General features: G+C 42.6%; 1 protein-coding gene across 5 annotated transcripts; it reads left to right on the plus strand.

The window, feature by feature from the left end:
- Window positions 1–38,026: 38,026 nt before the first annotated feature.
- On the plus strand, window positions 38,027–91,546 carry LOC147420829 (LYR family of Fe/S cluster biogenesis protein). 5 transcript variants are annotated; one of them, XM_086504887.1, is made up of 3 exons: window positions 38,027–38,266; window positions 38,554–38,593; window positions 91,073–91,211. In XM_086504887.1, exons 1-3 carry the CDS (start codon window positions 38,157–38,159, stop codon window positions 91,118–91,120), a joined length of 198 nt encoding a protein of 65 aa, XP_086361013.1. In that variant the 5' UTR covers window positions 38,027–38,156; the 3' UTR covers window positions 91,121–91,211. The 5 variants fall into 5 exon arrangements, 3 of the variants coding, with proteins under 3 accessions (XP_086361013.1, XP_086361011.1, XP_086361012.1); XR_015187011.1 differs by lacking the exon at window positions 38,554–38,593 and adding an exon at window positions 91,409–91,546 and having other exon boundaries at window positions 38,052–38,262; window positions 91,073–91,324; XR_015187010.1 differs by lacking the exon at window positions 38,554–38,593 and adding an exon at window positions 91,391–91,529 and having other exon boundaries at window positions 38,052–38,262; window positions 91,073–91,324.
- Window positions 91,547–144,179: the final 52,633 nt, after the last annotated feature.

Consider the following 144,179-nt stretch of genomic DNA (forward strand, 5'->3'; position numbering starts at 1 on the left):
GTGAGAGAGTGTGAGTTCAAAATCTCAAAACCACTATTGTATATGTTCCTCCATCATCAATAAATTGAGGTTTGGTGCATCAAAGGCGTGATTCGATGTTCAAATCTTTGTCCTTCCACTTGTGCAATATGGTTTGGTGAATTCAAGGTGACTTGTGTATTTTGAGTTTCTATCGTTTGATCTTGTTTTAGAAAGTGCTTTAGTGTGTTTTCATTGCCAATTTTGTGTCCATTGTAAGAGGGTATTGTGGTGAGAGGTCTCCCACACCCTAAGACAGTGTGTGTTGGCAATGTTTAACATTCACTAAGCATTGAGTTAGTTTTGTACAAGCTCTACGATAGCATCATAACAAACCATATCCATTTGCAAGTCACAAATAAGGTATTACGCAAGATCCATTCCTCTCTCTCTTTCCTTTGCTCTAGCTCTCTCTGGTCCATTTTGTGCGTGTCTTGGTGTGAAGTTGCTTGTGTGCGTTTTGTGGCGCATCTTCTTGGTTGTGCCAAAATCTCTCTTGCGTCCTAGTTCGCATACCATAACTAGGTGGTGCCCCTATCTTGTTTGGGTTTGGTTGTAGGTTTGTTGTTGTGTTGTGCTTGTGGTTGCCCCAGTCTCAATTGAGCACCACGAGAGCTTTGAGGGGTGTTTAGGGGTCGCCTCTCTTGTTGCTTGCCCCGGACCGCCCCATCGTATGGATCCATCAAAGTTGGGGGTAATAAAAAGCATGGCCTAATCCAAGGAATCTACATGGGCTATCAAGCTTTAATGATATGTGTGCATACTATAGACGCTTCATAGCAAAATTCTCTGAAATAGTAGGACCATTACATGACTTAACAAAGAAGAACGTTAAGTACTCATGGACTGCTAAAGAGAAAAATGCTTTTGACAAGCTCAAAGGGAAGCTTCCCTCCCAACCAATGCTTATGCTTCTGGATCTCTCAGAGCCATTTGAGGTCCAATGTGATGCTTGTGGCGATTGCCTTGGAGCACTCTTGCTTCAAGAAGGGCATGCCATAGCATATGAGAGCCGAAGGCTCAATGCCGATGAACGAGTCTTGGGCATATATGAAAAAGAGCTTTTAGCTGTTCTACATGCCCTAGACAATGGAAGCACTATCTATTGGGGGCTCCATTTATTTTGCGAATGGACCACCAAAGTCTCAATTATTTCATGACACAAATGAAAGCTTTTTGATACACAAATGAGGTGGGAAAATTTACTTTCACAATTTAATTTTCATGGACTATCACGTTGACCGAGGGTAAATGAGGTGTCTATAGCAACTCACAATGATCTATCTTCCATGATAAATGAGTACACTCCTGACCTTGACTTTGAAGACACGATGTCAGCCTTTGCCTTAGGGAAGAAAGAGGAACCATTCACCTTACAGGATGGTTATCTTCTCCATGGCAACATGCTATGTGTTACTCACTCCTTTTGTGAGAAAGTCATGTATGAATCCCATGCTCCTTCATATGCGAGGCTTCGAGGGATTCAACCTACTCTTCAAGGAGTAGAAACGTACTTCTATTGGTCTACCATGAAAGTGGACATACAAGAGTATGCATCCAAATGCGATATGCCAAAAGACAAAGTATGATAGAGGGAAGCAACTTGGATTACTCCAGCCATTGCACTTCTTGTTTTGAAGTACTAAAGCCATTGAGTGGCTGCTTTCCCGTGGACGTAGCCCACATTGGGTGAACCACGTATATCGTGTGTACTCTCTCTCTCTCTACTCTATAATCTCGTGTAAATAAATCTGTCTCTCTCCATTAAGTAATCTACTCAATTATCTATTTAGCTACGTCTTATTTCCTAACAATTTTGTCTTGCACGTGCAGGTCCATCTTCTTGGAAGACAACTCTTCTAATCTCCTCAACCCTCTCTGGTTTAGAATGATATTTGGATTCATTAAAGTGAACATCATTGTTGCGGATAACCTTTCTGGATTCGGGATCCCAAAGTCTGTACCCCATCTCACCAGAATTACCATAGCCTAGAAAGATGCACTTTCTACTCTTTGGCTCAAGTTTGTTCCTAAATTCTTTTGGAACGTGAGTATATGTCTCACAGCCAAAGAATCTGAGATGCTTGTATGAGGGCATTTTGCCTGACCATACCATCTCTGGCACTGAATCCTTCTGCAAAACCTTGCTAGGAGATCTATTTACAAGATGAACAGCTGTTGATACAGCTTCAGCCCAAAACCCATTTGGCAGTTGTGCATTAGACAACATACTTCTGACCTTCTCTTGTATGGTCCTATTCATCCTCTCAGCAACACCATTTTGAGGAGGATTGTAAGGAGCAGTAAGTTCACGTTTTATACCTTTTGACTCACAAAAGTCCTGAAAGGCCTTTGAAACATACTCTCCACCATTGTCAGTGCGTAAGCATTTAAGCTTCTTGCCACTCTGATTCTCCACAAGTGTCACAAACTTTTTGAAAACACTAAACGCTTCATCCTTGTGCTTGAGAAAGTAAACCCATACTTTCCTCGAGTAATCATCTATAAATGTCATAAAGTAATAAGCTCCCCCTAGAGATAGGTTAGGCATAGGTCCACACAAATCACTATGAACAAGTGCCAATTGTGTATCTCTTCTACTGCTTCTATGCTTATGTGGCTGCTGTGTTTGCTTACCATACAGACAATGTTCAAAGAATTCAAAATCATTAAATGAAAAGCCAAGAAAATAACCAGAACGAGACAAGATTTCCATTCCCTTCTTGGACATATGTCCTAACCGGCTATGCCACAAAGAAACGTTCGGCTGCTCGGTTACATTGATTACATTTTTAGAGACATTTGATACATAAATCATGTAAAGTCCTCCAGACTTTACTCCATGTGCTACTGTCATAGAACCCTTGGATATCTTCCACATGTTCTGTCCAAAAGTGGTGACTTACCAAGCATCATCAAGTAAACCTGTGCTGATCAAGCTCTTTGTAATTGCGAGAACATGTCTCACATTCTTCAGCGTGAAAGAAGAGCCATTCTGAAACTTCAGTTGAACATCTCCAACACCTAAGATCTCACATGTCTGCCCATTGCCTAGCTGAACATGATCTTTAGTGGTCACATAAGAGGTAAACCACTCCTTGTTTGGAGACACATGAAGTGATGCCCCTGAGTCTATAATCCAATCACTCATTGCATTTCCATCAGATGCTGTAAGAAGAGCTGAGTCCATTGTATTCTTCAAGAAGTAGATGTCTCCTGACACTAGACTGTCATCCTCTGCAACAGTGTTTGTCACATTTATTTCTTGAATCTTCACTGAGGACTTGTTCCTCTCACCATGGTCTTCAGCTTTCTCTTTGCCTTTTTCTCCTTTCCATTCTCTACAGTCTCTTTTCATGTGACCCTTCTTGCCACAATGATAGCATTCTATGTCACTCTTGCCTTTAGCACTGCGGGACTTGCTACGAGACTGATTCCTCTTTCCACCTTTGTACTTTTCTTTGGTCCTTCCCCTGACAACTAAGGCTGTTCCTTTGTCTTTGTCCATTTCTTTCTATTGGTTTCTTCAGTAAGCAGACTTACTTCTACACCTGCTATGTTCAAACCATCTGGAGGTGCAGAATTACTCAAAGCAGTGCGAAAAGTGTCCCAACTTTCCGGCAATGTGATCAACAGGAACATAGCTCTAATAGGTTCATCAAACTTGACACCTTGAGCTGACAACTGACTGTAGATGGTGTTGAATTCATTCAAATGATTGGACATAGGTGTCGCTTCTTTCATCTTCAAGTCAACAAGCTTCTTAAGTCAGTATACCTGTGAAGCTGCACTCTGCTTCTCATAAAGATCACTCAGCTTTGTCCATGCTTCATAAGCCGACATCTCGTCTGCTACATTGAAGTAAACGCTTCCTGCCAAAGTCATCATAATGGTAGAAAGTGTCAATTCATCCATTTCGCTCCATTCATCTTCGTCAATATCTTGTGGTTTTATCCCCTTGAGCTTTATAGGTTTTATCTGCTTCTTTTGTACCAACACCTGCCAAATCTGCTTCTTCCACAATGGGAAATTGGTTCCATCCAGCTTCTTGATATTGTAAAGAGCGGTGTCCTGTGATCCAGCCATAGCTATGCTTCACAGTAGTTTACTTTCCTAGGAAAAATTCGACAAAGTTTCCCCTATAAACTGACCTCTGAACCAATATCAACCTGTCAAATAAACCAAGAAAGCTTCAGATTCTGTAGAAATTTCTGTTGAGTCTCCTTTGTAAAATGGCTCTGGTGTACTAAAAAACAGACCAAAAAACACTGTCTCTCTGACACTATAAGCTGCGGGTAAACCTGTCCTGCACCTGTACTGTCTCTCACTGTCCTGTCATTGTCCTGTAAGCATAGACTGCGACAATGCCTCAACGACAGTAAAGCAAAGATGCAATCCCAACTGTCTAACTCACAGTCAATACATCCTAGATGCCTATCTAAGGGTGCTCGAGGGATCGCTCCAAGACCTGTATCACCGAAAGGATCTCAACATTTGAGAATCCCCAGCTCAATAAAACCTCACTCGACCCTCAACAAAGGCTGCAGTAAATCTGACAGTACATAGACTTCCCACAAAGTCATACATCCACAAATTTCCCACTGTATGCTGTAACCGCTGCGGCGGTTGTTTGCTACGTGACTCACAGCCAGCAAACCCTCAACAGACATACATCATCTCTGACAATACATCCCATGTGAAAGTACCTGCAATGTCAGGATGAAATCTGGAATATCAAGCAGCAAACACAAGCTACCTGATGAACTAGTGGATGTCGCCTACAGTCTGTGTGTAGATGCGCCCGTGTCGTATGTGACACGCCTCCAAGAACTGTGAGCCGTCCTTCGATGTGTAGACAGCCACAAATCAACACTCTGGGAGTGTCGATATCCTCAGCACCTGCAGCCGTAGGCCGAAAACGCCAAATTTGCAGAGTCGGATCTGCACCCGTCGAGACCACGTAGTCAAAACTGGCCTGCGCAGACCTTTGTCGAAGCCGAACGGTGGTCGAGATGACCTCAGAATGAAATTCTGACAACACCTAGGCCTTCGGCCTTTCCCACGAGATTTAGGGCCGTGTCTTCGCCTGTGGAATTTCACTCCAATCTGAGTTGGTGACTCTAGACTCCTGCAGTGCTGCCCGAAGCCTCGATCTGAGCTCTGATACCAGTTGAAGGAGTACGAGCGGAAGTGTGACGCGAGAGAGAGTGCGAGAAGAAGAGCACGACGATATGGTGAACTCGCTCTACTGGAATGTGTAGAGCATAGTGAGTTCTTATTAGGTTTTTACAAAAGAATATGTGTACATACCTGGCGGCCCGCCCACTTACCTGGGCGACCACATTGGGCTTTATACCCCAACACTCTCATTGGTTTCTGGACCACGATTCATTGGTCCTGAGGGTGTACTTTTTGTAGTGAGAGGGTGCATCAAACTTTTCCATGATGGACTCCTCTTCACTTTCCATATCAATCATCCAAACCTCTTTTAGCATCTGTTTTAACTTTTGGTATTCACTTTTTTGTTCAATTTTGGACATCTTCGTTGATGTTTTGGCGGTTTCCTTAGGTTTCTTCTTGCTTTGCTTCTTTGGATTTGCCCACAAAGTCATTAGTTTCAATGGTTTTCTGGTGATTTTGTCTTGAGCACGGTCATCTCCCCCCATGAACATGAGATACTATGTTTTGGTCATCAATCTAGGTATTTGTTTCTCGAAGTTGTTTTGCTGTTTTCTCACTCGTCTCATTTGATATCTCTTTTGGCTCCTTAATTTTTGGTTGGGAAACTCATAGAAGACTGGCTCATCTGGTTTTGGCAACTTTTTCTTTTTTTGAGCCACTTGAAAGCTCGTCCTCAGCATCATTCCCTAAGTCATCACTTCGTGAATCATGGAACTCGTCCTCATCATTGTCATTAAGATCTTGAATAGAAACTTTGTCCACTATGCATTTGCAATCACTTGTTGCACTATTTTAGTCTCCTCTTTGTGTTCCCAGATAGCACTTACCATCTGGAAGGGAATAATGTCATGACCATCTTGGTGCAAAATGTTGTGTGTGTGTGTGTGTGTGTGTGTGGGGTGGGGGGATAAGTAGCAATGGCTACTCCAACCTCATTGTCTAGAATTGCTATCGGTTTTACTCCCTTGTACTCTAGTGGTAAGGTGGTGTTTCCTTCTTCTCCTTGGCGATAATCACCCGCCTTATTCGTGGGGACTGGTACTGGCTTTGCTTTAGTTTTTTTTGACTAAGTTATTTCCATGATTTCATCTGCAAACTTTGTCTACTTTTATTTTTCTTGAAGCTCCTTAGCTATAAGATTAGAAAAGCTTGTGTTGTGTGAAGTTTCTCTCTAGAGCCAATAGCATGATGTAATGAAGGGGCTGAGTAAACCACCGCCATTAAAAAAAGTTTCCATAAGCACCCCCCAGGATCAAAGATCTTGAAGTTTCTTTTCCAATGAGAAATGTATGATATGGAATCACTTACTGATTTTTGTTGAAGAAACTTGTAGCACTTATTGTTGTCCACCATTGCTTCCACCACTATTTATGTGATATAAAAGATAGGTTTCTCTTCCTCCTGTGTAAAGATGATGTATCTGCTACGTTCTTCAAGAGCTTCCATGAGCATATCTCTAAACTCTAAATCATAAAAGTCATTCAACCTGGGTAGGCTCATCAAGTCAAGAATTCCATGACCTTGATAATTTAGGAAAGCTTGACACATGCCTCCAGCTACTATCTGTTGAAGTTGTTTCCAAAAGACTACCGCATAAGTAGACAATAGACCAAGGTTCCTATCACTTCCAACACCTTGGAAGAGAATAGATTTTGGTAAGGACCTACACAAGATCCACATGTAGCAATTTGCAAGTTTTTCATCTATGATGAAGACCAAGAGCATCACGATGTGAGACCTCCATACACCAAAGAACCAAATGTAGAAAGCTTCAAAACATCCGTCAATCACCAAGTGTTTATGTTCTTCAAAACTTTAGAGGATATGGTGCTCAAGATGAAAGGTATATGTGAAGATAGGAGAGGTTGACTTTGAAGAGACGAAACCCAATGTGAAGTTGATTGGGGCTTCAAAAACTTGAATTTTCTTGCTAGGAGACTGTCCCATGGATGAAAAGCTTCTTGTTAATACACCATTGGAGAGAATAATACCCTTCTGATAGTTTCCTTTTATGATCCTATTTTTTGCTACTCTCTCATGTTTGCCATCCACTTCTAAACCCCCCGCTTGGAAGGTTGAAACTCCTCACATTGTATTGACTTAAAAGTTGATGGATCACTTTCTAAACTTGTGAAATCCTTGGCTTCTTGTATGGTGTGGTCTTCCATGCTTAGCACACATGGTTCATACAAACTATTTTTAACGTCCTCAGACACTTCTTGAAGATCATCCTCACATGAATCCACTTTACACTCTTCTACTTTGTTTTGGAGTAGACAGTCCATGTCCATAGTCTTCTCTTTCTGATCAATGTATTCTATGATATCCCCACCTATGATTTTCTCTTCTTCTTCACTCTCCCTCAAAAATTTCCATAGGACCAAAGTTACCTTTGAGGCCTTCATTCTCCATAGAGTCACATTGCACAAAATCTTCCTTTCCTCTGACAAAAATTTGGTCCTCCAAAAGTTTGGATGTATCTATTCTTGAGTCATCCTCAACGCCATTTGAGATATCTTGTGCCAATTGTTGCAGGTTTGTGATAAAGGTAGAAGAAAGAGATGTCACATTTGAATCACTATCACACACTTTAGCACTCGGACATCAATTGGCATGTAAACATCATTTTCATTTGTCAGAGTAGAAGTAAAGTGATATGGCAAAGGAGATGATTCCTTGATTGGAAAACTTTCTTGATGGTAGGTTATTCCTTCATGATGGAATCCCTTCTGGATGTAGAAGTACTTGTGAAACTTTCTTCGGGAAATAGAGTCTGCTTCTTCAAAGGTAGAGGTTTACTACAATTAACCTTTGTCTTTAGGAAAGGAGACAATCCAGCAATAAATTGGTCCATCTTTACATATTCTGGAAAACTAGAATCAAATTCACATCTTGTCCATTGACAAGAAAAATTGTCCTCATAAGCGTAGTAGTCTTCACCATTTTGTTGAAGCCTCCTCAATGAAGCCCATGCTTGCTCCGTTGTTGGCACTTTGGAGAATCTGGTCTTCAATGCTTTAGAAATTTGGGCATAACTGTCTTCGATCAAAACCATTGCTCAACCTTGCCTCTAAGGCATAGCAACAGAAAATTCCCTTTCTCAATGTCATCCCTTTGCCAAGGATATGGCAAATTGTTCAAAAATTAGCAAGAAAATCATCAACATCTTCTTCTAAACTCCCAAAGAAGATTGGAACATCCTCAAAGGTATAGCGTGTCATAGTCTCAATGCTAGAACCATTCCAAAAAATCATTTTTGCTCATGACATGCAATTAATCACACAAAGTCTTGAAAGGCCTTCCAACATAAATTCTAGATTTTTGTGTAAAAATATTTTTCCTTTTTTATGTTCTGCTAATCCATACCATATTCTAGATCAATTTTTGTTGTAATTTGGTGCTAACAAATATGTACCTTTTGCCTTGCAATAGGAAGAAATGGGTCATACAAGTTTTTGTGATTCATGAAATCTACTTGATTATGTTAAAATCCAAGCATTCATTGCAATATGAAACAACAAAAGACACCAAGCCGTCCTCAATGGGGGCACCAAAATTGAGGTTGTCCGGGGCGGGCAACAAGAGAGGTGACCTCTAGACACCTCTCAAGGCTCCCGTGCTGTTCAATTGGGGTCGGGGCAACCACAATCAAGAAAACACAACCACAAACCCATATCCAAACAAGTGAAGGGACACAACCTAGTTATGGGATGCAAACTAGGACGCAAGAGAGATTTTGTCACAACCAAGAAGAGGCGCAACAAAAACACACACAAGAAATCTCACACCAAGACCGACACCAAATGGAGCAAGAGAGAGCTATAGCAAAGGGAAGAGAGAGAGAGAGAGAGAGAGAGAGAGAGAGAGAGAGAGAGAGAGAGAAGGAACTTGCATAATACCTTGTTTGTAACTTGCAAATGGAGATGGTTCGCTACAATGCTACCATAGAGCTTGTACAAAAACTAACCCAATGCGTAGTGAATGCTAAACATTGCCAACACACATACGCATTGTCTTAGGGTGTGGGAGCCCTCTCACCACAATACCCTCTTACAATGGACACAAATTTGACAATGAAAACACACTAAGCACTTTCTCAAACAAGCTCAAATGTTAGAACTTAAAAGACACAAGTCACCTTGCATTTGCCAAAGAGATTTACACAAGTGGAAAGACGAAGATCCTGAAGCCAAGCACGCCTTTGAAGCACCAAAACTCAATTGTTTGATAGTGAAAGATCATGTACAATAGTAGTTTGAAATAGGACACTCACACTCTCTTACTTTGCAATGTGTAGCAAGCTTCTCTCACACCAAATGTGAATCTCACAAGGTGATGACTACACCTAAATCTCTCCTCTTCACGTATAGAAGTTGGGGTGCTTTGTGAGATGCTGGAGATTAGAGATCCGAGCTAAGAACTTAGGACTGATTTACAAGAAGGAGAGGGGCCTATTTACAGGTTGGAGACCCTCGTTAAGGTTATTGGTAAGCTTTTTTTACAAGCTAACAAATCAAGATTATAATTTTTTCTGACTATCATAACATTGTAGGCCTTCTTTGTTTGCTTGAGTCATGGATGTGGGCTCAATAGAGCACATTATTGATGGTCGATAAGGTGAAAGTAGAGTTTTAAGGAAGGAGATAGAGAGAGTTTCAGAATGAGAGAGAGAGAGAGAGAGAGAGAGAGAGAGAGAGAGCGAGTTTTTAGTATGTACATGTCTTGAGGTGAGGTATCTTTTAAGATTAGGCGAATGGATATTTTGTGTTAATAGGTTAGTGGTTAGTGTTAGTAATCATTAAATAGTTAATGATATATTTACAATGGGTAGAATGAAGTAGATGGTTGAAGAAAGATGGGGTGAATGAAGTGAGAGAATCCTTGTGATAGTGAATCTTTGAAGAATTTTTGAACTTACTTGTGTAGGTTCTCAAAAGTGACTGTCGATCCTCATCTTCTTCTTCTCTTCGTACGTCATCGCCGCAAAGGTTGAACACCATGATGAAAGTGACGATGTTGGTTGATGAGAATCCCTCAATTTGCACAGATTAAGCATGGTCTTACATACTGAATTTTATGTATATAGAGAAGAGGTAAAAGGCATTGTAATTTAGAGGTAATAGAGAGAGGCATAGAGGTGGTGTATGTACATGTAGAGTTCATATGAGAGCTATGGAAGTGAGAGGGGAGGTCAATGGTAAGAGGGTGAGAGAAACCATGTAAGGTGAAGATTTGAGGGAGGGATAGAGAGAAATGTGTGTGTGTGTGTGTGCGCGCGCGCGTGTGTGTGGAAGTGTGAAGGAAGGTGAGAGAAGACTAGGGTGACTTGTGAGAAAAAATGGGTAGATTAGGATCTACCAAAAAAATCATATCTCAACGGTGGCAGCTTAAAAAATTATGAAATTTTTTGAGATAATTATTCAACTTGTGAGCTAAATTTTTCATTTTGATCACTTGCTCAAATTTGGAGTAGAGGTGGACGTGAAAAATCCCACCAAAATGCTTATTTTTTCTCCTACAAATGTCTTCAGTGGTCCCCCTTTTGTTGAATTTGCATAATCTTCTAAGAGTGAGCCCCTCCTTGCATAAGAGCATGACCTAATAGATTCTTGAGGGTTATATGCATGGATTAGGATTATTCACAAATATGATATATGGATATGATGAGAAAAAACACATTAGTATATAAAAAATTTATGAAATCTGGAACAGTGTCAGCTGTATATAAATATAAAATGGAAGATATAAATATATGAAATATAGGAAATCAAATGAGGGGGTTCTTATTTGTTTTTATTGATTTAGGACTATTGACAAGAAGTAAGAAAAAATGCATGTAGAAAACATGATAATCAATAAAAGGGAATGACTGGGTGAAAGATATTTTTGTGATTTTTTATTGGAGTGGATTCACACCAAGATTTACAGAGGATTGCATGAGAATATTTATTTATATAATAAAGAGTATGTACAGTGGTAAGATAATTACAATAACGGTGAGTTAATGTACATAACATACTTAGGTAAATAACGTCCCCTAGGTAAAAATATTTAAATAAATACCAAAATAATTATAATAAATATTACATATATCTAGACCCTATATACAATGAAGTATTTACACACAAATGGGCCATAATATTTTTTTTTATTTTTGGCTCAACTAGCCCAATGACTAGCTAGCTGAGGGTTTTAAGGAGATACGGGGAAAATCCCCTAACTCACACACACCTATGTACAATGAAAGTGTGAGGATAGCCACAATGTTTGAGTGATTTTGATAGGGTGAGGTAGCTCACTATGGCAATTCCGGATAGCTGAAAAACGGCTATCAACGGCATCATTGGTGCTCTCATGAGTGGTTCTATATCTAGACTCTATATACAATGAAGTATTTACACACAAATGGGCCATAATATTTTTATTTTTTTTTGGCTCAACTAGCCCAATGACTAGCTAACTGAGGGTTTTAAGGAGATATGGGGAAAATCCCCTAACTCACACACACCTATGTACAATGAAAGTGTGAGGATAGCCACAATGTTTGAGTGATTTTGATAGGGTGAGGTAGCTCACTATGGCAATTCCGGATAGCTGAAAAACGGCTATCAACGGCATCATTGGTGCTCTCATGAGTGGTTCTATTGGCTGTTTGTATCGAACAATGGCTCGATTGTCTTCAGGCAAAGGTGATTGTTGGTCCAATACAGGTTGCGGTTTGTCTCCTCCTTGTGTTGCATTGTTGGGTCCTATCTGGTACCTCAGAGGTGGTGGAAATTGTTGCACCACTGGAGGTCCGTACGGCTTTTCCCTCACATAATTATGGTTATAAAAGCATTCATTTGTGTCATGGTTTGTGTATTTCTGCTCAATGACACACCACTTCAATACTCTTGGAGCATCTACGGGTTGTGGTTGTTGTGGTCTCAGATTGGGATTATGTTTGTATCTCTGGTTCATTCTAAGGATCACCTGATAGCAAATACATCAAGAAAATTATGCTTGCAAAACCAAATTTGGCTTGATGATTACCTGCAGTATGAGAAGTCTACTCCACCACTTATTTTTGGATTTGGAACAATTTTTGTTGATCAAAAGCAATATTTTGTATCTACCCTGCGATTTTTGACTAGCAACTGACCTTTTGATGATTTGGTCATCTTTTTGGAGTTTTTTGCTATGGTGCCCTTTGCAAAAGTTGTCCCAAATGTTGCTAGCTACTCACTCCTCAAATCTCAGCCTCAGATGATCAAAGGGGACATGGATCCTGATCCATGTTTGACCACATTTGAACATGAAATTTGATCTGTTGTATGCTTGCACTCTGTAAATGTCATATTTTCACTTATTTTTGGATTTAGATCCCAAAAAGTTCAAAAGCCCTAAATTTTGGTCAATTTCCAAGGTTTTTGTGTCTTATGCCTAATTCCTTTATTTGAGTGAGTTTTTTGTGTCAATTTCTCACCAAAAGTGTATATTCAGTGATCTAGAACCACACTAGACCCTATGGTATCAGTTTCTAATAAAAAAGTCACAGGGGGACATGGATCGAGATCCATATTCTTGCACCAATTTGCATGCAACTTTCCAGATTTATTGTTTGGGTTTGTTTATCCCCTTTTGCACTTATTTTTGGGTTTAGATCAGCTATTGAGTTTTGACCATCAAATTTTCAATTTTTCAAAGTTTATGGTCTTTCCTACCAATATATGGTTTTGCCAGTTTTTTCCCTAAACTTTCCAGCCCAATTTGATGGCTTTGATTATTACCTAATCTACTCCTAAGTGGTAAAATGAATTCTAGGGATAAAAACCAACAAACCGTACAAAACTCAAAGAAAAGTGGATGATGGAATAATACTTTCAAAGCATCAAAAAAATGAAGATTGAAATGTTTTCATATCTCACTCACAACTCCTAGTACCTCTCAAGAGTAGATCTAGCAAGTCCCGGACTACTAGCCTCTACCAAACACTAAAACCCAACTCAAGCTGCCTGACTGCTAAAGTGTAAATGAATGGAAGTCAAAATCAAAGGTCTCAAAAGTAAAAGCTAATGTCAATACTCAAGGAAGCGACTCGGATGGGACACAAAGACTCTTTGAGGGTGTGTGAACCTCAAGAAGTGAACCTATGGAGCCAAGCTATCTTTAGCACTAGCAAATCTATCACTCTTCAATCTGGAAAACTGCTTGTGTCATGTATCCCCGCTCTCGATCATCATGCCATTTTGGCGCTCAAGAGAAGCCCAAATGCAACGAAACTTTAGGAGGAGGTCTAAGACACATAGGGGCACTATCCTACCAGGTTTGGTTGCAATCTGGAAAGGTACCAAAATCACGATCCATCATGATCAAGGTCTTGAAAACTGCAACAGAACATACCAGAAAGGTCGCCCTATGGTCTAGGAACTCTCTCCTTTGGTCGAAACGTCAAAAGACAACCATTGATGCACTCAAAACAGCAGATTTAGCACGTATATTTGAAATCGTGAACCACCGCCGAAATCAATAATGATTACTTTTAAATTGAAGAGCAATAGAAAAGGAACACAATGCAATAAACGAAATTGAATTTGGATCACCAAAGTTCCAAAAAAATGGATTACAAAGCGCGAGAGAGTAGTTGCTCTCAGTCGTACGCTCCAAAACTTCAAAACCTTGATAATGATAATGTCTCCTTTCCCACTTACAAAATTAGGCTTTATACCTAGGGCTTCTCTTGGCCAATGGCTGGCTTTACAAGGCTCAGATTTAATTAGACTTTACAACTCAGATTTTATGTAGGCTGACTCAGAGCTCATTGGCTAAAATCAAAGAATCTAATATAATTATAAGGCTTTCACGGAAAAATAATGATGAGACATAGAAAATTTGTGGCTCCATAATAAAGGGGTCGATTAGAAAGACGCCCGTCTTGTCCATCTACCCACATGCTATACTCTCTATCTCTCTCTCTCTCTCTCTCTCTCTCTCTCTCTCTCTCTCTCTCTCTCTCTCTCTCTCTCTCTCTCTCATGCACCCCACTCCTAAGAGTTGCACCTCTCTCCCTCTACAACGATAGGGGTAAATTATTGATGCCACAAGCTGAGAGTGTTCAGGGCTACATGATGCAATTGCTTTGTGTCACAATAGCAGGCTATTCCTCCACTCCGTTGTTGCAGGATGTGCCCCTCTGATTCGCTTCACCATGGCAAGGAGCAACTCCCCCCCCCGGTCTCTATCTCTCTCATGACAATGCTCACGGGCCTGATAGCAATCATGTAAGGAACAAATCTCCCTATCTCACAATATTCACTCAAGAATTATAGCAACAGTGCTCGTAGGCTCTTTCTCTCTTGGCTTGGCCCTCTCTCATTACAATGCTCACGGGCCTGATAGCAATCATGCAAGGAACAACTCTCCCTCTCTCACAATATTCACTCAAGAATTATAGCAACGGTGCCCGTAGGCTCTTTCTCTCTTGGCTTGGCCCTCGTGATGGCTCCCAACTATTTAGTCCCCCTTGCCCACTTGTGCACCTACCCCTTTGCCTCCCATAGCCATGCATGTCGGGCCTCCTGTCTCCCGTCCACTTCCTGACTCACCATCACGTGTCCTGCTTTTCTCTATTTGCAACCACGTGTCTTTGCCTGAATATGGATTGCCTTAATAGAGCAGAAAGATAAATATCTTATTTTCACTACTACGTTCACAATTTGAGGTTTCTTGTAGTTGCTACACCCCCATCTTAGGTTCATCCTCATCTCAGAAGCACCCGAGAGGAAATATACAGCAAGCTTACGCTTACATTCATTGGAATGGAAAAAAGGAGTCATGAAAACTACTTAGTTCTGGGGTGTAAAAGCGTGTGTGTTTGTATGAGAGAGAGAGAGAGAGAGAGAGAGAGCATCGACGTAAGTGCAAAGCCCATTGTCACTGGCCATATCTTCTAAGGATATAAATCCTGTAGACTAGGTCTTGGTGCTCTAGGGCAACCCGAGGGCCGAAAAGCACCCATGTGCTTAAGGAGAGAGAGTTTTAACTATTAACAATATACATAACACATGAGATATTCTACAAAGACCTTGGCCTAAAGATAAAGTACAAAGTTTATTTCTTTAGACAGTTTATCCAAAGCAAATACATCATAGTAACATGCCATTAAAGGGTAGGATGGTCCTGTTATAGTCCAATAGTTACAAGTACAGCACTTCATCTTCTAAATCAATAGCCAAGGAGAGGACACCCTTACCTGCATCCACAGTAAGAAAACAAACCATTCGTTAGCTTCCAAACAGCATTGCAGGTAACTGGGGTGACCTAGTTGTCATCCATGTCACCAAGGTATCAAAAAAAGAAAAATCATGTTGCTAAGGTTTAAAGTGATTAGTAATATTTTATTTCCAGAATCTAGAATAAAAATTTGAAAAAACTTTCCAGTTTTAGTTCAAGTTTAGTTCTTTCCTTCCGTACTTTTAAGTGAAGTTTTTATAGCCCATAACAATGTTCCCACTATACCAATTGTTTCTTATGTTACTGTGAAGTCAGGTTTTAGTGTTTTTTAATCAAATTAAACAATCATTGGCATGGCTGTCCTCCTCTACCAGTATTTCCACCATCAAAAAGATTTCAGAAAACCTATTTTAGTGAGTTATAGCAATCTTTGAGTCACAGCTTCTCTTCAAAAAAACCCATAGTAATGATCCGAGACCATAATCAGCAGAAAGAAGAACCTTTTACCACCAGCCATTCAGTCTAGGCAGCAGTTTAATTCACCAGCAATCCAGTCAAAAAAGCCAGTCATCTTATCCAATATACCACTACTAGATAGTGCCAAGAGTCAGCAAAAACCAGTCGGCAAAAAAAGACCAGTCAGGACCAGCAAGGGATATCTTACCTTTATATATATCAATCATTGGCACGAATCCTCACAAAGTCGAACATAATCAGATAGCCTAGACCATCATAGGATAGCTTACCCTTGCATATATCACTCATCGGCAAGGATCTTCACAAAGTCGAACATGATCCGAGACCATAATCAGCAGAAAGAAGAACCTTTTACCACCAGCCATTCAGTCTAGGCGGCAGTTTAATTCAGCAATCCAGTCAAAAAAGCCAGTCATTCTATCCATATATCACTACCAGACAGTGCCAAGAGTGAGCAAAAACCAATCGGCCAAAAAAATAGCCAAGACCAGCAAAGAATATCTTACCTTTACATATCCCATCCCTTGGCAAGGATCCTCAAACAGTCGAACATAATCAGATAGTCTAGACCAGCATAGGATAGCTTACCTTTACATATATCAGTCATCGGCAAGGATCCTCACAAAGTCAAACATGATCCGAGACCATAATCAGCAGAAAGAAGAACCTTTTACCACCAGCCATTCAGTCTAGGTAACAATTTAATTCATCAGTACTCCAGTCGAAAAAACCAGCCACCCTATCACTATACCACTACCAGATATTGACAAGATTCGGCAAAAACCCTTCGGCAAAAAAACCAGTCAAGACCAGCATAAGATAGCTTACCTTTATATGTATCAATCATTGGCAAGGATCCTCACAAAGTCAAACAGTTAATCTCAGTCCAACCCCTGATTACACACAACATTACCAGATATTGCTAAGAGTTAAGGTATACCAAGCCCAACCCCTCAAAATGAGAGAGAAGAGCAGTCTAACAGCCCGAGAAGACCATATAGTGCCAAGAGTCAAGGTGTATCAATCCCAAAAAGTTGGTCAGTAGTGAATGTACAGCAAACCAGTCGGTAAAAAAAAACCCAGTCTAGACCAGCATAGGATGTCTCCCCCTCTCATATATCAAAACATCGGCACGGATCATCACACAGTCGAACAATCAACCTTAGTCCAACCACTGATTAGACACCCCACTACCAGATATTGGCAAGAGTCAAGGTAAGTCAAGCCCAACACCTCAATCTCAGATAGAAGAGCAGTCCAACAGCTCGCGACTACTCTTCGTCTCAAACATTACTCCTTAGTGGATACAATGATCCATGCATCAGTCCAAAACCACTGATTAGACTTATCATTACCAGATATTGCCAAAAGCTTCTAAGTTCCCCATTAGAAACTGCAAGAGCATATAAATTATTTTGCATAGTTCAAACCAAAAATGGTGTAATCAACAGCAGTGAAATACCCAGCACAAAAACCATCATTTCAGTCCGTTATATCAAAGCAAACCATACCCAAATTTCCATTTAGTATTAAAATCACAGAAGGTACCTCTGTAGATTCGGCCATTGATTTTTTGTTGGTAGCCATCACCAAAAGACTTGCAGAGATGAATCCTCTCACCCACGGTATAGTGTGTGCAACAATATTGAAAAACACAAGGTGAAACCTCTCACACCCTTACCCACTCAATGTATGCAAAAACATGAAAGAACAGAATATCCTTTGCTCAATGGCAACTAAGTGAGCGTTATGCTCACCTTTATAAGGTAGTGTCAAGCCTTGCAGTCTCCCGCCTCCGGCCGTGGAGCCCGCTCACGAGCACATGGAGTCTGGCCTCGCATTCGAATGCCCACCCACCCGCGCAGGGGCGGTGCTAGTTGCATGCACCCCAAAGATAGCAAGCGGCGTCTGCAACATCCCGCAAAGAAGCTCTGATTTCCTATCACGCCGCGATGTGTCTTCAAGTGATGATTAGTGACCTTTCCCCAATAGTAGACGACCCAAATATAGCTGGCGCCCAAAAATTATGGGTTTCATACACCTTATGGCCAAAACATGTTCCCACGGTAAAGAGTTACCACATGGTAGCATACAGATACTTACATGACTTAAATCCTCATGAGGATATTATAGTTATTCCCAAGCTTTGAAAGAGGGAGAGGGAAGCCCAGCCGGGCCATAGGGTCATTACCTGATAGTTTAAAAGCATAGTTTTATAAAATATAAAAAAAGAGAAGGAAAGAGAGATATACAGAGAGAGATGAAGAGATACGGCCATCCATTCTCCAGATGTAACATATAATGAATCAGTTCAGAGGTTAAGCTAGTCTTAGACCAAGCCAGAGGTAGGATGTGGTAGATCAAATCCTGTTGATATCAAGTAGAGAGAGAGAGAGAGCATCGACGTAAGTGCAAAGCCCATTGTCACTGGCCATTGATTTTTACAACAATCTCAAAATACTCCAAACTACCATAAAACCTATTTCAGCCCGACCCCAATCTCATTGTTGTGGCCCTTACTACAACATGCATCATCAAAAACTTTGGCTACTCAATATATAGAGCTTGTACTGGGTGGCAATCTATAGGGTGGAGCTCTAGCCCTATTGGTGAAAGGCATATGAGGCTGCTCATAGTGGTAAGAGTGGGGTGGTGTAAACTGCTAGTGGGCCTCACTGCTGACATCGGGCAATCAAAAACAACAATGAATGTCATTGCGTGCCGAGCGAGAGAAAGCTCGCGAATAGCAGCTAGAGGGACCAAGCCTTTATGATGAGGTGTGGACAATGCAGACATGGTGTAGTAGGACATCAACCTCGATGCTGGGGTTATAGAGATTGTAGTGGGTGGCGAGCTACAGGGTGGGGTTCTACCTCTATTGGCAAAATTCATATGAGGCTGCTCATAGTGGTTAGGGTGGGATGGTACAAATTGCTAGTGGGCCTCGCTGCTGAAGTTGGGCGACAAAAAACAACAATGAATGTCATTGCGAGCCGAGCGAAAGAAAGCTCGTGAGCAGGAGCTAGAGGGCCCAAGCCTTGATGATGTGGTGTGGCCAACATAGACATGGTGCAGTAGGACATCAACCTGGATGCTAGGGGTTATAGAGCTTGTAGTGGGTGGCGAGTTACAGGGTGGAGCTCTATTGGTGAAAGGCATATGAGGCTGCTCAGAATTTCAATGTCTCCCACCTCACTCAGAGCCTCCTTTGTGTGCAACATGGTGGGCCTAAAAAGGGCTCTCCCTTCTAGGGTAGAATAGATTATTAGGGACGGAATTGCTGCCTTGTGATCACGTGCAACATCGATGGGCTACAAAAAAACGCCCTCCTCTAGGTACATATATAGCCACCTATGATCCCACCCCATCTCTCTCTCTCTCTCTCTCTCTCTCTCTCTCTCTCTCTCTCTCTCTCTCTCTCTCTCTCTCTCTCTCTCTCTCTCTCTCTCTCTCTCTCTCTCTCTCTCTCTCACACACACACACACACACACACACACACACACACACACACACACACACACACGCGCGCGCGCGCACACACACACACAGTAGGTCCATCTACAATGCACATGGATGCTGATCAATACCCCCAGCACGCGGTAGCTGTAGGAATGGGCAATTTTAGGCGAGGTGCCGAATAGGGCCCTTAAATGTAGAATTGGGCACATTCCTTGTCACACCAAGTGGATAACAATTCAAATTCTATTTTTTTGACTTGGAAATTCGTCAAATGGGGGTAGCCTAGCTGGAGCTTTGACGTGCCGTTGGCTTGAATCCTATCAGTGCACTTTGCGCCACTTCTTTTGAACATGTCCGCCATGAAGGAGGGACGAGTGAGGGGTTTGCCCCGGGTGATTTCGCACAACACCGAACACATTCTTTGATGAACCACTTTTTGCCACCTCAGTCTCACACAGGGCAGACCTGTGTGACACAGGTCTCAATAATGTGGCACTCGGTGGGAGCTGGAAGTTTTTGGTAGTAGCAAGCGGAGTAGGCCTCATGATTAACCTTGCAGGTATTTTTGGAAAAGAGGCTTAGGTCGGGTCCAACTTTCTCTGCGCGGAGAGAAATTCTAGAAGGTACGTGGAACCATATTCACCCTCTGACTCCTCTTCCATCTTTTCCCTCTCCCACTCGGCTAGAAGGACTGTGTGACTCTCTGAGAGCACCGCTGCATGAAGGGGGACCAGCCCCACCAAGCACTTGAGAGAGAGAGAGAGAGAGAGAGAGAGAGAGAGAGAGAGAGAGAGAGAGAGAGAGAGAGAGAGAGAGAGAGAGAGAGAGAGAGAGAGAGAGAGACCCTGGATCCAACACTCAGCGGAGAGATAGCGGTCTGACACAAGGTGGCATAGCCAGCACTTCAGGAGAGAGATAGATAGATAGATAGATAGCTCTATTATCGTCCTCGGAGGTCAAATATGACCTATGGGACCAAATGAACATGTCACATGGTGTGAGTGGAGGTCATAAGTGACTCTCGATGCTCAAAAATGGTTGAAATGAGCGTCTCAATAGAGAGTCCACATCGTGGTTGGGAGAGGAAGGTATGTAGGGAGAGCTCATGGCTGAATATATGGGGAAAAGAGGACCTAATGTGGTCAAAAGCTGAGCACTCAAGTAGTGTGTGGTACTCACTCTCTCGCACTTGACGAGGACATAAGGTGCAAAGTTGATGAGACTCCTAGCCAGTGTCATAAAATCTAATATCTAACTAACCCAAATGATTTTCTCATATTAAATTGATCACTTAATGTGGGAGAATAAACGGGAACAAGTGTTAAGATATAGGTATGTGCGTATAGATGTATCTCAACACGGGGGCAATGGTAAAGGGGCCCAAAAGGGAGATGGTCTATCAAAGAGCAAGGCTAACCAATGGAGCATAAGACCTTAGGGTTAGCTTCATTGAAGACCTCCAATAAATGTGTGTAAAAGTCCTTTGACCTTAAGTAAGCTAGGGCTGAGCTTGAGGTGGGAACCCGGCCCAAGCTCGAGGTGCTTGTCATGCTTGAGGTGCTTGTCATGCTTGAGGTGTTTTTCATGCTTGAGGTGCTTGATTAAGATGCTTGAGGTGCTTGACTGGCTCCATGCTTGAGGTGCTTGACTTGCTGCATGATTAAAGTACTTGAGGTGCCTTGAGAAGCTTGCCTGAGATGCTTGTGGGAACACCCCCTAGTTCAAGTGCTTGGTCATGCTTGGTGAGTAAGGTGCTTGATCACCTAAAAGTCAAAAGCATTCCTACAAGAGGGGGGGCGAGCCCTTTTCCTAGGGGCTAGAGAGAGAACACCCACTCACACACACAAGGGAAGCCCAACTTGAAGAGGCAGCAAGGACACATGTCAGGCCCCTACCCATGTTACCTTCATGTGTTGCTTGAAGCCTATTGGCTAGGCTTCAAAGGGGTCCAATGATAAATTACATGAATTATCTAATTGTTTTAGCATTTATCAAGTCCTCTCTCTCAAAGGGGAAAGGGGGACACTTGTCCCAAGGCTACCCATGTTGCTTGTAATGGCTCTTGCTTGTGATTGGCTAGGCCTGGAAGGGTCCAATGAGCTTCAGGCATGAGCTACAAGGGGGGGTCGACCCAAGCAAGCTAGGGGGGTGCCTAGGGGGTATACTCACCCACACACACTCACAAGCACTCTCATTGTGTGATATGCAAAGTGCAAGAGCTCCCTCTCCAAGCAAGTAGAGGTTGAGAGCCTACACCAACACTCTTGGCTATGGAGTGCAAATCCAACCAAGAGCCATGCTTCAATGCTTAAGCTTGCCATATCCTTCTTCTTCATTACTATGCTATTATGTATGCTAGCAACAAGAGTATGATAAGTGAGGAACTAATTCTTTCTCCTACGAAATGTTTCTTCTTCCTCTTCCCTACCCTCATTCCCTGCTAGCTCTCTCCACCTTCGAAGGTGTTTGAGGTCTTGGGACTGAGGCTTGGGATAGTTAAAGCTTTCTTCAAGTTTATGTTATGTTTGTGGTGCATGAAGCCTTCCATCTTCATGGCATCACCTAGGTCACAAGGAACACAAAGACTGTATTGTAACAAGTCTCTCTTTATGGGAGAAATCATAATACAAATGCCTATTGGAGGGGGGACCGGCTCCACATAAATCCGGTCCTCAATTGTTGTCATGTTCTCTAAACTCTCTCTCTTGCAAAAGTATTGTCTATGCCAAGTTAACTAATTGCTATGATTATGTTGCTATCTTCAATTATGTCTACCCGCTATGCTCACAAAATCATTTCTTGAAAGTACTCTCATTAAATTCCGCTATTCTCAAATTGAATAGGCAAATTCCACTACATTGGTATCAGAGCATTTGGTTTCTCTTTTCTTGCTTAAGAAGAGAGGTCCTTAAGTAGCCTATAAATGGTTGATGTTGTTAATTATAATAGAGTAAGTGGAACTGGGATCTAATACCGGTTTTGTTAAGCCCACTATGTGGGGGATGGTGCACACCTCGGGAGCTTTGGACTTAATAATGGAGTCTTTTTAGACTTGCCTACGGCTTTACCATTATTGAGCCATAAGAAGTCCGAAAGGAGCTAGCCCTTGGCAACTCTGCTATGTTAGACCTACTCCTCTACTCTCTATAATTAACCACTTTGAGCCGTGGGTGTAGATACTTAAGAGCCGATTTTCAAAGGCTAAGAGGAGTGGCAACTAAGGTTTTGAATTGCCAAAGCATACACTAAGTACATACATAAAATTTTGTTAACATGGCTGACAATAATCAAGAGAGTAGAATGAACATTGATAGCTTTGATTTTGCACATGAAGGTGCTAATGATGATGCTCCCATGTTTGTGAATTATCTTGTGACTAGGTTGCAACAAGCTATGGGCAACCCTACCTTGCAGCCGAAGTTACTCAACAACTTCGTGCCTATGGAATTTCCCTTCCTCTCCAAGAGGAGAGAGAGCTTAGGAGGCCTCTTGAAGAGACCCCCAAAAGAAGACTCTCTCCCATTCGAGAGGAGGAATCCAAAGAGAAAGAAAGCAATGAAAGTCTAAGTTCTTCTGAAGATGTGGCTCCACAAAGAAGGCGGTCTAGACGATCGCCTACTCCTCCCAAGAGGAAAAGAGCAACCCATAGTCCTTCTCCTCATCACTCTCAAAGGCAAGAGAGGAAACAAAGGAAGAAAAGGGCTAGGAAGAGGTCACCCTCTTCTCCTTCTTCTTCACCTTCCTTCTCTTCCGATGAAAGTTATGTCTATTCTCCTAGAGAATACAAGAGGGGAGGGCATCACAAATCATTTCCTGCATGGCGAAGGTCACAAAAGCTAAAGAAGTTCAAGGAGGGAGGAAAGAGTATCTCTTTTCTCACCTACGATGGCACCTTTGGTGCTACCGACAAAGTGTTGGCCTTCATCCAGCAATTTGATGCGGCCTTTGGGGACGAGGGCTTCACAGATTCCTCCAAGCTACGCCATGTAGCTATGCACTACCAAAAATCAGCTCGTCAATGGTGGGCTAGCCTTCGTGGCAATGGAGAAGCCCCAAAGACATGGAAAACTCTACGAGTTTCCATCATGAAGCAATTTCTTCCAAGCGATACTAAAGATAAAGTTCTTACCGAATGGCGCGGCTTGAAGCTCCTCTCTCATGAGTCTATCAACAAGTATGTAGATAAGTTTTGGGATTTACATCTCAAAGCTACTGTCTTTCAAAAGATAGAATTTGCCGAGCAAAGACAGCAATTCTGTGCGGGATTACCTGAAGAGATGGCCGAATATATCAACTCTCAACGGCCCGGTACTATTACCGAAGTAATCCACCACACCATGGTTGCTTCACGCATCAATTTCCATCAAGGGGCTAGACGTAATGTCAAGCCCATGGAAAAAAAAGATAAAAATGATGCAAAGGGGAAATCCAATGCTCAAAATAATTCCCAAGGCACTTCCAACAACAACAACAACAATCGGTCCAAGGAGAAGGGAGTTTACAAAGGTAAAAACAAACTCTCTCCTGAAGAGCTTGAAGCTTTTCGCAAGGACCATAAGTGTTTCAAGTGTGGGGAGCAAGGACATGGCTATCGTTCTTGCCCCAAGAAGAATACTCGCAATGAGACTCCTAGGGCTTCCACCATCGAAGCTCCAAAAGAGGATGCTCATTGCAAAGGATCATCACTCTCCTATGCTTGGGGAAAGGTACGAGAGCATGATGCCTTCATCTTGTTTGACCCTGGCTCTACTCTCAACTTCATATCAATAGAGTTGGCCACCAAGTTGGGCATTCAAGCTTTTGAGATGGGAGATATAGTAACAGCTGATGCAGCTTTCAAGGGACAACAAGCCTCCGTTACTCCCTTGATTGGGAAGTTGAGGCTTCATGTCCAAAGCTATGTCGACAAAGAAGACTTCTTCATCTCTCCCCTCCAACATCAGGATGTTATCCTAGGGGCACCATGGTTTGATCGCATGGCTGCCAACATGAAGTTCCATGAAAGGAGAATTTACTTCACCTACAGGGGAAAGAACATGTATGTAGATGCTAGTGAGCGTGGTCGCACTATTCCACTTGTAAATCCTCTTTCTTTTGATAAATCAATGAAGAGCTCAGTTTCTGCGTACATGATTTATGTCAAAGAGTCTCTAAAAGCTAATAATGTTTCATCAAATGAAAATGATAGGAATCAAGAAGAGTTAGACTTGTCTACTTTTCTAAAAGGATTCCAAGATGTGTTCATCGATGATATCCCTATGGACCTACCTCCAAAACGAGGGGATGATGACCATCGTATTGAGCTCCTTCCAGGAAGCTCACCGCCTAACAAACCTCCTTATCGAGTCTCACAAGCTCAACAAGAGGAGATCATGAGGCAAGTACAAGAGCTGGTAGACAAAGGGATGGTGAGGCCTAGTTCCTCTCCCTTTTGTTCTCCAGTCCTTTTAGTGCAAAAGAAAGATGGTACATACCGTATGTGTGTGGACTATCGAGCACTAAACCATATCACTATTAAAAACAGATTTCCTGTACCTCGGGTAGAAGATCTGTTTGATAAGCTACAAGGCTCTACCTACTTCAGTAGGATTGACCTTAAGAGTGGCTATCATCAAATAAGGATAGTGGATGAGGATATCTTAAAGACCGCGTTTCGCACAACGTTTGGTCTTTATGAATATCTAGTCATGCCTTTTGGCTTGACTAATGCACCAGCTACGTTCAATCGTTTGATGGAGAAAATTTTTAGACCATATCGAAAATTCACTGGAGTGTTCTTCGATGATATCATCATCTACTCCAAGTCTTTGGAGGAACATAAGCAACATCTCCAAGTGATTTTTCAAGCCTTGAGGGAGAACAAACTTTTTCTCAACCAAAAGAAAAGTGAATTCTTCCTTCAAGAGATTCAATATCTAGGCCATATTATCTCTCACGATGGTATTCGTATGGATCCATCAAAGTTAGAGGTAATAAAATCATGGCCTAACCCAAGGAATCTACATGAGCTAAGAAGCTTTATTGGTATGTGTGCATACTATAGACGCTTCATAGCAAAATTCTCTCAAGTGGCAGGACCACTACACGACTTAACCAAGAAGAACGTTAAGTTTGTATGGACTGCTAAGGAGCAAAATGCTTTTGAAAAACTCAAAGAGAATCTTACTTCCCAACCAGTCCTCGTGCTTCCGGATCTCTCAAAGCCCTTTGAGGTCCAATGTGATGCTTGTGGTGATTGCCTTGGAGCGGTTTTGCTTCAAGAAGGGCATGCCATAGCATATGAGAGCCGAAGGCTCAATGGTGATGAACGAGTCTTGGGCATTTATGAGAAAGAGCTTTTAACTGTTCTACATGCCCTAGACACATGGAAGCACTACCTATTGGGGACTCCATTTATCCTACGAACCGACCACCAAAGTCTCAAGTATTTCATGACGCAAACCAAGCTCTCTGACAAACAAATGAGGTGGGCAAATTTTCTTTCGCAATTTAATTTTCATATTGCTCACATAGCTGGTAAGCACAATCAAGTTGCCGATGCACTTTCACGACGACCAAAAGTTAATGCGGTGTCTATAGCTACTCACAATGATCTATCCTCTATGATAGATGAGTATGCTACTGACCCTAACTGTAGAGACATAATGTCAACCCTTGCTTTGGGGAAGAAAGAGGAACCATTCACCTTGCAGGATGGTTATCTTCTTCACGGCAATAGGCTATGTGTTACCCATTCCCTTCGTGAGAAGGTTATGTATGAATCCCATGCTCCTCCATATGCAGAGCATAGAGGTATTCAACCTACTCTCCGAGGAGTAGAGACGTATTTCTATTGGCCTACCATGAAAGTGGACATACAAGAGTATGTTTCAAAATGTGTAGTATGCCAAAAGACCAAGTATGATAGAGGGAAGCAACCTGGATTACTCCAGCCATTGCCTATTCCAAATTCACCATGGGAGAGTATATCCATGGATTTCATCTTTGGATTACCCAAGTCTATCCATGGGAATACAGGAATATGGACAATAGTCGACAGGTTTAGCAAGCAAGCACATTTTATTCCTGTCAAAAAGACTATTAAGGCACATCAAATGGCAACTCTCTTCATATCTCAGATTTTCAAACACCATGGATTACCCACATCCATCGTGTCAGATAGAGATCCTAGAATGACCAGTAATTTCTGGAAAGGTCTCTTTGAAAATCTAGGAACAAGATTGAATTTCTCTTCGGCCTATCACCCACAAACGGATGGCCAAAGTGAGATAGCCAATCTTACAATACTCGATCTACTCAAGACTTATGTTACCGAAGTAGATCAACGCTCACAATGGGAAAAGTATTTACCGCTAGTAGAGTATGCCTACAATAATACTGTACATACTTCTACGGGCAAAGCACCTTTTGAGATCATAGAAGGAAGACCTAAAAGTCCCTTGCTACTGAAAGTACATGGGAAAATCTTCGCCGCCGATGAGTATAGCCGTGACCTACAAGAATCTTTTCAAAAGATTAGGGAGGCTATAGACATCTCTCAACAAAGGCAAAAAGCTGCTGCTGATAAGCACAGAAGAGCCTTAATGTTCAAAGAAAATGATTGGGTCTTACTCAAGTTTCCTAAGGCTCGATTAAGGCAAACAACGGGCAAAAATCCTACGGGCCATCAAAAGTATTATGCTAAACTAGCAAAAAAATACTATGGTCCTTTCCAAATCTTGAAGCCTATCAATGAGACGGCTTATCAACTCAAGTTGCCCAACCATTGGCTTATACACAATGCCTTTCATGTAAGCTTACTTAAGCCCTACAAAGGAGAGCCACCAATTGAACCAATTATTGAAGACCCTCCCGAAGTTGAAGACCAAGAAGAGGTGCTACAACCCGAAGCTATCCTTCGGCATGAAGACAAGGTACTACGACATGGTAAGATTATCCGACGGTATCTTATTAAGTTCAAAAATTATCCTTTTGAAGATGCTAAATGGATGCAAGGAGTACAACTTAAGGATAGTATGAACCTTGTCAATGCTTACAATGCTACATTAGAGTAAGCAAATGTACAAATTTCTTTTAAATAACTCATGTTTTTGTCTTATATGACTAGTCCTCTTTTTAATTGTGCACAAAATTTAACTAGTATGCATGCTTAGAATCATGTTTGTGATGACGACGTCTCTCAAACACCAAGTAGAATTTGTCACTCTACTTTGGGAGAATAAAATGGACTAAAGAGCAAACATGCTTGCGGCAGCTATGTCTCCCAAGCACCAAATGGATTAGTCATCCATCTTGGAAAGATAATATAGGGTAAAAAGGGATCCTTTACCCGCTAAGTACGATTGACTAATGACTAAGACTTTATCTTTTCTACCTCATAGTCGAGGACGACTATGATTTCAAGAGAGAGGTAATGTCATAAAATCTAATATCTAACTAACCCAAATGATTTTCTCATATTAAATTGATCACTTAATGTGGGAGAATAAACGGGAACAAGTGTTAAGATATAGGTATGTGCTCATAGATCTATCTCAACACGGGGCCAATGGTAAAGGGGCCCAAAAGGGAGATGGTCTATCAAAGAGCAAGGCTAACCAATGGAGCATAAGACCTTAGGGTTAGCTTCATTGAAGACCTCCAATAAATGTGTGTAAAAGTCCTTTGACCTTAAGTAAGCTAGGGCTGAGCTTGAGGTGGGAACCCGGCCCAAGCTCGAGGTGCTTGTCATGCTTGAGGTGCTTTTCATGCTTGAGGTGCTTGATTAAGATGCTTGAGGTGCTTGACTGGCTCCATGCTTGAGGTGCTTGACTTGCTGCATGATTAAAGTACTTGAGGTGCCTTGAGAAGCTTGCCTGAGATGCTTGTGGGAACACCCCCTAGTTCAAGTGCTTGGTCATGCTTGGTGAGTAAGGTGCTTGATCACCTAAAAGTCAAAAGCATTCCTACAAGAGGGGGGGCGAGCCCTTTTCCTAGGGGCTAGAGAGAGAACACCCACTCACACACACAAGGGAAGCCCAACTTGAAGAGGCAGCAAGGACACATGTCAGGCCCCTACCCATGTTACCTTCATGTGTTGCTTGAAGCCTATTGGCTAGGCTTCAAAGGGGTCCAATGATAAATTACATGAATTATCTAATTGTTTTAGCATTTATCAAGTCCTCTCTCTCAAAGGGGAAAGGGGGACACTTGTCCCAAGGCTACCCATGTTGCTTGTAATGGCTCTTGCTTGTGATTGGCTAGGCCTGGAAGGGTCCAATGAGCTTCAGGCATGAGCTACAAGGGGGGGTCGACCCAAGCAAGCTAGGGGGGTGCCTAGGGGGTATACTCACCCACACACACTCACAAGCACTCTCATTGTGTGATATGCAAAGTGCAAGAGCTCCCTCTCCAAGCAAGTAGAGGTTGAGAGCCTACACCAACACTCTTGGCTATGGAGTGCAAATCCAACCAAGAGCCATGCTTCAATGCTTAAGCTTGCCATATCCTTCTTCTTCATTACTATGCTATTATGTATGCTAGCAACAAGAGTATGATAAGTGAGGAACTAATTCTTTCTCCTACGAAATGTTTCTTCTTCCTCTTCCCTACCCTCATTCCCTGCTAGCTCTCTCCACCTTCGAAGGTGTTTGAGGTCTTGGGACTGAGGCTTGGGATAGTTAAAGCTTTCTTCAAGTTTATGTTATGTTTGTGGTGCATGAAGCCTTCCATCTTCATGGCATCACCTAGGTCACAAGGAACACAAAGACTGTATTGTAACAAGTCTCTCTTTATGGGAGAAATCATAATACAAATGCCTATTGGAGGGGGGACCGGCTCCACATAAATCCGGTCCTCAATTGTTGTCATGTTCTCTAAACTCTCTCTCTTGCAAAAGTATTGTCTATGCCAAGTTAACTAATTGCTATGATTATGTTGCTATCTTTAATTATGTCTACCCGCTATGCTCACAAAATCATTTCTTGAAAGTACTCTCATTAAATTCCGCTATTCTCAAATTGAATAGGCAAATTCCACTACAGCCAGTGCCCCAACGTCCTGTCTCGCAGCATAGAGAATGGGAGCTAAGATGAATGGAGGCAATGATTTAGATCGCACTCAACGGGATGGGCTCAAGGATGTAGGGATGGGTTCGGTTACCTCGTCAGAGAAGAAGAGAGATTTGTAGTTTGGGGCAATATGTATGGTGTAATGGCCGAAGCGAGAACGTCCAGATTTCTCCCAAGCCATGATACATTAGCGTTGTAAGAAGGCCTTAGTAACTTGGGAGTCGATCGAGGAATCCTTGACCAAGTGACATGCATCCCATCTTCCAAACCATTTCTTGATGTCAAGCATCCACCCCAAACTTAGTATTTTGCTCTTGTATGTCTTTTGGACCTTTTGACTTGCTTCATATGCGATTCTAGGAAGTCGATACAAAGGGCTACGTTGTGTCGTAAGCATGTACTTGACAACCCTTTGCATGCCCAAGACCTCAATGGGAAGCAATCCGGACTCAAGAAGTAAGAGCATGTAGGGTGTTTGTGTCTTGACTTGGGGAAAGTGGGTGAGAAAACGCTTTTGGACATTCTCAAACTCTTTCCAAGTAGACTTCCCGATGCTACCACCCCACACTTCCACTCCATAAAGAAGCACCGGTGTCACCAATGTGTCAAAGAGGTACTTTTTGAGAGCCCAACACTTGATCTCTCCAGCATTGCACATGTTCTCAAATGCATAATAAGCCCTCTTTCCAGCTTCCAAGCGATGCATTGCTCAATCCTTCCATTTATGATTGGATGGAACCTCAAGGCCAAGGTTCTTGAAGCTATCTACCACTTCAAGTTATTCATTGTTGTATACAATGCATAGATTCTCGTCATTGAGGGTCTTTACAAGCATAACCTTGGTTTTGGATCCATTCACGATCAGCCCGCTATGTAGGCAAAAGCGTTCCAAGACACTCATAAGCTTTTGTGCATCTTCTAAGGTATGTGCCAAGAGAACTACATCATCGGCATAAAGCAAAAGCATGATCACCACATTTCCGATCTTAACCTCTTCTATGTCTTCTTGTAGCATAAAATCAAGAATCATGCATTCCAATTCATCAATCAGTAGCCCAAAGAGGGTTGGGGAAAGTGGGCATCCTTGTTTGACACCAATGGTGCTTACAAAAAAATCTGAAATTCCATCTCCCATGCGTAGTCGACATATCACTTTTTGGTAGATGCGAAAGACTGCATGCATAAATTCTCTCGGCACTTGAAGGCTTTGCATACGTAAAGATTTCCTCGCGGTACCATGTCAAAAGCTTTCTTGAAATCCACAAAGCAACAATACGACTTTTTCCTTTCAATCGAAACGCTTCCATAAGAACGCAAAGAGTGACAAGGTGATCAATAGTGCTATGATACTTTCAAAAACCTGCTTGGCCAAGCGCACTTTTGCAGTTCTTTTTAGCCCATTCACTTATCTTCATCTTTATGATACATCCAAATAACTTTTCCATCAAAGAACCAACCATTATAGTGCAATAGTTGTTCACATTGTTTACGTCTCCTCCTTTGTGCAAAGGTTTGATCCAATTTGCACTCCAATCATGAGGCATGCCATGCTGAAATGCAAGGTTAAACATATCACGTATCCAATATCGTGTTTTCTTGCTTGTCCATTTAATCATTTCAGTCTTGACACCTTGAAGGTCCCCTGCCTTGCGAGTAGCAAGTTTCTCAATTGCGTGGCATACATCTTGAATGGTAAAGAAGGGAGGCATAAACGGAAGGGAGCTACAACACTCCATCTTATTAACATTGGGTTGCTCATAGAGGTTCTTGCAATGCGTATGTATATCCTCAAGAGTCAAGTCATTAAAGTTATAACACGCTTGCCTTTTGGATTTTGCCAAAACTTGCCACATGCATGTGCTTTTTCTTGCGCTAAAAGAAGTTGTTTTTTGACTTTCCACCTTCTCCTCTTTTTTTGAACAAGTGCTTTGTATGTGTGTGAACTTTCCAAGTAAACTTCCTTGTCTTTGCTTGCATCCAACCTTCGCAAGTGTTTTCGAGCTTGACTACATTCCATGTCAAACCATTTCTTCTTGGTGCTACACTTCTTAGACCTTTTGCAAGACATGTGTTTCACCAAAAAGCATTCCTTCGCACAAGAGAAAATTACTTCTTTGAAAAATTTCCACTTGCATTCTAATGTTGGACTCTCTTGATGCTCTATCATGTTTAACATTTGGTCCACCATATCAGCACATATAAATGTTCGTTTGAAGTCTAGACGTAAATACGAATGATTCACATCATGATTGGAGGCTACATGCTCGGGTCTTTTACCACACTTGAAGTCAATACTAAACTCCCATGATCCGATTCCGGATTCCATTCACCAAGTGTAAAGCTTTGTATGCATTCTAGAGTGGCTTCCGAAAACAACATATAGTCAATCACGCTATCACCATTGTTCTTTCTACATGTAAAGTCATTGGTGCCTTGCCATAGAGATATACCATTTGCAATGAGCATTCCGGTATTGTTGCATATTGTTGGGGTATAAAGCCCAATGTGGTCTCCCAGGTAAGTGGGTGGGCCGCCAGGTATGTACACATATTCTTTTGTAAAACCTAATAAGAACTCACTATGCTCTACACATTACAGTAGAGCGAGTTCACCATATCGTCCTGCTCTTCTTCTCGCACTCTCTCTCGCATCACACTTCCGCTCGTACTCCTTCAACTGGTATCAGAGCTCAGATCGAGGCTCGGGGCAGCATTTGCAGGTTGCTAGAGTCACCTGCTCAGATTGGAGTGAGATTCGACAGGCGAAGACACGGCCCCAAATCTGGAAGGGCTCAGTGTTCTCAGAATTTCATTCTGAGGTCATCTCGGCCACCGTTTGGCTTCGACAAAGTTCTGCGCATGCCATTTTTGACTACGTGGTCTCAGCGGGTGCAGATCCGACTCTGCAAATTTGGGGTTTTGGCCTACGACTGCAGGTGTTGAGGATATCGGCACTCCCAGAGTGTTGATTTGTGGCTGTCTACACATCGAAGGACGGACGGCTCACAATTCTTGGAGGCGTGTCACATACGACACGGGCGCATCTACACACAGACTGTAGGCGACATCCACTAGTTCATCAGGTAGCTTGTGTTTGTTGCTTGATATTCCAGAATCATCCTGACATTGCAGGTACTTCCACATGGGATGTATTGTCAGAGATGATGTATGTCTGTTGAGGGTTTGCTGGCTGTGAGTCACGCAGCAAACAACCGCCGCAGCGGTTACAGCATATAGTGGGAAATTTGTGGATGTATGATTTTGTGGGAAGTCTATGTATTGTCAGATTCATTGCAGCCTTTGTTGAGGGTCGAGTGAGGTTTTATTGAGCTGGGGGATTCTTGAATGTTGAGATCCTTTCGGTGATACAGGTCTTGGAGCGATCCCTCGAGCACCCTTAGATAGGCAGCTAGGATGTATTGACTGTGAGTTAGATGGTTGGGATTGCATCTTTGCTTTACTGCTGTCGAGGCATTGTCGTAGTCTATGCTTACAGGACAGTGACAAGACAGTGAGAGACAGTACAGGTGCAGGACATGTTTACCCGCAGCTTACAGTGTCAGAGAGACAGTGTTTTTTGAGCTGTTTTCTGGTCTGTTTTTTAGTACACCATAGCCATTTTACAAAGGAGACTCAACCGAAATTTCTACAGAATCTGAAGCTTTCTTGGTTTATTTGACAGGTTGATATTGGTTCAGAGGTTAGTTTATAGGGGAAACTCTGTCGAATTTTTCCCAGGAAAGTAAACTACTGTGAAGCATAGCTATGGCTGGATCACAGGACACCGCTCTTTACAATATCAAGAAGCTGGATGGAACCAATTTCCCATTGTGGAAGAAGCAGATTTGGCAGGTGTTGGTACAAAAGAAGCAGATAAAACCTATAAAGCTCAAGGGGATAAAACCACAAGATATTGACGAAGATGAATGGAGCGAAATGGATGAATTGACACTTTCTACCATTACGCTGACTTTGGCAGGAAGCGTTTACTTCAATGTAGCAGATGAGATGTCGGCTTATGAAGCATGGACAAAGCTGAGTGATCTTTATGAGAAGCAGAGTGCAGCTTCACAGGTATACTGACTTAAGAAGCTTGTTGACTTGAAGATGAAAGAAGCGACACCTATGTCCAATCATCTGAATGAATTCAACACCATCTACAGTCAGTTGTCAGCTCAAGGTGTCAAGTTTGATGAACCTATTAGAGCTATGTTCCTGTTGATCATATTGCCGGAAAGTTGGGACACTTTTCGCACAGCTTTGAGTAATTCTGCACCTCCAGATGGTTTGAACATAGCAGGTGTAGAAGTAAGTCTGCTTACTGAAGAAACCAATAGAAAGAAATGGACAAAGACAAAGGAACAGCCTTAGTTGTCAGGGGAAGGACCAAAGAAAAGTACAAAGGTGGAAAGAGGAATCAGTCTCGTAGCAAGTCCCGCAGTGCTAAAGGCAAGAGTGACATAGAATGCTACCATTGTGGCAAGAAGGGTCACATGAAAAGAGACTGCAGAGAATGGAAAGGAGAAAAAGGCAAAGAGAAAGCTGAAGACCATGGTGAGAAGAACAAGTCCTCAGTGAAGATTCAAGAAATAAATGTGACAAACACTGTTGCAGAGGATGACAGTCTAGTGTCAGGAGACATCTACTTCTTGAAGAATACAATGGACTCAGCTCTTCTTACAGCATCTGATGGAAATGCAATGAGTGACTGGATTATAGACTCAGGGGCATCACTTCATGTGTCTCCAAACAAGGAGTGGTTTACCTCTTATGTGACCACTAAAGATCATGTTCAGCTAGGCAATGGGCAGACATGTGAGATCTTAGGTGTTGGAGATGTTCAACTGAAGTTTCAGAATGGCTCTTCTTTCACGCTGAAGAATGTGAGACATGTTCCCACAATTACAAAGAGCTTGATCAGCACAGGTTTACTTGATGATGCTTGGTAAGTCACCACTTTTGGACAGAACATGTGGAAGATATCCAAGGGTTCTATGACAGTAGCACATGGAGTAAAGTCTGGAGGACTTTACATGATTTATGTATCAAATGTCTCTAAAAATGTAATCAATGTAACCGAGCAGCCGAACGTTTCTTTGTGGCATAGCCGGTTAGGACATATGTCCAAGAAGGGAATGGAAATCTTGTCTCGTTCTGGTTATTTGCCTGGCTTTTCATTTAATGATTTTTAATTCTGTGAACATTGTCTGTATGGTAAGAAAACACAACAGCCACATAAGCATAGAAGTAGTAGAAGAGATACACAGTTGGCGCTTGTTCATAGTGATTTGTGTGGACCTATGCCTAACCTATCTCTAGGGGGAGCTTCTTACTTTATGACATTTATAAATGATTACTCGAGGAAAGTATGGGTTTACTTTCTCAAGCACAAGGATGAAGCGTTTAGTGTTTTCAAAACGTTTGTGACACTTGTGGAGAATCAGAGTGGCAAGAAGCTTAAATGCTTACGCACTGACAATGGTGGAGAGTATGTTTCAAAGGCCTTTCAGGACTTTTGTGAGTCAAAAGGTATAAAATGTGAACTTACTGCTCCTTACAATCCTCCTCAAAATGGTGTTGCTGAGAGGATGAATCGGACCATACAAGAGAAGGTCAGAAGTATGTTGTCTAATGCACAACTGCCAAATGGGTTTTGGGTTGAAGCTGTATCAACAGCTGTTCATCTTATAAATAGATCTCCTAGCAAGGTTTTGCAGAAGGATTCAGTGCCAGAGATGGTATGGTCAGGCAAAATGCCCTCATACAAGCATCTCAGAGTCTTTGGCTGTGAGGCATATACTCACGTTCCAAAGGAATTTAGGAACAAACTTGAGCCAAAGAGTAGAAAGTGCATCTTTCTAGGCTATGGTAATTCTGGTGAGATGGGGTACAGACTTTGGGATCCCGAATCCAGAAAGGTTATCCGCAGCAATGATGTTCACTTTAATGAATCCAAATATCATTCTAAACCAGAGAGGGTTGAGGAGATTAAAATAGTTGTCTTCCAAGAAGATGGACCCGCACGTGCAAGACAAAATGTCAGGGCTCAAGAGGAGCAAGGACAGGATAGATTGGAACCACAGGTTGTGGCTGAGCCTGAGCCTGAGCCACCTATTTTGCGTAGATCTAGACGTATCACACGACCTCCTGATCGGTTTGTTCCATCTATGAACTATGTCATGTTGACTGATTGCAATGAGCCTTCATGTTACAAGGAAGCAGTGCAAATAAAGGACTCCGGGAATTGGCAATTGGTCATGCAGTCAAAGATGACAGCTCTGCATAAAAACCAGACATGGAAGCTAGTTAAATTACCACAGGGCAAAAAGGCTCTACCTTGTAAATGGGTTTACAGGTATAAGATCACCGCTCATGATAGTCAACCAAAGTACAAAGCAAGGCTTGTTGCCAAGGGCTTTAAACAAGAACAAGGCATTGACTTTGATGAAGTCTTCTCTCCGGTGGTCAAGATGAGTACATTGAGATGCTTTCTTGCATTGGTTGCCATATTAGATTTGGTGTTGCACCAAATGGATGTCAAGACAGCGTTCTTGCATGGTGATTTAGATGTGGAAATTTACATGTAGCAGCCAGAAGGGTTTGTTGAGAAAGGCAAGGAAGATTTGGTATACCAGTTGTTAAAGAGTCTCTATGGCTTAAAACAATCACCGAGGGCATGGTACCATAAATTCCACAAGTTTATGCTTTCTCAAGGCTACAAACGTAGTGAGTTCGATCACTGTCTATATACAAAGAAGGCTAAGGATGGTAGTTGGCTGATCCTTATTTTGTATGTGGATGACACGTTGATTGCTGGCAAGCACTTGGAAGAAATTTCAACTTTGAAGTCAAAGATGGCAAAATCGCTTGACATGAAAGACACGGGTGAGGCAAGTCATATACTTGGTATGCGCATTGAGAGAGACAGATCAAAGAAGTTGATTTGGTTATCTCAAACAGAGTATATTGACAAGGTTTTGCAACGTTTCAATATGGAGAAGGGAAAGGAATCGAGTCATCCATTGCCACCATATGTGAAACTTAGTAAACAAGATTGTCCTGTGTCTGAGGAAGAACATGCTGAAATGGATAAGATTCCATATGCTTCTGTAGTGGGTAGCTTGATGTATGCAATGATTGCTACTCGCCCAGACATTGCATTTGCAGTGGGAGTAGTAAGTCGATACATGTCAAACCGAGGCAAGAAACATTGGGAGGCAGTGAAAGGAATATTGAGATACCTGAAAGCTACAAAGAGTATGCGTATATGCTATGGGAGTCAGGAGCTAAGTGTAAAGGGTTTTACAGACTCAGATTATGCAGGTGACTTAGACAACCGAAGGTCTACGTCGGGTATGTCTTTACATTGGCTGGTGGAGCAGTATCATGGCGTTCTAGATTACAAGATTGTGTTACTCAGTCTACTACAGAGGCTGAATATGTTGCAGCATCAGAGGCATGCAAAGAATCAATTTGGCTTAATCGACTAGTAACAAATTTGGGAATCAAAGAAGAGATGCCCGTGTTATATTGTGATAGTCAGAGTGCTATACAACTGGCTCGCAATCCTGTTTATCACTCAAAGACAAAGCATGTGGATGTGAAGTATCATTTCATCAGGGAAATGCTCGAGGATAAGCAAATTCAGCTTGTCAAAGTTCACACCACAGAAAATCCTGCTGATCTACTTACAAAAGGACTTCCCTCAGAGAGCTTTGCGCACTTTCGCAAGCAGTTAGGTGTAGGGTAGTACATCACTTCTCTACATCTCTTGTATATTAGCTTGTATAGTAGCTTCTCTCACACTTAAAGTACCACATTGGACTTTAAGTGGGAGGTTGTTGGGGTATAAAGCCCAATGTGGTCGCCTAGGTAAGTGGGCAGGCCGCCAGGTATGTACACATATTCTTTTGTAAAAACCTAATAAGAACTCACTATGCTCTACACATTACAATAGAGCGAGTTCACCATATCGTCGTGCTCTTCTTCTCGCACTCTCTCTCGCGTCACACTTCCGCTCGTACTCCTTCACATATATGTAGAAGTGACTTTCCATAGTGATTCACTTCTTTTGCATCATTAGAACTTCGATTATACATGTATGAGTCATCCATTCTTCTTGAGATATGCGACATGTCGACTTGTTGTGCGTCGTGTTGTAACGTATTTGTGCGAGCATTCATGTCTCCAAAGACAATGAATTTACCTTGGCCTTTGCAATGAGCAATGTCTTCCTCTAGTTCAACAAAGGGCCGATCTCTATCCATATCCAACCGAGCATAGAAGTTGGAGTCATAGTGAGGAATGTAGCAACCAGCCACAAACATGACTTGACCATTTGGTGGGCTGATTGTCAGCCATAAGTAGCATTTATACTTATCTTCTTTGACAATGAAAACATCTTTCAAACCCTTTTTGGTCGTACATACTACTTCTCTTTGACCTCTACATTGCTGTGTGTGTGTGAGAGAGAGAGAGAGAGAGAGCTTGAGCTTTGAGCGTAACCGTTCATCGCAAGATCCCAAATTTCTACTCAAGAATTTAAACAGACCTTGCTTTGAACCTCCTCTGTGTGCCATGTGGCATTGCCTGAATTCGGGCCTCAATAGATAGATAAATAGATGGTTCTTATGACCCCCCCCCCCCCCCCCCAAATGCCCCTTCCCTTGCGCTACTAGTAAGAAGGCATTCAATAATTTGTACGCCTTTCTCCCTTCGCCATGTTTCACCATGACCCTGTTCTTCTCGGATAAATTGAAAGATGGCATCAACAGCTTCGCTGCAACATTTCATTCTGCGCTCGCACGCCCTTCGTTTATATCGCTCCGCTCTTCGAACAGCTCGTCGGGCTCCTCCCCATGCCCGTGGTAGGTACTACAGAATTTCTCTTTCAGAGAGAGAGAGAGAGAGAGAGAGAGAGAGAGCGCGAGCGAGCGAGCCGTTTAGGTGTTCTTTTCGTGAAGGGCTTTAAGGTTGAGTTATTATTCACAGGTTTTTTCAAATAAGCTTCTCTAGTTTATTTTGTTTCCCTTTTTGTAAAATTTTTAGTAATTGTGGATTTTGTGTTTTGTGTAAGTTTCTGACCTTGGGTATATTTGTTGGCTGATTTGTGCTTGCTGTCTTTCACTCAATTTGCGTCCCATGGAATGACATTGTAGGAGCATTTTCAAGCTCCATGTTAATAGCTATCATTGTCTTGTGAGTTCTTCCTTCTCTCTTTTCCCTTTGTGTTCTCTACCTCCCTCTCCCCTATTTCCTCATGGATATGCATATGTGAAGTAGAATAATTTGCAACATTTTGACTATCAAATAATATCAAAGAGAGAGAGAGAGAGAGAGAGAGAGAGAGAGAGAGAGAGAGAGAGAGAGAGAGGTCGCAAGGGGAACGACCTCCACATGGTGGGCTTCGATGTAGTGGATTGATTTTCCACTCTGACGAACGGCTCCCCACCTTAAGCAACCACCGTACTTTTAACTACGGTGGTCGCTTAAGGTTTCCTCTTCTCTTCTGTCATATTTCTGCTTCCGGAGGTGCCGCCTATCATCCATCAACATGAAGCCCATCATGACCGGTCTCTGCCTGGAGAAGGTTGCTTGCGCGACCTCGCCTCCCACACCAACCATCCTCCTCCTGGTCTTGGCAGGTGTTTGGGCGTTCTCCCTCTGTTGGTCTAGCTGCTTCGTTGGTGCCTTGCCTGTTTCAGGTTTGTTTTCTTTTTTTTCCTTTATTGTTTCTTTCTTTTCTCTTCTTTCCTTGTTTCTTGGTTGTATCTTTCAATGTGTGTGAGAGTGCAAGTATGTGTGTTTCGTTGCCCTCTGAGGACTTGCTTTCGTGTGTGTGTGTGTGTGTTTGTGTGAGGGAGTGCACGTGTGTGTGCATGGATGCATGTCCTTTGAGTTTACTGTTCTTGTTTTTTTCTTTCTGTTGCTTTCGTTTTTTGTTTTGGGTTTTGTTTTTATTTGTTTGTTTGTTTTTGTTTTGTTTTTTTTTCTCTCTCCTCGCTCTCCTAGGACTCTTAGGACGGTTTTCACTTGGACGTAGTTTTTAGAGCCTCTTGCACTGTCTCCTTGGAGTTCCCTCTTCAGTTATGGTCTTCAGGAGCCACCTTCAGCAAGTGGACGGCTCGCTCTTTTGGATGAAAGCTCCTTGTCTGCTCTAGTGGAGTGCTTTGTTACCCACCTTGTGCCATCTTGCCGAAGTCTCTTGGTGACGTCAGTTGCCTCTTCACCCTCACCTTTGTCCCCAAGTGCTCTCCATTCTGTTCCTCCATTACCTTTTGCTATCAGATTTTACTAGCTGGTGGGCTTTGCCCAACACCGAGCTTCTTGTAGCTACTCACTGTCATCTTCATCGTTGGTGGCTCTGATTACAGATGTTGAATGGGCTTTTGGTCGAAGTGCCCATCTTTCAGAGGCTACTGCCATCCTCTCTTCATTTAGCTTGCCAGGACACTTTTTACTCTCTTTAGGAGAGTTTTTTTACCTTGCCTTCAGCCGTTTCCGTTTTGGCCATGTGCCTACTTGTATCTCATTTTATTGTTTTCGTTTGATGCCTACAAGTTTGCTATGTAAATAGTGATGTATTTGCTCTCAGAATAGGCACCATTTGGGCGTTCTGGGATATTTTCAAGTAATAGAAGCGCCTCTTTTTCTTGCACGCGTGCGAGAGAGAGAGGAAGAAGAAGAAGCAGAGAATTTTAACGTCGTAGGAAGCTATCCCAAGAGACCTCAAAGATCCGACGAGAGTTGAACGAGAGAGAGAGAGAGAGAGAGAGAGAGAGAGAGAGAGAGAGAGAGAGAGAGAGAGAGAGAGAGAGAGAGAGAGAGAGAGAGGTGAGGTTGGTTTGGTATGTGAGTAGGTGAAATCCTCCCGAAAGATATGGCACCATCATTTATTGTTTTGGATGACTTGCAATAGAAGATTGGTGATTTTATTCAGGTTCTCTCTCAAAGAAGTGTGCTTCTACAATTGATGAAAAAATTGCAAAGGGTTGACCTTGGCGTATGTTGGAGTTTTGGCATCTCAAGTGAATTGCCCAATGTGATCCCATTGTTTCTTTTAGGTATACAATTTACTTATTTGTCAAAGTCTGGGTAGGACAATTTACTGAGGTTGCTATATAAGCAACCCCTTACCTCCATTGTAACAGACTTGGACACTCCAAGTCAAGAATCAACCGCGACAGCACCAAATAACCACTTCAAAACAATTCACAGATCACAATAGATTTGCACTGGCCCGGCGGAGTTCCGTGCCTAGAGATATTGGCCCCAAAGACTGGCGCCCCTTTCGGTATTTCTTTTTGTATTAATCAATCATCAAAGTACAAGAGAGCGGTTAGGATTTCACTCTCAGACTCTGCGTCCAGATGCTCTGAGAAGTGAGGCCCTCACCACTAATTTAAAGGTTACAAGGGATGCCCAAAAGCAGAGCCCCAAAAGCTTTTAAAATCAAAAGCATCAGTTCTCTCTCTCTCTTAGAGAGTCTTTTCTCTTTTTTTTATTAAAAAAAAAGCAAAAGCAAAATTCGCGTCGCTCATCATTTTCCAAATTTTTTATTTTTTTACTTTTTAATAATAATCCGCCTCCGCGATTTTCGGAATTTAGGGTTTTTGGCAAAAATTAGGGTTTGCAGGAATTTTAGGGTTTCTGACAGAAATTAGGGTTTCTGCTGTCCGCCACGTCATCACTTTGTGACATACCCCCCTCTTGAAAGCATTGTAATCGACCGCGATTACGCCTGCAAAACCGACAAAAGCCATAAACCGTCTTAGCAGACACTGACTGTTAGTACCTACGTACTAGGAACGCACATCTAGCACATGTACAAAATCGACAGTCACATCACAGGACATCACCAGACATCACAGGACATCACATGACATTCAACATTCATTCGGATCTTAGACCATGATTTATCGGCAATGTAGCTAGCAATCACATCTAGGTCCAATCGGGACCTCATCGATGTCCGATTGACTAACCCCTATTGCAACCATGTCTATTCGAGATCAATCAGACCAAAATGCTGCAGTCATTTCGGCTATTAGTTCCTGCACTCACAAGAAGTCAAGAACAAATCAGTATCATAACAGGAATTCCATTTCATAAAGTCATCCAACAGATTACTGTCAGCTCTCAGTATCCCTGAAGCTCAAAGAGACATCAGTGACTTTAGTATCAAAATCGAGGCATCTGTTGACAAAGAAGTGGAGTGACTCCCCTCTTGTGCATCCCACTGCACCAGATCTCCGGCCAAGCTGAATTCTGGGTTCCGTTTGGAGTAGACTATGCTAAACCAAAACATCGAGGTAAAGTTTCACAATCCGAGGAGTATCTGCTAGGTCCTCCTCCTCCATCCACTTCGCATCAAATGCAGGAAAGTTCTTGAACTTAACCAAGAATCGCCTTCGGACTTTACCTTTCTTCGTATCATTATGTGCCAAAATCTGTTCAGGAACAAGGATCTCCTCGTTTTCTTCCACTTTGGGTTGCTCATCAGGCTCCCCATCATCAGGCACTTCACCCTTAACAGGTTTCAAGAGACTCACATGCAATGCATTGTGAATCCTCCAAGTATCTGGCAGTTTCAATCGGAAGGAGACATCATTTATCTTGTCAGTAATCTGGAAAGGTCCGTAGTATCACATACTAAGCTTTGGAAAAAGCCTCTCCTTTCCCTTTTTCTTTCTTAGGCGTGCCTTCTCAAAAGTAAGAGCACCCAATCATCCTCCTTCAGTTTCCAGTCGCGACGATGGCGATCCGCTGCCTTTTTCTGTCGTTCTTGAGACTTCTGTAAAGTCTCGCGAACCTTGGCAAAAGCCGTATCTAAATCTCGCGAATATTCATCCGCTTCAAATTTCTAATCTTTCGTGCTCAGGAAGGATGGAACCTTCGCAGCAGTTTCAACAATCTCACATGGCGTCTTCCCCGTCGAAGAGTGTATCGTGTTATTGTAGGCAAATTCCACCAAAGGTAAGTTCTTTTCCCATTGAGTCTTCTTATCCGAGATACAAGACTTCAATAAATCTAAAATCACTGAATTGGCAATCTCAAATTGCCCGTCAGTCTGCAAGTGGAACGATGACGAGAACTGCAACCGCGTGCCAATGTTCTCCCAAATTGCCTTCCAAAACAAACTCATAAATCTGGGGTCTCTGTCGGAGACAATCGTCTCAGGCGTGCCATGTAATCGGAAAATCATCGTGATCATTCTGTATTCTCGGGAGATAAAAAAAAATGAAATCCATTTCAATATTTTCCCAGGGGCGGGTGGGTATGGGTAAAGGCTGTAACAATCCCTGTGTCTTATGCCTGTCAAACTTGACCTTCTTGCATACCAAGCAACTGCGCACAAACTCTTCCACATCCTTCTTCAGTCTCCGCCAAAAGAAATCTCTCTCTACCCCTTTCATGGTGGTAGCAATGCCGCGGTGACCCGTAAAAGGTGGACAGTGGCAATTAGTCATAACCTTTTCCCTCAACGGCTGTGTAACTCACAACATAGTCTTTTTCATCAAGTAGCCTTCCCGAAGGGTGTATCCAGCTACTGTCTCCCCATCCCGTATCCGTGTGAAAATATCTGCAAAACTTGTATCTGTGGCATACTGATCGACCATATCCTCGAAGCTCCTATGATGTATCGCGGAAACAGCCAGAACCAACGGTTTCCGAGACAAAGCATCTACCACCACATTCTTCTGTCCCTGCACATGGACAATCTGGAAGTGGAACTGTGACAAGATGTTCACCCACTGCATCTGCTTTTCCGAAAGCTGCTTCTGTGACAAGAAGTAGCGCAAACTCTGATGGTCTGTAAAGACAGTAAAATCCGCTCCGAGTAGGTAATGCCGCCACTGAGTAAGAGCGTGGATAACCGCCAAAAGCTCTTTCCCATAGATCTGTGCTGTCATCCCCGGCCTAGAGAACAAACGGCTCTCATAAGCTATGACATGGCCTTCTTGCATCAAGACCGCACCCAGACTACGACCACAAGCATCACAAAATACTTCAAATGACTTCTGCAAGTCCGGCAAAGTCAAATTTGGTCCTGTAGTGAATTTCTCTTTCAATGTCCGAAGGGCAGTCACCTCTGTGGGTCCCCACGAAAAAGGTACTCCTTTCTGTGTCAAGGTATGCAAAGGGGAAGCAACCTCTGCAAACTTTCGTATGAACCGCCTGTAGTACGAACACAGTCCCAAGAAGCTTCTAACTTCATGGACATTCCTCAAATCGGGCCAATCACGGATAGTCTCTATCTTGGCCGCGTTCATTTGCACTCCTGCTGTTGACACAATGTGTCCCAAAAAATGTATCTCTGGTAGGAAAAATTCACTTTTCTTAGCATTAATCACTAATGTGTGATCTCGTAATGCCTGAAAGACTTGAAGTAGATGATCTCTGTGTTCTGCCTCATTCTTGGAGAAAACAATGATGTCGTCAAAGAAAGTGCCAACAAATAGCCTGTACTCTCGAAAATTCCTATCCATCATCCGATTAAATGTCGCAGGAGCATTGGTTAAGCCAAAAGGCATCACCAAAAACTCAAATAACCCAAAAGTCGTCCGAAAAGCTGTCTTGTAGACATCTCCTGGCGCTATCCTGATCTGATGATATCCACTCTTCAAGTCAATCCTGCTAAAGCACGAGGATCCCTGTAACCTGTCGAGTATATCATCGATCCTAGGAATCGGAAATCTGTTCTTGATGGTGATTTCGTTGAGAGTGCTATAATCGATGCACATTCTCCAAGATCTGTCTTTCTTCAAAACCAACAACACTGGAGAGCAATACGGTGAAGTACTAGGCTGGACAAGACCCTTTTCCAAGAGGTCTTTCACAGAGTTCATAATCTTTTCATTCTGTACTCGGCTCACACGATAAGGTGGCCGATTCGGTGGCGTGCTTCCAGATATCAGATCAATGGTATGATCTTCAGGCCCTCTCAAAAGCAATCGGCATGAGCGTGGAGAAAAAAAAATATTGGTGTTCTTTTCTTCAGGTCAAAACATATTCAACCTTTATCCATCGTTCAGTTCTCCCAAAAGAATGAGTAAGAAAACTGAAGTTCATCAAGTACAATCTCTAAGCCCTTCATTTATCAAAGTCGCTTTCTCGGCCCGGTAGTCAACCACGGCGTAGTTCTTGTGGTACCAAGGGATCCCGAGTAGAATGTCACTCACGTGCCCTGAACACCCCTGTCATTGCAAATGAAGTTTGCCAATGCTCGGTGTAATGGCAACATCCCATCCGGGTGCCAGTCGAACTACCTCCGCCTGTGGCGTCAGTCTGTCGGGCGTAGTTCCAAATCGAGTCGCCAATTCCAAGTGAAAAGAAGTTGGCCTTGGCTCCTTTAAAAGAGCTTCCTGATCCTTCGCTTTGCCCCAAAAAAAAGCGGCAAAGTTTGTACTTTCATTCATTTGATTCGGTGCAAGTCCCACGCCATGTGGTACCAGTTCTACTTTTCTATTTGCCTTTTTTGCCACATTCATCAGCTGCTCTCAAACTCTTAGGCCTGTCGTCGTCTTTATCATTCTGTTCTTTCTGTGCCTTTTTTAGGGCACTTCGGAGATATGTCCATGTTCCCCGCATCCAAAGCACTTCCCCTCTCTGATGAAGCGAGCTCTCTCCACAGGAGTAAGCTTGGGTTGTGCATCCTTTTTTCTCTGGCTTGCTCTTTTTCTTTCTACTTTCATTCCCAGAAGTCTGTTCGGCTCGTTGTGTCATGGCCTTATCTGTGGGGTAGGTCAAACTGCCAGAGTGAATGGCAAAGCCCCGCTTCGCATGACTCATCAACTCCTGAATAGAAGCTGACTTCTGTTCCAAGCAGTGATCTCGGATCTCTGTAGGTAGACCCAAGGTAAACCGCTCAATCTGTTCTCTGAACGAGATCTTCTTGAATGAAGAGGCGGGTAGAAAAGAGCTCCAGAATCTTTCACAATAAGAATTCACTGTATCGCTCTTGGTCATCCGGAGATGGTTCCAAGCAGCTCGTATATCTCGCTCAAACTCTTGAGTCAACCAAGAAGAAATAAAAAGCCTCTTGAATTTCAGCCATGTAATTGGCACAGTCTTGCTTAATAGAAGCGTGGACCACCAAGTGCGAGCATTCCCCTTAAAATAAGAGGCAGCTCTCCGAATCTTGGAGTGCTCTGAATAGCGTCCTCCCGCGAAAGCGATGTCAAACTGTTGTATAAAAGACAAAGCCTTCGAAGCATCTGAGTATCCTGAAAAGTATCAAACTTGATCGAGTGGCCACCTTCCTTAAACTCTCGGACTTTCTTGCTTTTATCTTCGAGAAAGTCATACTGGTTGGCTTTGTAAAAATTCTTCTTGTTCGCATAAAACTTTCCGTCATCGAAACCTGAGCTGTCTATAGACGAGTCCTCAGTAGAACTGTGAGTCTCTGGGCGAGATTTAGCCTTCTTTGCGTTTCTCTTGCCCTTTCCAAAGCGTTGCTTCTTGCTTCGCTTTTTACCTTTTCTGTCTTCTTCGCTCGAATCTGAGCTGCTAGAAGAACTGTCAGAAGAAGAAGAAGAAGAAGAACTGGGTAGGTCTTTAAACTTGACGCGCTTCTTCAATTTCTTTGCCTTGTCGAATGTAGACTGACGACCCAAATATCCCGGGAAGTTAGTACCTTTGTTCTGCTTTTTGCCGTGCTTTTTGCCTTTCTTTTGCACGTCGAAAAGCTGAGCAATCCGTGCATCAACCACGTTCTCCAGCTCCTTCTCCGTATATTTCTTGGAGGCAGAAGGTTTCTTGAGAGCGGGTTTCGGGAGTGGTGTTGTGGTTCTTTGCAACTCCATCTGTACCTCTTTCAAAGAGGTCTGGTTCATATATTTTGCCATCTTCGGGTCCTTGGCAAAATTGAGCATCATCTTTGTTGCATCGCCAATCAATTGACGACGCTCCATCTCTCTTTGCTCCGCCTGAGTAGGCCGAGGCAGGCCATACTCTCTGTCTGAATCTTCGTTGTGATCCCAGCCCGCATCTCCAGATGCAGAGGGAGTCGACTGATCATTGCCTGAAGCCATAGGTGTCGCGGAAAAAAATTTTCGGGGATCGGATTTCCCGTAAAAGAGAAATCAGCCGTGCTCTGATACCACTGTAACAGACTTGGACACTCCAAGTCAAGAATCAACCGCGACAGCACCAAATAACCACTTCAAAACAATTCACAGATCACAATAGATTTGCACTGGCCCGACGGAGTTCCGTGCCTAGAGATATTGGCCCCAAAGACTGGCGCCCCTTTCGGTATTTCTTTTTGTATTAATCAATCATCAAAGTACAAGAGAGCGGTTAGGGTTTCACTCTCAGACTCTGCGTCCAGATGCTCTGAGAAGTGAGGCCCTCACCACTAATTTAAAGGTTACAAGGGATGCCCAAAAGCAGAGCCCCAAAAGCTTTTAAAATCAAAAGCATCAGTTCTCCCTCTCTCTTAGAGAGTCTTTTCTCTTTTTTTTTTAAAAAAAAAAGCAAAAGCAAAATTCGCGTCACTCATCATTTTCCAAATTTTTTTTTATTTTTATTTTTTAATAATAATCCGCCTCCGCGATTTTCGGAATTTAGGGTTTTTGGCAAAAATTAGGGTTTGCAGGAATTTTAGGGTTTTTGACAGAAATTAGGGTTTCTGCTGTCCGCCACGTCATCACTTTGTGACACCATTGTTATACATTCAGTTATTCATTGCCAGATTGATTGGTTCAGGAGACTCTCTCTCTCTCTCTCTCTCTCGCTTACTCCCCTTGGTCTTTATGCTTCCGCATGGTTGACTTTGACATGGTATCAGAGCCGTGTCGTCGTTGAAGGCCTTGGAGGAGGAGGAGCTGTCCTTTGGAGAAGAAGAGGAGACCTTGTCGTCGGCATCTTACACCCTTTGTGGCGATCTCTCAAAACGCTGGGCGTTTAAAAAAGAAAACGTTGCCCTATTTCCCTCGCCAGCGTTTTCAAAACGTTGCCCTGCAACATCTGGTCCCCCCGCGTTTTGAAACACCCCCTGCAACGTTGCCCACCTCTCTGCCCTGTTGCGTTTTGAGACGTCAGTGAGCGGTGCCTACTGCCCCTCCCCCCAGCCTCAAGTGTTTTGAAACGCTGCACCAAAGCAGTGAGCCCACAAAACCAACATTTTTTAACAGTTGTTTTTTTAAAAAAACATTGTATAAGGAGGTTAGGGGGCAGTTCCCCTTGGACAACGGGTGCATTTGCCGTCGAGGTGACAATTAAGGTGCAGAGAGGGTTTCGAAGCCCAGGTTCGGAGCGGCTTGGCAGGTGTGGAGAAATTGGAGCTTAAGAGAGGGACAGTTTGGAGATTTCTAAATTCAGAGGCTTGGTTTGTGCGGCCGCTCTGGAGTGCAAGAAGGTTCTCGGAGTTCCAAATCTTGCAACTTCATCATGGCTCCCCCTTGCTCGAGTGCTAGCGACAAATTGAATGGCAATAACTACGCTCATTGGAATTTGATTATGCGACTTTGGTTCTCAGGGAAAGGCTTATGGGATGTTGTCGACAGCTCGGAGCCTCGTCCCACGAGGGATCCCCACAACAGGTACACCCGCCTTCAAGATGATGAATATCTTAAATCGTGTGTCGATTGCATAGTTACAGGGGACGAAGGGGACACGTCCTAGGGGCGGGGGACGGCTGTAATCAGGACGGGGACGGGCCTGGACCGTTGGGAACGGATGAATGGGCTCAGGCCAAGCGGGAACGCACGCAGGCGTCCCGGGAACGGATTGGGACGATCGAGGATGGACGGAAAACGGCCGGCACTGGGCAGTCAACGGATATTTAAAAAAAATTCAAATTTTGAGCTGTTTCAAATGGTCAGCTGACAGCCCAACAACTCTTTTTTGGAGAAGGCTATAAAAGCCACCCTTTGGGTCTCTCAAGGCTCAAGCTCTCATTGCTCAAGCCTCTCCTCTCTACAGTCTACCTTCGGCGCTTCGCGGCTTTGCCTCTACGGTCTACCCTCTCCTCGAGGCTCGGAGCTCTACCTTTGAGTCTCCTCTCTACCCACTTGGCACTCTCTCCCTCCTCTACCCTCTCAACTTTGAAGCTCTCCTCTACTCTCTCTCCACCATCATGTCATCTCAAGCTAACTCCACTTCTCAAGCCGGCTCTTCTTGAAGGAGGCCCGCCGTGCAAACATGGTCGTGGTGGGTTGAAGTAGACCCTACCGCGCGTAGTCAAGGTGGCGGTGCAAGACCATGGACATGTAAGCTATGCCCATACAAGAGAACGGGTGGTGCAAACAAAGTGTGAGCCCATCTTCTTCATAAACCCGGTCACGAGGTGAAGTTTTGCCCATGCATTACTCCTGAGAAGAGGTTGGAGCTTCTTGAGTAGCTCGCGGTGTATGAGGTCGTGGAAGCAGCCAAGAGGGGCCGTTTTGTTGCATTTGATCCCTCCGCCACGGCGACACCGCGAGAGCAAAGGCAAGCCAACCTTGGCTCCACCTCTCAAGCGTTCAAGACAAATGTATCTACATCAGGGGCTTCCATTGCGCATCGCCAAAGCACCCTCAACGAAAATTGGAATCCTAAATTGAAGGAAGAGGTGGATAGGTCGGTTGTCCGATTCTTCTTCCACGACCACATTGCCTTCCATGCTTCGCGGCGAGTTTCCATTATGACTTATGGCATATGCACATTGCAATCTCCCATTTTGTATTTCATTATGGTGTCTCAACTCTCCATACTAACACAACATGCTCTTTTTTGTGTGGATAGGTCTCCATACTTTTGAACCATGGTTACGAAAATAGGGGAATATGGCCCCTTTTATGTGCCACCTTCATCAGAGAGGCTTCGCACCACCCTCCTTGACAAAGAGAAGCTTGCCGTGGAGCAAGCGGCCCAAGCAACAAACGATTTGTGGGAGACCAATGGCGTCTCTCTCCTTGTAGATGGATGGTGCGACACCCGCAAGTGGTCCATCCACAGAGTGGTGGCTTACTCTTGGGGGGAGATGTACTTTGTGGAGTCATATGATGCATCCGACAGTGGCAAGGCCACGGAGATGCTTGCTGCGGAGTGGACAAGCACCATAGAGATCATCGGCCCGGAGAATGTCCTTTGTATGGTTGCAGATGGAGAGGCGTCAAATAGGGTAGTTGGGGCAATCATTGAGGGCATGTATCCCACTATCCATGTCACATTTTGCATGGCGCATTGCCTCAACAACCTCCTCAAGGACATAGGGAGCTTGTCATGGATTTCACCCAATATTAATGACAAGCTCCCTATGTCCTTGAGGAGGTTGTTCAACCATAAAAAAGTGCGCCATGAGTTCTCAAAGAGGAGCCACTTGTCCTTGCTTAAATATTTAGAGACAAGATTTGCATTCAATTGGCTTATGCTAAGCCGCTTGTCTACATGTGGCGGAGCCTTAAGGGGCCTCTTTCTCAGTGATGAGTTCCAGGCCATGCCGGAGTCTACATCAGCAACAAGGTTAAAATGCTGAGAATGGACCTACGACGCCACTTGGTGGGAGGAGGTGAAGACTCTTGACGCCATGGTCAAGCCTATTCTACACCTACTTCGAGTTGTGGATAGCTTGCAGCCATGCATCGGCAAAGTCTACGAAGCCATGGATCGGATGATAGAGACACTCGAGAAGCTTGTGCCTGACCCTATTCAGTATGCGGAGATTCGTGGCTTGTGTGAGTCTAGGTGGAATGGATACTACTCTCCACTTCATGCGGCAGCTTATGTGCTTGACCTAGAGTTTCAGGGAAGGCGTCAAAAGACCGACAAGGAGGTGAGCCAAGGATGGCGGCTTGCATTGGAGCGCCTTGAGCCTAGCAGTGACATTAGGTGCAAGGTTAGAGATGAGCTACTCAACTACAGGCAAAAGAAGGGTTCCTATGGATGTGTAGATGCACAGGTTTATCGCAACAAGATTGGCTCGGTTTTGTGGTGGGAGAAGTATGGAGGAGGTGGCCCATATTTGCAGCGCTTGGCTGTTCGTGTCCTTAGCCAAGCATGTACCACTAGTTGCTTGGAGCAACTATGGAGTGTGTACAACCACATTGTCTCTAAGAAGAGGAAGCGCCTTGGGGTCCAGAGGGCCATTGATTTGGTGTTTGTTGAGCGCTACCTTGTGCATGCTTGCCAAGAGTGTCACTGTAAGGTGCAGCGAAGTGAATGTTGAACTTTGCTCAAGATGAGTGCTCCGAATTGTGCTGAAGGATTTCTTTTACTTACGGAAGGGAGAGCCTTCCGTTCCTTTAGTGAGAGAGTGCAAATGATCACAAACAAAATGGAAACACACTGTGAATGAAGGTATTGAGACTGAGAGATAGAGAGAGAAGAATACGAGGCCAGAAAAGTTGTCAAACCCTCCTCCAAGGGCCCCTCTCTCGATGGTGAGAGAAGTCTAAGCTATTGATTGCACAAATCTGTTACAAGGTGCTGATGCAAGTTCTTGATGCTATGATGCAGTGAGGTTCTAGGTCGGAGACGACAGTGACGACGACGACGAGTACGACGGCTGCCTGAAAACGCTGGCTTCAAGTGCTGAAAACGCTACCACAGCCGGGCTGAAAACGCTGTCACAGCAGGGCCGAAACGCTGTTTTAAATCTGCTGAAAACGCTGAAGTATCTGGCTTCTCCTATCTGTTGAAAAGGCTGGTTAAAACGCTGATGTAGGCTGTTCCAGAACGCTGATATGGATGCTGAAAACGTTGGGTTAAAGCTACTGAAAAATGCCAGTGTTTTGCTGAAGGTTCTTGCTTGAGAAGGAATGCTAGAGAGCCTGCTGCAAGAGGATGCCTGTGCTCTCTTTGCTTCTTCTGCTCTACTGAGTGACTGCGAGGTTTCTTTTATATTAACTTAGCAAATTTGTCCTACCCAGTTTCCCAACAAAGTCACTTATTAATAATAAGTAAAAAATGGCTAAAATAGGGAAAATGGGTTCTGTGCACTGTAAAATGCTCATGATGGCTACTGACTGAAATGCTGAAGATTATGCTGTGTGCAACCAGAGGATATGCAACTACTCGTGCCTGGACATGCACGGCCTGTGCACAGGCTCACAAAGGTGCCAGAACACTTCCTAAGCTGACCTGAACCTTGGACTTGAAGTAGCTTGTCTACATGCACATAGGGTTAGATGTGCAGTGACATCCCCTCCTTTTCAAAGTGAGGTACTGGTATTGAGCTGCATGGCTGTAGTCTACCAACAACTTTGGGTAATCTTTGAAAAACTCCTCGTTGATCCACATTGCTTTGTGGGTTCCTTGATCCTTCAACTTCAAAAAGTAATGTCTGACTTGTTTCTTTGAACCATGGTGAAACCGATGCAACAATACTTGCTCTGGTTCCATGACTTCTGCTTCAACCATAATCTCCGGCTCTTCTTCTTCGGAAATATCCTTTGGAGGTGTTTTCTGAAACACTTTCAACCAAGAAACATGGAAAACATTGTGCATTGACCATGAGTTAGGCAATTGCAATTTCATTGAAACCTCATTTATCTTTTTAATGACAAGAAATGGACCATACATTCTGAAAGACAACTTTGGACACTTCTTTCCAACTTGCTTAAGACGGTTCTTCATGATTCTTAAATACACCCAATCCCCTTCCTTGATAGAAATATCCTGACGATGCTTGTTTCCAACTTGCTTAAGATGGTGCTTCATGATTCTTAAATACACTCAATCTCCTTCCTTTATAGAAACATCCTGACGATGCTTGTTGGCCTGCCGTGAGTAAGACTCCTGAGCCTTGCTCAGTCGAAGCTTCACACTCTCAGAAATCTCATCCAACGATCGACTTTCAGCATTGGCATCATGCATTGGACTGACCGAGCGAGTCAAAAGTGACTGGAACGGACGTCCAAAGGCTGCCTCATACGGAGTTCTACCAATGGTAGAGGAATAAGAGTCATTCAAAATAGCCTGAACCAATGGGAGATAGAGCTCCCAATGGGTTTGTTAATCATGCACATATGAATTTAAAACATCAAAAGCCAATTGATTGTAAATCTCTGTTTGACCATCTGATATGGATGAAAAGCCGATGAAAAATTCATCTGCAAAAATTTTCAAAGTGCGCGCGTAAAAAATTGGACGTAAACTTAACATTCCTATCTGAAACAATCGATTTTGGCAAACCACAGAGGGGGTACCAATGCTTAATGAACAACCGCGCCACATCTTCTGTGGCCTTACAAGGAATCAATATGCAAAACTTGCTGAAATGATCAACAATTGTCAAACATTGAGTGTTCCTTGAATGCAAACTAGGTGGAAGGTCAGTCACAAAATCCATGGAAATATCTTGAAAAGGTCCATCGAGAATAGGCAGCGGAAGCAAAGGCCTTGCTGCTTACTCCGAGGAGCTTTTACCTTCGGACAAATAGTGCACCGTGTGACATAACGAAACACATTCTTTCGTATTTTAGGCCAATAAAAGAATCTTTCTATTTTTTCCAGAGTGGTGCTCATTCCCCTGTGCCCACCCGTGAGAGAGTCATGTGCATCGTGCAATATGGCTGTCCTGCGAGAGGGCAACACACGTAGACGGTGACGAAAATAAACAAACCTTCACGAATGAGATAGTTGCTAGGCCCTTGGGAAGCAAGAGCTTGCAACCATTGCTTACGAAACTCGAAATCTGCGTACTAGTTCTTCATGCTGTCGAAAGACACACCCTAAAGAGAAACTGTGGATCTTGACTCAAGAGCCAGGATCTGTTCTTTGCGACTTAACGCATCTACAACAGGGTTAGCTTTTCCAGGCACATACTCAATCAAACCTCCAAATTGCTCAAAAAATTGTGACCATCGTGCTTGGCGATCACTCCAATGTGCATAGGCATTGACTGGAGCCACTTGAGGGCTTGGTGATCTATGCGAACTGTGAACTCTCTACCATACAAAAAATACTTCCATTGCTTAAGAGAGTGAATGACAGACAACAGTTCTTATCATAAACTGAATAGTACTTTTCTGCACTATTGAGCTTTAGACTAAGGATAGCAATTGGACGACCATGCTGTTGAAGCGCAGCGCCTATGGCAACATTGCTCGCATCTGTCCATACCTCAAAGGGATCATCCCAAGAGGCAAGGATGAGACACGACGCTTCTGTCACCGTAACCTTGAGAGCTGCAAAAGCCTCAATGGTTGCCTCGGGCAAATCCACGTGCTGTCGTCGAGTCTTTACCCCTTTCAAACCATCAGTCATGGGTGCAGCAATGCGTGCAAAATTCTCTATGTGCGAACTATATGCTTGACATAAACCAAGAAAAGAACGCACACCATATGCAGTTTTGGGCAACTCCCAATTACGTACCTGTTCCACCTTCACGGGATCTAGCTTGACGTCTTCTGCAAAAATAATATAACCCAGATAAGTAACTTCAGTCAGAAAAAACTCAGATTTCTTAGCTGCAATGTGCAACTGACACTCATCCAAATGGGTTAGTACCCTTTCTACATCCTTTTCATGTTGTTCCCACGATGTAGAATAAATGAGAATATCATCAAGAAAGATGAACACACATACACCAACCATATGGCCAAAACGGCCTACCATGAGACGGTTAAATGTACCCACGGCAAGTGTTAATTTAAAAGGCATGACTACATATTCCCATTGCCCTCGCTCTGTGCGAAAAGTGGTCTTGAAGATGTCGCCTTTGAATACCCTTAACTGATGGTATCTATAACCGGCCTGTACAACGTAGAGGGCGATACTATTTCAATTACCTGTTAACTTTACACAATGCACTGAGAAGGAAAGAGAACACAGCTTCGTCCAGCGCCTAGAATGCCACTGCGCACACGAGACCGACACCCTGTAGGCCCCAAAGATTGGCGCCCCTTTCGGTATTTCTTTATTCAAATTAAGGTAGACGATCCGACCACTTAGCACAGGCTTTCACAAAGCTGTCCAAACCTGGCGAGGGCTGAAAACGCAGGTTTTCGACCTGATTTTGGCAGCATAATGACGCAAAAACCCCTGTAGGTCAAAAGCACCTGTCTAGGACGGATTCCCTCGTTATCTGGAAGCTTTCTGGTGAGCTGTCACAGAAATTCAGCGGGCTGTAATTCTCTGTTTTTCACTGCCGGGTGCCCAAAAGCCTGTACACGCATCCCAAGGCTCTCACGAGGCTCCCCCGGGGTTCCCTTGCAGTTTAGGTGCGAAACCCTAAACCTGCAGAAAAACACAGCAGGCTGTAATTCGCTGTTTCGGATCGTTTTTAGTGGAGCGAACATGCCTACGCGTGTCCCAAGGGCTCCTGCACGCAATGGGACAGTTCCCCTGTGAATTGGACGAGTTTTCACGCGAGAAAACTCTCCGAACTCGCAATCTTTTGCGATGGAACTATGCGTACCTGTGGGGGATTAGCAATTAGCTAATCCGGTTCCTGTTTAGAAGGCTCTTGCCTTGGCAAACGCGCATAAACCCCCAGAACTATACATGTTCATCTGAGTAGTCCAACTAGTGGGGCATTACCATATGTGCCAAAGGGGGGAGAGAGATGCACGAGAGCAAGTCATCGCGCTACATGAGACAGAGGAGAAGGCAAGCTTTCTTTAAAGCTGTAGACCTGCACCCACTACTCATACACACACACTGTAGGTCACTTCCATGAGCAAAAATCAGCCCCAGCCTCAAATGGGTGCCCCCCTCCAGCTGAGGTGTCCTGCAAGTGGCTCTACAACTGCCAAGTGTCTAGTTTGCCCCTTTGAGTTAATTCCCTAGTTCCCACTCACTTATAAAGTTGTAAGTTACTTTCCAAGTGGCCCAGATTTCATTTGGCGGGCACAGGCTTCCATACTCATCAGAATTCAGTGCTAATTGGCCCGACCAGTCCCCGACCGACCGACCCAGACTCCCGATGTGAGAAACCTATTCGGCCGCAGCCGTTTCACACTGGCTATGCAATGTCCACTTGCACCTTTTCAAGGGTCCCGGGGAAACAAGTAAAAATAGGAATAAATAAAAATATATAGTACTTATTTATTGAAGGCAATAGGAAAAATACACCTCCTGGTGACACACCCCACCCTTGAAATACTGCAAGCGACCTCGCTTGCATGCCAATAATACATGCGGCATCTCCTGATATCACATATATTCTATGATGGGAATCCAAGATATACATGCTTCCGGAAATGTACATTGGACGATTAAACAATCCCACCAACCTGGCTATGACACATATATCAAGCATAGAAGTCTTCTAGTGTACTCTCAAGCACAAACTTCTCTAGCTAAATTCTGTATGGAAAGAGTAGATACAATTGCTTAACTACTCTCTTGAGCATCATGAACCATGCTCTTGCCTTGCTCCAGAAAAGGCTACATCAAGTCACTGTGGGTTTCATTTTGAAAGGCTTCGAGATACAATTGCAATAGCTGAGGTGAATCAACCAATTCAGACTCTTCCATCCATTTGGCATCCAGCGATGGATAGTTCTTGAACTTCACTAACTAGCGTCTTGTAACCTTTCCTCTAACCTTTCTTTCTTTATTTGCCAATATCTGTTCAAGAACAAGGATTTCATCCAATTCTTCCACTTTGGGTTGTTCCTCATCCAGCATATTCTCTGGCACATCACCAACAAAGGGTCTTAGAAGGCTGACATGAAAAGCATTATGTATTTTCCAGCCTTCGGGTAGCTTCAACCTGTAAGCTACATCGCTGATCTTTTCTGAAATCTGAAAAGGACCATAATATCGCATACTGAGCTTAGGAAACAAGCGTTCCTTGCCTTTCCTTTTCCTTAACCTGGCCTTTTCAAAGCGCAAAAGCACCCAATCACCAAGTGAAAATACAAGTTCACGACGGTGACGATCAACAGCTTTCTTTTGTTTAGCCCGAGTCTTCTCAAGAGCAATCTTTATCTTCTTGTATGTTTCATCCATATCTTGCACATACTTGTCTGCCTCAAAAATCTTGTCCTTAGTCTGCAAAATGGGCGGGACTTTCTTTCCTCCTTCCACTATCTCAAATGGTGCCTTACCTGTTGACGTATGCACAGTGTTATTGTAAGCATATTCAACCAATGGAAGATGGTGTTCCCAAGTTGCCTTGTGCTCTGACACATAACATTTGAGTAGGTCCAGAATAGTAGAATTTGCCTCTTCTGACTGTCCATCAGTTTGCGGATGAAACGAAGAAGAGAACCTTAGCGTAGTGCCCATGTTCTCAAACAATGCCTTCCAGAAAAGACTCGGCATATGTGGATCCCTATCACTGACAATTGACTGAGGCATCCCATGATATTTAAAGATATTGCTCATGAATATCTTGACCATGTGTTTTGGCTTTATCTTCTTCCTCACAGGAATGAAATGGGCCTACTTACTGAACCTACAAATGATAGTCCAAATCCCATCATTGCCTGTTTGCGTCCTTGGAAGATCAAAGATAAAGTCCATTGCTATGCTTTCCCATGGCCTATCTGGGATCGGCAATGGCTGCAACAATCCCGGTTGCTTTTGTCTGTCAAATTTGACTTTTTGGCATACTAAGCATGATCTTACAAATGTGTCAACATCTTGACGCAAAGCTGGCCAATAGAAGAATGCCTCAACCCCTTTCACTGTCGCATCAATTCCACGATGCCCAGCATAAGGTGGAGCATGACTTTCCATCAAAATCTTTGGCCGTAACTGTTTAGTAACGCATAACTTTCCATGCATCATGAGAAAGTCATTCTTAAGCATATAGTGCTCATGATGTTGCCCATCAACAAGCTAGTCATAGATCCTTGCAAAATCTAAATCTTCAGCATATTGTGTCTTCATTTTGTCTAGTTCACAATGGTACGGAATTGACATTGCTGAAATTTGGGGCTTTCATGACAACGCATCAGCCACCACGTTGTTTTTCCCTTGCACATGCACAATCTGAAAATGGAACATTGACAAGATTTTTGCCCATCGCATGTGCTTCTCAGACAGCTTCGTCTGTGTGAGAAAATATCGCAAGGTTTGATGATCCGTTTGGACAACAAAATCAGCCCCTAGTAGATAGTGTTTCCAACTAGTGAGAGCATGAATTACTGCCAGCAATTCTTTCTCATAGACTTGCAAGTTCCTTTTAGTCTTCAAAAGAATTCTGCTCTCATATGCGACTACTCGGCCATTCTGCATTAGAACTGCACTAAGACTATGGCCACACGCATCACACTGAACCACAAAAGGTTTCGAAAGATCTGGCAAAACGATTACCGGATCTGAAGTCAGCTTCTCTTTCAAGTGTTTGAACGCTAAAATTTCCTTGGCTGTCCACTTGAAAGTAACTCCTTTTCCTTGTAGTGCATGGAGTGGAGAAGCAATCTCAGCAAAATTTCGGATGAACCTCCTGTAGTAGGAACATAAACCTAGAAAGATTCGGATGTCATGTACGGACTTCAAGTCTGGCCATGATCTAATTGCTTCCACTTTAGCGGGATCCATGCGTACCCCATCCTTTGAAACAATGTGCCCAAGGAAGTGAATCTCTTGCAAAAAGAATTCACTCTTCTTCGCATTAATGAGTAGCCTGTTCTTACGTAACTCATTGAAAACTGCAGTCAAGTGATCCCTATGCTCCTCTTCAGACTTCGAATAGACAATCATGTCATCAAAGAAGGTACCCACGAAGTTTCTATGTGGTCTAAAAATTTTGTCCATCATTCTATTAAATGTGGCAGGAGCATTTGTGAGACCAATGGCATAACAAGAAACTCATAGAGACCAAATGTTGTCCTGAACGCAGTCTTATGGACATCTTCTGGCCTAATGCGTATCTGATGGTACCCACTCTTTAGGTCTATTCTTGTAAACAATGACGCTCCCTCAAGCCGATCAAGAATGTCATCTATCCTCGGTACGGGGAACCTGTTCTTGATAGTATTCTTATTCAAAGCGCGATAGTCAATGCACATGCACCATGAACCATCCTTCTTCTGCACTAAGAGTACAGGTGAACAGAAAGGGGATGAACTGGGCTGAATCAGCCCCTTCTCTAAAAGCTCGTTGACCCGACTCATAATCTCTTTCTGCTGGGTTGCACTAACCCTGTATGGTGGTCTATTCGGTGGACTAGAACTTGGCACAAGATCTATAGTATGATCCTCAGGTCTTTCAGGAGGTAACTCCCCTGGCAAAGAGTCCGAAAAACAATCACTGAAACCACTCAAAAAAGTTGACCTGTCTTTATCTAAGGTAGACAAATTAGATACAACTTGAGGTACTTCTTTTGCAAAGATCAAGTACGCAGAAAGATGAATCTTTATTACAGATGAAATAGAAGAAGCAGAAACAATTGGAAGAGACTCGCCTTTAAGCTTTACATCAAGGACATGAGTCTTTCCTCTATGTACAAGGGTAATCTTTTTGTTGTAAGTATCCACCATAGCATGCAACCTGTAACACCATGGGATACCCAGTAACACATCACAGCCCTCAAGTGGCATAATATGAAATTCTTCCGCATCCACATAGCTCTGAATGTGCAGACGAAGCAACTGAAACATATTCATGACAGTAGTCTTTGTACAGTAGTCCCTGATTTTCTTGGGCAATCCGCAACAGTACTTCTCAATTTGTTCTGACAATGGCACAAACCTGTAAGAGGTGACTGGCAACAGTGCGGCCCAAAACTGTTTATTGTACTCTTCCAAGTTCGCACACTGTTTAGCATTCAACTCGTACCATTCTGTCATCACATCCACTTCAAAAGTGTTTGTCAACCATGCAGGCGCAAAAAGCTATTTGAATTGGACCCACGTTGTTGGGGCTTGACTCTGGTTCAACAATGCGGTCCGCCATTGAAGCGCATTCCCTTTCAAGAAAGTGGTAGCCTTGCGTATCTTTGAAGATTCCGTGAAGTTTCCTCCAGCATAAGCTGCGTCGAACTGTTGTATGAAGGTCAAAGCCTTCAATTGATCCTCAGTTCCTTTGAAAGTTTCAAACTTCATTCCCTGCCCACCTTCCTTGTAATCCTTAAGCTGACTCAAAGGAGCCACATTATTATAAACAGGTGCCTGTAACAGTGGTGCTCCATGAGTGTTCATTCCAGCACTCGCATCAACTGTTTTCCCTGTCATATCTGCATTTTGACGTATGGCTGCGAAAAACCAGCCATACCAAAGTGTGTTCCAGGTACTCGAAACTGGCCATAGGCACCCTGAAAACCTGGTTGGACACCCATGTTCGCGTACATAGGGTTACCCATGCCTGTTTGCATTGTCCCGAACACATTCCCTGGCATATAACCTGTGGAAGGTCCAGCCATAGCTTGAAACACTGAACCACCTCCAAAATAACCAGGATAAGTAATAGATAATGGAAGGGTCTGACGCATAGCGTGTTCATTACTCCCTTGACCATTCACAAACGGTTCTTGTCCGGCTAAAGCAAGTTGCTTTGGATCATTGGACACCGCTAGTTGCTCAACCACATGGGCTTTCCCTCGAGCATCATGAGTCCTCTGCGCATTGGAAATCTCCTTTTCCTGCAACGGCTCAGTCATGCCTTGTGTAGGAGGCTGAAAACCCTGTGTCGGAGCCTGTAAGAACTCCTGCATCCTTGGGTTGTTAGACAACTGCTGAAACATGTCCATGCAGTAATGCAGTTGAGTTCTAAACAACCTGTCCTCTTCTTGAAGAGTTGAAGGAATTTTCAGCTTTGTGTTGCTTTCACCCACAACAATCCATGCTGCACTTTTTGAAGAAAAAGTGACTATCCTGTCGATGGAACCATATAACCGGCTTGTACAACGTAGAGGGCGGTACTATTTCAATTACCTGTTAACTTTACACAGAGCACTGAGAAGGAAAGAGAACACAGTTGCGTCCAACGACTAGAATGCCACTGCGCACACGAGACCGACACCCTGTAGGCCCCAAAGACTGGCGCCCCTTTCTGTATTTCTTTATTCAAATTAAGGTAGACGATCCGACCACTTAGCACAAGCTTTCACAAAGCTGTCCAAACCTGGCGAGGGCTGAAAACGCAGGTTTTCGACCTGATTTTGGTAGCATAACGACGCAAAAACCCCTGTAGGTCAAAAGCACCTGTCTAGGACGGATTCCCTCGCTATCTGGAAGCTTTCTGGTGAGCTGTCACAGAAATTCAGCGGGCTGTAATTCTCTGTTTTTCACTGCCGGGTGCCCAAAAGCCTGTACACACATCCCAAGGCTCTCACAAGGCTCCCCCGGGGTTCCCTTGCAGTTTAGGTGCGAAACCCTAAACCTGCAGAAAAACACAGCAGGCTGTAATTCGCTGTTTCGGATCGTTTTTAGCGGAGCGAACATGCCTACGCGTGTCCCAAGGGCTCCCGCACACAATGGGACAGTTCCCCTGTGAATTGGACGAGTTTTCACGCGAGAAAACTCTCCGAACTCGCAATCTTTCGCGACGGAATTGTGCGTACCTGTGGGGGATTAGCAATTAGCTAATCCGGTTCCTGTTTAGAAGGCTCTTGCCTTGGCAAACACGCATAAACCCCCAGAACTGTACATGTTCATATGAGTAACCCAACTAGTGGGGCATTACCATATGTGCCAAAGGGGAGAGAGAGATGCACGAGAGCAAGTCATCGCGCTACATGAGACAGAGGAGAAGGCAAGCTTTCCATTAAAGCTGTAGACATGCACCCACTACTCACACACACACTGTAGGTCACTTCCATGAGCAAAAATCAGCCCCAGCCTCAAATGGGTGCCCCCCTCCAGCTGAGGTGTCCTGCAAATGGCTCTACAACTGCCAAGTGTCCAGTTTGCCCCTTTGAGTTAATTCCCTAGTTCCCACTCACTTATAAAGTTGTAAGTGACTTTCCGAGTGCCCAGATTTCATTTGGCGGGCACAGGCTTCCATACTTATCAAAATTCAGTGCTAACTGGCCCGACCAGTCCCCGACTGACCAACCCAGACTCCCAATGTGAGAAACCTATTCGGCCGCATCCGTTTCACACTGGCCATGCAATGTCCACTTGCACCTTTTCAAGGATCCCGGGGAAACAAGTAAAAATAAAAATAAATAAAAATATATAGTACTTATTTATTGAAGGCAACAGGAAAAATACACCTCCTGGTGACAATATCCACTTTTTGAGATCGACCTTACTGAAAACCTTTGCCCCATTGAGCCTATCAAGGATATACTCAATGCGAGGCATCGGAAACTTGTTCTTGATGGTCATCTTGTTCAATGCCCTGTAATCAACACACAAGCGAGACGAACCATCCTTCTTGCGGACAAACAAAATAGGAGCAGCAAAAGGACTTACACTTGGACGTATGAATCCTTTGGCCACCGACTCCGTGAGTTGTCGCTCTAACTCTTCTTCCCGAGTCTTGTTCAAACGGTAGGGAGCCTTACCGACAGGCTGCGCCCCCTCTGTGAGCTCGTTGCGATGGTTCTCCGGCCGCTTGGGTGGGAGAGAGGGTGGAAGATCATCTTGTAAAAAGAGATGCTTAAACTTGGTAAACAAAGCTGAATACCTGTCTAGAGCCTGAATGCTCTAGGTAACTGAAGCGGTATAGATGAATGCCGCTTGTGCTCCTTGTCATAATTCACGCTTCGCCTGCACATGAGAAATGAAAGGTAAAGAATGCAGACGCTCCTCAACACGAATTATCATGGGAGAGTCAATTTTGGCATTTAATACGAGAGTATTGTTCTCGCTATCAATGAGAGGGTTATGCTCACAAAACCATCGAATGCCCAAAAGCATATCACATCTTGAAAGAGGAGACACGACAAATTTTCTACGAAAGGCAGCTTGTTGAACTGTAAACAACACATCAAGGCACTATTGCGTGATGAGAGATTCATACCGGAAGCGAAGCCAAACACCTCGAGAGATGTCTGACTAACCTATAGGCGGGCTCTCTCTACAAGAGAGGCACTAATCACATCATGCATACTGCCTGGATCAAACAATATGACAAAACGCTGACCCTTCACATGACCATAACACTTCATGAGAGACTCATCAATGTGCGTGTCAAAAACATGTGAAGACGCAGTTTGATTCATTAAAGTGCTTGTGGTAGCTGTGGGTTCTTTAAGTGGGGCTGTCTTAGGACAAGCCTTTTTAATGTGACCCTTGACGTGACATTGATAACATCTACCTTCCTTAGCATAAATCACTTGTTCTTCAGCCATTATGTATTCTCCTATAATTCCTTGTGCGGCTTTTTCATCTGCGGTTAGCTTAGGTTTTGCAGGTGCTTTAGCTTTACCCTTAGATTCATTTTGAGAGTTCTTTTCCGAAGGATTAGAGGAAGATTGGCTAGAAGAGTTACCATTCTTACCGTTCTGCGGGTTCTGAGAAGTCTGAGAGGTACTTTGAGACGACTTCTTCTCCTTAGGCTTTCCCTTGTTGTGCTTCATCTCCTGTGCAAGAGCAATCGCTACCGCCTTGTTGAGATCGAGAATTTCACATTGTAAAATGCCTATATGCCTATATGTTGTACTATGCAAGAGAGGGTATGCAACTATGACTTGCCTTGTCATGCACGTCCTCCTAGAGGCTCACAAGGGTGCCAAGCTAGGTCCGATGCTAACTATGACTGACGCTAGATTGTAGCAAAAGCTTGTCCACGTGGCGCAAGTGTAGTGCACACGTGACATCCCCTTGTTAAAGGTGAGACTGTAGACACAACTGTCGAACTTCTTTCTTTGGATGCTTTCTGTACTTCTGATGCTCAATGCTTGTGATGCTTGTGGATGCATAAGCTGCGGATGTAGGCATACGAGTTACTAGGTAGGCTTACTACTGTCGCAGAATACTAGCCTTGGTGTTGACTCTGCTTGCGAGCAAGTACTACCACTCGAATAGTCCTGTCGTGAAAACATTGCAGGTGAAGATGAAAGGTAAGGGTGCTCAGAGGTATTTCCAAGGGTTGCTTGTCGAGGGAAGTGGATGCACGCTACATGCGAATGTGAATGCAGAAGAGGGTCAGGGATCCTTTCTCCAACTCCTTCTATATCCGCATACAAGGCAAGCAAATCTTGGTATTCAAGATCTGGATTTTTGTGTATCCGATGTTGATCTTCGTTCGAAGACATAGCGATGAAGACGGGAGCACACCCGATGTGCAATAGACTAAGGGTGGGAGTGGCTAATACGTCGGGATCGGGCCAAGAAGATTCTTTTAGGAAAAATTAACTGGGAGAGGTTCTTTGGGTTCTGGTTCTTTCCTTGAGTTTACGAAGCCGAAGCATGCACAGAGCTCTGATACTAATGTCAGGTGCAGTGGAAGTGTTTATGGATTTAGCTCGGATCTAGTACTTTGCACAAACACAGGGTAAGGTTACTTCCCAACCACCCTCAAGGGCCCCCTTGCTCTATGGCCAAAGCAAGTACTTGCTTTATTACTTGCACAAAATGCTGATACAATGATGCTAAATGCTCAGATGCTATTGGGTACTTGATGCAGATGCTTGGTATTGCTGAGATACTAAAGGGTATTGCGGTAGATGGTGAGGGGTACTGCTGTGGATTCTTGGTACTTGAGAGGCTATGTATTGGGTATTGCAGGTATGTGGTGCTTGGTATTGCGGGTCACTTTGGTACTACTGGTGCTTCGTACTGCGAGTACTACTGGGTACTGAAGGTACTTGGGTGCTCAGAACACGGAGGTCTTGATGATCCCTACACTGAGCTAGGCAGGAGCCAAGCCAAAACACAAGGAGTGCTAGATGCTGGGGTACTGCGATGACGATGATGAGGGGTACTTGTGCCGTGGTGCTACTGAGGTGCTAATGGGTATTGCTGGACATGCTTGGTACTGCGATGACGATGAGGTTGTGCGCTCTCATCTACTATCGCCGAGGAAGGCGATGACTGAAAAACTGAAAATGTTGGTCCTACTGGCTGATCTGAAAACGTTGCTGATCCACAAGGTCTGATCGCTGAATTCAGTGGCGCTTAGGGCTGAAAAACGCTGGTGGAAGAGGCTGAGGGAAAACGCCAAGGGTTGGCTGAAAATGCTAGGTGTTTTGGGCTGAAAACACTGATGGCTGATGGGTACTGCTGAGAAGAGGTATTGCGGTCTTCTTCTGCCTCTTCTGCCTCCTAGCGCCCCTCTAGGGCAGCCTATATAGGGCCTAGGCACTTCATGCTGGGTCGAGCAGTGGCCAAATCAGTTCCACGACCTTGACAAAATATAAGGCTAAAGTCACTTAATAAATAGCTTAAGAGGCGGTTCACATGCGATAAATGCCTATATGCTGAAATGCTGTTTTGTGCAAGAGAGGGTATGCAACTATGACTCTTGCCTGGGCATGCACGTCCTGCTAGAGGCTCACAGGGTGCCAGGTTAGGTCCTAAGCTAAGACTGACGCTAGACTGTAGCAGAAGCTTGTCAACGTGGCGCAAGTGCAGTGCGCACGTGACATCAGCGGTGTTTCTTTGTAGATCTCTTCTCTGCTAGTTCTTCAAAAGTAGATTGCTGTCCCAGAGAAAGAGTTGGATTTCCGTTCCATGCATGAGTGTTTGTAATAGACTTGGACACCCCAAGCCAAAGATCAATAGCAACACACGAACAGAAATTGCAAATAATTGAATTGAACTTTAATAGAGAGAGAGAGAGAAGAGGAGAGTCGACACGGAATGGTGGAATTCCGTTCCCAAATGCATTGGCTTCAAAGACTGACGCCCCTTGCGGTATTTCTTTACTATTACTTCGCAAAGACACAACTTCCGGAGGGTCCAGCTCTTTGAGACTCTGCGTCCAGATGCTCTCAGAAGATTAGCCCCAGGGGCTCTTTTAAACAGTACAAGGGATGCCCAAAAGTAGAGTCCCAAAAGCATCACTCTTGATCCCAGAAGCATTTGCTCCCAAAAGAATTTGCTCCCAAAAGGATGTGCAAACTACCAGCTTTTCAGCCAGCGCAAAATGTTTATCTGTCACGATTGTGACTTGCTACACTCTTCTTGATTCATTATAGATGCAGAGTGTGACCAACCAGGGAGGACTCCTATTCTCGAACGGTCACAACCCTTCGCCCAAAAGTCATACCTCTTCACCAACAGCCACACTCCTTCGACGACCAATCATGTCCCTTCGACCAATGGTTGCGGCTCTTCATCGAATGGATGTGTCCATTTGCCTAAAGACATGTCTATTCACCTAAAGGATGTGTCTCTTCGTGAAGGGTCATACCTTTTCATATGTACCTGTTCATCTCCTATATAAGGAGCCCTTGTATCACACTTTGAATCAATCAAACACAGAGTCTTCTGAGTCTTGTTTTTGAGTTCAATTCAAGTTTCTTAAGTCTTAATCATGAGTTTAAGTGATTAGCACCTAGAATCCTTACTGTGGTATTAGAGCAAATTTTTTCCCGGGACCCGAATGTTGTGAACCTCTCACCCTCACCACTACCCTCTCCCCCCCTTCTCGGAGTTGCATAGAAGCAGAAGAAAGATGGACAATATACAACCCAACATGAGGTAACCTTCTCTTCTTAATAAATAAAGTCAAGCAGAAGACGGAAGACAGCGGCATACCGGCTGCACTCCTGGAGTAAGCCTCTCTAGCAGGAGGTGCCTCTTCGCGTGGATGAATTGCACCTTTTTCCCATGAAGAGTCGCCCCCCCCCCCCCCCCCCCCCCCCCCCCCCCCCTTGCGCATCTGACGCCAGCATGTGCATCTTGGCCGTCCCTTCACTCGGCATCGCACCCGCTACGGCCCACGCTGGCAGCTTTCGGCATTTTTTTTTCTACGCAGCGTATCGTTTTCACTTACCAGCGCTGGAGTATATTGTTAAATTTCCACCCATTAAAATTTTAAGGGGTTTGGTCGGCCGCCCAAAAAGTGCAAGTGGTCACCCTTTTGGTACCAAACATTAAAAAAATACCCCACGACCAGCCAGCGAAATGAAGAAAACGAACCAGTGTATGAATTTGGTGTCGCAGCCTCTTCTGCAACTTTCAACGCTGCACAGTCTGGTGTGTGCGCGGGATTTTTCACCATCATGGCCGACGATGCCTTCGATGTTCCAATCTCCTTTCTCTCGTGCATAGATGAGGTTCCCGAAGACATCTTGCCGGAAAATTCTCCTCTTGTTCACGAAGTGATCGTTATACCACATACCCCGGAACCGGAATCCGCATACTAGCGGAAGTGATTATCATTCCGGATTCCCCGTCTCCAGAACCCGCACCAGTTCCAGAAGAGATACCGGTTCCCGAATCCGTTCCGGCACTTGAACTTGCTCCTGTTCCTGTACTACAGCCAGCAGTTTTGCCGCAGAATTATCTGGTATACGTTACCCATCGACACGCCTCTCGATTACAGGTCTGGGTGGTGTGGCACATAATTGTTATGTGAGAACCTCTTCATTTTCCACATTTCGAGCACATTCTTGGACGGTACCCTCACTTGGCCTATCTCTGAGTCGAGTGGATACAGTGAACGAAATCATCTCACAGTGGCCTCTAGTTCAGGTTTACAGCGAGTTGCAGCTTCCGGACTATACCCCTTTGACCCCAGACGACACACCTCCTATCAACGAGGTGGAAGATATAGAGGATTCGGACCTTGGGGCAGATTTCTTGGAGGAGTTCGACGCAGCATCAGCAGCAGCTTTGCCTTTTTACGGCAACCACACCTCTCCAGCCTCTCCGAGATATTCCCTCCGAGCTGTCAGAATGTCAGAGACGGGCAATGCTTCTGTTCCACCCGACGATCTGATAGCCATTTTCACAGAGCAGATGTCCATCCTCCAGGAGGCCCTTTCCACCGGTCTTGCATCGATTGCAGCCTGTTTGGATGTCTTACAGGGCATTTTCTTCTTCAAGGACGCAGCCAGCTACACATTCAGTTTCCTTTGTAGCAGAGTTAGTTCGTGAGTAAGTCGAATCTCCAGAACCAGAGGTAGACAATCCAGAATTAAAGTACCTTTTTAAAATAATAAACATAGCATAGAAAAAGAAAATTGATGCAAAGTTTCCCGAGCCATACAACAGTCGCCGCGATAAGCACGTGCTGGACCATTGGCTTTTCAAGATGGATATTTATTTCACAAACACCGATCTCATTAAAAGCAAGAAGGTTGCTTTGGCAAGTTCCCTGCTAAAGGATACTGCATTGTTTTGGTGGCGTCGACGAGCTAAAGATAAAAAAATCACCGCTACTTGGGACAAGTTCCGGCGCGTTCCTTACAAGGCGTTTGAGCGTGCAAATGCAGATTTTCACGCCCCATCTTCTCTCCGCCGCTTGAGCCAAACTGCTTCCTTGGCCGCGTACATCTCGGAGTTTCAGAAACTAACTCTTGAGATAGAGACTCTCAGTCCTTCTGACAAACTCCACAGTTTTGTTGACGGACTTGAGCCTTCCCTGGGAGATGATGTCCATGAATTTAACCTTGCCACATTGGATGCTGCAATTGCTTATGTTGAGCGTCTCGGCGATAATTGGCGCCCATTCAGAAGCTTCCTTTCTGGCGATCGAGCTTCCAATTCTGCAGGCTCTTCACAGCGTAATCATCAAGGACAAGGTGGTCAGAATCAACGTTCTTTCTTAGGACCTCAATCTTCGAGACAGTACTCTGTTGGACAAAATTCTTTTCGACCCCAATTTTCTGGACAAGCAGCCACTTCCAGAACCTCCTCTTCTATAAATAATCAAAATCGACGACACAATCGTCCCAATCATAGAAGGAATGGTCGTCGTGATTTTCGGCAGGATACTTCTTCTGGGCAGCAAGCCTCTTCATCGGCTCCTTCAACCTCCCACTCCAACCGTCCAGGATTATGCACAATTTGCAATGGACCGCACAGGTGGTGTGAATGCCCCAAGAAGCCAAACCCTTCAAATCCTCGCCAGAATTCTCACATGGAAACCACAATTTTAGAACCTATCTACAGTCAACCTCCTGTCCCAGGCAAAGGCAAGCAAGCAACACGTTGTGTTCGAGTTTCTAAGGTGGTGAGTGCCTTAATGTTGAATGCTCGAAATCATGTCGTTGCTCCAATGGATCTTTCGAACCAGGTTCTTAGCCTCCTTGGCTTTGTTGGCAAGCAGCCAATCAATGTTCTTGTGGATAGTGGGTGTTCTACTAATTTCGTCAGCACATCTTTGATTATTAAACTTCGCCTTCAAACACAACCTAGTGAGGCAGCTTACCAAGTAGAACTTGTTGATGGTTCCTTCCTTGAGTGCAACAAAAGGATTGAAAAGCTGGATTTTTAGATTCAGGATTACGAGGATCAACTTGGTTTTTCAGTTATGCCCTTGTCACATTATGACTTGATCCTTGGCCAATCTTGGTTATTTCAGTATGATCCAATAATCAGTTTCAGAGATCACTCAATTCGGCTCTTTCACAAGCAATAGGAAATAGAGCTTTGTGGTCTTTTCAGTACCAAACCCATTATATTGGTTTCTGCTTTACAAGTCAAACGGCTGGTTCGGAAACGTGATTGTGCTACTGTCTTAATCATGTTGCGAGATGCCAAACCCGATGCAGAAGAAGAAGTTAAACCTCCTCAAACATTGCTTATTTGCAACAACCCTTCTTTCAAACCCATTTGGACTTGTTTCCCGACGAGCTACCAACAACGTTGCCTCCTCAGCGTCTAGTGGATCATCCCATAGATTTGATCCCCGGCCAACCTCCACCAATTCGAGCCCCTCATCGAGTTTCATACTCAGAATCTCAAGAGATATAGCGGTAGCTATAAGATTTGCTGGATAAAGGTCATATTCGCCCAAGCAAAAGTCCCTTTGGAGCTCTTGTCCTGTTGGTCAAAAAGAAAGATGGGTCTATGCGTCTTTGCATCGACTATCGTGCTTTGAATAAGTTGACGATTAAAACCAAGTTTCCCCTGCCTCGCATTGACGAGTTATTTGATCAGTTATTGGGAGCGAAGATCTACTCCAAACTTGATCTAAAGTCAGGGTATCACCAAATTCGCATTCGCATTGGTGATGAGTACAAGACAACTTTTTGCACAAAGTATGGTCACTATGAATTTCTGGTATTGCCATTCGGGTTAACCAATGCCCCGGTCTCTTTCATGACGCTGTTGAACGAAATCTTCGGACCTTACTTGGACAAGTTCGTGATCGTATATTTGGATGACACTCTAGTTTTCAGTCTAACGATGGCTGATCACAAGGAACATTTGCAGCTTGTCTGCCAAATTGCGAAGCAATGTGCTATACGTCAACAAGAAGAAAAGTGATTTTTTCAAGAATCAGGTGGAATACCTTGGTTATATTATTTCTGCTAGTGGCGTTGCAGTAGATCCCAAGAAAATACAGGTCATTGTGGATTAGCCTTTACCACTTACCATCTCAGATGTGCGCTCTTTTGTGGGGCTTGCAAATTTCTATCATACCAAGGTGCACAAGTTCTCAGACATTGCAGCTCCTTTGGCTGAGCTTACCAATCAGGATAAACTTCAATGGACTGAAGAAGCAGAAGTCGTTCAAAGCCCTTAAACATGCCTTGACGACAACTCCAGTCTTGGGTATTGCAGATTCCACTTAACCTTTTCAAGTAATGACCGATGCGTCAGATCGTGCTTCTGGAGGTGTTCTTATGCAGAATGAGCGTGTCATTGCTTTTGACAGCCGCAAATTTTCAGCCATTCAAACGAGATACCCAGTTTATGACAAGGAATTCTTAGCCATTGTTCATGCTTACCGCACTTGGAAACACTATCTTCTTGGCGCAGATTCCGTGGTGCAGACAGATCATCAGTCATTAACATACATTTTTACTCAACAAGTGATGAATCCTCGTCAAGGACGATGGGTTGAGTTCTTGGCAAATTTTCATATGATTATTCAAGATGTGTCAGGCCTTGCAAATGCAGTTGCTGATGCCTTAAGCCACATGCCTCGCGCTATCAACTTTGCCATTTTTGGTGTGCAGATGGAAATACTTGCTTGCTTCAAACATGAGTATTTGACAGATAGAGATTTTGGAGATGCATTTCAAGCTCTTAAATCCTCTACTCTGACTCCTGCAGAGATGAATCTGTTTGCAGCTTACACCATTGTCAATGACTTGCTGTGTTACATTGATCGCATTTGTGTTCCACACAATACGCCATTGAGAAAAATTTTGATCCAAAAACATCATGAAATCATGAAGTTCCTTTTGTTGCTCATCTAGGCATCGACAAAACATATAGATTGTTATCTGCAACATATTTTTGGCCACAAATGCAGCAAGATGTTATCAAGTTTGTCAAAGCTTGTCATTCCTGTCAAACAGTGAAGGCTTCTCGACAACTTCCTCAAGGGTTACTTCATCCTTTGCCAGTACCTCAAGAAAGATGGGAAAGTGTCAGCATGGATTTTATCACTACTTTGCCTCGCTCTCAAAACGGCAATGCACATATTCTCGTAGTGGTTGATCGGTTTTCAAAGATGTCACACTTTATTCCTTGCAAGAAGGTTGCTTCGGCCCTAGACGTTGCGCAATTGTTTGTGCAACACATTTTCAGATACATGGATTGCCAAAATCTATTGTTTCAGACAGAGATCCAAAATTCACAGGACATTTTTGGACATCTCTGTTCAGATCTCTTGGTACAAATTTGTTATTCAGCTCAGCATACCATCCATCAAATTTTGAAAGAAATGCTTCGACATTACATACAAATTCGAGGGGGGTCATGGGAATAGTATTTGCCACTTGTAGAGTTTGCATACAATAACTCTATCCATTTAGTAACGAGCATGACTCCATTCCAAGCAGCTTATGGGCATACTCCTCTTGTACCGACAAACTTTGTTCTTCAACACAAGGTAGCTCTAGCAGATCGTTGGTTCAAGAAATGCAAGATGTACTTATTTAAGTACGTGACAAGTTGGTTCATGTCCAACAAAAGTACCAAAAACAAGCCAATAAGCATCGACGACATGTAGACTTCCAAGAAGGAGATTTGGTCTTGTTATATGTAGCACCTCATCGCTACAAAACTGTGAAATCGGTCTTTCCAAAGTTGCGCCCTCGCTTCTATGGACCTTTCAAAATAATCAAGAAGTACTCAATTGTCAGTTACAAGTTGGAGCTTCCACTCTCATGGGGAAAACTTCATCCAACCTTTCACATTTCTCGGCTCAAACAGTACATACAAGGAGATTCACCAATTTTCGACTTATCTTCGTATGTGCCAGAAATTGAGGATGAACACATAATTCTTGTTCTAGAAAAGATTCTTGATGTTCGACAAAAAGAGACAAGACGAAAGATCACAACAGAATTTTTTGTTAAGTGGATGGACCTTGATGAGTCAGATTCAACTTGGCAGACGGATGAAGAAATGCAGCAGTACCCAAACCTTCTTCAAGAGTTCTTTGACAAGCGGACGACTTTCATTTGAACACGGGGTTTTAATTTAAATGGGAGGGAATGTCACGATTGTGACTTGCTACACTCTTCTTGATTCATTACAAATGCAGATGCGAAGTGTGACCAACGCGGGAGGACTCCTATTCTCGAACGGTCACAACCCTTCGCCCAAAAGTCATACCTCTTTACCAACAGCCACACTCCTTCGACGACCAGTCATATCGCTTCGACCAATGGTTGCGGCTCTTCATCGAATCGATGTGTCCATTCGCCTAAAGACATGTCTATTCACCTAAAGGATGTGTCTCTTCGTGAAGGGTCATACCTTTTCATATGTACCTTTTCATCTCCTATATAAGGAGCCCTTGTATCACACTTTGAATCAATCAAACACAGAGTCTTCTGAGTCTTGTTTCTGAGTTCAGTTCAAGTTTCTTCAGTCTTAATCATGAGTTTAAGTACGTACTTAAGGATTAGCACCTAGAATCCTTACATTATCGGTATAGGAGTGCCATGTGTCACTTCAATGCAATTTACAAAAATTCAAGTCGGTCCTTACGCTTTGTCCTTTTTAGGTTTTAGGCCTATCCGCTATGCTCTTCACGTTGATAGGGGTTAGGTTATTAAAGTCCTAAACCCCTAGGCCCCTCGGCCACATCTTCTTGGGTCCTCTTGGCCATATCCTTTAAGTTGGGCATGCCACGTCACAATCTTGTGACATACCCCCCTCTTGAAAGAATTGTAATCATCCTCGATTACGCCTGCAGAAACAGACAAAGGCCAAAAACTTATTTCAGTAGACACCGACTCTATGTACTCAGACACCGGAGTGTACACATTCAGTAATTTCACAAAGACATCTGTCACTGATCAATCACTTTTTCGTCGATGGTCCTAGATACAAATTATGATCATTATAACATGTTTAGCAATCACATCCAGACCTTGTTGACCAAATCCACTAAATCTTGTCAGCATCAGATTCATGTGCTTTCTTACATTTCAAGCAAACCATGCCCATGACCTTCAATCATTCAATCTAGCCATCTCATCTAGTGGAGAACTGTCACAAACTGCTGACGTGCCAAGTCACTGAAGACCTACAGGGTTGGGCACACTAGCCCTAACCCTAGCCAACATGCAGATCCCGGCCGAGGGGCCTAAATCCAAGCAGAAGCAGAAGAAGACGAAGTTCTTACCAACTTATAGATCCTTGCCTAGTGGCCTATAGGGTTAGGATTAAAATCCTAACCCCCGGTTCGATGGGACCTAAAGCAAAGCAGACTCACACACACAAATAACTTGCGTAGAAGATGCTGATGTGACAAGCCGGAAATCACGCCGACATGTTGATGACGTGGCAACATATGGACGTTCGTAAATTGCACTGACAGTTATACGGATTGTTTTGCGTTTTACCGAAACTAGTGACGTGGCGCTGCTAAACGGACTGCTACAGTGGGCGCTAGCTTTTGGAGACCAAATGCTTTTATAGCTTTTCTTGTCAACAGCTTTTGATGGCCAAGGGGCCTTTAAATATATGCTAAGGCTCACTCTCTGGCATTCTACCGTGTGGAGATGCAAAGTTGTGCTGCCGACATTGTACTGAGTTGAAGGAATATAAATAAATACTAAAAGGGGCCCCACAGTCTGGGGCCAATACTCTCTTGGGGGGGAACTCCGCCACGCCGTGTCTCGTATGTAGTGTATCTCTTTGAGTTCCGTTGTTTTGAAGCATCTAAAGTTTGTTCAGTTTGTTCTTTTCCATTGGCACATGGTGGCCTTTCATTACAGTGGTATCAGAGCTCCAATCGTGTGCTTTTCTGAAAGCATAACGGTCCTACCAAGAACAGACACAACACAATGACGTTTCTTGATTCTACAGAGTACTTGCCGTTTCTTCTCGACGAGCTCTGTGATATACTTTCGCGGCATCCTCAACAGAATCTCTCGATGCTGCAAAGTTTTCAATAGTTCCTGATTACATGTTGCCCCTTTGATGCCCCAGGTGGTACCACCTCCTCCAGCATCAAAAAGTACAAGAGCCTCCAACCGACAACCTACTCACCCTTCTGTTCCAAGTGGGGGAGTCTTTAGGAACATGGTACAACCATCTGACCTTGATCTAGTGCAATCGCCTCTGCCACCGCCATTGCCACCACCTCTCCCACCACCACCGCCTTCTGGGTACAATGGTTGGAGCCTTTATGGATATCCCTACTATCCCATCCGAGGTTTGCACCAATCAACCAAAAGCTTTCAAGGATGGTGGTACGACAATAAAATTTTTCACTTCTTCTTGAGTGAAAGATAGGAAGAAAGCCTTGCAGCTCCTCCAACAACTTGACAACATTTATGCTTTGGGGAACTACACTAAAGAATCAAAGATTTCTTGAGTTGCGCGATTTCTCAAAGATAATGCTCTGCAGTGGTGGAGTTCTGTCACTACCCAAGCGCATGCTCCAAGGACTTGGTAGGCTTTCAAGACTATTTTTGAATGAAGTTACATGACCTCTCTGTTTGAAGTTGAGATTTTATCAGAATGGGGAAACTTGAAAATGCTTGTCACGAAGACCATGGAAGACTATAACCAAAGGTTTCTCGATGTCTACCTTCTAGTGCCTTTCTTCAAGCTGATTCCCTTGGAGGACCAATGCAAGCGAAATACAATTGGACTGCCATCCCATTTACATGAGTATTGTCTTTCCAAGTAAGTGTCAACAACGCAAGAACTTATGGATCGTGTTGCGGTCGGATACAGGCTTATGAATGGGAAGTTGGAGTTTACTACAGAAGAAACCCCAATAATTCAGAATCCTCGGCCACAATGAACAAACCCTCGGGAATCTCGTAAAAGTCAACCTCAAAGACCTTGTTTGACACAACGTCAACGAGAAACCCTATTACAAGAAGGCCGATGCTTTGACTGTTTTCAGACATGGCATAATTACATTTCATGTCCTCAAAGAGTAGATACATCCTCAGAGCAATCTCTTGCTCCGAGAGCAGATAGAACGGCAGGACCACCTCCGGCTAAGAGAGCTAGGCCTGCAATTGGACTTCTACCTGATATTTATGGCATTAATCTCGAAAGTTCTAATGAATTGTGAAGTGCTTATGGAAAAATCAACGGCTTGAAAGCCCTTATCTTCTTTGACTCGGGAGCCACCAAGAATTTCATCCATCTCGATTTTCTCAAGCAGATGGACTTTGACTACCATTCACAAGCTGGAGAACTTGAAGCCGAGCTAGCCACTGGGCAAACTCAGAAGGTGGTACCTCTCATTGGTGCTCTTCCACCAAGGGTACCATGGAAAGGCGTATTTTCACATTATGAAGTTGGGCAATTGAGACTCTCTCTTGGGCATTCCTTGGCACGATAAGAATGGCACGACAAGATCTGCAACCGTACGATCACTTTGATGCAGAAGGACAAGCCAGTCGTCCTTAAAGTTCGACCGTCTGAACAAAACAAATTTTGTAATTGTTTTGTATTTAGATACTTTTTAAACTTTGTTTGACTGTTTGAACTCTTGGCACACCTAGATCCCTGTGTAGCCATCTCATCCTTCTGGAACTCTTGATGTACTCACAACGGTATCCAGTCATCTCATCTACTCACAACAGTATCCAGTCATCGCATCCTTACGGAACTCTTGATGTTCTCACAATAGTATCCAGTCATCTCATCTAGATAGAGATCTTGATGCACTAGAATCACATTCATTTAGTCATCACATGGAGGATGAGCGCGAAGCGGTGTGTGCAAGTGAAAGAGCACGAGGAAATGTGCAGGGTGTGTGTCTTGGAGAGGGGCGAGTGCAAGCAGACAAGTGGGCGCTAGCAGAACGAAGAGGGAGAGAGAGCAGGAGCGCTACACGATATGAGGGGAATAATGAGTGAGTAAAAATTGACTCACATTCCCTTTATTAAAATGTATAGGACCAATTTAAAGTTAGTGGCCAAGTTCAATGTGAACTTGGCCAAAGGTTAATAACCTTTAAAACTATACACAAAGGGGGCCATTTGGGCCTTTAACCCAACAACCTCCCACTTAAAGGCATAATGGCGCCCTTAAGCTACGTGACTCCCACCATGTGTATGCATAGCTGATGTTGTGCTTTGGATAAGCACTTAGTAAGAGTATCTGCTGGATTTTGTGATGTATGGACCTTAACCAATGTAATAAGGCCATCCTCAAGCACTTCTCGAATGAAGTGGTACCGCACATCAATATGCTTTGTGCGTGCATGAAACATGGCATTCTTTGCCAGACATATGGCACTTTGGCTATCATAACCAAGCATATGTGCTTTGGTAGGCAAACCAAACTCACTGCATAGGCGTGACAACCAAATGGCTTCTTTGGAAGCCTCAATGGTTGAAATATATTCAGCTTCTGTAGTAGACAATGCAACGATCTTTTGCAATCTACAACACCATGAAACAGCACCTTCTGCAAGAGTAAATACATAGCCACTTGTGGATTTGCGTGTATCCACATCACCAGCCATGTCAGAGTCACAAAATCCCTTCAACTCCAATGGTCCTTTACCATAGCAGAGGCATTTGTTTTTAGTCCCTTTCAAGTACCTCATAATGGACTTCACTGCATCCCAATGCAACCTGCCTGGATTAGCCATAAACCGGCTCACAACTCCCACTGCATGGGCTATGTCAGGCCTAGTAGCAACCATAGCATACATAAGTGAACCACAAGCTGAAGCGTAAGGCACACCTTGCATGTCATTGTCTTCTTCCTTTGACTTGGGACAATCATCCTTGGAGATCTTGACATATGGCATGGCACGCCAAGAGGCTTTGCTTCAGCCATGTTAAATCTGTCCAGCACCTTTTCAATGTACTTTTCTTGCGACAAATACAATAGGCGCTGGTCTCTTTGCCTTCTGACACGCACTCCAAGTATATGTTTAGCTGCCCCAAGGTCTTTCATTGAAAATGCAGATTTCAGCTGCCCTTTAAGAGCATCAACAATGCTTCTTTTCTTTGCAGCTATCAACATATCATCTACATAGAGCACAAGAATGATAGGGCTGCCATCCTCATCACGTTTGGTATACAAACAATGGTCTGCATGGCTTCTTTTGTAACCATGTTTAAGCATGAAGCGATCAAACTTCTTGTACCATTGTCTACATGATTGTTTCAATCCATATAAGCTTCTATTGAGCATACATACCAAATGTTCCTTGCCAGGAATAACAAAACCCTCGGGTTGCTTCATGTAAAGCTTTTCCTCCACATCACCATGCAAGAAAGCGGTATGTACATCCATTTGGTCCATTTCCAAATCAAGAGCAGCCACTATGGCAAACAATACACGCAAAGTGGTCATCTTCACAACATGAGAGAACACTTTCTGAAAGTCTATGCCCTTGGTTTGAACATATCCCTTTGCAACTAGCCTTGCCTTATACTTGGGTTTTGCATCAACTGTCTTGATTTTATACACCCATTTGTTAGGAATAGCCTTCCTTCCTTTGGGCAATTCCACCAAATCCCAAGTATGATTAGCATGCAAAGCTTTAATCTCTTCCTGCATAGCAAGCTCCCACTTGTCGCTGTGCTCTCACGTCTTTGCCTCTTTATACGTAAGAGGCTCTCCCTCATCTGTCAACATAATGTAATGCAAAGAAGGATCATATTTGCTCACAGGCCGTCTTTGACGAGTAGACTGCCTCACCCAATGATCCACATTATCCGGCAATGGGTTTACATCAGGTGGCATTATAAAATCATCAACAATGGGCTGCTGTACATCATTTTCAACACCATTTCCAACATTGTTTCGTGGCTGCAAATGCCCTTCAGGAGCCTAAATTTGCTGCCTAACATCATCTGGCTCAAACACCACTGGATCATCTACATTTTCAGCCATATGTGGTGCATCGTGAGGGTCAAAAATAGGCCTAAGAGGTGGCTGGTCATGTTGAAATTTGACCCTTTCATGGTCATGCTTTGAGGCACAATTGTTTTGAAGCAGCCTTGCCTCATTAAAAACAACATCCCGGCTACGTATAACCCTTTTGAGCTGAGGTAACCAAATCCTGTAACCCATCGCCTTCTTCACCATATCCCATGAAAAGGCCTTTAATGGACTTGGCATCTAGTTTGCTTCTCAACTCGGGTCTAACATGCACAAAAGCCTCGCAACCAAAAACACGTAAGTGATCATATAAAGCAGGCTTGCCAGACCAAACCTCTCCAGGGATGTCACCTTTCAAAGACATGTGAGGGGATCGATTGCATATATGGACTGCAGTTTTCAAAGCTTCTCTCCAAAATCCATGAGAGAGATTAGCTATGGACAGCATGCATCTCATCCTCTCACAAAGTGTCCTATTGAATCTTTCAGCCACACCATTAGAAGAGGGGCTGTATGGCATAGTAAGCTCCCTCTTAATGCCCAAATTCTCACAAAACTTGTTAAATTCAGCACTTGTGAACTCCCCCCCATTGTCCGCACGCAAGCATTTTAGCTTTCTACCTGTTTGGGTGGTCACAAATGCATGAAATTTCTTAAACGCAGCGAAAGCTTCATCCTTAGACTTAATCAAATTAACCCAAATTTTCCTAGAATGATCATCAACAAAGGAGACAAAATAGCATGCACCTCCCATAGACTTAGTAGGCATGCTACATACATCAGAATGTGCAAGATCAAGCACACAAGATTTACGAGAGACACCGGAGTAATAAGAACGCTTTACTTGCTTGCCATATTGACATTCATTACAAAAGTCAAGCTTTGTGCCTTTAGCATCAAGCTTGTTCAAAGTACAAAGCTTAGAAAGGCCCTTTTGACTCATATGGCCAAGCCTCTTGTGCCACAACTCCATGTGAGAGTTAATTTCAGCCAATGCAATAAACTTGCCCACCACGGCCTTTCCATGCACGCAGTAAAGTGTCCCTTTCTTTGTGCCCTTTACAATCAGCCTTGAGCCTTTAGTCATTTTCCATGATCCTCTCTCAAACAAGATGCTGTAACCATGCATATCCATCTGACCAACAGAAAGCAGACTCTTCTTGATTCCCGGCACATATCTAACATCATGCAAGACAAGCTCATTTGTGCCATCTAGGGAGAGATGCACTGTGCCAATATCCTCAATGGAACATGCATGATTGTTTCCAAGGTATACATGGCCACGCTTGCCTGCATCAAAAATAGAGAAACACTCCTTGATAGGAGTCACATGAAATGAAGCACCGGAATCAACTATCCAAGTCTGGGATAATGCATCATTGACGGTCCACAAAGCATCAATAAGATCACTCTTGGTGATCTGCATGTTTTGTGAATGAACATTAAGAGAGGCATCAAAGTCATAAGCATCATTATCTGACAAAGTGGCACACAAGATGTCCTCTACATCTGACAGCTCCTCAATCACAACACTAGAGACCACATTGGCCTTCTCTTTGTCCTTTGAGCTATCCTGTGCATCTGTCTTGACTTCCTTCTTCTCTTTCTTTTTGTCTCCGCCATTCTTTTTCCATTCGAACTCGGCTTTATAGTACCTGCAATCGGGTTTCTTGTGACCTTTCCTTCCACACTGATAGCAAGTCACATCACCCTTGCCTTTGCTGGCATTTCCCCTTTCCTTACTCTTCCTCTTACTCCTTTGTGCATAGACATTCTTCTTCTTTGTCCTGCCTCTAACCATGTTGGCAGAGCTGCCTCCCTCTCCACTTGCTTTCCTCCTGATTTCCTCATTCAAGATAGAACCCCTAACACCATCAAAAGTCAAATTGGGGTTTTTGGACAATGAAACCACCAATGTTTCCCATGACTGAGATAAGCTCATAAGCAAGAAGATAGCTTTCAGCTTATCATCAAAAGGAGGCAAGCCTGACTCCTGTAACTGCGACAAAGTACCTGCAAACAACGACAAGTGCTCTGCGGCGCTCTTGGACTCATCTAGTTACATGCCAACAAGTTTTCACATCAAATGCACTTGGTTGACAAGCGTTGTATTCTCATACATTCCCTTTAATTTCTCCCACACATCAAAAGCACTTGTGAGACCTTTCACATCAATGACTGTCTCATTGGTCATGGCCATTTAGTTCAGGCTAACCCATGCTTCATCTGTCATATTCTGTGGCTTTACCTGTTCAAGTGCCCCTTCACAATCCTTAAGAAATAGGATTCCCTGGATCCTGTCTTTCCAAAGGTGGAAACCTGCTCCATCGAACCTCTTAATCTTGAAGAGATTCTTCACATCCGAAGAAGATGAGTCAATAGTTGCACGAATAAGAGGGCTAATACGCTGAATTTTTTTGGCAAAATGCACAAAAACCGGAGTATAGCCTCACAGAGGTGTGCACTACAGCTCCAAATGGTCATAGGAGCAATTTGGGGCAAAATAGGTCGATTTAGGCACAAAAAACAATTTCTGAAATTTATGCGCAATAAATTTGAGCGAGCGAATTTGTGCTCAAAAAGAACAATTTTAGTTGTTTTTAGCCTCACAGAACATACATAAGGCTAATGCACAGCCTTTAGAAGCATGTATGAGCAAAAGCCCCAATTTGTAGCATCAAATTGCACGAAATTGAGCCACAAATGGTCATACATAACCAAAACTTGTCAAACGTGCGTAGATTGCATCAATTTGCACTTTCCCAAATGTGGTCGCATCATAAAAACACTTGCAAAAACTTGCGTAAATCTGAAATTTGCTGAAAACACTTGTTTTGGGACTTGTTTTTCGGCAATTTCAGTGTTTTCGGGTAGCGGGGACCTAGCAAAGATGTTCCCACACCTTAATACATGATTTGCAAAACCTGTATTTTGCTGTCATAACCTGTAATTTGCTGATTTTGACCTAATTTTAGCCTGTTTTAGGTTAATTTGGCTTGCTGGGAGCTTTCTAGTGTTCAGGGACGAGTCCTTTGGCGATGAATTTGCAAAATCTCGCGTGAAAGTTGACCTCCTTTGCTGTAAATCAGCGTTTGCAGGTTTAGGAGCAAAAACTAATTGGGCTCTGATACCAGTTGATGAGCGCGAAGCGGTGTGTGCAAGTGAAAGAGCACGAGGAAATTTGTAGGGTGTGTCTTGGAGAGGGGCGAGTGCAAGCAGAGAAGTGGGCGCTAGTAGAACGAAGAGAGAGAGAGGCAGGAGCGCTACACGATATGAGGGGAATAAGTGAGTGAGTAAAAATTGACTCACATTCCCTTTATTAAAATGTATAGGACCAATTTAAAGTTAGTGGCCAAGTTCAATGTGAACTTGCCAAAGGTTAATAACCTTTAAAATTATACACAAAGGGGGCCATTTGGGCCTTTAACCCAACAGATCTCGCTGATCTCTAACAGATGTCTAGATGCACTAAATTCATCAAACCATCCATTAAACAAATGTTGCAGACATTTCATCTTCCTCTAACAATACACACATGAAAGCTGAAATCAGTTCAATCTAGGAAATTCCAATTCAATGTACATATTTTCATAAAGTCGTTCCGCAAAATGCTGTCAAACCATCAATATCCCGAAAATTTCAAGGAGAAATTAGTGACTTTATTCAATCTAGGCAACCTGTGACAAGGGAATGGAGTGGCTCCCCTCTTGTGCAACACGCACTACACCAAATTCAACCCGCTAATTTGACGTGCACTTAAGGATTAGACATTGCTAAAAATCCAAAAGCCCAAGGGTACAACTCAAAATTGAGGAGAATCTACGAGGTTCTTGTCCCCATCTACCTTGCACCGAGAGCCAGAAAACCCTGCCCTTGACTAAATCATTGGTGGACCTAGCTTACCTTTCTTGTTTTGTTTCTTGTGCCTGGCATCCGTTGGTTGTTGTTCTGGCCTCCCTTGTCCACTGACACATCAATTTGACTCGTCGGAATTCTCTGATGAACTATCAATTGATTCCCTTGGTTCTTTGGAACTCTTTGATGAACCATCACTTGGTTCCCTTGGTTCTTTCTTAGGACATTCCCAAAAGACATGTCCCTGTTCACCATAGCCATAACACTTGCCCTCTTTGAAGTACTTAGTACGCTACTCTTCCTTCAATTTGGGCAGTGTAGATTTCTTCTTCTGATTTTACTTTCCCTTGGAACACTGTTGGCCCGTTGAGGTGGACACTAACTTGTGCGTATAGTAGGTTAGGGTGCCAGCATGCATACCAAAGCCTTCCTTGGCATGTCCCATAAGTCTCTAAATGGAGTCCGAGTTTTGCTTCAGGCAATACTGTTGAATCTCTTTTGGTAGTCCGCAACAAAACAGCTCAATCTGGTCCTTTAGGGTGATCCTTCGGAACGAGGACACTGACAGAAAGGTATTCCAAGCTCGAAGCTACATGACATTTGACATCATCCTTCGGGAGCAGCGTATGGGAGAGTGGGGGTACCCCTGAAATGCTTGTCACGGAAATCATAACAGATTTCAACTTGAAAATTTTTAGACATCTCTCATCAGGTGTCTCTCCTTGAGTTGATAACCTTGGAGGCCTAGTGTTTCCAATCTCTCTCTCTCTCTCTCTCTCCCCCCATATTAATGCTTGAGCAAGGTACAACTCCCGAAGGGTTCCTTTGCTCTCAGACTCTGCGTCGAGATGCTTTGAAGAGTGAGGCCCCAATGGGTTTATTTATTCTTACAAGGGATGCCCCAAAAGCAGAGTCCCAAAAACCAATTTAACTCAAAAGCTTTTGACAGCTTTTTGGGACATGATCGCAACATGGGATTAGCTAATCTGACATCAGTGAGATCCAGGATGGATCTAGATGCGATTGCTAAATACGTTGCTAAGGATCATGGTCCTAGATTGGAACGAAATCTATGGACATAATCGCAATATGGAATTAGTTAATCCGACATGAGTGAGGTCCGGTGTGGATTGAGATGCGATTGCTAAATACGTTGCTAGCAATCATGGTCCTAGACTCTTATGTGATATGTTTTGAATGTGATGTGATGTGACTGTTGTCTTTGTACAAGTGCTAGATTGGTGGCTAGTGCGTCGGTACTTAGGGTCGGTGTCTATTGAACTGGTTTATGGCTTATGCTTGATTTTGCAGGCGCAATCGAGGGCGATTACAATTCTTTCAAGAGGGGGGTATGTCACAAATAGATGACGTGGCATGACCACCTCGGCAGACTGTACGAGCTGGACAATACGGACGTTGACGTGGCAGAAACTGTACGGAATCCCGAAATTGCTTGACTCTGGTTTTGATACTACCACGTGAAGCTTGTGTGCTACTCTCCACCAAAAACTGATGACCTATATGATGCGGTATGTATCCATGATGCACCACATGATCTCATATCTCTGCATCATGGTTACCAGGAACGGGAAACCGGAACGGGAACAGGGAACGGGAACGCGGAACAAAATGCCATTCCCTGTTACGAATACTCATGTTTGAAACACGGAACAGGGATTCGGAACGGGAACTTGGAATGGGAACGGGGAACGGAGACCTGAAAACGGCCATTCCCTGTTACTATGCTCTGCATGCCTATTTATAAGGCTCTTTGTAATTCATTTTGTCACAAAGTGATGACGTGGCTACCGAGAGTAGAAACCCTAATTCCTGCAAACCCTAATTTCTGTAAACCCTAACCCTAACTGCTGGCTGAAACCCTAATGTGGCTGGAAACCCTAAAATAGGCGGCAGAAATGCCACCTGGCAGCAGTACGAGCCTTCGTATTTTACGACGCTGAAAAGCGGCCTTTCGGGCGACGCAATTTGGCAGAAAGAGAGAGAGAGAGTACATTGCTTTATTTTTAAAAGCCCTAAAGAGGGTTTGAGAGAGAGAAATTTTGCTTTTGGTTTTGAAAGCTTTTGGGGCTTTGCTTTTGGGCTTGCCTTGTAACCTTTAAATAAGTGGTCTGGGCTCACTTCTTAGAGCATCTGGACGCAGAGTCTGAGAGTGAAACCCTAACCGCTCTCTTGTACTTTGACATCGATTAATACAAAAAGAAATACCGAAAGGGGCGCCAGTCTTTGGGGCCAACAACTCTGGGCACGGAACTCTGACGGGCCAGTGCAAATCTATTGTGACCTGTGACCTGTTTTGAAGTGGTTATTTGGTGCTGTCGTGATTGATTCCTGACTTGGAGTATCCAAGTCTGTTACAGTGGTATCATAGCATGGCCTATTTCTCTTCTACGGGAAATCCGATCCCAATTTTTTTTTTCCGTGGCACCTATGGCTTCAGACAAGAATCAGTCGACTCCTTTTGCATCCGGAGATGCGAGAAGAGACCACAATGAAGATGCACGAGAAGAGTATGGCCCGCCTCGGCCTACTTAGGCGGATCATTGAGAGATGGAGCGCCGATAGTTGATCAACGATGCAACAAAGATGATGCTCAATTTTGCCAAGGACCCGAAGATGGCAAAATATATGAGCCAGACCTCTTTAGAGGAGGTGCATACGGAGTGGCAGAGAACCACAACACCACTTCCGAAACCCGCTCTCAAGAAACCTCATGTTCCCAAGAAGTATACAGAGAAGGAATTAGAAGAGGTAGTGGATGCACGGATTGCTCAACTTTTTGACGCGCAGAACAAAGCTAAAAAGCACGGCAAAAAGCAGAAGAAAGGCACTGACTTCCCGGGTTATTTGGGTCGTCGGTCGACATTCGACAAGGCAAAGAAACAGAAGAAGCGTGTTCGATTTGAAGGAGTACCCAGTTCTTCTTCTTCTTCTTCTTCTACAGCTCTTCTAGCTCTTCTGACTCGAGCAAAGAAGACGGAAAAGGCAAAAAGCGAAGCAAGAAACAACGCTTCGGAAAGGGCAAGAAAAAGGCAAAGAAGTCTAAATCTTGCCCAGTGAGTGATATTTCTACAGAGGACTTGTCTACAGACAGTTCAGACTCTGATGACGACAACTTTTATGCGAACAAGAAGAATTTTTATAAAGCCAACCAGTATGACTTTCTGGAAGACAAAAGCAAGAAAGTCCGAGAGTTTAAGGAAGGTGGACATGCCATCAAATTTGATATACAAAGATGCTTCGAAGGCTTTGTCTTTTATACAACAGTTTGACATCGCTTTCGCGGGAGGACGCTACTCATAGCACTCCAAGATTCGGAGAGCTGCCTCTTACTTTAAGGGGAATGCTCGAACTTGGTGGTCCACTCTTCTTTTAAACAAGACTGCGCCAGTTAAATGGCTGAAATTTAAAAGCTTTTTATTTCTTCTTGGCTGACATAAGAGTATGAACGCGATATACGAGCTGCTTGGAACCATCTTCGGATGACCAAGAGAGATACAGTGGATGCTTACTGTGAGAGATTCTGGAGCTCTTTTCTACCCGCCTCTTCATTCAAGATCTCGTTCATTGAACAGATTGAGCGGTTTACCTTGGGTCTACCTACAGAGATCCGAGATCACTGCTTGGAACAGAAGTCAGCTTCTATTCAGGAGTTGATGAGTCATGCGAAGCGGGGCTTTGCCATTCACTCTGGCAGTCTGACCTACCCCACCGATGAGGTCATGACACAACGAGCCGAACAGACTTCAGTGAATGAAAGTAGAAAGAGAAAGAGCAACCCGGACAAGAAGGATGCACGACCCAAGCTTACTCCTCAGGAGAGAGAGCTCGCTTCATCAAGGAGGGGAAGTGTTTTGGATGCGGGGAATTTGGACATATCTCTGCGAAGTGTCCTAAAAAGGCACAGAAAGAACGAAACGACAAGGACGATGAGAGGCTTGAGAGTTTGAGAGCAGCTGAGGAACGTGTAAGAAAAGGCAAGATGAAAACAGGACTGGTTCCAGATTGTCTGGGTACCGATCCGAACACTATGGACGAGAGTACATAACTTTGCCGAGCTTGGGACAAAGTGGAAGACCAAGAGGCCCTGATCTTCTTTGATGGAGGAGCCAAGGCCAACTTCATTTCACCGGAATTGGCGGCGCGGCTCGAGATCACTCCCAATCGGATGGGACCACTTGCAGAGGCAGTTCTAGCGGCACCAGGCAGGGACGTGGCCATTACACCTATCATTGGCAAACTTCGGTTGCATTGTCAGGGGTTTTTGGGGCATGAGGACTTCTTCATAATGCCTTTGGAAGGTTGTGATGTTCTCTTAGGGATTCCCTGGTACCACAAGAACAACACCATGGTCGATTATCAACGAGGAAAGCGACATTGACTACAGAGAAGGGCAGAACCATTGTACTTGATATTAAACTGAAGGGCGAGTGTCCATATTGTATCGGCTTCGGCCATTTCTAAATTAATGAAATCCAGTCTGTTTGTTTACTCGATCTTTATGAAAGAGTTGAGTGATGATGATAGGACAAATATGTCTAAACTTGATAAAGAGCGCCAAGATTTTCTACACTCTCATGCCGATTGCTTCTCAGAGGGCCTGCCAGGCAAGTTACCCCCTGCTCGTCTTGAAGATCATACCATTGATCTGATACCTGGAAGCACACCACCAAACCGGCCACCTTACCGTGTGAGCCGAGCACAAAATGAAGAGATTATGAACCAAGTGAAAGACCTCTTGAAAAAGGGTCTTGTCTAGCCTAGTACTTCACTGTATTGCTCTCCAGTGTTGTTGGTTTTGAAGAAAGACGAATCTTGGAGAATGTGCATCAATTACAGAGCTCTCAACAAAATCACCATCAAGAACAGATTCCCGATTCCTAGGATCGATGATATACTCGACAGATTACAGGGATCCTCGTGCTTTAGCAGGATTGATTTGAAGAGTGGATATCATCAGATCAGAATCGCGCCGAGAGATGTCTACAAGACAGCTTTTTGGATGACTTTTGGGTTATTTGAGTTTTTGGTGATGCCTTTTGGCTTAATCAATGCTCCTGTGACATTTAACTGGATGATAGGCAGGATTTTTCGAGAGTACAGACTATTTGTTGGCACTTTCTTTGACGACATCATTGTTTTCTCCAAGAATGAGGTAGAACACAGAGATCATCTGCTTCAGGTCTTTCAGGCATTACGAGATTCACAAGTTAGTGATTAATGCAAAGAAAAGTGAATTTTTCCTACCAGAGATACACTTTTTGGGACACATTGTCTCAGTAGTAGGAGTGCAAATGGATCTGGCCAAGATAGAGACTATTCGTGATTGGCCCGATTTGAAGAATGTCCATGAAGTTAGAAGCTTCTTGGGACTGTGTTTGTACTACAGGCGGTTCATTCGAAAGTTTGCAGAGGTTGCTTCCCCTTTGCATATCTTGACACAGAAAGGAGTCCCTTTCTCGTGGGGACCCACAGAGGTAACTGCCTTTCAAACATTGAAAGAGAAATTGACTACAAGACCAGTTTTGACTTTGCCGGACTTGCATAAGTCATTTGAAGTATATTGTGATGCTTGTGGTCATAGTCTTGGTGCGGTCTTCATGCAAGAAGGCCATGTTATAGCTTACGAGAGCCGATCGTTCTCCAAGCCGGAGATGACAGCACAGATTTATGAGAAAGAGCTTTTGGCGGTTATCCATGCTCTTACTCAGTGGCGGCATTACCTACTCGGAGCGGATTTTACTGTCTTTACAGACCATCAGAGTTTGCGCTACTTCTTGTCACAGAAAAAGCAGATGTGGTGGGCGAACATCTTATCAGAGTTTCACTTCCAGATTGTCCATGTTCAGGGACAGAAGAATGTGGTGGCAGATGCTTTGTCTCGGAAGCCGTTGATTCTGGCTATTTCCGCGATACATCATAGGACTTCGAGGATATAGTCGACTAGTATGCCACAGATATAGATTTTGCAGATGTTTTTACATGGATATGGGATGGGGAGACAGTAGCAGGATACTCCATTCGGGAAGGCTACTTGATGAGAAAAACCATGTGCGTTACACAGCCGTTGAGGGAAAAGATTATGACTGAATGCCACTGTTCACCTTTTATGGGTCACCGCGGCATTGCTACCACCATGAAAGGGGTAGAGAGATATTTCTTTGGCCGAGACTCAAGAAGGATGTGGAAGAGTTTGTGTGCAGTTGCTTAGTATGCCAGAAGGTCAAGTTTGACAGGCATAAAGCACAGGGATTGTTACAGCCTTTACCCATACCCACCGCCCCTCGGAAAGTATTGCAATGGATTTCATTTTTGATCTCCCGCGAACACAGAGTGGTCACAATGGTATCTGGACTGTTATTGACAGATTTAGCAAGCAGGCTCATTTCATTCTAGTGAAGAAAACAGTCAAGCCGGATCATTTAGCGAGACTATTTGTGGCCCAGATATTCAGATTACATGGCATGCCTGAGACGATCGTCTCCGACAGGGACCCCAGATTTATGAGTTTGTTTTGGAAGGCAATTTGGGAGAACATTGGCACGCGGCTGCAGTTCTCGTCATCGTTCCACCTGCAGACTGATCGGCAATCCGAGATTGCCAATTCAGTGATTCTAGATTTATTAAAGTCTTATATCTCAGATCAAAAGACTTAGTGGGAAAAGTACTTACCTTGGTGGAATTTGCCTACAAATAACACGATGCACTCTTCGACGGGGAAGGCGCCATTTGAGATTGTTGAAGGTGCTGCGAAGGTTCCACCCTTCCTAAGCACGAAAGATAAGATTTTTGAAGCAGATGAATATACGCGAGACTTAGATACGGCTTTTGCCAAGGTTCACGAGACTTTGCAGAAGTCTCAAGAACGACAGAAAAAGGCAGCGGATCGCCATTGTCGCGGCTTGAAATTGAAGGAGGATGATTGGGTGCTCTTACGTTTTGAGAAGGCACGCCTAAGAAAGAAAAAGGGAAAGGAGAGGCTTTTTCCAAAGCTTAGTATGCGATACTACGGCCCTTTCCAGATCAATAAAAAGATAAATGATGTCTCCTTTCGACTGAAACTGCCAGATACTCGGAGGATTCACAATATATTTCATGTGAGTCTCCTGAAACCTTTTAAAGGTGATATGCCTGATGATGGGGAGCCCGATGAGCAACCCGAAGTGGAAGAAAACGAGTTTCTGAACATATTTTGGCGCATAAGGATACGTAAAGTCCGAAGGCGGTTCTTGGTTAAGTTCAAGAATTATACTGCATTGGATGCGAAGTGGATGGAGGAGGAGGACCTAGCAGATACTCCTCAGCTTGTGAAACTTTACCTCGATGCTTTTGGTTTAGCATAGTCTACTCCAAATGGAACCCAGAATTCAGCTTCGCCGGAGATCTGGTGCAGTGGGATACACAAGAGCGGAGTCACTCCGCTCCTTTGTCAACAGATGCCTTGATTTAGATACTAGAGTCACTGATGTCTCTTTGAGCTTCAGGGATACTGAAAGTTGACAGTATTCTGCTGTATGACTTTAAATGGAATTCCTGATAATGATATTGATTTGTTGTTGACTTCTTTTAAGTGCAGGAACTGATAGACGAAATGACTGCAGCATTTTGGTTTGATTGATCTTGAATAGACATGGTTGCAATAGGGGTTAGTCAATCGGACATCGATGAGATTCCGATTGGATCTAGATGCGATTGCTAGCTACATTGCCGATAAATAATGGTCTAAGATCCGAATGAATGTTGAATGTCATGTGATGTCCTGTGATGTCGTGTGATGTGACTGTCGATTGGTACATGTGCCAGATGTGTGTTTGTAGTACGTAGGTACTAACAGTCAATGTCTTAGGTGTCTGCTAAGACGGTTTATGGCTTCTGTCAGTTTTGTAGGCGTAATCGAGGGCGATTACAATGCTTTCAAGAGGGGGGTATGTCACAAAGTGATGACGTGGCTACTGAAAGCAGAAACCCTAATTCCTGCAAACCCTAATTTCTGCCAGAAACCCTAATTTGCAAAAACCCTAATTTTTGCCAGAAACCCTAATTCCTGCAAACCCTAATTTCTGGAAACCCTAACCCTAACTGCTGGCTGAAACCCTAATGTGGCTGGAAACCCTAAAACAGGCGGCAGAAATGCCACTTGGCAGCAGTACGGGCCTCCGGATTTCACGGTGCTGAAAAGCAGCCTCTTGGGCGATGCAATTTGGCAGAAAGAGTGAGAGAGAGAGAGTACATTGCTTCATCTTTAAAAGCCCTATAGAGGGTTTGAGAGAGAAATTTTGCTTTTGGTTTTGAAAGCTTTTGGGGCTCTGCTTTTGGGCATCCCTTGTAACCTTTAAATAAGTGGTTTGGGCTCACTTCTCAGGGCATCTGGACGCAGAGTCTGAGAGTGAAACCCTAACCGCTCTCTTGTACTTTGACATTGATTAATACAAAAAGAAATACCGAAAGGGGCGCCAGTCTTTGGGGCCAACAACTCTAGGCACGTAACTCCGCCGGGCCAGTGCAAATCTATTGTGACCTGGGAACTGTCTTGAAGTGGTTATTTGGTGCTGTCGTGATTGATTCCTGACTTGGAGTGTCAAGTCTGTTACACATTTTATCAATCTAATGGAATCTCTTTTCTCTTTTAATTATGCGTGTTTTGTTAGTTTATCCTTCTTATTCTTCCATTATTTGCTTGCCTCCAATTTCTTGATGTTTCTCGCATGATTGGTTTTCCCCGATGGTCTTGTAATCCTGTTCTATCTCTAGATTTGTTCCACTACCATCCTAGCCTTTAAGAAATGTTGTCATAAACAGATGACGTGGCATGACCACCTTGGTAGACTGTACGGGCAGGACATTACAGATGCTGACGTGGCAGAACGGTAGAAAATCCCAAAATTTGCGCTTATTGCTGATGTGGCAGATTGTACGGAATCTCGGATTTTGTGCTGTCCGATGACGTGGCAGCTTGTATGGATTTTTGCAATTTGCATTGATTGCTTTTTTGGCAGATTTTGGAACCAGTTGCTTTTGGGACTTTTTGCTTTTGAGTTGTGGAAGCTTTTGGGGCATCCCTTGTAAGAATAAATAGGCCCAAGGGGCCTCACTCTTTAGAGCATCTGGACGCAGAGTCTGAGAGCAGAGGTCCCCTGGGTGTTGTACTTTGCTCGAGCATTAATATAAAAATAAATACCGAAAGGGGTGCCAGATTTTGGGCCCAACACCTCTGGGCACGGGCCTATGCCAGGGCGTGTCGACTCAAATTTTAAAGTGTGATAAAGTTGTGAAGTATTTTTCAGTCATTCTCTCGTGTGTCGCGCCAAATTTCCGACTTGGGGAGCCCAAGTTTGTGACAAATGCCTTCGGCCTTTTGAAAATTTCAAGTAATAGAAAGAATATATTGCAGAGAGAGAGAGAGAGAGAGAGAGAGAGAGAGAGAGAGAGAGAGAGAGAGAGAAGAAAAGAAGGAGAAGAGAATTTTAACGTCGTAGGAAACTATCCCAAGATACCTTAAAGATCTATCCGACAAGGAGAGTTGAACTCAAGACCTGTTATTTGAGAGAGAGAGAGAGAGAGAGAGAGAGAGAGAGAGAGAGAGGTGTTCAAGTTCAATGGTTTCGTTAACAAGCAACTAATGTCGACTTATTTTAACCAGCTGACCTTCAGCGAACTATCCGGGAGGAAATGGAGCGTAATCGTCTAGCGAAGGATGTGAGTGCAATCCGGTTCCTAATAAGTGAAGGCATGCAGAGGCTGAGAGAATTAGGTGCTATGCTAGACAACCAAGGCAATTAGGTTAAGTGCCTTGGGATGGTGTGGATGTCATTGTGATATGGATTAGTATTCATTGCTTCAAATTCCCCAGCGTCACCACTGATATGCTGGTTGATTGTGGGCTCGAAGAGAGGTGCGTTCTTTTGTATTGGTCTAATTTGAAGCCTTGACTCCAACGATGGTGACCGTATTCATGCAGGCTATATTGGGAACACAGGTTTGGGGGATAGTACTACACTACGCGTCATGCTACCAAAGTGTTGATTGGCACAAAGGGGGAATTGCTGATGTGGGTAAAATTGATCAGTTTTGTTACAAATTCTGTCAGTATCATCTTGTTTGACGATGCCCAGAGCTTTCAGATTTTGCTTCAGTCAGAATGCATTTCGCATCAATTCTGTCAGCAACACACTCAATCCTTGAAACTGTGTGATGGGTGCTTTTTGTAGCATTTGGTCAGCAAAACCCATTCAAGGCTTGCAACTGTGTGACGGGTGCTTTTTGTAGCTTGTTGCCATCATTTACTAATCATACTTATTGAGAAATTTACCTAATATGTGTTCTGTAACAATTGGGCAAAGACAAGGTTGAATCTGAGTATTTCTGTTGCTGGCAAGAAGTAAAACACTGGGAAAATGCACTTTGGCAGACTATGTAGAATGGTTATGAGTTTGTTGTTAATGACATCCTTGTCCACACAAGTTTGTTTGTTCCAGTTTTCTCAACCTACCATACCCCCAAGGAGATAATGTTGCAAACACTGATCACTGCCAGACTTTTTGCATAAGACGAAGTGGGATAATTTTAAAAACAAGCATTCTGAGCCAACAAAAAGTGTGGCACCCTTGATGCTGTCCTGGCGACATTGCTGATTCAGAAAACAACTCTCAACCGTTGAGAGAGAGAGACAGAGAGAGAGAGAGAGAGAGACGAGAGTTTTGTTGAAATGTGTACCATTACTGGGTCTCGAGTGTCTCTCATCCTTCAAGAAGCCGCAAAAAGCTGAGAGAGAGCTTGCGAGTAGCGTGCATCCCTCCCTGTGATACCCTTTGCCCGCCCCCCTCTCCTGCAGCCCCTTGCCGCGTAGCAGCCCCCGTCCCACACCCCTACCGTGGAGCAGCCCCACGACTGCTGCCTCACCTGTCTCCCGCTTGATGCCTCAGACCTGCTCCTATCGGCCGCCACCTGCAGCGCAGCAGCCTCACTCACTCCTAATGCACATTATTCTTGCCATCGAAGTTCACCTGCTACCCCCGCTCCCATTTCTGTATGCAGCTGTTGCAGCAGCCTCCCACCGCAGCCACAATTTCCCTTGAAGCCTTTTGTAGGCAGCAGGAACATAACCTTTTGGATTGATTGCTCGCCGTCTGCACGAGTGTGCTCGCTGGCTACGCCTCGACAACAGACTGTTTCTGGGCAATGACACATTGTGTAGGATGATGTGACGCCACGTGCAACCTAATATAATGAATGAATATGCAATGCAAACGCAAGTAGCCATGTGTTGTCCTAAGCTTTGTTCTCTTTTTATTCTACAACAATGGTGCCAGAAGAAGGTTGTATGGCCATAGTAGCATAGCGTCGCACCAATCCGATTGAATTGTCAATCCGATGAGCTTGGAACTTGACCCTAGTTTAGAGCGTAGGAACTATCTACACACAGCACAACATCGGTGGTCTTGAGAGATGCCTATTGGTCGGTTATGAGCCGTTGTTGGGGTAGTTAGAGACTATCGTAAGGCTTCTTTGGTCAGCAAGCCTCATTTTTGGGTTATTGATATTTCTCAAACAGGGAGGCAGAGACATCACACCTGCCAAATGAGTTCCTGGCACAAAGACCACAAATTGGAGCATAGTTGTTTCCTATTTGTATAGGGCAACCAAGCATGGTTTATTGTTGGAAGGGTTCCAAGTTTGGAATCCTACCTTCTTCACATGTCCCCTCTTCTTCAACAACGGTACCAGTCTTCTGATCTTCTACGTGGTTGGATAACATATCCCTCGTTTGTACCGCTTGGATAGGTATGATAGGGATGAGATTCCTCTTCCAGTTCTTATTAAAAAAAAAGAACAATCTTGTTAAATTTGAATGCCAAAGAACATGATTAGTATATGAAAAATTATGATGAGCGTTTGCTTGCATTGTCTTGAAGTGAAAGATTGGCAGTTACCAACCTTTGGCACCGAAGGTGTTTCGCATGTACCTCCATGATTGTGTTATTAGGGGAAGCTCGTTCATAGTTTTATATAAATATTGCAAACTTCAGAGCTTTGATTATGCTAATGAGCTCCTATTCAATGTTCTATTGAAACCCTCATCTATAAGATCAATTCAAGCAGAAGCTTTGAGATATCCACACACATGGCTTCATCAATGTATGGGCTAATATTTCTTGAAATAAAGGTAGGGTAGAAGACTTGTAAACTAAGTAGAGTGCATTATTTCCTAAATAAGTACTTTGCTGGCATTGCCTTTTGAGAGAAATAATAGTTGGAATAACCTTTTCTAGCCTACCTTGTTCTAGGCTAGGGAAAACCACACTAATAGGGTGCACAATGTCCTGCATTGCCTTTTGAGAGAAATAGTGTTAATGCTGGGGTTTTTGGGCCTGTGTGAAATAGATTTTCTTTTCTTATCCATACGATGTGGCGATGCATAGCAAGATTCTCTCTCTCTCTCTCTCTCTCTCTCTCTCTCCCCCCGGGCGGGAAAGGTAGTGCCATCGCCTGTCTGTTTGAAGATGTCTTGTTTGTGACATCAACTGCTTACATTAGCAAGATCCTAGAACTTGAGGCAAGAACATCTTATTCTACGCCATGTCTCTCATGGCCATGTACGCCATGTGTGGTGCTCTTTACAAAATGTCTCTTATCATGATATTGCCTCTTGGATTTCTTTGAAGGCCACATGTGCTCAATGAAGCAATTAAGTTGAGAAGATGTCAATGCAAGGGATAATATTGTGCTACATAGTGTTCTCATGGAAATACGTGCCCGATTTTGGAGCTCTTTGCGAGGCACGCGATGTCGTAGACAACCACCTTCTTGGGATGGCATCTCCTAGAGTGTTTATATTGCTACATGTGATCAAAGAACACATGGCAAAAAGATCTAGAATGGTTCAAACAAATGTTGTGTAAGGGAAACCCTTTAAATGAGGGGAACTATTTGTGCATCCTAAAAAAAAGCACAAGATGGGGTCCTTCCAAATTAAGTGATCTATGCATGTAGCATATGCTATGATGAAACAATTGAGAGTTTGCTGGAGTATTGTGTTGTACTCGATAGAGCTACAATGTCTCATAAAAGCTCCATAACAAGATATTGAGGAAGGGGTTGATTGAGCACCCTATAATGTTGGATGGTACCCTCATATGGAAAATCTATGCCAAGAGTGTAGTGCTCGTAGTAACGAATTAAGCATCCTAGAGAAGATCTCTTCTTGCTACTTCGTCTCTTAAGATGCTTTGGTTGCAAGTTATGCTCAAATGATGAGGTGTTCAGACAATCATTTTGTGTTAGGGGTGCTCTTTATTTGGACATGTACTCTACATATGGTGCTCTTTGCCAAACACGTAGTGTCCTAGAGAAGCTCGATTACTACAGAGCAATTTATGTTGGTGCTATGCTTCCCAAACATGCTCTCTTCTCTAGAATCCCTATTTCACATTCCTCACAAAACGAGTAGTTAAGGGCACATGACCTCGAGGGATTCACTGGTAACGACATGGAGATGTCAATTGCATGTGTGTTCGCGCCCCCCCCCCCCCCTTCTTTTTCCCCATCCCTTTACAAGACCATGCTTTGTAAAATGCACCTTTCCTCCCTTGTATGACCCACTTCCTCACGCTCATGACACCCTCTACCCAAATGGGTGTAGAATGAACTTGTTTTGTGAGGCGTGTTCGTGAATGCTTTGGGGCATGGAGGGTAACACTGGCCGGATGCAGGAGAGGCTGCCCTTTGGGGGGGTGGGGGGGGGCGGGTGTTGCAACCAAAGTGAAGCGCCTACTCCCTCAAGTGTTTCAAGCAACTCATTGCATGAGTCCTTTCTTCATCCTCGTCCGCGGACCTTCTTCTCGCTGATGGGTTCAGTGCTCATGCGCACGATATCATCAAAACAGGCCACAGCCAGTTTGGCCTCAAAAACTCAAAGATTTCTAGACTTCCAGACCTTGTGCACCAAGATGGCCTGGATTTGGAATCTTCGCCCTCCCAAGATCAGGTCATGAGTAAAGAAGATGATCTTCCAAGTCTTCCATACCCATTTGCAAACCTTGGCGGCCAACCCTCGTGAAGTAGGGCACTTGAAGAATAGACGAAGCGGGTCTTCAGAGGCTGATCTACAACCAGAGACGGTGTCAGAACCGAGCCCTCTAGCGCACACCTTGATCCCAGTAGGCAAGGCTCCCCAAAGCACCTTCCAGATGAATACCTTCATGTATTGCGGACATTTAGTCTCCCAAATGGCCTTAGTACTCTATTTACAGCGCTTCTCTGTCCAGTTTTTCTTCTAGATTCTGATGAGTGGGACGAACCAATCCGCTTTATATATTAGCATACTAAAGATACTTTGGGCGTTGGAAGGCGAGAACGCTCTATCTTTTGGCCAATGCCATGCTCTCCAATCGATGTCTGATCCATTGACATGTGGTGGTGAGACTGTAAGCACTTCCAAGAGTCTACCAATTAGAAGCCTTTCGTACATACCCAAGTTTACAACACTACGAGCTCCACATCCTTCCATCAAAAGTTTTTGTCATCTCAAAGATGCGATAGTTTAGAGATACCTTTGTTGTTCACCAAGCGTGTCACTTCCCTCCAAAATGGGTCTAAGGAACCCTTTCCAAGTTTGGGGAGCCAAGGGGACCAATTGAGAGAGGAATCCCCAAAGTATCTGAAATTCTCCCCCCATCCCAGGGTTGAAGCTGCTACACTTTCGTACTAGCTCCCCTGAGCAACCTCCAAGCTTCAAGAGTGTCCAAGAGGGCAGCCAATATCTTGTCATGCACTGTGGTATTCTTCCAAGTGCCCCCTTTTGAGGCAAGCTTTGTTTCATTAATCATATCCCAGGCCATAATAGCCCATTCCTCCTTTTGGTCTATCAAAGAGATCACCAGTTTGACACACAAACCTGTGGTAACCATTCCTCCTTTTGGTCTATCAAAGAGATCACCAGTTTGACACACAAACCTTCTGCATGTACCACAGGGTCTATAATTCCAATTTCGCCTTGATTCTTTGGTCTCGCTACCCATTCCCATCTCTCCCATTGGCAAGGGGTTGAGGTTTTTGTGTTGCTTTTCCACGAAAACTGTTTGATAGGCTTCAAAAATTCTTTCCAATTGGATTTTCTTAGAAATTTTAACCCGATACTAGTAGAACTTGAACTTAGCATTTTCGAGCTCTTCGCCTCTCGCTTCACTATGTAATCATTAATTCTGTAATCATCTGAGCTTGAACCGTTATACACTGTACTGATTGACCTTAAGCTATTAATATGAATTGGCAAATACTCTTTCTGATCTTTCAGTTATGTCTCTCATTCCAGTATCTTATTCCAGTCAAGTTATCTATTTCAGTTCAGTCAATGCTATGTTCCAGTCTCACTAATTGAACTGACGGCATAACCAGTAGCTTTAGATTCTAACATCGGACTTAGCTGTCTGAAGACATCAACTCCAATTCCATTTTGGCGATCACGGTGGTTAGAGTTGTTCGCTCTTTGACCAGTAAACTCTTATCTCCCTGCTCGAATTTTCAAATGAATATATGGCACCCAAAGCCAATCGTGGTTGTAAACCGTCAACCCGGTTAGGCACTGATTCAGACCACGTCGACCCTATTCTTGAGGTCTCAAAAAGAGAGTCCGAGCATAAGAAGGACCCGGAGAACGAGACTGAGGCTCATGAGGAGCACATTCATGCTGATGAGGCCAAGGACTCTCAGCACTCCAGTCATTCTAGAAGGACAAGGGCTAAGCGGGAAGAACGCAAAACAGGGGTTTTCGGTCCACACATAAGTCAGATGGGGCCAAAGGCAGTAAGGGTAGTCATCACAGTTCCAACAGAAAAGCCAAGGAAGAGACATCGACTGAGACTAAAGAAGAAGTTGACTGGGACACTGATACAGATCACTACAAAAAGTCTTCTCGACGTAGTCTAAATTCCAAGGGCACAAGAAGAAGGGATGATGCTGTCCAGCATGATTATACTTCTTCATTAAAAATCTCTTTACTATTGTTCAAAGGAGGAAAGAAAGATGACCCAGATGTTCATATTCAAGCTTTTTAACGGTATGCGAGTTGAAGAATATTGATGAAGATGACTGAGGGGAATATTTTCCTCAGACACTCAAAGATACAGCAAGGAAATGGTACTATCATTACCCAGTTTTCCAACTCAGATCATACAACAAATTACTCAAAGCTTTCAGATTGGAGTACTCAGATAATAAGGGTGATGAGGACATCCTCTACGAGCTAGATAAGATTAAACAAGGGAAGTTGTTAGTGAGGAGTTATGCAGAAAAGATCAAGGCGTTAACCAGGCAGTTGTAGGAGCCACCATAAGAAAAGAGGCTACGCACATGGTTTCTAAATGGGTTTCGTAGTAAGAAGCTCGGAGAACAAGAGGTACCTGCACTAACAAAGAAATTCAATGATTTGGTGCATAGAGCTTTGAAACTTGAACAACAAGCTAAAAAGGAGAGAAGCCACAAGAAGAGGAGGTCCAGTAGCAGCAGTTTTCCTTCTGAGAATTCTGATTCTAGTGCAACTTCCAGCAGCTCTGACAGCGGCTCAGATCAGAAAAGCAAGGGCAAGGCTAAGAAGGGGTCTTGGTCCAGAAATGGCCCGTCAGATTGCCAAAGTCAGCCAAACCAAACAACCAGTTAGGAGAATGGAAACTTGGTACTCAAGGTGCAAATCTAAAGATCATGTTTCCAATGAATGTCCACAATGTACCTATTGCAAAGCGTATGGTAATTTATGGAACAATTGTGGCATTCACATTCATCACTTCAAGAAGGGGAAGGATTTGTAGTAGTAGCATTTACCAATGCTGAACCAGTCACAGTAGAGACAACCAGTGTACCCCAGGAAGAGAAACTAGGTACCGGTGGTACTGGTACTAGGCGTGGCAGATACCAAGGAGGTACTGGCCGGGGACGAGGTCGTGGCAAATTTCAAAACCGGAGCCTGAGTTGTTACACTTGTGGCAAGTATGGGCACTTTGCGGCTCAATGTTCAGAGGCGCCCACTATTGTGGCTACTGAGGCGAAAGTCCCAGAGCCAGTTCCAGTAAGAGTAGTTACACGCAGTAAAGGGGTAGTCATTGAGGAAATCCTAAATTAGTCGGTCAAACCAGTCAGTGATGAAATTAGCAAATGGACTCAACCGAGAGGTATGGAAGGCAAAGGGCAAAGAGAAGGTAGTCGATGAATGACAGGAGCAAAGAAAACTGGCATCTAAGATCACCAAAGATCTAGCCAAGAAGCTACCAGAGCAGTCAGAAAGTTTTGAGGCTCGAGTCATTCAGAAGATACCAGCCCAGTCTTCTGAGAATAGACAGTCAGATCAGTCAGGATCTGGACTTTCTAAGACCATGCTGACAGCAGTTCAGGGACTGGCGGAGGATCTAGAAAACATCAAATCAAATTTAACTGGAATAAGAAACAGTGCAGAAGAAGGTAAAAATGACACTAGAATGGAGAATTGGCACTGTGCAAATGGTTCAGTTTTCTCAAGTTCTGAGGATAACTTTGATAAAGAGAGAGAGAAAATACATGTAAAGATTTGTGAGAGAATTCAAATAGTGACAGTTGAATTAGAAGACATCAGAAAAACTTTGCTTGAAGCAGTAAAATTCATCAAACAACGAAGGAAAGCTGAAGACGACGCTAGAGCAGTTGACCTTGCAGCTATCAAGGATGATAAAGTGTCGGTGATCCAGGTAAACTACAAAGTCATTGAGACCAGAGGAGCTTTGTCAGAAATATGGGTTAAAGAAAATTGACAGAATGCTGGCGACAATGAATATTTTTCCATTGCTTGAGATAGATCTGAATGCAATATTATTTGACAAGGACCAGGTTGAAAAGCAAAAGGAAGCAATTTCCAGATCAGTTCACTGAACTGAATCCTGGAGAACGACCAGTCCAGCTAACTGGACGGCCAGAGAAATCATTTGACTTCAAAGAAGAGTTGTTAGATTCCAGTACACCAACTGCCACTGAAGAGATGCACTCTGACGAAGTTTCTGAAGCTCAAAATGACAGTTCAGAACTACAAGGATCGTCCTAGAATTACGCTGAGGAGTCAACCAAAAGGAAGGGAGGTGGGCCTAACTGGTTGCTTTTAGATGATCAGGAAATCGAAGAGTGGAATCTTGGTTTTGACGAAAATCCTTGATTGATCAAGGTAAACAAGCATCTAAACTCAGGAATGAAAGAAAAAGCCCGACACATGTTCCAAAAGTATAAAGACGTATTCGTATGGGAACATACTGATAAAAAAGGTGTAGATCCAGAGGTTTGTTAACATAGAATACCTCTGAAGCCAGATGCCAGACAAGTGCGTCTGCAACGATACAGAATGAATTCAAATTATGCCAAGAAGGTCAAAGAAGAAATCGACAACCTTCTGAAGGCTGGATTCATAACAGAGGTAGCCAGTAGTGATTGGTTGTTTCCTATTGTGGTTGTGCCCAAGAAGAATGGAAAGATCAGGGTTTGTGTGGATTATCAAAAGCTGAATGCTCAAATAATCAAGGATCCTTTTCCATTACCTTTTACAGACATGCTTCTAGACGAGATTGCAAGCGATGAGATGTATAGCCTCATGGATGGCTATAGTGGTTATAATTAGCTAAAGATTGCTCTTGAAGATCAGAGTAAAACTACTTTTATTATTGAATGGGGTGCAACGTTCCAACGGTGTATGATGGAAATATTTAGTGAATTCTTGCACCAATTTCTTGTCATATTTATGGATGATTTCACTATATTTTCAACAAAGGAGAAGCATTTATTATTTTTGGGAATGGTATTCCAAAGATGTAAAGAAAAGAGGATCTGTTTGAACCCATTCAATCTGTTTTTTTGGTCTGGAAGGGATAACTACTGGGACATATAGTGCTCAGGAATGGCATAGAGATGGCCAATGAGAAGATCCAGAGTTTCCAGCAGACCAAGGCACCCTGCACAACATCAGAGTTAAGTTTATTCTTGGGATATATCAATTTTAATAAAAGATTTATTCATTTATTTGCTTCTAAGGCATTACCCTTGTATGAGCTCACAAAGAAAACCAACAAGTTCATTTGGACTGCTAAATGTGAGGAGAGTTTTCAATGTTTGAAAAGTGCCATTATCAGTAAGCCAGTACTCCGACAACTTGATTGGGAAGTGATTTTCCATGTGCATGTCGATGCATCAGGACTGGCAATGGGAGCAATCCTAGCTCAACTAGAAGGGAGGACTAACTATCTAGTATATTTTGCCAGTCGGAGATTATGTCAGGCTGAACAAGGATACACTACTACAAAGAGAGAAGCTTTAGGAATGGTTTTCAGTGCCACTAAGTTTCGACATTATTTGTTGGGCAAGCTATTTCATTTTTATGTGGATCCTCAGGCATTATTATTTTTTATCAACAAAGTTATTATTCAAGGCCGATTGATTAGATGGATGATGTTCCTAATGGAATTTGAATTCCGTATATTTCATAAGCCCGGTAAATCCATTGTGGAGCTGATTTCTTGTCCAAAAGCATTGATGGTTATTCAGAAGTATCCTTGAGAGATGAACTAGTGGATGCAGCGGTTTTCCAGATAACATCTAAGGAAAACACAGATCCAAAATGGTCTGATGTATATCAGTTCCTTTCCAAAGGAGGATTCTCAGAAGACTGGACTCAAAATAAGAAGAAGGCCTTGATTATTAAGAGTCTGAAGTTCACCATCATTGGAGTTTTGCTTTATAGAATGGGAGTAGATGGGGTTCTTCAAAGGTGTGTGTCGATGGAAGGAAGGATGAAAGTTATTGCCGAAGCACACGATGGGAATTCTGGAGGACATTTCTCCACTGATATCACTTACAAGAAGGTTTTACAGGCTGGATTGTGGTGGCAAACTCTGATATATGATGTTAGAAGTTTTTGTAAAACATGTGATATATGTGAGAGGATGGGCATACCAATAGTAGCAGATATGACTCCACTTACTCCAATTTAACCACTGGGAGTATTTATGAAATGGGGTTTGGACTTCATGGGTCCATTTAAGAAGATTATTCTTAGGAAGAACCGGTATATATTGATGGCCACTTGTTATGTCACTAAATGGGTAGAGGCCAAGGCTCTTCCAGATAACACCGCGAAGTCCACTGCTGAATTCTTATTTAAAAATATTATCTGTCGTTATGGATGCCGTGTGGAGATTGTGTCTGATCAAGGGACACACTTTATTAATGATACTATGGATATTTTGATGGAAATGCTTTCAGTGAAACACAGGCATATTATCCCAGGTGTAATGGGCAAGCTGAAAGCAGTGACAAAACCATCAAGAACATTCTCACCAAGATTGTGCAGAAGGAGCCACACCAATGGGATCTTAAGCTCTAGACTGCTCTTTGGGCCTACAGGACAGCTTATAAAGTCACCACTGGACTGACACCATTCAAAATGGTATGTGGTATTGAAGCTGTAGTGCCTATGGAATTCATAATTCCCAGTCTCAGGATGGCAGTTGAATATGGATTGGATTTTAATCACAATCTTAAACAGAGAGTGGAGGAACTAACACAATTGGATGAGTTAAGACAACGAGCTATGTTGAAATAGGAGATTGTTCAGCAAAGAAGGAAGCACTGGCATGATAGGAGAATCAAAGTTAGGGAATTCCAGAAGGGCGACTTGGTTTTGCTCTATCAATCCAAACTGGGCCCGAAGAAGCCAAACTTAAAGGTAGCTTGGGTTGGTCCGTATGAAGTGGACTGGGTGTTTTCCAATGGCACAGTAAGGTTGAAGGATTTATCTGGATTACTGTTGCCAGGTGTTTATAATGGGGCCAAGAATCAAGCTATATTACTCTGATGAGAAAAAGACTTTCCAAGAAGATGATACTGGCATTCTGGTTACTGATGGTCACAAATTCTCAGAACCAGCCATTCTAAACCTCTTCCATATACAACCAGTACTAGAGCCCGTTAAGGTGTCAGAAAAGTCTCAGCATGACAAAACAGTGCCAATTTCAGAGTCAATAAAGCGTCAGAGTTAGTGCCAATTTTTATGGGAAAAAGGGTCAGTGATAATCGTTAAAAGGAACATGGGAAGTATAAGCCAATGCATGTATGACATGTTGCTAACTGTGCACAAAACTCTAGGAATGGTAAGTAGTGGAACTTTTATGGCGCAAACACGTATAACAGTAAAAGGAGGGTGGATATTCTTCCTCATAAATCTCCTGCACAACGTCTCCCTGCTGTTACACATTCGCCATCACCGAGCTCTGAGGAGTCTTCACTGCAACCACAAACTTCATCGTCAGCAGACTCTGTCGATCACTATCTATCTCTACCCGACACACCTGGCTATGGCTTTGACTATCCAAGTAAGTCTTCTTCCTCTACACACTTACCGTGCTCACAATGCATGGGTAGAAAGAAAATGTCGGAGAAGATGCAGGATACCATAGACGAAACCTCGGCAATCATCACTTCTCTTAAAGCTTCCCTACCAATTATTCCACATAGCAAAATACAAAGGTATGTATTCACTGAGCAGGCCGAAGCGCTGCTACGACTATGGGACTTGCATGTGGTGGTACATGCCACAAGAATAGATTTTGAATCGGCCATAATCAAGCAGGTTCTTCATTACTTTAATGCTGAGGGTGGTAGTGATGTTGTCAACGATGTCAAAGTCACAGCAACTCCTGACGAATTGCATATGCTTTCAAGATGCCTAATGAGCCAAAGCCAACCACAGCCTCTACGGAACAGATAAGCATGGCACTAAAAGAGGATGAAGCATCCAAGAAGAAACACAAAGCCAGTGCACAAGGGGTTCCAGTAGCAAGACTAGACGTCCCCTCAGTTTACAGGTTTGTTGCTGAGGCTCTTAGTCTGAAAAATAACCCTACGTATGTGTTAGAAAAGCTGTTTGCTATGCTCTTGGCAAAAATATTAAATGCTTCAACTAAGATAAATTTGTGTCAAATTTTGTCTCACAATGTGCTCCAGCAGACTGCCAAGTTGAAATCCCAGAGTGTATTCAAAGCTTGGTATGTCTGGCAATTTTTATACTGGGCAGCTGCGCCAGAAGCTAATGACCAAGTACGGATGGCTTGGAGTCAGAAGCCAATCCCAAAAACTAACAATGTTGAGTTGTCTTCAGATGAAGAAGATCCAGGCAATTAGTTGCAAAGCTGGAGAATCAGGTAAAGTCTTTGCCTATTGGAAAAGCTTCAGCGGGCCAGTCTTCAACCACAACTGAAGAACAGACTCCAGCACAGACCAGTGCTGCAAAGGGCCAGCAGGAGGAACAAACCCCAAAAGATAGCGGCACTGGAAAGGGCTCCAAAGAAAAGACAAGCGCGGAACAACATGTAGTCAAAGATAAGGGAAAGGGTCCAGTACCTGACAATCCATCAAACAGAATTCCTTTCACTGAATTAGCCTTTTCCATAACCAAGAAAGATAAATAGCAACAATTGCAGCATAATCCCCTTAAAGGCTCCCGTAATGGTTTATGAGCCAGTTCAATTTGACCAGGAAAACGTAGTTGATGGATGCTCAATTCTTATCCAATCATCATGGAACACCATTGTTAACGCCTTAGGCCAGATGATGGATGCATCGGCTCCTAGTGAGCAGGCGGTCAAGATCAAAGAAGACTTGGAAAGCAACCAGCAGTAGGTGCAGAAACTTCAGAAGGATCTGGCTGCACAGAGACTTGGGCATACTATTGATGAGAACCAGTGAGTGAGGACAATCAATGATCTACAAACAAAGCTGCTGAAGATAGAAATAGAAAATAGGCAATTAAAGGAAGACAAGGCAACAACGTTGAGAGATGCTGATCGCTTTCAGACTCTGCTCCAAATGAAGCGGACATATTAATTACAAAGAACTAATGACAGCTCACAGTGCGATAAAGGCTTCTCTTACATAGAGATATGCCTACAATAATCTTGCTAATATTTTGAGTCCAGAAGGAAATGCCACTCTAAATATGGACAATCTGAAGGCACTAATGGAGACTATGCAGAGTGATCTGCAAGATAAGCTCTCAGATTACAACACAACTTAGCAAATCAAGCCATCCTGGATTATATTGAAAAACAGAATAATCCTGATGAGGATTCTGAGAGAGAACAAGAGAACGATGAGGAAGGGGAAGACAAGTAGGCAGACAAACCAGAAGATGATGATAATGACTTTCCTCCTTCCCCACCCTCAGGATCTGGAGCTGGTGGATCTGCTGCTACAGGGGGCAGTCAGCCCAACAGAGACCATCCAGACAAGTACAAAGACAAGCCTGACCAGCAGTCAGGGGACCATCGATTTGAGGATCAGCAGCCAGGCAGTGGAGAGAAGGGCAAAATTGGAGATTATCCATTACACCAGTCACAGTACCTTGCTGACAGCAAAGGAAAAGCCAAAGATGTGATTGAGTCCCTAAAGGGTGATGAGCAGCATTCATTACATCTCATCACACTGAATAAGAGATTAAGACATCAATACGCTCCTATTACTAGGATGTATCTGGAGGATGATACTTTGATCTCTGATCTGGAACGCTTTAAAATGTTGTATGTTGGAGCCAGAGAAATGATAGAGCACTGGAAATCGGCTGCCTTCCATGATCAGGAATTGTGCCAATTGCCTGTGCACCCAAGCAGAATCCAGCTGCTGGAAAGGTTACCTGAGTGGGTGCTAACTTCTGATGATAGAATAGTCAATCCACATTGGCAACGATAGTCCACTGCAGACGGACACTCCCTAGCCCTTGAAATAGACTTGCTATTTGGAAACAAGCCTACATACAAGTGTATGAAGGAAGTCAGAACTCAGTTGAAAGAAGTTCTACTTCAGATGCAAATTGCAAGAGGAGTTCTAGACCGGATGGTGCAGGCCATCATTGAAGACCACTCTTCTAGTAGCAAAGGACCTCAGACTCAAATGATAGTAGGAGAACAGGAAACTGCTCTCCGAAGACTCTTTCAGCTCGTCCGGGTTACCAGAAAGATGATGCAGCAGGAGAACCAAACTATTTTAAATTTTTTGGAGTTTGTGCCTGATTCTCCAGTTCTCCTGCATGCATTACCTGCTAAAGAAGCTGAACTACCCAGATTCTTTCCGGCCTTGTATCCCCAGCATCCCAAACCAGTGGACCGGCTCACATACTTTGGTATCACTAATGACCTTTAGGAGTGGTATGAGCGGGCCACTGTAGAATGGAAAACCTAGCAAACACTGATCAATGACGCCCTCGAACTGGATGATGTCATGGAGTTGTAGGGCAAAATGCAGAGGGTCAAACTTTGTATGGGATAGTGGAAGATCCAGCTCCGAGGTTTAACGAAGATCACAAATTAGTTGCTTCAACTAACTGTGGAGTCTTCCAAAATCCCTGAAAAGCATATCACTGCTAAACCAGGACTGGGACCACAATACGGAGAAATGGATGAGATTCTCTTCGAAGCTAGAATAAAGACAAATCAGCCTCTTCTGCAGGGATGGATCCACACAGCCTCGCATTGTCAAAGTTGGCCAAAATAGGTCTGACAAAGGGAAAACTTACCATGTATGATCCCGACACCAAAACCTACAATCCTCTCATGCTTTATGAATTTGAGATGTCCACTGAAAGAAGGGATCAGCTTGAGTAGGAGGCCATTTACAGACTTATCCAGGACAATGCTGGCACTGGGACTTGTGAAGCACCAACACAGAAGAAGGGCAAGAGGAAGCGGGTTCAGTGGAAGGATACTGGGTAGTTCCATCTCGGAATCAGACGGTGGATTTTTCTCGTAAAGCACTGGGATCTCCTTAGCTGGGAACCCTTGGAATTACAATTATAGGGGAGCACTCAACAAGCATGAAATATGGCATAAAGCCATACCAAAAGAGTACTATCTTGAGGAACATTGGCTTAACTCATGAGGAACATCAGCCAACTCAGCAACACCAAATCAGAATCAGGCGGTGGATTTTTTTTCAAAAATTTTGGAATTATACCAAAATTCAAGAAAGGAGGGAAGGATGTAAAAGACGAAGACAGTCTAGCAGCATGCAGGAACCGTCCCTTAAAAGATCGGCGAGTGGAAGGTAATTGGATTGACAGTAATTACCATAGGCAGTTACTATAGTAACTCAAGAGAGCTATAACTAGGACCCGCTACATTGTAATCGGGTTCTGAGCTATTTGTATTTGGCTTTAGCTTTCTTAGCATTTTTGAGCTCTTCGCCTCTTGCTTCACTCTGTAATCATTAATTTTGTAATTATCTAAGCTTGAACCGTTATACACTATACCGGTTGACCTTAAGTTATTAATCTGAATCGGCAAATACTCTTTCTAATCTTTCAGTTATGTCTCTCGTTCCAATATCTTATTCCAGTCCAGGTATCTATTTTAGTTCAGCCAATGCTCTGTTCCTGTCTCACTAACTGAACTGATGGCATAACCAGTAGCTTTAAATTCTAACAATGAAATTAGCTGTCTAAAGAGATCAGTGTTGGGGTATAGGCGTCGGTGCCTTGCCCGGCCGCCCATAGTCTGGGCGCCCACTGACTTGTATACCTTATACATAGCATAGATGTATAGGGGGCTGCTCACTCTTTGAGTCTCCCCACCCATATCTGTGTGTCGTGTGTCTCCTTCTCTCTCTCTCACTCTCCGTCTGTGGTGATCCCCGATCCCCTTCAATTGGTATCAGAGCGTAGGTGCGGAGGGAGTGCGTGTGTGCACAGTCACGACGACAGCGAAGAGCACGACGTCTTTGAGAGCTTCGAGACGATAGCTCGCTCGCTCTCGACGGTGGAGTTCGATCGTGGAGTTTCACGAAGAGCGATTTTAGCTTGAGGAGCATTGTCTTTGGAGCTTAGGAGCTTGGTGTAGTCAAGCTTGGTCGAGGAGGCGGTTGCGGCTTCCTTGGTGAGAGGAGCTTTTGAGCTCACTGGAGCTCGTTAGAGAAGTGCTCGGCGGAGGAGAGCTTGACATTCGAGTGCTTGAATGCTGTTGTGGCAGAGCTCTTGCGTTGGAGCTTGCATTGAGAGGACATTGCATCACGCAGAGTGGAGCAGGAGCAGGTTCAAGACTGTGTGCAGCTCATTTTTGCCATTTTCGGGCTCTAAAACGCAGTTTTTTGCGTAGCTCCGTCATACAGAGTCAGATCTACATGATCCAGGAGTCTAGGTCAGGGCTTTGGCACGCTCCGGACGCAATGGTGATGTCTATTTGCTGAAATTATGCTTTGAATTATAGCAGGTACAGCAGCAGGTTTATTTGTGCACTTTCGGGTCCCAAAAACACTGTTTTTGGTATATCTCACACACACGGAGTATTTTCTGCAGCAACCAACAAATTCATAGGTGTACACAGGTTTTTGGATATGCATTTGTCCAGAGAGCCACTCATGCGAGAGTGAGCTATGTTGCCATGGTCTTGGCGGTTTATGTATGCCATATATGGATTTGTGTATTTATTTGTGGTTGAGATTATTTGAGATTTGGCTCAATTTATAGAAGAAACTCTGTTGGATTTTATCCAGGTTCTCGCCATAGCTTCTACGTATCCGTAGGTTGCTCTTTGACAGTTTAGTGGTTGAGTTTACTCCCACTTTGACAGGTGATTTTCAGTCATCATTTGGTTGGAGTTTGGAGTCACTTGTGTATGCCCTTGTGTGTCATATTTCGTATTACGCATAGCGACATATCTTGCAAGGTTTTGCGAAATGTTGCTATAGTTATCTGGCAGACATTTGGTCATCGATTGAAAGGTATTTTGGCATCAATCATCACTCACATGTATGTCATTTGAGGTGCTGTTGAGTGGTACTCCGGCAAGAGCGGGTATGCTCATATGTATGACTTTGTGAGGTGATTCCGGTCGAGTTTATTCCCGGATTGGCCATTGTGGCATATATTATTGTCTCTTTGAGGTTTACTGTTGAGATTTTGCTCCAGTTACAAAGGAGACTCTGCCAAAATTTTGTCAGATATTTATGTGCGATTGAGTCATATTGACTTGTGATTTTGTGCAAGGCTTTGCACGGTTATTGGTGCAACTTTGCATCAGATTTTACAGCCATATTTGCAGACTTTTGTTGATGCGATTCGAGCCAGTTTAGGGCTGATTTGGTTGACATTTGCTACTCATTGTTGGTTGCTCTTTTGAGAGCATTATGGCTGATTTTTCATTTGACTTCTAGCGTTATGGTCTGACACAGTTTGATGGTGTAGATTTTGTTGCTTGGAAGGAGCATATGCTTGTTGCATTGGCGGATTTGGGGCAGGATAAATCCTTGTGTGGTTTATCGGCGAAGCCCAAGTCTATGCGTGATGATGATTGGCAGGATCTTGATGAGTTAGCAATGTCTACGATTCGTTTGCATCTGGTTGAGTCTGTTGACTGGCAGGTCTCGAGGGAGACTACAACTCATGCTTTATGGTAGAGTTTACATGCTATGTACGCGACATCCATGTCTACAGGGAAGTCTAATCCCACTTCTATGTCCATGGGAGAGATTGATCCCACACGCAAGTCTCGACGGCATAGAGACTTGACATGTTGGCATTGTGGACATAGAGGGCACATTAGGCATCGATGTTTCAGACGTTTGAGACAACGGAGGCGACAGATGTGTGATGCAGATTTGGGCATGACAGATGCTAGTGAGATCAGTACGGTGGTTACTGAGTATACTAGTGGCGGGGATGTCACTTTTACCTCGAGCTATGCACGAGATGCTATACATGTGGATAGTGGACTCCCTTCGCAGTGGTTGCTAGACGCAGATGCTATGTTTCATGTCACGCCGCATCGTGCATGGTTTTGTAGCTATTCTAGCGGGATGCTTGGCAGTGTACGTTTGACCGATGGATCGGTGCATGCGATAGCAAGTGCAGGAGATGTGAGACTGTCATTACCGAGTGGTGCATCTTACTTGTTACGACATGTGCGCTATATACCAGATTTGACAGTGAGTTTGATCTCGATTGGTCAGCTTAGAGATTGTGGATGTCAGATTTTGCTACGAGAGCGAGATTCTGTGATGCATTTGGGTTCGCTATTGATTGCGAGAGGTGCCAAGAGTGGTACAGGTTACCCATTGCATGCCGATCACGAGAGAGACGGTGTTGTCTCTGTGATCACGCAGCCAGGTAGAGAGCGAGAGAGCAGGCGAGTCTCTTTTGCTCATGGGTTGCAGGGTACTTTGCATGGAGTGCAGAGTAGTGAGCTCGTTGTGCACACAGTTGGGGCACGACTTGAGCAGTCACACAGAGAGGTGACAGAGTCAGACATGCATGCTTTGCTAGTGACTGAGCAAAGCAAAGAGTCAGTTGTGCGAGATACTTCTATGCAGGATAGACATGTAGAGCGGTCTTGCTCTAGTGAGTCACGCCAGGAGGAGGTTGTGCAAGAGTCTATGTATACATAGTTAGAGCATGAGAGCTCTAGTGAGTCACAGCAGATTGAGTGGTCATGTTTGCAGTGGATGATTGCAGAGGAGACTGAGATGTCAGCGATTATGCAGTCATTCCTTTCTATGCTCGACAGTGAGCATGGGGATATAGTTGTGCAGGATATGTCTTTCAGCAGACACCTAGAGCAGCTGGTTTTCTCTGAGGTTGCACGACAGGTTGATGCGTCTTTTGCGGACAGTCAGGAGATGCATGTGGCTGACACGCCTTGTCAGTCAGAGATGCCTATTGCCAGGGATATATATGTTGATGCATGCTCCATAGAGCTAGCAGGGCCCGCTAGCATTGCATCGGCATTCGGTGGTCTCATGTATGAGATGTTGATCTTGAGACCGGATATCGCAGCTGCAGTGGGAGCATTTGCAGTTGGGGTTGTCAGTTGTTTGTTGGCTGATGATGGCATAGTGCACGAGGGAGATATGCATGTATTGCGTACATACTTGCAGTACGTGTGTGGTACGTGTGGTGGTGTATGGACTTACACGGGAGCAGGACAGTCGGATGCACATGATCACAGCCAGCCAGTGGGCATCGGTTGAGAGCGGTTTTCTCTCGCCTTTTGTAGTCTTTAGACTAGGTTCTCTTGCTTAAAGGCACAGTCGCCTTTAAGTGGGAGGTTGTTGGGATATAGGCGTCTGTGCCTTGCCCGGCCGCCCATATTCTGGGCGCCCACTGACTTGTATACCTTATACATAGCATAAGTGTATAGGGGGCTGCTCACTCTTTGAGTCTCCCCACCCATATCTGTGTGTCGTGTGTCTCCTTCTCTCTCTCTCACTCTCCGTCTGTGGTGCTCCCCGATCCCCTTCAATCAGCTCCAATTCCAATCGGCTTCAAAAATTCTTTCCTATTGGATTTTCTCAAAAATTTTAACCCAGGACTAGTAGAACTTCAACTTGAACTAGAGCTTAGAACCAAGGAAGTTTTGGACCAAAAAATCTACCCTTTGTGAGTAATGGATCAGCTTTTGTGAGGAATGGATCACCCAACAACAACAATGGTAATAACTTTGATTGATCACCTCGTCCAAAAAAAGGAGGAGAAAACCAATGACCTAAAAGAAGAGCTCAAGCCAATCGAGCTCAAGGTGCTCGAGGCAAGAAAAATCAGGCAAATGCATATGTTCATCGATTGCAATCGAATATCAAGGAGCTAATGAGCAGTTTTCAGTTATTCAAATTTCAATAGAGTATCAAGGTAAAACATTTTATCTTATTGATTGATTCTAGGAGTACACATTTTTTATCTCTCCTAAATGTATTAGAAACATCTTGATACCGACCTTATAGTGGAATTAGCTATAGGGAGGAAAGTTCTATCTTCTATTTCACAAGCTGACTTCAATTTTCCTTTGAATGGTCAAAAGACTTCAGCTCATTTTAAGGTCTTACCCATAGGATTCTATGATGGAAGTGTAGGGATGGGTTGGCTTAAAGAAAATGATGCTCAATTGCATCATTAGTATGCTTCAATAACATTTTTAAATGGGCACAACCCCCACACAACCTAAACTTCCACTTGTGAATTTCACTAGCTATACAAAGAATGAGATGGTATACAGTGTAAAGCTTAACCCAATAGAGAAGTAAAAAACACATGAACTTGAGTGGCTTATTGAATATGACGATGTGTTTTGTGAATAACTTTTAAAGTTACCACCTAAGTGACAAGTTGATCATGCAATTGAGCATATTTCAAGATCTCAACCTATTGCTCACAGACCATACAAGATGTCAATACCAAAATCTAAAAACTCAATGAGCAACTTACTCAACTTATTGACCAAGGTTTCATTCCACTTAGTGTTTCTCTGTGGAGTAGTCCTGTTGTTTTCAACCGGAAGAAGAATGGTAGTATACAACTTAATATCGACTATCGTGGTTTAAATTAGATGAAAGTCAAGAATAAGTATGTAATGCCTAGGATTAATGAGCTATTTGATGAACTATGTGGACTCTCTATTTTCAAAAAGATTAATCTTAAGTTTGGCTATTATCAAATCCAAATCAAGGAGAATGACATACCAAAGACCATATTTAATGTTGGATTTGGAAATGATAAATTTATAATTATATTGTTTGGACCTACAAACACTCTAGCGGTTTTCAGTTGCCTTATGATCGATATATTTAGAGAGCATCTTGATTATTTTTTTACTCTCTTTTTTGATAATTTTTTGGCCCCTATTAAAAGAATAAAGAAGAGCATGAACACCATGTATGGAAAGTACTTGAAGTTTTACAATAAAAACATCCTTATGTTAAGCATAGCAAACATATCTTTTTCACTGACAGAGTGGAACACTTGGGAATTATTGTTTCCAAGGATGGCATTTCTAATCCTTTAAGTAAAATAAAGGTATTGTAGCTTGGCCTATTCCCAAATCTGCCAAAGAAGTACGTAGGTTTCTTGGATTGAAAGGATGGTATCGTACTTTATTGAAGTGCATGCAACACTACATAGATCAACATAATGTCAATCAAGGACACATATGACATGATAGACGCACGGAGGAAATCTCTTTAGCTTGTCAGGCGAAGACCATCCCACACATACAACACATTGGAAGGCCAACTAAACCACAATCAAGAATCTCAACTACACCACCCAACCCACATACACACAAACGGAAGGAAACTCACCAAACCATACCAGAATTGTACGAAACTTAAGGAACACCATCCCCTCACTAGGATACACCTGTCCCAGAGCCTCTACACTCAAAATCCTCACTCCAAACCAATCTACAAAAAACGCATATGAAGACATAGCAGAATTTTGGAAGTGCCCAAAAGACTACCTGCACGCAAAAAACAGACACTGTTTGATATACTTACGACTAGAAATAACTCGTAGACGTGTTAGCATGCATGCTCTCTTTCACATGGAATGCTTGGCGTAGCTCTCTTCAAGATTATCACAATGGTGCAGTCAGATCTCCAATGTGACCATTGAGTAGGGAGTGGCATCAAGATGAAGCTCACGCTCTCTCTCTTTCTCCCTCACACAGAGTCAACAGCAGCTCAAAACCTTGATTATGATAAAGTTTTCTTTACAAACTGACGTAGGTACCTTATATATCTGGGTATGGCTCTGAGAACCTATAAAGGTTGACCTCACTGTTGTCAATGTCTCTATACATTCCTTTACTCTCATGATCTGTCATCCAAACTCTCTCAAGAATGTATCTATACATTCCTTTACTCTCACGATCTATCATCCATACTCTCTCAAGAAAATTGGTCTTTATCAACTACAAGTTTGGAAGATCCATTATGGGCGGATGCTCCTCTATTGTTGGTATCTCGAAGCTAGCATAAGCTGAGTTTGAATCTAAAGTAGACATGATTTATGGGCTTAACAACTCTAGATGGATGTAAGAAGACTTATTCCAATGTGTTCAAGTGCTTTAGTTAGGAAAAAGTTGAAACTATGTCCAAAATCGTGACCGTCTTCTCACAATTCTCTCAAATTGTCACTTTTAGACAACCCTAACTTTCGGATGCATTTTGAGGCCTTGAACGACACTTTTTTGAACGTTGACCAACAAAGAATGATCCACAGGGTCTTTTAATGTGTTCAAGGGTGACACTCAATGTTTGTAGAGCTACTCTAGAGCTTTGTTTTGATTAAAAAAAAGGGTTCTGATTCCCATACCGGGAGCTCAAGTTATGGCCAGAACAGTCTTCTAATGCATTCAATGTTCTTGTGGGTCAATTCTGGTGATTTCAGAGTGTCAACATTGGATACATGCTTTGGTCCACTTACATGTGTCCAAATTTTGTTTTGGAGTGATATTTGGGATTCTAAGGTCAAAAGGAAATCCTTTGACTAGTCAAAGTTCTTGTCTGGCCTCAACCCTATGCCTGGAGACTTCATACACGTATGATGTCTCCTAACTTAGATTTGCTCCAAACTTTAACTATAGACTCTCCTTGGTGTACTCTAACCACTCTAAGTGTCAGTTTGTGATTCTGGCACTTTTAGTCAAGTCTATCACTCCTTTTTCTGTTTGGTTGCTTACAACTTCCCTGGGAGGGTTATATAAGCCAAAAGTGATCCAAATTGATTGAAACTTGATCTCTAGGCCTATTTTGTGATGGCAAACACTTCTATAAGCTCAGATGTAAATTTTGGCCTCTAAATTGGCACTTGAGACATCATATGCGTATGATGTATTTGTGGAAAAATGAAGTGACTTTTATCCCCAAGACTCTTTATCACTCAAGCAACTCTCGACAACTTTCAGAATTCAATTCCAACACTTTTTGTGCAAGTTATGGTCAATACAAGCATGAATCTTGCCCAAGTTTCGTCTTTTGGCCCTTTTTAGCCCAAATGTACTCCAAATGCAATGAAATTTTGGCCCTAGTGTCCTAGAGCATCAAAGAAGTCCCTAGTGTCTCTAGGACACTCTGGAAGGTCAACTAAACCACAATCAAGAATCTCACTGCTCTCAACTACAACACCCAACCCACATACACACAAACGAAAGGAAACTCACAAAACCATACCAGAATTGTACAAAACTTAAGGAACACCATCCTCTCACTAGGACATACCTGTCCCAATGCCTCTACACTCAAAATCCTCACTCCAAAGCCATATGCAGAAAACGCGTATGAAGACATAACAAAATTTTGGAAGTGCCCAAAACTAAAATCTATGAGTAACTATGCGTAGCTTATGTTGCCACAATTATAATGACTACTTGCACACAGAAAATAGACATCGTTTGATACACTTACGACCACAAATAGCTCGTAGGATGCGTTAGCACGCATACTCCATTTCATGTAGAATGCTTGGCATTGTTGCGTATCTCTCTCCAGGCCTATCACAATGGTGCAGTCGGATCTCCAATGTAATGAGTGAATAGGGAGCGGCATCATGATGAAGCTCACGCTCTCTCTCTTTCTCTCTCACACACAAATGATGGCAGCTAAAAACCTTGATTATGATAAATATTTCTTTACAAAATGACCTACGTACCTTATATACTAAGGCTACCATAGGTTAAACCTAAAACAAAGTTCAATGGGTCAAATGGATTTGTATTTACAATCTAGAAGTGCCATCATGATGCCGCTCTCGCAACCAGAATAGCTACTCATTACAACTGATGTTTTTAACCATATTCCACAGCATTTCATAACTCTTAGAAAACAAAATGATATATTAACTTCCTCAAAAGGTCCAAATGGCCTATGAGACTAGAAGGTTATGTCCATATGTGTTCACAGAGAGAGAGAGAGAGAGAGAGAGAGAGAGAGAGAGAGAGAGAGAGAGAGAGAGAGAGATATGAAAGTAGAATGAATTTGAAAGGCACAAATGACCTCTTGACTTATGAGTATGTCAGGTTATATCCATGTGTGACCACAGATAAACAAAACGACACACACACACACACACACACACACACACACACACACACAGGATGAGGAGGAGGAGAGAAATTCATTTAGCAATAGACTTGGTGATTTTTTTAACATTAGTAAATTGGTTTTAAAAAAAGGCCCAAAAAATTGACATAGGTTTGAATGCGAAACACACACACACACACACACACACACACACACACACACACACACACACACACACACACATGAAAATGAATTGAAATGGTATATTACACTTTCTAAAAAGGGCCAAATGGCCTATGAGACCAAAAGGGGTGTGTGTGTGTTCCAGTAACAATATAACATAAACACCAAAGAATTCTTTCAAAGTACAAAAGACTCTAGAAACTATGTCAGTGAAAAGGTGGTATGATTCCCATTCATAGTATAGAACGGACTTTATACATAAGTACAAGAAGAGTTAAGAGACTAAAGATATAAAAATCCTCCATCTCCAATCCAAGGAACTTTGAAAACCATAGTTGAGAAGGTAACCCTCACTTGCATCCATGGAAACAACACAACTTTCAGTTAGCATTGGCACCGTATGCAGGTGATGCATGGGTATCCCACATGTTATAGATGTCACCCAAATTAACTACTTTCAAAGAAAAATAATAAGAAAGGTAAATCTAGTTACATATTTAGTGGACAACCAACTGGAGCCCCTTGTGCTTTACAAGCTCTCATGAGATAAGGTCGAAGACGAGTTTTGTTGGCAATTTAGCCTTGACGTGGGCCACATATTCCCGTTTCTTGCCTTTACAGAGTTTGGCATTAATTGCCACTATTTTTTCAGGGTCAGTGACATTACTCATACGTGCGGTCAATCTATACCTTGGAGTCGCCTGTAACATAAAAAGACATTAGTAAATAATCCCAACCCATTTAGTTGGAGTCGGAGACCATATGTAGGGTAATAAGTGTTAAACCCTATATCGATTATTTGTTCAAAAACAGTCAGGGATGTGTGCCACAAATGCCCATATCCTCTATGTAATACGCGACCATATGTGACCTTATAACCAGCTTAATTTTCAACCAAAATTACCATAATTCACAACCCATCATAACCATAACCATATTCGACCACCATCCATTATAACCAACCAATCACTCGACGCATTTAATCAGTTATGTCCAAGAACCATAGATGCAACATCATGGACCTTAACTGAACAAGAGTGGAACCCTCAAAAACCAATCAGAGTCACATTACCTTAGTATAACCACCACGATAGAATTACCAGACCATACAGGCCATTGTCTAACACCCCACAAGTAGGTTACCCCACTATTAAGGGTCATACGCCAATCGAACCTCTATATAGGTACAATAGAACACCACTGTGGCCACCATCAATCACAACCACCCAATCATGGCTAAGTGAGCATAATTTGATAGTATAGACTAGAATTGAGCACGAGTGGTAAGCTCAGTTTCCAACCCAGAATCACCCTCTACACAAACAATATAGACGAAATTTGAGCAAGAGTAGTAAGCTCAGTATCCAACCTAGAGTCACCCACGATAGAAGCATACCTGTTGCGGTAATTTATAAAAAACAACCAAATTTACCAGGCCATGGTTTATTACCTACTAGTAGGTTAACTTATTAGGTTCTATCACCAAGTAATAGGCAAGACTTCAATCATCTTATTTTAATCAAAACAAAGGTTCAAGTTAACAATCAACCAGTATTATAAGAGGAAAGCTTTATTCAATGATTTTTATTAAAAAACCATGCCTATGACCGGTTCGTACCCATGCCAGGCCAATGATTATTCCCACCAGGTAGTTCAACATTACCATATAGTGTCTTTCACCAAGTTTGAAGCTTTTTAAGACACCATTCATCCATTATTGCAAGAGGCTACTTTCCTTCCATGTGAAACAATCTGAGCTAATGGCAAGACCATCTATATGCATTGACAGAACAAGCCTTACATTTTGACATGCAACCACAAACCAAGGTTGCTGATACACACTATTGCACTTCTTTAAAATTTACCAATAAAAGGAAAGAATTTCCTACAGGAAAATAAACCAACCAACCATAGCAAAAAGAAGGGGCTCAGTAGAAGTCACATTACGATACAAGTATGAGGGATGGTACCAGAGCATCAAATGAATCATACCACGTCAATTGAACAGTGGTCCATAACTCACCTGAGATGGAGTCAGAGCAGTTAACTGTACAATAGCATTCTTGTCCTTGCCTTTAGCCGGATAGGCAATTACTAAACCCAACACTCTTCTGGAAAAAAACCTCACACTCTCAAAGAACACAATTACTCACACGCTCACAGAAGCCACACAATACCAATGCTAAGTGAGTAGAAAACGCTCACCTTTATAGTGATGGGAGCTCATGGCTGTTTAGTGTGGCAGGCCAGCTTCAAGATGAAGATGATATAGCAGCACCACATCATTAAGTGGCCGCATTCCTTCTGAGTTAGTGAGGCGGGCTCAACTTCTATAGCAACCTCATCTTGTACAGAGACCGGGGGACGGGAGAGATAGAGAGAGAAGAGAGGGGCAAGAGAGAAGGGAAAAGAGGAAGGTAATGTGCAGTATTGCAGACTTACAGTAGGTCACAGAAGAGGGCAAAAAATGATAGAGCAAGCCCGCTCGCCTTCCTTCATAGCACTTTAATTAGCTACTAATGGTTAGGTGATTATTGAAGGCACCTATAAAAATATCCCTACTGATTGTACTCCAATAATTTACCCAAGGCTCCTTAGGTTAAATAGTATCCAATTAAAAAACACGACAAGGATATTAACACACAATCCCTAGCAATATGTGTGTGTGTGTGTGTGTGCACCCACCCTTTCCCATGTACCATAACTAATGAGTCTAGTAGGCTCATTAGATATGGGCCTACTTCCTTAGTAAAAGACTAAGTAACGCAACATCAAACTTGACCCGAGGCCATTCTTTTTTACTCAGAGCCGCCGTTATGGTAGAAATCAAAACTTTTTTATGGAAGCCTTTAGCTTGAAATTTCCTAGTAAGGACCCCCGTTTCTCCTAGGGATGAAAATACATTAGAGGAAGAGTAGATAATTAAGTGAAGAATACTTAAAGAGGTATGTAGAGCCAATTTAAATGGCATGTTGCTCTTTTTTAATACAAACTTAGTAGCAATAAGCCTAAGGTGATCCCGTTTCCAAAAAAATCTAGTAGAAAAGTTACCAACAGAGCAATGTCAATATTCAATTAAATGGAAAGATAGTTAGTACGTTTAGTGAAGGCAATACCATTGATGGTATCTTGTTCTAAAAAGGTGGGTTCAATTGCTAAGCAAGTAGGATAGACACCTGCGGCCAAAGTTGGGATTATTAACACTCAATATGTCATCCATGAATCTAAAAGTGCGATTACACTTTATAAGTATAGAGAGCCCTTTTGCTTGGGAATTTAGCCTAATAACCCATTTATATTCAAAATAAAGTAAATAAAGGTTACACAAAGCAGGGAAACAAGAAAATCCCATAGGAATGCCACTTGTTTGACGAAAGCAGTCGTTACCAAGTACAACATAGAAATGGTTCAAAACCCACTGAATGATTATTTTGAATTGATTACTCTTCATGTGAAGTGGGGAAGCCATGCTCACTTTCTTAACCCATCTAGCTGTCTTAACAAAGGAGATGCCAGAGAATCCATGTTTTGCTCTATTAGAGAAGGCCAAATCTACGAGATAATTTAATACATTTATGAGACCATATTCTCCTACTAAAGGGATACTTTCATAGCATTGAGTAATATCTCCTGTATAAACCGAATAAATGGCAGAAGGTAGGTTTAAGAGGACATCAGACGAGTTGCCAACTATCCAAAAGGGGTGAATGTCTACTCTTGAGAAGCATCAGACATCTTTTCTTTTAATAGCACATATGTTTTTGAGTTCATCACTTATCAAATTAAGTCCTTCCGTGACATGTTTTGTAATCTTGGAAGAAAGGCAATTGGAAGCATCTAAGATCCAACGAAATTTACCTTTATGACTTGTTGGGAATAGGATGGGAAGCTTGGTAGTTTCTTCCTGAAATCCTATTTCAGTCATACTTTTACATGTTCTTTGGATAATAATATCCAGGCCTTCGGCAATGTAACAGAACTCATTACCTCTAACTTGATTTTCAGCTGCTTCAAAGGCAAGGTTTTTGCAGATGACATATGTTTTATTAGATGCTTTATTTAAATTCACAATGAACCATTTCGTCTTAAGTTTGCAAAAGGCTAAGGAAATTTCAACGGTGAGCCAAGTAGACTCTGTATGTAACCACTCATGTGGGAGCTGTGAAACTAGACTGGAAAAGCTAGCCATCAACGTTTCTTTCAATTCTTGTTGAATTGATAACTCCAATTGGATTTTACTGACTAAGTCGTCCAAACATTCAGTAAAAGCTTTTAAAGCAATACGAGGATTAAGTGGTTGAGGAGGAATGTGATTGAGCCCTTTTGAAAGGAGGCATCTTACAGAGTTATTCTCAATAATAGAGAGATCCGTGGTACAAACATGCCTTCCTTCATTGCCAATTTCAATTGTAAACTCATTCCATAAGTGAAAATCACATGTCAAGGGTTTTCCTTTCCTAAGAATCTCATTAGAGTATACCAGATGTAGTATAGAATCAGTAAATCTCCATCTGATCGTAACTTGGCTTAGTAGATCCAAATTACCAAATGTAGAGAGAAAGCATTTGTTAAAAATAAAATGAAGTGATAAGAATTCTAAAATTTTGTTGACGAAGACGCAATGAACAAAAACTCCATGCCCACTATCCTCATTAGATATGAGATGCATTTTGCCAACATCATTACATAGTACCTGCATTTACAAATCCAACAAGTGTTTGACAAGATACCCTCTACCTCTCCCTCTAATCATGCTTCTTGTTTTTCCTCTCTCTCCATAAGACTCAGCAGAAGAGGAGATTGGAGTCAAAAAAGATGTGTACGAAGAAGTGGGGGATAAAGAGATTTGGGTCTTTTAAGAGTAGGGGAATCCTCAACATCCGTATTAGGCTGTAGCAAGCCTAGGAGAGTTTTAATACCAAGGTAGTTACCATAAGTAGTCAAAAGAAGCCCATGTGTTTTTGCAGCCAGTTCTTTGAGAAGAGAAAGCATAAGGAAGGGAAACTGAATAAAAGCCATCTGAGCTAACACAAGCTCCTTGGCCTGGCCTCCAAGCCAAGATAAAAAAAGGGAGAGGTAGTGAGTTGACGGAGTGCCAGGAAACATGAGATCCAAGTTGTCGAGTCAAGAAACCGACATGCACATTTGAAATACAGCCTGTAAATGTTCGAAATAGACTCAGTGTAGTACTCAAAGTTACTTTTAGAAAACTCCCTCAAACCCTTTGTACATACATAAAAGCCATTTCTTTGTATCGAGAAACAGCATAGTAAAAAGAGCTTTAATAAGGTCACCTTCATCAAGAGATTGGACACCCCTTGATACTTTGAGTTGTGCTTCTTCAATTGAAGATGCTGGAAGGTTGGCTAGAAAAACCCATGTCTTGATAGAGATGGGAGCTAAAAAGCCTTTGTTGGGCAGGGCCCACAGGTAATGGTCCACACCAAGTGATTTAATTTCAACTTGTTTGGAAGGCGAGAAGGGAAAAACCCGAGAACTTTAGGGACTGTCTCCATTAGCTAGGTTTCACTGAGAGAACACATCTATTTCTAAAAATCTTTGACAACATCTAGGGCCAAGGGGTCCCTGCAAAATAGAATGTTGGATATTGTTTGTACTGGAATGGAGGACACTGAAAAAAACCTAGGGCTAAGACCACATAATTTGCGTAAGTAATTGGTCAATTCATCACCTTTAGAAGAGAATTTAGCTAACTCTCCTTTGTGAGCAAGTTTCATAGAAGGAAAGTTCTCTATGAATTCGGAGAGATCTGCAACCCCTTCCTTAGAGTTGTTGATGAGCTCGGTGAGGGTATGGAGACACTTATCAAACAACATGGTTTGAACCAAGGGGTTGTAGAAGCTCCTTCTATTAAATCAGATGACAAAGGGTCATGAATGCATCTAAGTACTTGAAGTGAAGCTTTAGAAAGAGGCTTAGTAGGAAGCTCTAATCCTTGAGACAGTGCTAAGCTCTGCAGGTCAAAAGAAATTGTGTTAATAAAAGACATAAAATACTAAAGGTAAGAACTTGTAGCTTCTTCAACCTTCAACCAACCGGGAGAACCTATAAGGACCGTGTGAAGATAGCCCCATCCCTTAGGTATTAGTCCCAAGAATAACTATTTCGGACAAAAACCTAGGGATAAACTATAGTAACTAGGTTTGTGAATAGTATCACTACTACCCTTGGTGTTAGGTGTGTGTGTGTTCCAGTAACAATATAACATAAAGACCAAAGAATTCTTTCAAATTACAAAAGACTCTAGAAACCTTGTCAGTGAAAAGGTGGTATGATTCCCATTCATAGTACAGAATGGACTTTATACATAAGTACAAGAAGAGTTAAGAGACTAAACATATAAAAATCCTACATCTTCAATCCAAGGAACTTTGAAAACCATAGTTGAGAAGGTAACCCTCACTTGCATCCATGGAAACAACACAACTGTCAGTTAGCATTGGCACCGTATGCAAGTGATGCATGGGTATCCCACATGTTATAGATGTCACCCAACTTAACTGCTTTCAAAGAAAAATAATAAGAAAGGTAAATCTAGTTACATATTTAGAGATGGTTTCAATTACAAGGTGGAGAACCAACTGGAGCCCCTTGTGCTTTACAAGCTCTCATGAGATAAGTCCGGAGACGAGATATTTTAGGCAATTTAACCTCAAAGTGGGCCACATATTCTTGTTTCTTGCCTTTACAAAGTTTGGCATTAATTGCCGCTATTTTTTCAGGGTCAGTGACGGTACTCATATGTGGGGTCGTCAGAAGACCATGACTAGCTCGCATTATGGCGAAGCTCATTATGTGCAAATGGATGATCCACAATGTAAGGGACGTTCTTTGCAATGTGAGTCCAAGAAAGAGGGCAATAGAGATGCATCAAAGGGTAGATCAAAGTCTCGTGGTTGCCACAATGTTCAATGTCATTATTGGGATAAGTTTGGTCACATAAAGAAGGATTGTTATGCTTGGAAGCGTGACAAAGAGAAGGGAAAAGGTAAAGGCAAAGATCATGATGATAAAGAGGAGAAACCAAAGAGTTTGGTTAAGATTGAAGAACTGAACATGGTTCAGGATGACAATGATGTGCAAAACATTAATATGTTGACTGAAAATAATGATGTCTTTTATGATGCATAGGAAACTCTATCTTTGCACACCTCTATGGCAATTGAACTCCTCATTAGTGGTGATTCGGGTGCTTCATTGCATGGCACACCTCATAGGCATTGGTTTACTACATACGAGGAAACCATTGGCTGTGTTACACTTGGTGACACTTACTCTCGTGACATTGTTGGCGTAGGTGATATTGCGATGGTTATGGCAAATGGGGTGAAGTTTATCATCCATAATGTGCGTCACATTCCAACCTTGACACGCAATCTGATTTCGGTTGGACGTATTGACGACTTGGGTTACAAAGTCACTTTTCATCAGCAGTCTTGGCATGTTGCGAAGGGTCATCTTATTATAGCCCATGGTTCTAAAGTTGGTTTACTTTATCCTCTTTATGCATCTGATAGAAACAGTGTTCTTTCTATAACCAAGCTGCCAATCATTGCTTCGTGGCATAGCCGGTTAGGACATATGTCAAAGAAGGGAATGGAGAAACTCTCTTGTTTGGGCTACTTATCGTCTTTGTCATTTTTTTATTTTTCCTTTTGTTAGCACTGTCAATATGGAAAGCAAACATGAACACATTGTACACATTCTTTTGACAAAGAAAGAAAACCCTCAGAGCTTGTGCACAGTGATTTATGTGGACCTATGCCTTCTAAATCCCATGGTGGTGCATCCTATTATGTTACATTCATTGATGATGCAACACAGCATGTTTGGGTCTACGCCATGAAGTCTAAAGATGAGACCTTTTCTTGCTTCAAGAAGTTCTTATCTAGTGTTGAAACTCAGTTTGAACATAAGTTGAAAGCTTTGCGCTCAGACAATGGTGGGAAATATGTCTCCAAAGAGTTTACAAACTTCTGTTCAAGTAGGGGAATTAAGCGTGAGTTTACAGCTTCTTATACCCCTGCAAAAAATGGTGTTGTGAAACGAATGAATAGGACTATCCAAGAGCGGATTATGTCGATGCTATCATAGGCTAATTTACCACAAGCGTTTTGAGCTGAAGCATTATACACAGCTGTGTACTTGATCAATAGATCACCACATGCTTCATTACAGTTTTGTGTACCTTTGGAGTTATCTTTAGGACATAAATTTTCTTATGAAAAACTCCGCACATTTGGCTGTGAAGCTTATGCACATGTACCCAAGGAGTTGCATGCTAAGCTAGATCCTAAGTCGAGGAAATGCATCTTCATTGGCTATGGTGTAGATGGTCCATTTGGCTATCGTTTATGGGATCCGAAAAGTCGATTAGTGATCTGTAGTAGTGATGTTTTCTTTAATGAGACTAAGATGCATAGACAGCCAGTGAAAGAGGTTGAATTTTGGAAAGTGACATTTTATGATGTATCACCTCCTGTCCAAATAGATCTCAAGCCACTTACTACACAGAATAGTACGCGTTCTGATTAGCTATGGAGATCTCAAAGAGTCTCACATCCACCAGAATGTTTTGTTTCAGGCATGGATTTCGTTTTGCTGATAGATAGTGGTGAGCCTTCTTGTTACAAAGAGGCTATGCTAGCCAATGATAAGGTTCAGTGGGAACATGCTATGAAGAGGGAGCTATCCAGTATTGCAAAGAACAAAACATGGGAACTTGTCCCATTGCCAAAAGGTAGGAAAGCATTTTCTTTTAAATGGGTTTACAAGAAGAAGATTGACAATTACAAAGCTCGTTTAGTGTCCAAAGGTTTCGAGCAAGAATATGATGTCAATTTCCAGGAAATCTTTTCTTCAGTGGTCAAGATGACCACACTGAGAATGTTGCTTGCTTTGGTTGCCACTGAAGATATGGAGCTTGATCAAATGGATGTCATTATAGCTTTCTTACATGGTGATCTCGAGGAAGAGATTTATATGCAGCAACCTGAAGGGTTTGTGATAAAGGGCAAGGAACATTTGGTATGTAAGCTTCTGAGAAGTGTCGATGGCTTGAAGCAATCATCCAAACAATGGTATCAAAATTTTGATGCATTTATGCGTTCCCTAGGCTATAAGCATAGTAATGAGGATCCATGTCTTTACATGAAAACACAACCCAATGGACAACTTATTATGCTTATCCTTTATATAGATGACCTGCTTATTGTTGGTCATTCCAAAAAGGACATTGCTGACTTGAAAACCAAGCTGAAAAGTTAATTTGACATGAAATATTTGGGTAAATCCAATCACATTTTGGGTATGCGCATTACTCGTGACCGTAAGAAGAGGTTGTTGTACCTTTCTTAAAAAGAGTATGTGCACAAGGTCCTTGATCGTTTCAACATGTAGAAGGGGAAGGCTTTGAGTACTCCATTGCCTACATATTTGAAACTTAGCAAGAACAACTGTCCCAAATGTGCTGAGGAAAAAGATGCAATGGCTAAGGTTCCTTATGCTTCAGCTTGTGGTAGTCTCATGTATGCCATGGTGGCTACATGACCGTACATTGCACATACGGTGGGAGTTGTCAGCAGATTTATGTCTCACCCTGGTAAAAAGCATTGGGATGCTGTCAAGTCAATTCTCAAATACTTGAGTGGCATTGCAGATAGAAAGCTATGCTATGGTCGTGGAGAGTCATCCATTCAAGGATTTGTAGACAGTGATTATGCAGGCTGTGTTGACAGTTTCTAAATCAACAACATGTTAGATTTGCACATTTGCTAGTTCTTCTATTTCTTGGAGACCCGTTCTTCAAGACTGTACATCCATTCCTACCACAGAGGCAGAGTACGTTGCATTGAGTGAGGCATGCAAAGAAGCTATTTGGCTTGCTCGCCTAGTGAAAGATCTTGGATTGGAGCAATGTACACCAGTTCTTCATTGTGATAATCAGAGTGTTATTGCCTTGGCTAACAATCCAGTGTTTCATTCCATAAGAAAACACATTGATGTGTGTTATCACTTCAGTCGTGAATGCCTGGAAAACAAGAGCCTTGATTTAGTGAAGATTGCTACATCAGAGAATACAATGAATGCACTCACTAAAAGTCTCTCTCCAGCCATCAGTTTCAACACTGTCGTGAGTTGATGGGCATTGGGTGAAGAGTGGTTCTCTTCCATTCTTGTGGTCTCCCACATTGGCCATCAAGTGGGAGAATGTTAGGTTTAATGTCTATGTGGCTGATCACCCATCACTAACTGCTACTAGCCCTAAGTGTACAACTATACACTTGTGTGAGCCACTAACACTAAGTACAATGTGTATTGTGCCTTAGTGCATAAGATAGAGAAGAAAGAAAGGGGGCACACAGTGTGTGCGGCTCTCCCCCTCTAACCTGTGTGTGTGGCTATGGTGGTGGTGGTGTGTGTGTGTGTGTGTGTGTGTGTGTGTGTGTGTGTGTGTGTATTCCTCTTCCTCGACTGCTGTGCTCTCGGCTCCTCTCCTTCACCAATCAACCCTCTATATATGTACAATAGAACTATACACTTGTGTGAGCCACTAACACTAAGTACAATGTATATTGTGCCTTAGTGCATAAGATAGAGAAGAAAGAAAGGGGGCACACAGTGTGTGCGGCTCTCCCCCTCTAACCTGTGTGTGTGGCTATGGTGGTGTGTGTGTGTGCGTATTCCTCTTCCTCTTCCACTATGCTCTCGGCTCCTCTCCTTCACCAATCAACCCTCTATATAGGTATAGTAGAATAACCATTGTGGCCACCATCAATCACAACCATCCAATCACGGCTAAGTGAGCATAATTTGATAGTATAGGCCAAAATTGAGCACGAGTGGTAAGCTCAGTTTCCAACCCAGAATCACCAAGAGGAGAGAGAGAGAGAGAGAGAGAGAGAGAGAGAGAGAGAGAGAGAGAAATGAAAATGAATTGAAATGGTATATTAACTTCCTCAAAAGGGCCAAAAGGCCTATGAGACCGTAAGGTTATGTCCATATGTGTCCATATATATATATATATATGTAGAGAGAGAGAGAGAGAGAGAGAGAGAGAGAGAGAGAGAGAGAAGTAATTCATCAACATGACATGGTATATTTTTAATATTAAAAAATTGTCTCTCTCTCTCTTTGAAATTTTTAGGTGTAGGGGTGCATAGTTTTAGAGCCACACGCACACGCACACGCACACACATACACACAACCATGTACAAAGGCGTGCACACACACACACACACACACACACACACACACACACACACACACACACAAAGTTTTGGAAAAAGAAATGAAAAAATGAAGCCATTAAAAAATTGGAACGAGAGAGAGAGAGAGAGAGAGAGAGAGAGAGAGAGAGAGAGAGAGAGAGAGAGAGAGAGAGAGAGAGAGATGAATGAAAACATCGAAAAACGGAACTAGAAAGGGAGATAATCAAAAGGCACACAAAAACACACACACATACACAATTTTTAAAGTTGGTTTACAAGATTTAACAATGAGAAAATCCATATTCAAAACACACACACACACATAGAGAGAGAGAGAGAGAGAGAGAGAGAGAGAGAGAGAGAGAGAGAGAGAGAGAGAGAGAGAGAGAGAGAGAGAGAGAGAGAGAGAGAGAGAGAGAGAGAGAGAGAGAGAGAGAGATTGAAGTGATACCAATGTTCATGTGTCCGTGTTTATAGTGTAAATTTCCTGGTTGTAAATGGCCAAGAAAATGGTTATTTACTTGAGCACTAAATGGATCTTATTGGATTTCACTACATAGTAAAGATTGCATAATTGCATAATTGAGGATACTTCATTACGATCATAAAAGATTCAATCTATCATGCTTGGATAGATAGCATTAAGTTTAGATTTCAGCTTCCTTCTCATACTCATACCCACAATTTCCAAGAGACCCCAAATATTTATGTAACGATCCTTGAGGAAATCTGTATATGCACTCTACCACTCTTGAAAGTTTATTCACAAGAGAGTGCCATGCGATGTGTATAAATCCTAGCTTTCTAATCATTGATCAATCTCAAGAGACCTCAAAGATCCATTCGATGGGGTTTCAAAAGATGTATTCAATGAGTCTTGACCTGGATACATGATTCTGCAAAAAGCTCCATCACGGATGCAACCAATCTACTATATTTTGATGTGCATAGAAAGGTTATTTTCAAGTTTTTTGTTTGCACATATATACACACCTAGACATGGGGAGAACAAGGATGTATCGGGCATCTAAGCTCTAAAACTATGCACCCCTACACTGGCCGCCTACGAATTTAGAGAAAGTCCAAAGATCATGATTTAGGGTACTTCCAACCACCGTATAATCTTTTTCCATTGAGTTATTTTTGCCAGCTCAGATTCCCACCCGTTCATCATCTCCTAAGCTCCCTAAAGTTCTCAAAAGGACAAGGATAGTCTTGAAAGATCTGAAGGATCTATTCTACGAGGTGGAGGACAAGGATTTTAATTTCCTAGAGAGAGCCCATTACAAAGCACCTTTTATGAGTCTTTAAATGAAGAGATGGTACTCAAGAGGGCATTGTGATAATCTCTCCATTATCCCTGATGAAATACACATTGATCGACAATCCACACACAGAGAGAACAGAACTTGGATATCCAAACTACCATACCTTTATGGCTTATCCGATGGGATGGAGAACAACGATAGGTCACGCCACTTGGGGGTGGAACTCAAAAGCCAAGAAAAATCCAACATATGTTAAAGATGTATTGAATTTGATAGCTTTTCCCTCATTAAGGATCTCTAAAAACATTGTCTATGAGTCTTGACCTCAAATATGATACTTCAAAAAAAAAATCAGATATCTAAAAGGATTGGCACACACTATTCGCAAGAGATCCCAAAGATCTATGTGACAACTTTGGATCTCTAAACCGAATAATTTCAAGGACTAGAGGAAAGCCACACTTGGATGATGGAAAGGTTAATCACAAACTTTAAGACACATGCATTATAGTTCACAGGGAGCTAGAAGGCCACCCCATGGATAGAGAACTCCTAAATTTGGGATACTTGGATGCTCTCTACTATGATATTGAGTTAATTTTTTGATCTATCTCTGAAGCTTATAGTAAAATCAATGCTTTAAAGAGCATTGTAGGCTTTGAAAAGATAGAGAATCAAAGGAGCCCCCTTTCAAGCATCCCTGTGCTAAACGCTCTTTTCCAATTTTCAAATGTAGATGGGTGTTAATCATGTATTGAGTAAAATATTGATTTGATTTTCAAATATGATGAGCACTTTGGTTTGTTCACCATTTCTTATGTAATCCTTTGTTATATCTCAAAACTAGGTAGAGATTGTCTATTTTTGTTTTCTCCAAAAAGTATGTGCTTGAAAAGCTTAAATACATTCTTCTTTGGTTGTCACATTTTTCTTTGCAACCACTATAGATTTTATGTACAACAAAATGGAGATTGTTCATGCCATACCTTTCGATATTATGACTAATGGTATGATATCTTCACAAATAGAGTCAATTACAAATTCAAGTAATGAAGAGGAGATATTGTCATCTCTTCCTATTTGTAATGTACGTGCAGTAAAGAGAGCAGCTTGAAATGTCGGGGGGATTTCTAAAAAGAATTTTTTTGAAACCCTTCAGGAGATCAAAGCCTCCTGCAATAGGATCGAGACAATGCAAACCAATGTCTCTAATGTGATTGAAACTTTTAGCTTTTCATTGGAGATTGAATGTGGGATTCTTTGGTAATTGCAAGACAAGAAAAAAACAACAAATGTGCAGAGATTAGAGAGTGAGACATACATGCAAGAGAAACTTTCTCAAGTTGAGGTTACTCAAAAGATGATATTGGCATCTATTGAGAATCTTTGCAAAGAGCTTTTCAGGAGTCCACACGAACCAAAAGGTAGAAATCAAGACATTACTTTGCGACACATTGTGTTGGGATTGAGGAGTACTATCAACAAACTGGGTGCTTTGACAAAGGTCCAAGGTTCAAGACTGTCAAAAATCCAAGTTATTTCAAATAAATAGAGTGCTTTGGCTAAATTAATTTGGCCAAAGCCACGTCAAATTTCCCTAATTATACTAAATGGATGAAATATGTGATGCTATGAGGTTGTATTTTCATCAAACTATAGTTTTGTTTAATGTGTCACTAGCAATGTGTCAATTGCATTCAGTTTATAGGAGAGACTTTGATGTTCCAATTTATATTGATTGTATATCATGCATAAGAATATCCTTTTACTCCACTGATTCATGAATAATATAGCCATATATTATTTAAAACGATAGAAAGTAGCATATGTGACATATCTACTTGCATGTGATCTTAGATGGTATCTGGACCGCATATATTATCACCTAGTCATGCATAATGCAGTCGATTATGTGATGAATTGCAAAGGGCCAGTCGCCAAATAGCACGAGATAGAACAAAGCATTCATTTCAAAATATTATTGGATCTTTATTAGGGTGCAATGGAAGATCTTTATTAGGGTGCAATGGAAGATAATGCTTACCTAATGTACATGAAGGAAACTCTGAAGCCATGGGTGTTGGGGCAGCTGAAAACATAGCATTTCAATGTTATCAAGAGAGTCCCACAAAGCATAATGTTATCCTTGAAGAGGGAATCTATTTTAAGTAACAAAGCATTGTTTGTCAATCTAATTTGAATACACAACTTCTCCCCTTCTACATCTCAATTCAATGGCACTTGTTCTTTTACAAAACTGCGTGTTGCACAACTTAGGGAGCTTAGATTTTGTTTGCTCCAAATGTGGAGAAAAGGCCTGGATGGATGAAGGAAAGACTATCTAAATTTTTGTGGGTAAATATTGTTGCCCTGATGGAAGATTTATGCTATTTCATTTGAATGAGCCACCAAATTGAAAGATTTGATGAGTTTAACCACAACAAGAAGTAGACAGCTCTTACAAAATATTCAGGGATATAATAATGTCATTTGTGTCTCTTGGTGCCCATATTGATGACTATTAATTATGGTGGGAGACGTATATACACTTTTAAGGAACATGGTTAGTGTATCATAGCATTGGTTCTTTGGCACCAGATGAAGGACACAACGAAGTTCCACGCTTTGCATAGTTATATTCTTTTGATACCGAACATTAGTTGAGCAACATACGGCATCATGTTTCAAAATTAGATTATAGTGATTTGGTGTATTTACAGTTGATGATGCATAGAGTAAATCCCTATGCCAATGCTCTATGATCTATTCTTCTTTGTCTAGAGATGCTATTGTGTCCAATATTAGGATGGTTATTGCAGAGGGCCGTTGTAATGGTTGGCAATATCTTGCTCCAAGTGGTTATGAAGTTTTGCCACTATGCCTAGACAAGGCAATGATAGAAATATTTCCCATTGCAAAATTGTGTTGAATTTGCAACAAGGGTGCTTGAAAAGAATCTCCAGTGTGCATTGAGCTTATATATCCTTATTGTATGTTTTATTTTTCCCAAGTGGAGAAGATGGGTGGCATCCTTATTTAAAGACTAGTGATCAATAAAAGATGAGTGAAAAGTAGTATTATGGCTTTCACATGAAAATAAGAGATGATATAGTGGAGTGTATTATTTGAGAGGGTAGGCTACTACAGCAATATGCCATGGATGCCTATAATACTATAGAGAAGTCCTGACTATTATGGATGAGAAATAACCAAAGAATACTTCATGCTAAAGTGTACCAAGGATTGGTTGACATGGTTGAGGCTAGAGATGGCTTAGAGCAGCGGTCCGTATGTCATAATGTCGGCCGTAGAATTGTATTGCCTTCTTCTTTTGTTTGAGGTCCAAGATATATGTGCCAACTATTCCAAGATGCAATGGCAATCGTTCATAGTAAGGGTAAAGAAGATCTCTTCATCACATTCACATGTAATCTACTTTGGAAGGAAATAGATGATGCGCAACTACCTGGACAAAGTGCTATTGATCATTATCAGAAGTTCCAAGATATGATGCATTTGCTTATCGAGCAAGGGGAGGTGATTGGGCATGTCTTGATGATAGAGTTTTAGAAGCGATTTCTTCATCATGCTCACATATTGTTAATACTTGCATCCAAATATAAGCTCCTAGATGCATTCCACTATGACATGTTGATTTGTGTAGAGCTCCCTAACACGAATGTGTTTCAAAATTATTTGATGTAGTTAGCCATTATAATGCTCATGGGCTATGTGGTCCTTTGAACCCTAGTTCTCCTTGCTTGGTTGATGGAAAATGTAGATTCAAGTTTCCACAAATATTTTCTTTGTCCACGACTATAAATGAAAATGGATATCATGTGTATATGAGACAAGATGATGGAAGGATTGTTGTTTCAAAATGTTAAAATTTAGATAATTGTTGGGTTGTTCCTTATAGCTGCCCTCTCATATCATTAAGGTACAAGGTCCATATTAATGTCAAGATCATCTCAACTGTGTCTGCCATTAAATACCTTCATAAGTATATCTACAAGGGACATGATATAGCCATCGTTGTTCGTCAAGATTTTTAAGGAGTTATTAATGAAATCAAGAGTTATCTCAATGCACTTTATATTTATGCATCCAAAGTTATGTGGAGAATATTTGGCTTTGACATGCATAGTGAAAAGCCATTTATTCAACAATTGCAAGTACATGTTCCATCGCAAAATATGGTTACATTCCAAAATGGTGATGATTTATCAAACTTATTAGACAATGAGAAAAAAAATACCTTGCAAGGCATGGTATCCTCGACAACATGGTGTTTCTATTGGAAGAATGGACGATATAGTCCCAATTGATAGTGAACTTTATTACCTGCAAATGCTACTCAATATTTGTAAGGGATGTAAATCTTTTGAAGACGTGCAAATATATGATGGTCACATTTATGACACATATAAGGAGGCATCTATAGCTAGAGGATTATTGCAAGACGATGAAGAATGGTTACTTTGTCTCCATGATGTGTTTTTTTCAAAACAAAATGCAAGTGAGGCAAGTTTTGTAATCATATTAGTCTTTTGTGAGCCACTTCATTCAGCTGCTCTTTGGGACATATTTTGTACTGAATTTTGTGAGGACTATGTTTATGCCTTAAGTAGGTGTATGTCTAATGCAAGTGTACGATTTGATGTGGCAAAAAATCAAGCTCTGCTCAAGATCCTTTGTGGTCATATGTTGCCTGCAATAGACACAACAATGGCATGTTTAAGTGAAAATGGTGCTATGGTTGAAGAGACAATGTTCAAAGTTGATGAGCAACGTGAAAATGGTGCTATGGTTGAAGAGACAATGTTCAAAGTTGATGAGCAACGTAATATAGTAGATCACATGAAGAGTTCATTAAATGATGATCAACAAGATGCTTACCACCAAGTGCTACAAGCTATTGACACACATTCAGGGAAGGTATTCTTCTAAGATGGTCCTAGCGACTCAGGAAAAATGTACCTATATAATGCACTTATTTCACGAGTACGAGGAAGATGTACAATCGCACATGCATGTGCATCATCAGGTATTGCAGCTTTGTTTTTTAGTCATGGAAGAACTCCTCATTCTAGGTTTAAGATACCTTTGGAGCTTCCATCTGAAGCAACTTGCAATATAAAGGTAAATAGTCAACTTGCAGAAGTTCTAAGGAAAGCAGCTTTAGTTATATGGGATGAAGCTCCCATGACACATTGATATGCATTTGAGGCATTGGACAGATCCTTAAGGGTTATTATGCAGCAAGACACTTTGTTTAGTGGAAAAGTCATTTTGTTTGGAGGTGAATTTGACAAAGACTACATGTTGTAAAAAAGGGTAGTCGTGTAGACAATGTGAATGCTTCAATGTGTCATTCTCACGTATTAAAATGTACAAACATATTGAGGCTTACTAGAAATATGTGTATACTTGATTGTGGTACAAATTGGTTTCAACAATGTTGTTTGTGTTGCGTGCTTGACATTGGCAATGGGGATATGGATGATGGAGGAGGCTTAAATAGCGTCAAAATACCTTCACACATGATGCTTCCAAGAAATAGTTTGGCAGACCTCCTCAGTTTTATACATGGAGATATGTGTCATGTGGAAGATCATGCAAGTTTTTTTAGAGAACGGCCAATACTTTCTCCTAAAAATAAAGAGGTAGATTTAATCAATGATTATGCATTACAAAGAATGCATTGAGACTCCAAAGAGTATCTTAGTGCATATTCAATCTGTACATCAGAGGAAAACACACACTTGTATACAATTGCATATTCAAATAGCCTTACTCTTGATGGTGTTTTTCCACCTCATGCTTTAGTCTTGAAAGAAAATTCTCCTATCATGTTGTTACAATATTTAGATCCATTGTAATGGAAATGGACTATCAACATTGAGAATAGCGGAATTAAAAAAACTGTAGTGAGCATTTTTATGAAAATAGAGAGTGAACTTGGTTAGAGGTAGCAACATAACCATTATACTTAATTAACTTGGCATGAACCATACGTTGCAAGAGAGAGAATTAGAGAGCTTGACAACAGTTGAGGACCGGATTTATGTGGATCTGGTCCCCACTCCAAAAGGCTTTTGTATTATAGTTTCTCCCATAAAGAGAGACTTGGTACAATACAAACTTTGTGTTTCTTGAAACCTTGATGGTACAATGAAGATAGAGAGCTTCATGCACCACAATTATGCCCATAACTTAGCTAAATGAAAGCATTAACTTGTCCCCGGCCTCAGTCCCAAGACCTCAAACACCTTCGAAGGTGGAGAGAGCTAGCAGGGAATGAGGGAAGCATTCTTATGAGAAAGAAATAGTTTCTCACTTATCATCACTCTGGTTGCTTAGCATAACATAATAGCATAGTAATGATGATGAAGAAGATGGCAAGCTTAAGCATTTAAGCATGGCTCTTGGTTGGATTTGCATTACATAGCCAAGAGTGTTGGTGTAGGCTCTCAACTTCTCAACAAGCTTGGAGAAGGAGATGAAGTTCTTTCACTTAGCACTTCCCACAATGAGAGTGTGTGTGAGTGTGTGGGAGAGAGTATACCCCTCAAGCTAGCCCCCAAGTTTCTTGGGTCGACCCCTTCTTTTAGCCCTTGATTGAAGCTCATTGACTCTCTCAAGCCTAGCCAATCACAAGCCTTGGTCCTCGGGGGGTGCACTATGCAATCATGTTAATGTATAGCGTGAGTTCGAAAGGAGGGGTTTTGAAATAGAAAAAATTTAGGCAGTTTAACAGAGATACATTAAAATAAGGGGGTTTTATATTTCATTGGAAAATTTTCCTAAAATAAGGGGTCGTTTTATTCATTCAGACATGTTAAAAGAGAGGATTTTTTAATACCTCGCAAACGCACGTTATATAGGGGGGTACTGAATGGTGAACCCCTCGAGCCTTGGTCACAACTAGAAATAGAGGTAGTCCTTGGACAAGTGTCCTCCTTTCCCCTTTGAGAAAGAGGGTTTGAATAATGCTTAAACAATTTATTAATTAAGTTAAATTCTCATTGGACCCCTCTCAAGGCAATCCAATAGGCTTTAGACACCTTATGAGGGCAACATGGGGAGGAACTTGACATGTTTCCTTGTTGCCTCTTTAGACTCGGCTTGCCTTGAGTGAGTGTGTGTGTTCTCTCTCATGCCCCTACTTGTAGGGCTCCCCCCCCCCCCCCCCCCCCCCCCCCCCCCCTCTTGTGTAGGGATATGATTAACTTTTTGGAACACCTTAAGCCCCTCAAGCACCTTATCCATGAAACACCTTAAGCACCTTAGTCATGAAGCACCTCAGTCATCAAGCACGATAAGCACCTTAAGCACCTCAAGCACCTTAATCAGCAAGCACAACAAGCTCCTCAAGCTTGGGTTGGGTTCCCACCTCAAGCACAGTCCTAGCTTGCCTAAGGTCCTAGCTCTAAGGACTTTTAACACTAACCTTTGGAGGTCTTTAATGGAGCTAACCCTAAGGTCTTTCAAGCTCCATTAGCTAGCATTACTCTTTGATAGACCATCTCTCATTTGGACCCATTGACTTTGGTCCCGTTGTCGGAATGTGTGCGGTCTAGCTGGGAAGGTGCAAAACCTCTGGCTGTGAGAGTTCGTGATGAGAGTCACAAACACTTTGTGAAAAATCGTTTGTGGAGAATCGCCAACCCTCTTTCTAAGGGTGACAGAGAATCTAAGAGCGTTCACGACAGCAAAGTCACAAACCCTCTTTCCTATCGTGCTTGGAAATTGCTTGTTCTCGTAGTTGAGATTATGATAAGAGGATCACCAAATCACATTCAATTTCACTTTAAAAGACCATTTGAAAACACTAAAGTTTCATCCATGAAACCTCAATGCTCATACAAGCACAATTCTCAATCAAAACCCAAACCTCTTTCATGGTATCATGTAGCCTCGCCCCCAATTACATAGTCGTAGCATCAAATAGTTGAAAGGAATGCTCAAGCTTCCACCTTCACGACGACAATTTTCTGATTTTTCAGAGATTTATGAGCTTCTAAAGCAAAGCCTACACACCATTTTGATAAGGGGAAACCCTAATTCACTCCCTCACAAGCTTAGATACAAGATTGCGAAGAGGCGGGACTGCCCTACACATAGATTGAGCAACCATGGAAGCCATAACACAGTAGTGATAAATTGCAGTTTGTTTTTTTGTAAAAATCCACTCTCCCTCTCTTACCCACGGCATTTTCAGCTGATGTGTCAATTTTTAGGCCATTTTTCCATTTTGGACCAAAACTAGGCCATTTTAAGCTCATTTTTGACCCAAAAAAAGCCATTTTTTAATGCAAAAAATCCCAAACGGAGTCAGAAAAATCCCTAAATTTGTGGGATCACTCGCATAAGCATAAAAAGCATAGAAAAGCATAATTTTCCATCAATATACCATTTTTGGTCACTTTCCATGCAATCCTGCAACGACGCCTGTTAGCTGCTGTTTTTGGCAATTTTTTTCCCACATCAATCTTTATAGGCGAGATGAGTGTGCCACCATGAAACACTTGGAATATATACATTGTAAAACCAAATTAAGCATCTTATCAAGTGGAAAAGCATGCAAATGCGCCACATCCAAGGCCACGATTCCCCGGATAGGTATGTATATGATAATGACCGTAGTAGACGCTTCAACATATATCACAATATGTACATGATTGCTTTTATTTGCATACATCGAGAAGTGTCAAGACTGAGGTGAATGTTTTTATTTCACACTATGTACATGCCACAACACGACATCCACCCCCTCTGAACTTGCACATCCTCCGGTGCCACAACAACATTTGTAGAGCATTAAAACTCATGGTCAAACGCCATATCTCACTTTCATCCTCAGTTTGCATATAGTTGGCTTCATCATCCTCTTCACTTGGTTGTACATCAAATGGATCATCATTCCCTCTTCTTTTGAATAATTTAATTCTTTTTCTTGCAATGGGAATTTTCAGTTCTGTCCCATCCAGTTCACGGAAGGTGTAAGTTGCATTTCCATGCACATGTTTGATAACATAAGGACCAAACCATCTCTTTGCAAGCTTCCTTATTGTAGAGTGATGGTTTTCAAGGCTACTATCATACACCAACACCCAATCACCTTCTTCAATGTCTTTTGGTCTGAGCCTATGCATCTTGTCAAATCTGTCTTTGTTTTCCAACCTTGCATTCTTTAGTTGAGCTTTTGCAAGCTGAATGTCTTCAGGCCTTCTTTCTAATTGCCGTATCCGCAATGCAAGAAGGTATTCTCTACTCATTCCATCTTCCCATGGCAATACATTCCATGTAAGAACTACATCTTCAATTGGCATCACAGGTTTTTGACCATACATCAATTCAACAAGCATATAGCCAGTGACTGAACTATGTGTTGTACGGTCAGCCCACAATGCAAATGGCAGTAACCTTGGCCACTCTCCAAGATTACCTTCACAAGACTTAGCTAAAGCTTTGATTATTGGAGTATTCCCTCTTTCACTTTTTCCATTTCCCTCTGGGTTATAAGCACAAGTTAAAGCTAGTTTGATGCCCATTCTGGAGAAGAATTCCCTTGCTCCATCAGCATCCAATTCTCCTCTATCTGTAATTATCTTTCCCACACACCCATAGCGACAGATCACATCTTCAAGAAGAAATTTACATACAGCTTGTGTACTCTTTGTCCTCAATGCACGCCCTTCAACTTGATTAGACAAATCTTCTCTTGCAAGCACCAAATACCTCAATTGCCAAAGTCCCAAAGGCATTGTAACCAAGTCCACAACCCATTTGTAATGCATGGCTAATGTATAACTAGGATGTAGTGCATCACGATGCCGTACATTTGAATACATTTTGGCATGTCACACAAGACTCCACAAACTCAGCCACATCCTTATACATTCCTTTCCACCAATACCTTTCTTTTACCTTGGCAAATGTTGCCCATACACCTCGATGTCCTGCCCATAAACTTTCATGGAACTCCTTGATAATTTGTTGTTGAGTAACCTTATCGCATACTACCCGCAATGGTGTTCCAACTCTTTGTTTAGGATGCTTCCATTAGTAGCCATCCCTCAAGAAGTTCTTCTTATCCTCTTAAATTCCTGCTCAGTCCAATCATCCTACTTTTGCAGAGTACTTAAGTAGCGACCTATCAAGAGCCATTCATCCTCATATAGTTCCTCTGAAAAGGACTCAAGTGAAGACACAAAACATGCATGACTACTCTTTGCATGATCAATGGTGTAAAACTTTGTGCCTACATCGTCTCCCTCAATAATCATGTCATGTTCATCTTCATACCTTGCCCTAGATAGCATATCTTCCATTCGATTATCTTTTCCTGCAGTATGCTTGAACTCAGGATTCAAGGAATTTATGTAGGCTATCCATCACATCATTGCAATATCATGAGTCGAACAGTTTGTGATCATTCCAAGAAGAGGCAAACAATCAGTTTCCACCACTGATGCCCCTGTCAAGTACTCCTTATCACACCTCAATGTTGTAACCAACCCCCATAGTTCCCTTTTTACTTGTGCATAGTCGCGTTGGCAAGAACTTAGAATCTTCGCTCCAAATCTCACCACATACCTTTTTCCTTCATCATCATCTTGTCCTACTGCCCATCCTATCCGTGTAGGACTCGTGTCCACTGTCACAATGACAGTCTCTCACATGCATAGTCTACCTTTCTCAAGGTTGGCGATGAAAGAAGTAGCTTCTTTAGCTTTCTCATGTCTTTTGTGTGCTCTTCATCCCATCGAAACTTCTGATTCTTTCTCAATAACTTATAAAGGGGATCTGCTACATGTGCATAATGTGGTATCCAAATAAGATAGAAGACGCAAGCACCAAGAAATCTTTGAACTTCAGTTATAGTTGTACATGTTTCTTTCATGTTTTTGATTGCATCCATCTTTTTTGGACAAGGCTTTCTACCATAAGGACCACACATATGCCCCACAATCAAAACTTCATTGTTGACACCAAATACAGATTTTTGCCCTGACAGGGTAAGATTAACTTCTTTGAGCTTTGTCAAAATCTTCTCACAATCTTTGATATGGTCTGCAACAAACTTACGGCACCCCCTTGAATCCATAGCTTCATTTTTATCTTTGTCTTCACATCCTTTGATGGGCACATCATCAAGAAATGGCATTGTGATTTGAGGTATGGAGTCACGTAGAACCATGTTCATCCCATTCATCATGTGTGCAACTAAATTTGTTGCTCCTTGAGGTAAGATACACATCCTTACGAATCCCAAAGGTGTTTTCATTGTTGTCAGATCTCTACTCTCAACATCTAGCTGAAATTGATCGTACCCTGAATAGAAATCTCCCATTGAGTAAATTGACCTTCCTGCAAACGCCTTTGTAAATTCATCCACTATAGGTCCTGTACCCACGTTCCTGATGGTAACCTTGTTTATAGGTTGCATATCTTGTATGAACCGCAAAGCTCCATTCTTCTTAGGCACAGTGAACCACCTGTTTGAATATGGCACACAAGAAGGCTCCAAGATACCCATGCTAATCTTTTCATTGAGTAGTTCTATTAACTTTGGCAAATGTGCTTTCGGAACCGGAATTGGGCATATATTCCAAGGTACATGAGGGATACTGAAGATCACCATAGGTGCAACAACATTAGGATCAACACACCCTATCTCATGTGGCTGGAAAGCAAAAGCCTTACCATGTCTTGAAAGCATTTCTTTAAAACTCTTCTTTTGTTAAAAACTCTTCACAACCAACTTTTATCTCTTTTAGGGATTCCATTGTGAACTTGTGTCCAGTTCTTTTTGGATCCCTGAGACTCGGCTGCAAAGAAGCTTGCTCTAGTTTTTTCTTGCAATCTGATGGTAAAGGTAAGGCCATTGGTCTCACTTTCTTTGCCACCGTTTTGTACTTGGTCTCCACACACACTTCCGGTCCTTCATTAGCATTGAAATCTTTTTTATCTTCAAAAGCCTCAATCACATCATACATTTCCATAGAGCATATTTCCACAATGTGGGTTCCATCTTGCATGCTAGAATCCATTATAGCTTCAGGCTCAAGCATAGTATCTACATGAGAAACTTGTTCAAATTAACCTGAAATGTATTCACTATCCTCTATGAAATTATTTTCTTTCATGTATTTCTGTACACTATATACATATTGTCGCGCACTTCTTTTCATATCCTCAAGCTTCATAAAACATACTGACCCATGCTCTATTAATCCCTAGAAACCTGTAGAAAAAGCTTCTTCTCGCTTTGGGTCAGGCGAGAATCTTTTTCTTCTTGTACCATTGCAATCCTGCTTCACAATGGTACATGGCCAAAACCCCTTGTCTCCCTGTACTCTTTGAACTCTTTGTTCGCTTTTGGTAGAGGATACTCACGAAGACTATTGCGGTTCCTCTCGTGATTCACACACACAGTCAAAAATTGCACAGCTCGCTTCCCATCTCTGCTCTTTACCCTAGCATAAGCAGAACCATCATCCAAGACCTTTGTTTCCATGCGAACGGCTGTGATGTATGGCTGCCCAAGGATAAGAGGATAGGTAGACATCTCCTGCACAAAGAAATTTTGCTCATCCTTCACATTACCAATCGTCACTTTCACGTTTGGACAAGTCCCATACAGCTCTCCTGATGAGTTATTTGCAGCTCTAATCATCCACCCATGGTCTGTGTCTATCCGCCACTTACCATTCATGTAAAGACTCTTGGACATAAGATTGATCTCAGAGCCATGATCTATCAATGCAACATATGGCTCCTCAAGATCACCGACCTTGACTAAGGTTTCTATTGTAGCTCTTGCCCAATGACTTTTGGAGTAGTGGCTTTTATAGGAGGCTTCATCATCATCGTCATCATCTGCAAATCGAGCATGTGCATCTCTTTGAGAAGACTGGTAGCATCCTACCACATTTTCATCACAATCACTCTCCTTGACATTTATTCCATGTGCCTTAAGTGACTCCCCTTCACCCTCAGACTATGGAGGAATAGACTCAGTGAGAGTTTGCCTCTTTCTTTTTATGATATCTATAATTTCTTCATGAAAGTCGCGTTTAGCAATGCCAAGAACCTCACCCAAGGTAAACTCAACTTTGCTATTCAAAATCCTTTCCTCCAATACCTGCTTTAAGTTTGTGGTAGCTTCAATGTCAGATTGTAGTTTGTATGCAGGGCCTTTTGCTTTAGCTTTTCCTTGCTCTTTCTTCTTCCCTGTAGATGCCTCCTCCATAGGAATCTCGGGAGGAGGAGGCACATGTGGTGGAGCCTCATAAGAAGGTCCTGGATCCTTTCTTCCACCAGCTCTTGTAACCCTCTTTGAAGTAGAAGGACCTGCATCTCCATTCTCACATCTGCGCTTCTCTTCCACAATTGCTTCATTGTTATAGCATTTTTCAAGATAGGCATGCACTGATAAAGAGTCCACAAGGTCATCCCAACCTGTTGTATGGCGTATGCAATCACCAGCTTCATGTAATACCTGTTTAGTTACTTTCCCTTTTTCGGCTGAGGCTACTGCATATATGGCCACAAGCTATCAACCTCCTCAAAATCATATGGACTATACTTTAACACTTTCTTTGGAATTAGCTCTATCTTTGCCCCATAGGTAGCAGCCTCCACTGCAGAAATAGCATGACTAGTTGCCATATCCTCCACTAACTTCTTCATACCTCCTTTTCTAAAGTTAGTTCCTAATGGCATACATGTCTCCCGCAGATGGATCTTGCCATCCTTAAAAAACACAAGATCTCTTTTTAAGGCATCATTCAAGCTACCACAATCCCTTCTGCCATGGTCCGTGCCATCACACCATATGCATCTGTGCAAAAACCCTTCTTTGCTTTGGGATTTTTGTCCTGCACAGCAGGTTGTCCTTTCTCTTCAAGCCTTGTTAGCTTTAAATTCATTTCTCGCATGCCCTTAACAAGCTCATCAAGCATTGAATTATCACCTTTTGGACTCACAACACTAGGCTTTGGTGGAATCTTTGACGTGCTAGGAGGAGAGGTAGTACCATTCACCACCACCTTGTCCCTACGACGTTGCCTTTTAGCAAGCAATGAGACTGCGTCTTCAACCTCTTTCCACTCAGCCTTTAGACCCTGTTCTGTATTCTTGTCTTCAAGGAGTAGCTCTAGCTTTTCTTGGAGCTCATGACCTACAGCTTGAAGGAACAATTCGGTCTTTTCACTATCCAAAGTAGCATGCCTTGTTCCTGACAGTTGAGCATAGCATCGCTCAAACTCTCTCAATAGTTTGGTGATGGAAAGTCCTTCTTTTGGCTTTGCAACCTATTCCAAGAAGGTCCTTTTTATAACCCTTTCAGAGTCCTCCATGAATTATTCCTCCTTTAGGGCTAATTTGAATTGCTCCCAGCCTTCTCCATGCTCCTCCCTGATTCCCCTTACATGGTCTCTAATCTCGGGGACCACAACAAGCTCAAAACTACGAATCATGTCCACCTCTGGAACCCGTTGTAGCTCCATCTCCTTTACATAACCATGAAGAAACTTTGTGACATCTTTCCCTTCAAATTGGTCCATTTTGTTCACAATAGCTTGAAGGGCTTTGGTTGCTGACACCTCCCTTCTTTCTACAGACTGTTGTTGTTGCATAAACATGGCGAATGCTTGAAACCTTTGCATTGTGCCTTGATCAAAACGCATGCCTTGTTGCTCTTGTTGATCCATAGTTTAATTATTTGTAATTAAACCTTTCAAAACAAGTATTTGAACCCCCACCCCAGCTACTTCGCATCGGGTTCACCAGAAATGTCGGAATGTGTGCGGTCTAGCTGTGAAGGTGCAAAACCTATGGCTGTGAGAGTTCGTGATGAGAGTCACAAACACTTTGTGAAAAATCGTTTGTGGAGAATCATCAACCCTCTTTCTAAGGGTGAGAGAGAATCTAAGAGCGTTCACGATAGCAAAGTCACAAACCCTCTTTCCTATCGTGTTTGGAAATTGCTTGTTTTCGTAGTTGAGATTATGATAAGAGGATCACCAAATCACATTCAATTTCACTTTAAAAGACCATTTGAAAACACTAAAGTTTCAACCATGAAACCTCAATGCTCATACAAGCACAATTCTCAATCAAAACCCAAACCTCTTTCATGGTATCATGTAGCCTCGCCCCCAATTACATAGTCGTAGCATCAAATAGTTGAAAGGAATGCTCGAGCTTCCACCTTCACGACGACAATTTTTTGATTTTGCAGAGATTTATGAGCTTCTAAAGTGAAGCCTACACACCATTTTGATAAGGGGAAACCCTAATTCACTCCCTCACAAGCTAAGATACAAGATTGCGAAGAGGCAGGACTGCCCTACACATACATTGAGCAACCATGGAAGCCATAACACAGTAGTGATAAATTGCAGGTATTTTTTGTAAAAAGTCGCCCTTCCTCTCTTACCCACGGCATTTTCAGCTGATGTGTCAATTTTTAGGCCATTTTTCCATTTTGGACCAAAACTAGGCCATTTTTAGCTCATTTTTTACCCCAAAAAATGCCAATTTTTTAATGCGAAAAATCCCAAATGGAGTCAGAAAAATCCCTAAATTTGTGGGATCACTCGCATAAGCATAAAAAGCATAGAAAAGCATAATTTTCCATCAATATACCATTTTGGGTCACTTTTCATGCAATTATGCAAGGGCGCCTGTTATCTGCTATTTTTGGCAATTTTTTGCCCGCATCAGTCTTTGTAGGCGAGATGAGTGTGCCACCATGAAACACTTGGAATATATACATTGTAAAACCAAATTAAGCATCTTATCAAGTGGAAAAGCACGCAATTGTGCCACATCCAGGGCACGACTCCTCGGATAGGTATGTACATGATAATGATCGCAGTAGACGCTTCAATATATATCACAATATGTACATGATTGCTTTTATTTGCATACATCGAGAAGTGTCAAGAGTGAGGTGAATGTTTTTATTTCACACTATGTACGAGCCACAGCACGACACCGTGTTGAGATAGATCCATAAGCACATGCATTAGGAGAAAGTTGGACTCACTTTTGGGCCTTTCAGTTCTAGAGAGAGAGTGGCGCTCGACCAATGAGGAAGAGGCTAACGTTACGTTGAAAATCGACATTTTGGAGCTAAGCTCTTTTAGAAAAAAGGGAGAAAATATTATTTTTGTTCATCAAATTGCACAATTTCACGCTTTCAAGGCATAAATGCCAT

The sequence above is a fragment of the Adiantum capillus-veneris genome, chromosome 28, assembly GCF_014529385.1.
Source record: "Adiantum capillus-veneris isolate H3 chromosome 28, ASM1452938v2, whole genome shotgun sequence".
In the NCBI taxonomy this organism is placed as follows: domain Eukaryota; kingdom Viridiplantae; phylum Streptophyta; class Polypodiopsida; order Polypodiales; family Pteridaceae; genus Adiantum; species Adiantum capillus-veneris.

Excerpts from the sequence above, each read along its gene's own strand:
- LOC147420829 (XM_086504885.1), top strand. The coding sequence starts at position 38,157 with ATGGCATCAACAGCTTCGCTGCAACATTTCATTCTGCGCTCGCACGCC. Across the intron at positions 38,263-91,072 it reads GGCTCCTCCCCATGCCCGTG|CTGACCTTCAGCGAACTATC; the intron begins GTAGGTACTACA and ends TATTTTAACCAG.